At 37.0% G+C, this 144,179-nt stretch overlaps 61 non-coding genes across 61 annotated transcripts; all 61 read right to left on the bottom strand.

The window, feature by feature from the left end:
* Nucleotides 1-318: 318 nt before the first annotated feature.
* Nucleotides 319-390, bottom strand: TRNAQ-UUG (transfer RNA glutamine (anticodon UUG)). The gene has a single exon. It is a non-coding gene; the product is annotated as a tRNA-Gln (tRNA).
* A 609-nt stretch (nt 391-999) lies between these two features.
* TRNAQ-UUG (transfer RNA glutamine (anticodon UUG)) lies at nt 1,000-1,071 on the bottom strand. The gene has a single exon. It is a non-coding gene; the product is annotated as a tRNA-Gln (tRNA).
* Nucleotides 1,072-1,690: 619 nt separating this feature from the next.
* On the bottom strand, nt 1,691-1,762 carry TRNAQ-UUG (transfer RNA glutamine (anticodon UUG)). Its single transcript has one exon. It is a non-coding gene; the product is annotated as a tRNA-Gln (tRNA).
* A 3,111-nt stretch (nt 1,763-4,873) lies between these two features.
* Nucleotides 4,874-4,945, bottom strand: TRNAQ-CUG (transfer RNA glutamine (anticodon CUG)). The gene has a single exon. It is a non-coding gene; the product is annotated as a tRNA-Gln (tRNA).
* Nucleotides 4,946-5,560: 615 nt separating this feature from the next.
* TRNAQ-CUG (transfer RNA glutamine (anticodon CUG)) lies at nt 5,561-5,632 on the bottom strand. Its single transcript has one exon. It is a non-coding gene; the product is annotated as a tRNA-Gln (tRNA).
* A 617-nt stretch (nt 5,633-6,249) lies between these two features.
* Nucleotides 6,250-6,321, bottom strand: TRNAQ-CUG (transfer RNA glutamine (anticodon CUG)). The gene has a single exon. It is a non-coding gene; the product is annotated as a tRNA-Gln (tRNA).
* A 1,306-nt stretch (nt 6,322-7,627) lies between these two features.
* Nucleotides 7,628-7,699, bottom strand: TRNAQ-CUG (transfer RNA glutamine (anticodon CUG)). Its single transcript has one exon. It is a non-coding gene; the product is annotated as a tRNA-Gln (tRNA).
* A 2,092-nt stretch (nt 7,700-9,791) lies between these two features.
* TRNAQ-CUG (transfer RNA glutamine (anticodon CUG)) lies at nt 9,792-9,863 on the bottom strand. The gene has a single exon. It is a non-coding gene; the product is annotated as a tRNA-Gln (tRNA).
* Nucleotides 9,864-10,480: 617 nt separating this feature from the next.
* TRNAQ-CUG (transfer RNA glutamine (anticodon CUG)) lies at nt 10,481-10,552 on the bottom strand. Its single transcript has one exon. It is a non-coding gene; the product is annotated as a tRNA-Gln (tRNA).
* Nucleotides 10,553-11,859: 1,307 nt separating this feature from the next.
* TRNAQ-CUG (transfer RNA glutamine (anticodon CUG)) lies at nt 11,860-11,931 on the bottom strand. The gene has a single exon. It is a non-coding gene; the product is annotated as a tRNA-Gln (tRNA).
* Nucleotides 11,932-16,675: 4,744 nt separating this feature from the next.
* TRNAQ-CUG (transfer RNA glutamine (anticodon CUG)) lies at nt 16,676-16,747 on the bottom strand. The gene has a single exon. It is a non-coding gene; the product is annotated as a tRNA-Gln (tRNA).
* A 1,310-nt stretch (nt 16,748-18,057) lies between these two features.
* TRNAQ-CUG (transfer RNA glutamine (anticodon CUG)) lies at nt 18,058-18,129 on the bottom strand. Its single transcript has one exon. It is a non-coding gene; the product is annotated as a tRNA-Gln (tRNA).
* A 4,960-nt stretch (nt 18,130-23,089) lies between these two features.
* TRNAQ-CUG (transfer RNA glutamine (anticodon CUG)) lies at nt 23,090-23,161 on the bottom strand. Its single transcript has one exon. It is a non-coding gene; the product is annotated as a tRNA-Gln (tRNA).
* Nucleotides 23,162-30,254: 7,093 nt separating this feature from the next.
* On the bottom strand, nt 30,255-30,326 carry TRNAQ-CUG (transfer RNA glutamine (anticodon CUG)). Its single transcript has one exon. It is a non-coding gene; the product is annotated as a tRNA-Gln (tRNA).
* A 1,997-nt stretch (nt 30,327-32,323) lies between these two features.
* TRNAQ-CUG (transfer RNA glutamine (anticodon CUG)) lies at nt 32,324-32,395 on the bottom strand. Its single transcript has one exon. It is a non-coding gene; the product is annotated as a tRNA-Gln (tRNA).
* Nucleotides 32,396-44,879: 12,484 nt separating this feature from the next.
* TRNAQ-CUG (transfer RNA glutamine (anticodon CUG)) lies at nt 44,880-44,951 on the bottom strand. Its single transcript has one exon. It is a non-coding gene; the product is annotated as a tRNA-Gln (tRNA).
* Nucleotides 44,952-46,190: 1,239 nt separating this feature from the next.
* Nucleotides 46,191-46,262, bottom strand: TRNAQ-CUG (transfer RNA glutamine (anticodon CUG)). Its single transcript has one exon. It is a non-coding gene; the product is annotated as a tRNA-Gln (tRNA).
* Nucleotides 46,263-48,190: 1,928 nt separating this feature from the next.
* TRNAQ-CUG (transfer RNA glutamine (anticodon CUG)) lies at nt 48,191-48,262 on the bottom strand. The gene has a single exon. It is a non-coding gene; the product is annotated as a tRNA-Gln (tRNA).
* A 616-nt stretch (nt 48,263-48,878) lies between these two features.
* Nucleotides 48,879-48,950, bottom strand: TRNAQ-CUG (transfer RNA glutamine (anticodon CUG)). Its single transcript has one exon. It is a non-coding gene; the product is annotated as a tRNA-Gln (tRNA).
* Nucleotides 48,951-49,567: 617 nt separating this feature from the next.
* Nucleotides 49,568-49,639, bottom strand: TRNAQ-CUG (transfer RNA glutamine (anticodon CUG)). The gene has a single exon. It is a non-coding gene; the product is annotated as a tRNA-Gln (tRNA).
* Nucleotides 49,640-58,231: 8,592 nt separating this feature from the next.
* On the bottom strand, nt 58,232-58,303 carry TRNAQ-CUG (transfer RNA glutamine (anticodon CUG)). Its single transcript has one exon. It is a non-coding gene; the product is annotated as a tRNA-Gln (tRNA).
* A 2,661-nt stretch (nt 58,304-60,964) lies between these two features.
* On the bottom strand, nt 60,965-61,036 carry TRNAQ-CUG (transfer RNA glutamine (anticodon CUG)). The gene has a single exon. It is a non-coding gene; the product is annotated as a tRNA-Gln (tRNA).
* A 7,411-nt stretch (nt 61,037-68,447) lies between these two features.
* On the bottom strand, nt 68,448-68,519 carry TRNAQ-CUG (transfer RNA glutamine (anticodon CUG)). Its single transcript has one exon. It is a non-coding gene; the product is annotated as a tRNA-Gln (tRNA).
* A 3,328-nt stretch (nt 68,520-71,847) lies between these two features.
* On the bottom strand, nt 71,848-71,919 carry TRNAQ-CUG (transfer RNA glutamine (anticodon CUG)). Its single transcript has one exon. It is a non-coding gene; the product is annotated as a tRNA-Gln (tRNA).
* Nucleotides 71,920-75,932: 4,013 nt separating this feature from the next.
* TRNAQ-CUG (transfer RNA glutamine (anticodon CUG)) lies at nt 75,933-76,004 on the bottom strand. Its single transcript has one exon. It is a non-coding gene; the product is annotated as a tRNA-Gln (tRNA).
* Nucleotides 76,005-78,659: 2,655 nt separating this feature from the next.
* TRNAQ-CUG (transfer RNA glutamine (anticodon CUG)) lies at nt 78,660-78,731 on the bottom strand. The gene has a single exon. It is a non-coding gene; the product is annotated as a tRNA-Gln (tRNA).
* Nucleotides 78,732-80,712: 1,981 nt separating this feature from the next.
* TRNAQ-CUG (transfer RNA glutamine (anticodon CUG)) lies at nt 80,713-80,784 on the bottom strand. Its single transcript has one exon. It is a non-coding gene; the product is annotated as a tRNA-Gln (tRNA).
* A 1,981-nt stretch (nt 80,785-82,765) lies between these two features.
* Nucleotides 82,766-82,837, bottom strand: TRNAQ-CUG (transfer RNA glutamine (anticodon CUG)). The gene has a single exon. It is a non-coding gene; the product is annotated as a tRNA-Gln (tRNA).
* Nucleotides 82,838-84,703: 1,866 nt separating this feature from the next.
* TRNAQ-CUG (transfer RNA glutamine (anticodon CUG)) lies at nt 84,704-84,775 on the bottom strand. Its single transcript has one exon. It is a non-coding gene; the product is annotated as a tRNA-Gln (tRNA).
* Nucleotides 84,776-86,641: 1,866 nt separating this feature from the next.
* On the bottom strand, nt 86,642-86,713 carry TRNAQ-CUG (transfer RNA glutamine (anticodon CUG)). Its single transcript has one exon. It is a non-coding gene; the product is annotated as a tRNA-Gln (tRNA).
* A 1,865-nt stretch (nt 86,714-88,578) lies between these two features.
* Nucleotides 88,579-88,650, bottom strand: TRNAQ-CUG (transfer RNA glutamine (anticodon CUG)). Its single transcript has one exon. It is a non-coding gene; the product is annotated as a tRNA-Gln (tRNA).
* Nucleotides 88,651-89,947: 1,297 nt separating this feature from the next.
* On the bottom strand, nt 89,948-90,019 carry TRNAQ-CUG (transfer RNA glutamine (anticodon CUG)). Its single transcript has one exon. It is a non-coding gene; the product is annotated as a tRNA-Gln (tRNA).
* A 1,297-nt stretch (nt 90,020-91,316) lies between these two features.
* Nucleotides 91,317-91,388, bottom strand: TRNAQ-CUG (transfer RNA glutamine (anticodon CUG)). The gene has a single exon. It is a non-coding gene; the product is annotated as a tRNA-Gln (tRNA).
* Nucleotides 91,389-92,005: 617 nt separating this feature from the next.
* TRNAQ-CUG (transfer RNA glutamine (anticodon CUG)) lies at nt 92,006-92,077 on the bottom strand. Its single transcript has one exon. It is a non-coding gene; the product is annotated as a tRNA-Gln (tRNA).
* Nucleotides 92,078-96,787: 4,710 nt separating this feature from the next.
* On the bottom strand, nt 96,788-96,859 carry TRNAQ-CUG (transfer RNA glutamine (anticodon CUG)). The gene has a single exon. It is a non-coding gene; the product is annotated as a tRNA-Gln (tRNA).
* A 1,299-nt stretch (nt 96,860-98,158) lies between these two features.
* Nucleotides 98,159-98,230, bottom strand: TRNAQ-CUG (transfer RNA glutamine (anticodon CUG)). The gene has a single exon. It is a non-coding gene; the product is annotated as a tRNA-Gln (tRNA).
* A 616-nt stretch (nt 98,231-98,846) lies between these two features.
* Nucleotides 98,847-98,918, bottom strand: TRNAQ-CUG (transfer RNA glutamine (anticodon CUG)). Its single transcript has one exon. It is a non-coding gene; the product is annotated as a tRNA-Gln (tRNA).
* A 503-nt stretch (nt 98,919-99,421) lies between these two features.
* On the bottom strand, nt 99,422-99,493 carry TRNAQ-CUG (transfer RNA glutamine (anticodon CUG)). The gene has a single exon. It is a non-coding gene; the product is annotated as a tRNA-Gln (tRNA).
* Nucleotides 99,494-100,792: 1,299 nt separating this feature from the next.
* On the bottom strand, nt 100,793-100,864 carry TRNAQ-CUG (transfer RNA glutamine (anticodon CUG)). The gene has a single exon. It is a non-coding gene; the product is annotated as a tRNA-Gln (tRNA).
* Nucleotides 100,865-101,367: 503 nt separating this feature from the next.
* TRNAQ-CUG (transfer RNA glutamine (anticodon CUG)) lies at nt 101,368-101,439 on the bottom strand. Its single transcript has one exon. It is a non-coding gene; the product is annotated as a tRNA-Gln (tRNA).
* A 1,980-nt stretch (nt 101,440-103,419) lies between these two features.
* TRNAQ-CUG (transfer RNA glutamine (anticodon CUG)) lies at nt 103,420-103,491 on the bottom strand. Its single transcript has one exon. It is a non-coding gene; the product is annotated as a tRNA-Gln (tRNA).
* Nucleotides 103,492-105,478: 1,987 nt separating this feature from the next.
* Nucleotides 105,479-105,550, bottom strand: TRNAQ-CUG (transfer RNA glutamine (anticodon CUG)). The gene has a single exon. It is a non-coding gene; the product is annotated as a tRNA-Gln (tRNA).
* A 1,299-nt stretch (nt 105,551-106,849) lies between these two features.
* TRNAQ-CUG (transfer RNA glutamine (anticodon CUG)) lies at nt 106,850-106,921 on the bottom strand. Its single transcript has one exon. It is a non-coding gene; the product is annotated as a tRNA-Gln (tRNA).
* A 1,981-nt stretch (nt 106,922-108,902) lies between these two features.
* Nucleotides 108,903-108,974, bottom strand: TRNAQ-CUG (transfer RNA glutamine (anticodon CUG)). Its single transcript has one exon. It is a non-coding gene; the product is annotated as a tRNA-Gln (tRNA).
* A 1,299-nt stretch (nt 108,975-110,273) lies between these two features.
* TRNAQ-CUG (transfer RNA glutamine (anticodon CUG)) lies at nt 110,274-110,345 on the bottom strand. The gene has a single exon. It is a non-coding gene; the product is annotated as a tRNA-Gln (tRNA).
* Nucleotides 110,346-112,326: 1,981 nt separating this feature from the next.
* Nucleotides 112,327-112,398, bottom strand: TRNAQ-CUG (transfer RNA glutamine (anticodon CUG)). The gene has a single exon. It is a non-coding gene; the product is annotated as a tRNA-Gln (tRNA).
* A 1,299-nt stretch (nt 112,399-113,697) lies between these two features.
* Nucleotides 113,698-113,769, bottom strand: TRNAQ-CUG (transfer RNA glutamine (anticodon CUG)). The gene has a single exon. It is a non-coding gene; the product is annotated as a tRNA-Gln (tRNA).
* Nucleotides 113,770-115,750: 1,981 nt separating this feature from the next.
* On the bottom strand, nt 115,751-115,822 carry TRNAQ-CUG (transfer RNA glutamine (anticodon CUG)). Its single transcript has one exon. It is a non-coding gene; the product is annotated as a tRNA-Gln (tRNA).
* Nucleotides 115,823-116,438: 616 nt separating this feature from the next.
* Nucleotides 116,439-116,510, bottom strand: TRNAQ-CUG (transfer RNA glutamine (anticodon CUG)). The gene has a single exon. It is a non-coding gene; the product is annotated as a tRNA-Gln (tRNA).
* A 1,981-nt stretch (nt 116,511-118,491) lies between these two features.
* TRNAQ-CUG (transfer RNA glutamine (anticodon CUG)) lies at nt 118,492-118,563 on the bottom strand. Its single transcript has one exon. It is a non-coding gene; the product is annotated as a tRNA-Gln (tRNA).
* Nucleotides 118,564-120,544: 1,981 nt separating this feature from the next.
* Nucleotides 120,545-120,616, bottom strand: TRNAQ-CUG (transfer RNA glutamine (anticodon CUG)). The gene has a single exon. It is a non-coding gene; the product is annotated as a tRNA-Gln (tRNA).
* A 616-nt stretch (nt 120,617-121,232) lies between these two features.
* Nucleotides 121,233-121,304, bottom strand: TRNAQ-CUG (transfer RNA glutamine (anticodon CUG)). The gene has a single exon. It is a non-coding gene; the product is annotated as a tRNA-Gln (tRNA).
* A 616-nt stretch (nt 121,305-121,920) lies between these two features.
* Nucleotides 121,921-121,992, bottom strand: TRNAQ-CUG (transfer RNA glutamine (anticodon CUG)). Its single transcript has one exon. It is a non-coding gene; the product is annotated as a tRNA-Gln (tRNA).
* Nucleotides 121,993-122,608: 616 nt separating this feature from the next.
* TRNAQ-CUG (transfer RNA glutamine (anticodon CUG)) lies at nt 122,609-122,680 on the bottom strand. Its single transcript has one exon. It is a non-coding gene; the product is annotated as a tRNA-Gln (tRNA).
* A 616-nt stretch (nt 122,681-123,296) lies between these two features.
* Nucleotides 123,297-123,368, bottom strand: TRNAQ-CUG (transfer RNA glutamine (anticodon CUG)). The gene has a single exon. It is a non-coding gene; the product is annotated as a tRNA-Gln (tRNA).
* Nucleotides 123,369-124,667: 1,299 nt separating this feature from the next.
* TRNAQ-CUG (transfer RNA glutamine (anticodon CUG)) lies at nt 124,668-124,739 on the bottom strand. Its single transcript has one exon. It is a non-coding gene; the product is annotated as a tRNA-Gln (tRNA).
* Nucleotides 124,740-126,038: 1,299 nt separating this feature from the next.
* On the bottom strand, nt 126,039-126,110 carry TRNAQ-CUG (transfer RNA glutamine (anticodon CUG)). The gene has a single exon. It is a non-coding gene; the product is annotated as a tRNA-Gln (tRNA).
* Nucleotides 126,111-127,409: 1,299 nt separating this feature from the next.
* On the bottom strand, nt 127,410-127,481 carry TRNAQ-CUG (transfer RNA glutamine (anticodon CUG)). Its single transcript has one exon. It is a non-coding gene; the product is annotated as a tRNA-Gln (tRNA).
* A 1,299-nt stretch (nt 127,482-128,780) lies between these two features.
* On the bottom strand, nt 128,781-128,852 carry TRNAQ-CUG (transfer RNA glutamine (anticodon CUG)). The gene has a single exon. It is a non-coding gene; the product is annotated as a tRNA-Gln (tRNA).
* A 617-nt stretch (nt 128,853-129,469) lies between these two features.
* Nucleotides 129,470-129,541, bottom strand: TRNAQ-CUG (transfer RNA glutamine (anticodon CUG)). The gene has a single exon. It is a non-coding gene; the product is annotated as a tRNA-Gln (tRNA).
* Nucleotides 129,542-130,157: 616 nt separating this feature from the next.
* On the bottom strand, nt 130,158-130,229 carry TRNAQ-CUG (transfer RNA glutamine (anticodon CUG)). The gene has a single exon. It is a non-coding gene; the product is annotated as a tRNA-Gln (tRNA).
* Between the last annotated feature and the right edge of the window lie 13,950 nt (nt 130,230-144,179).

Raw genomic sequence — 144,179 nt, 5'->3', positions numbered from 1 at the left:
ACTGCCAAGGCAGAAAGACTGTAAATTAGTTTCCATTTGGATAATCTACAATGTGGATCATACTAATTTCCAAGGTCTGTCTGTACTGAACACCCTACGAGCTGGAAGTGGAGCCAGTGTTTGCATTACATGCCATAAAAAGACCCTTTAAATTTGTTGATTTTATATGCCCTCAATTCCATTCGTTTAATTATCTCTACGAGAGAATATTATAAAAAACATTTGTGTTGCTAAATCGTGTTTATGGCGTACAACAAGCACTATCAATACAATACTCATTGAAAAGGTACTACACTCAGAAGGAAGTAAACTGTGGCAAGGTCCCACCGAGAGTTGAACTCGGATTGCTGGATTCAAAGTCCAGAGTGCTAACCATTACACCATGGAACCCTTGACAATAGAGTGAGGTTTGGATATTTCTACTAAACAGGCAGTGTGTGTAATTACAATAAACTGTCGGCTATCAATCAAAGTCGACCTCCCACAATAATCAAGAGGGCATAGCTTCTGTGCCTGCATGATCACCAAGATGTACAATTATTTTCTATTGCGGTTATATAACAAAAGCTAGAACCCTGCATTTAGAAAGGGAAAATACTATTACCAACTCAATGGGAAAAAACTGGGAAATAAATTTATGAATTTCAGTTGACTGAAAAGTTAAGGGTAGTAACCAGTGTCAGGCAGCTACTGCCAAGGCAAAAAGACTGTAAATTAGTTTCCATTTGGATAATCTACAATGTGGATCATACTAATTTCCAAGGTCTGTCTGTACTGAACACCCTACGAGCTGCAAGTAGAGCCAGTGTTTGCATTACATGCCATAAAAAGACCCTTTAAATTTGTTGATTTTATATGCCCTCAATTCCATTCGTTTAATTATCTCTACGAGAGAATATTATAAAAAACATTTGTGTTGCTAAATCGTGTTTATGGCGTACAACAAGCACTATCAATACAATACTCATTGAATAGGTAAACTGGAAGTAAACTGTGGCAAGGTCCCACCGAGAGTTGAACTCGGATTGCTGGATTCAAAGTCCAGAGTGCTAACCATTACACCATGGAACCCTTGACAATAGAGTGAGGTTTGGATATTTCTACTAAACAGGCAGTACGTGTAATTACAATAAAGGGTCGGCTATCAATCAAAGTCGACCTCCCACAATAATCAAGAGGGCATAGCTTCTGTGCCTGCATGATCAACAAGATGTACAATTATTTTCTATTGCGGTTATATAACAAAAGCTAGAACCCTGCATTTAGAAAGGGAAAATACTATTACCAACTCAATGGGAAAAAACTGGGAAATAAATTTATGAATTTCAGTTGACTGAAAAGTTAACGGTAGTAACCAGTGTCAGGCAGCTACTGCCAAGGCAGAAAGACTGTAAATTAGTTTCCATTTGGATAATCTACAATGTGGATCATACTAATTTCCAAGGTCTGTCTGTACAGAACACCCTACGAGCTGGAAGTGGAGCCAGTGTTTGCATTACATGCCATAAAAAGACCCTTTAAATTTGTTGATTTTATATGCCCTCAATTCCATTCGTTTAATTATCTCTACGAGAGAATATTATAAAAAACATTTGTGTTGCTAAATCGTGTTTATGGCGTACAACAATCACTATCAATACAATACCTCATTGAAAAAGGTACTACACTCAGAAGGAAGTAAACTGTGGCAAGGTCCCACCGAGAGATGAACTCGGATTGCTGGATTCAAAGTCCAGAGTGCTAACCATTACACCATGGAACCCTTGACAGTAGAGTGAGGTTTGGATATTTCTACTAAACAGGCAGTACGTGTAATTACAATAAAGGGTCGGCTATCAATCAAAGTCGACCTCCCACAATAATCAAGAGGGCATAGCTTCTGTGCCTGCATGATCAACAAGATGTACAATTATTTTCTATTGCGGTTATATAACAAAAGCTAGAACCCTGCATTTAGAAAGGGAAAATACTATTACCAACTCAATGGGAAAAAACTGGGAAATAAATTTATGAATTTCAGTTGACTGAAAAGTTAACGGTAGTAACCAGTGTCAGGCAGCTACTGCCAAGGCAGAAAGACTGTAAATTAGTTTCCATTTGGATAATCTACAATGTGGATCATACTAATTTCCAAGGTCTGTCTGTACTGAACACCCTACGAGCTGCAAGTAGAGCCAGTGTTTGCATTACATGCCATAAAAAGACCCTTTCAATTTGTTGATTTTATATGCCCTCAATTCTATTTGTTTAATTATCTCTACGAGAGAATATTATAAAAAACATTTGTGTTGCTAAATCGTGTTTATGGCGTACAACAAGCACTATCAATACAATACCTCATTGAATAGGTACTACACTCAGAAGGAAGTAAACTGTGGCAAGGTCCCACCAAGAGTTGAACTCAGATTGCTGGATTCAAAATCCAGAGTGCTACCATTACACCATGGAACCCTTGACAATAGAGGGAGGTTTGGATATTTCTACTAAAGAGGCAGTACGTGTAATTACAATAAAGGGTCGGCTATCAATCAAAGTCGACCTCCCACAATAATCAAGAGGGCATAGCTTCTGTGACTGCATGATCACCAAGATGTACAATTATTTTCTATTAAATTAGTTTCCATTTGGATAATCTACAATGTGGATCATACTAATTTCCAATGTCTGTTTGTACTGAACACCCTACGAGCTGCAAGTAGAGCCAGTGTTTGCATTACATGCCATAAAAAGACCCTTTCAATTTGTTACACCATGGAACCCTTGACAATAGAGGGAGGTTTGGATATTTCTACTAAGCAGGCAGTACGTGTAATTACAATAAAGGGTCGGCTATCAATCAAAGTCGACCTCCCACAATAATCAATATTGCGGTTATATAACAAAAGCTAGAACCCTGCATTTAGAAAGGGAAAATACTATTACCAACTCTATGGGAAAAAACTGGGAAATAAATTTATGAATTTCAGTTGACTGAAAAGTTAAGGGTAGTAACCAGTGTCAGGCAGCTACTGCCAAGGCAAAAAGACTGTAAATTAGTTTCAATTTGGATAATCTACAATGTGGATCATACTAATTTCCAAGGTCTGTCTGTACTGAACACCCTATGAGCTGCAAGTAGAGCCAGTGTTTGCATTACATGCCATAAAAAGACCCTTTCAATTTGTTGATTTTATATGCCCTCAATTCTATTTGTTTAATTATCTCTACGAGAGAATATTATAAAAAACATTTGTGTTGCTAAATCGTGTTTATGGCGTACAACAAGCACTATCAATACAATACTCATTGAAAAGGTACTACACTCAGAAGGAAGTAAACTGTGGCAAGGTCCCACCGAGAGTTGAACTCGGATTGCTGGATATAAAAAAGTCCAGAGTGCTACCATTACACCATGGAACCCTTGACAATAGAGGGAGGTTTGGATATTTCTACTAAACAGGCAGTACGTGTAATTACAATAAAGGGTCGGCTATCAATCAAAGTCGACCTCCCACAATAATCAAGAGGGCATAGCTTCTGTGACTGCATGATCACCAAGATGTACAATTATTTTCTATTGCGGTTATATAACAAAAGCTAGAACCCTGCATTTAGAAAGGGAAAATACTATTACCAACTCAATGGGAAAAAACTGGGAAATAAATTTATGAATTTCAGTTGACTGAAAAGTTAAGGGTAGTAACCAGTGTCAGGCAGCTACTGCCAAGGCAAAAAGACTGTAAATTAGTTTCCATTTGGATAATCTACAATGTGGATCATACTAATTTCCAAGGTTTGTCTGTACTGAACACCCTACGAGCTGCAAGTAGAGCCAGTGTTTGCATTACATGCCATAAAAAGACCCTTTAAATTTGTTGATTTTATATGCCCTCAATTCCATTCGTTTAATTATCTCTACGAGAGAATATTATAAAAAATGTGGATAATACTAATTTCCAAGGTCTGTCTGTACTGAACACACTACGAGCTGGAAGTAGAGCCAGTGTTTGCATTACATGCCATAAAAAGACTCTTTAAATTTGTTAATTTTATATGCCCTCGATTACATTGGTTTAATTATCTCTACGAGAGAATATTATCACATTTTTTTTGTTGTTAAATCGTGTTTATGGCGTACAACAATCACTATCAATACAATACCTCATTGAAAAAGGATTACGCTCAAAAGGAATTAAACTGTGGCAAGGTCCCACCGAGAGTTGAACTCGGATTGCTGGATTCAGAGTCCAGAGTGCTAACCATTACACCATGGAACGCTTGAAAATAGAGTGCAGTTTGGATATTTCTACTAAACAGGCAGTACGTGTAATTACAATAACAGATCGGCTATCATTCAAAATCGACCTCCCACAATAATCAAGAGGGCATAGCTTCTGTGCCTGCATGATCACCAAGATGTACAATTATTTTCTATTGCGGTTATATAACAAAAGCTAGAACCCTGCATTTGGAAAGGGAAAATACTATTAACAACTCAATGGGAAAAAAATGGAAAATGAAATTATGAATTTCAGTTGACTGAAAACTTAACTGTTGTAACCAGTGTCAGGCAGCTACTGCCAAGGCAAAAAGACTGTAAATTAGTTTCCATTTGGATAATCTACAATGTGGATAACACTAATTTCCAAGGTCTGTCTGTACTGAACACACTATGAGCTGGAAGTAGAGCCAGTGTTTGCATTACATGCCATAAAAAGACTCTTTAAATTTGTTAATTTTATATGCCCTCAATTACATTGGTTTAATTATCTCTACGAGAGAATATTATCACATTTTTTTTGTTGTTAAATCGTGTTTATGGCGTACAACAATCACTATCAATACAATACCTCATTGAAAAAGGATTACGCTCAAAAGGAATTAAACTGTGGCAAGGTCCCACCGAGAGTTGAACTCGGATTGCTGGATTCAGAGTCCAGAGTGCTAACCATTACACCATGGAACCCTTGAAAATAGAGTGCAGTTTGGATATTTCTACTAAACAGGCAGTACGTGTAATTACAATAACAGATCGGCTATCATTCAAAATCGACCTCCCACAATAATCAAGAGGGCAGAGCTTCTGTGCCTGCATGATCACCAAGATGTACAATTATTTTCTATTGCGGTTATATAACAAAAGCTAAAACCCTGCATTTGGAAAGGGAAAATACTATTAACAACTCAATGGTAAAAAACTGGGAAATGAAATTAAGAATTTCAGTTGACTGAAAACTTAACTGTTGTAACCAGTGTCAGGCAGCTACTGCCAAGGCAAAAAGACTGTAAATTAGTTTCCATTTGGATAATCTACAATGTGGATAATACTAATTTCCAAGGTCTGTCTGTACTGAACACACTACGAGCTGGAAGTAGAGCCAGTGTTTGCATTACATGCCATAAAAAGACTTTACATTTTTTAATTTTATATGCCCTCAATTACATTGGTTTAATTATCTCTACGAGAGAATATTATCACATTCTTTTTGTTGTTAAATCGTGATTATGGCGTATAACAATCACTATCAATACAATACCTCATTGAAAAAGGATTACGCTCAAAAGGAATTAAACTGTGGCAAGGTCCCACCGAGAGTTGAACTCGGATTGCTGGATTCAGAGTCCAGAGTGCTAACCATTACACCATGGAACCCTTGAAAGTAGAGTGCAGTTTGGATATTTCTACTAAACAGGCAGTACGTGTAATTACAATAACAGGTCGGCTATCATTCAAAATCGACCTCCCACAATAATCAAGAGGGCATAGCTTCTGTGCCTGCATGATCACCAAGATGTACAATTATTTTCTATTGCGGTTATATAACAAAAGCTAGAACCCTGCATTTGGAAAGGGAAAATACTATTAACAACTCAATGGGAAAAAAATGGAAAATGAAATTATGAATTTCAGTTGACTGAAAACTTAACTGTTGTAACCAGTGTCAGGCAGCTACTGCCAAGGCAAAAAGACTGTAAATTAGTTTCCATTTGGATAATCTACAATGTGGATAACACTAATTTCCAAGGTCTGTCTGTACTGAACACACTATGAGCTGGAAGTAGAGCCAGTGTTTGCATTACATGCCATAAAAAGACTCTTTAAATTTGTTAATTTTATATGCCCTCAATTACATTGGTTTAATTATCTCTACGAGAGAATATTATCACATTTTTTTTGTTGTTAAATCGTGTTTATGGCGTACAACAATCACTATCAATACAATACCTCATTGAAAAAGGATTACACTCAAAAGGAATTAAACTGTGGCAAGGTCCCACCGAGAGTTGAACTCGGATTGCTGGATTCAGAGTCCAGAGTGCTAACCATTACACCATGGAACCCTTGACAATAGAGTGCAGTTTGGATATTTCTCCTAAACAGGCAGTACGTGTAATTACAATAACAGGTCGGCTATCATTCAAAATCGACCTCCCACAATAATCAAGAGGGCATAGCTTCTGTGCCTGCATGATCACCAAGATGTACAATTATTTTCTATTGCGGTTATATAACAAAAGCTAGAACCCTGCATTTGGAAAGGGAAAATACTATTAACAACTCAATGGGAAAAAACTGGGAAATGAAATTATGAATTTCAGTTGACTGAAAACTTAACTGTTGTAACCAGTGTCAGGCAGCTACTGCCAAGGCAAAAAGACTGTAAATTAGTTTCCATTTGGATAATCTACAATGTGGATAATACTAATTTCCAAGGTCTGTCTGTACTGAACACACTACAAGCTGGAAGTAGAGGCAGTGTTTGCATTACATGCCATAAAAAGACTCTTTAAATTTGTTAATTTTATATGCCCTCAATTACATTGGTTTAATTATCTCTACGAGAGAATATTATCACATTTTTTTTGTTGTTAAATCGTTTTTATGGCGTACAACAATCACTATCAATACAATACCTCATTGAAATAGGATTACACTCAGAAGTTATTAAACTGTGGCAAGATTCCACCGAGAGTTGAACTTGGATTGCTGGAGTCAGAGTCCAGAGTGCTAACCATTACACCATGGAACCCTTGACAATCGAGTGCAGTTTGGATATTTCTACTAAACAGGCAGTACGTGTAATTACAATAACAGGTCGGCTATCATTCAAAATCGACCTCCCACAATAATCAAGAGGGCATAGCTTCTGTGCCTGCATGATCACCAAGATGTGCAATTATTTTCTATTGCGGTTATATAACAAAAGCTAGAACCCTCCATTTGGAAAGGGAAAATACTATTAACAACTCAATGGGAAAAAACTGGGAAATGAAATTATGAATTTCAGTTGACTGAAAACTTAACTGTTGTAACCAGTGTCAGGCAGCTACTGCCAAGGCAAAAAGACTGTAAATTAGTTTCCATTTGGATAATCTACAATGTGGATAATACTAATTTCCAAGGTCTGTCTGTACTGAACACACTACGAGCTGGAAGTAGAGCCAGTGTTTGCATTACATGCCATAAAAAGACTCTTTAAATTTGTTAATTTTATATGCCCTCAATTACATTGGTTTAATTATCTCTACGAGAGAATATTATCACATTTTTTTTGTTGTTAAATCGTGTTTATGGCGTACAACAATCACTATCAATACAATACCTCATTGAAAAAGGATTACACTCAAAAGGAATTAAACTGTGGCAAGGTCCCACCGAGAGTTGAACTCGGATAGCTGGATTCAGAGTCCAGAGTGCTAACCATTACACCATGGAACCCTTGAAAATAGAGTGCAGTTTGGATATTTCTACTAAACAGGCAGTACGTGTAATTACAATAACAGGTCGGCTATCATTCAAAATCGACCTCCCACAATAATCAAGAAGGCATAGCTTCTGTGCCTGCATGATCACCAAGATGTACAATTATTTTCTATTGCGGTTATATAACAAAAGCTAGAACCCTGCATTTTAATTATCTCTACGAGAGAATATTATCAAATTTTTTTTGTTGTTAAATCGTGTTTATGGCGTACAACAATCACTATCAATACAATACCTCATTGAAAAAGGATTACACTCAGAAGGATGTAAACTGTGGCAAGGTCCCACCGAGAGTTAATCTCGGATTGCTGGATTCAGAGTCCAGAGTCCATTACACCATGGAACCCTTGACAATAGAGTGCAGTTTGGATATTTCTACTAAACAGGCAGTGCGTGTAATTACAATAACAGGTCGGCTATCATTCAAAATCGACCTCCCACAATAATCAAGTGGGCATAGCTTCTGTGCCTGCATGATCACCAAGATGTACAATTATTTTCTATTGCGGTTATATAACAAAAGCTAGAACCCTGCATTTGGAAAGGGAAAATACTATTAACAACTCAATGGGAAAAAACTGGGAAATGAAATTATGAATTTCAGTTGACTGAAAACTTAACTGTTGTAACCAGTGTCAGGCAGCTAATGCCAAGGCAAAAAGACTGTAAATTAGTTTCCATTTGGATAATCTACAATGTGGATAATACTAATTTCCAAGGTCTGTCTGTACTGAACACACTACGAGCTGGAAGTAGAGCTAGTGTTTGCATTACATGCCATAAAAAGACTCTTTAAATTTGTTAATTTTATATGCCCTCAATTACATTGGTTTAATTATGTCTACAAGAGAATATTATCACATTTTTTTTGTTCTTAAATCGTGTTTATGGCGTACAACAATCACTGTCAATACAATACCTCATTGAAAAAGGACTACACTCAGAAGGATTTAAACTGTGACAAGGTCCCACTGAGAGTTGAACTGGGAATGCTGGATTCAGAGTCCAGAGTGCTAACCATTACACCATGGAACCCTTGAAATACAGTGCAGTTTGGATATTTCTACTAAACAGGCAGTACGTGTAATTACAATAACTGGCCGGCTATCATTCAAAATCGACCTCTCACAATAATCAAGAGGGCATAGCTTCTGTGCCTGCATGATCACCAAGATGTACAATTATTTTCTATTGCGGTTATATAACAAAAGCTAGAACCCTGCATTTTAATTATCTCTACGAGAGAATATAATCAAATTTTTTTTGTTGTTAAATCGTGTTTATGGCGTACAACAATCACTATCAATACAATACCTCATTGAAAAAGGATTACACTCAGAAGGAATTAAACTGTGGCAAGGTCCCACCGAGAGTTAATCTCGGATTGCTGGATTCAGAGTTCAGAGTGCTAACCATTACACCATGGAACCCTTGACAATAGAGTGCAGTTTGGATATTTCTACTAAACAGGCAGTACGTGTAATTACAATAACAGGTCGGCTATCATTCAAAATCAACCTCCCACAATAATCAAGAGGGCATAGCTTCTGTGCCTGCATGATCACCAAGATGTACAATTATTTTCTATTGCGGTTATATAACAAAAGCTAGAACCCTGCATTTGGAAAGGGAAAATACTATTAACAACTCAATGGGAAAAAACTGAGAAATGAAATTATGAATTTCAGTTGACTGAAAACTTAACTGTTGTAACCAGTGTCAGGCTGCTACTGCCAAGGCAAAAAGACTGTAAATTAGTTTCCATTTGGATAATCTACAATGTGGATAATACTAATTTCCAAGGTCTGTCTGTACTGAACACACTACGAGCTGGAAGTAGAGCCAGTGTTTGCATTACATGCCATAAAAAGACTCTTTAAATTTGTTAATTTTATATGCCCTCAATTACATTGGTTTAATTATCTCTACGAGAGAATATTATCACATTTCTTTTGTTGTTAAATCGTGTTTATGGCGTACAACAATCACTATCAATACAATACCTCATTAAAAAAGGATTACACTCAGAATGAGTTAAACTGTGGCAAGGTCCCACCGAGAGTTGAACTCGGATAGCTGGACTCAGAGTCCAGAGTGCTAACCATTACACCATGGAACCCTTGAAAATAGAGTGCAGTTTGGATATTTCTACTAAACAGGCAGTACGTGTAATTACAATAACAGGTCGGCTATCATTCAAAATCGACCTCCCACAATAATCAAGAAGGCATAGCTTCTGTGCCTGCATGATCACCAAGATGTACAATTATTTTCTATTGCGGTTATATAACAAAAGCTAGAACCCTGCATTTGGAAAGGGAAAATACTATTAACAACTCAATGGGAAAAAACTGGGAAATGAAATTATGAATTTCAGTTGACTGAAAACTTAACTGTTGTAACCAGTGTCAGGCAGCTACTGCCAAGGCAAAAAGACTGTAAATTAGTTTCCATTTGGATAATCTACAATGTGGATAATACTAATTTCCAAGGTCTGTCTGTACTGAACACACTACGAGCTGGAAGTAGAGCCAGTGTTTGCATTACATGCCATAAAAAGACTCTTTAAATTTGTTAATTTTATATGCCCTCAATTACATTGGTTTAATTATCTCTACGAGAGAATATTATCACATTTTTTTTGTTGTTAAATCGTGTTTATGGCGTACAACAATCACTATCAATACAATACCTCATTGAAAAAGGATTACGCTCAAAAGGAATTAAACTGTGGCAAGGTCCCACCGAGAGTTGAACTCGGATAGCTGGATTCAGAGTCCAGAGTGCTAACCATTACACCATGGAACCCTTGAAAATAGAGTGCAATTTGGATATTTCTACTAAACAGGCAGTACGTGTAATTACAATAACAGGTCGGCTATCATTCAAAATCGACCTCCCACAATAATCAAGAAGGCATAGCTTCTGTGCCTGCATGATCACCAAGATGTACAATTATTTTCTATTGCGGTTATATAACAAAAGCTAGAACCCTGCATTTGGAAAGGGAAAATACTATTAACAACTCAATGGGAAAAAAATGGGATATGAAATTAAGAATTTCAGTTGACTGAAAACTTAACTGTTGTAACCAGTGTCAGGCAGCTACTGCCAAGGCAAAAAGACTGTAAATTAGTTTCCATTTGGATAATCTACAATGTGGATAATACTAATTTCCAAGGTCTGTCTGTACTGAACACACTACGAGCTGGAAGTAGAGCCAGTGTTTGCATTACATGCCATAAAAAGACTCTTTAAATTTGTTAATTTTATATGCCCTCAATTACATTGGTTTAATTATCTCTACGAGAGAATATTATCACATTTTTTTTGTTGTTAAATCGTGTTTATGGCGTACAACAATCACTATCAATACAATACCTCATTGAAAAAGGATTACACTCAAAAAGGAATTAAACTGTGGCAAGGTCCCACCGAGAGTTGAATTCGGATTGCTGGATCCAGAGTCCAGAGTGCTAACCATTACACCATGGAACTCTTGAAAATAGAGTGCAGTTTGGATATTTCTACTAAACAGGCAGTACGTGTAATTACAATAACAGGTCGGCTATCATTCAAAATCGACCTCCCACAATAATCAAGAGGGCATAGCTTCTGTGCCTGCATGATCACCAAGATGTACAATTATTTTCTATTGCGGTTATATAACAAAAGCTAGAACCCTGCATTTGGAAAGGGAAAATACTTTTAACAACTCAATGGGAAAAAACTGGGAAATGAAATTATGAATTTCAGTTGACTGAAAACTTAACTGTTGTAACCAGTGTCAGGCAGCTACTGCCAAGGCAAAAAGACTGTAAATTAGTTTCCATTTGGATAATCTACAATGTGGATAATACTAATTTCCAAGGTCTGTCTGTACTGAACACACTACGAGCTGGAAGTAGAGCCAGTGTTTGCATTACATGCCATAAAAAGACTCTTTAAACTTGTTAATTTTATATGCCCTCAATTACATTGATTTAATTATCTCTACGAGAGAATATTATCACATTTTTTTGGTTGTTAAATCGTGTTTATGGCGTACAACAATCACTATCAATACAATACCTCATTGAAAAAGGATTACGCTCAAAAGGAATTAAACTGTGGCAAGGTCCCACCGAGAGTTGAACTCGGATAGCTGGATTCAGAGTCCAGAGTGCTAACCATTACACCATGGAACCCTTGAAAATAGAGTGCAGTTTGGATATTTCTACTAAACAGGCAGTACGTGTAATTACAATAACAGGTCGGCTATCATTCAAAATCGACCTCCCACAATAATCAAGAGGGCATAGCTTCTGTGCCTGCATGATCACCAAGATGTACAATTATTTTCTATTGCAGTTATATAACAAAAGCTAGAACCCTGCATTTGGAAAGGGAAAATACTATTAACAACTCAATGGGAAAAAACTGGGAAATGAAATTATGAATTTCAGTTGTCTGAAAACTTAACTGTTGTAACCAGTTTCAGGCAGCTACTGCCAAGGCAAAAAGACTGTAAATTAGTTTCCATTTGGATAATCTACAATGTGGATAATACTAATTTCCAAGGTCTGTCTGTACTGAACACACTACGAGCTGGAAGTAGAGCCAGTGTTTGCATTACATGCCATAAAAAGACTCTTTAAATTTGTTAATTTTATATGCCCTCAATTACATTGGTTTAATTATCTCTACGAGAGAATATTATCACATTTTTTTTGTTGTTAAATCGTGTTTATGGCGTACAACAATCACTATCAATACAATACCTCATTGAAAAAGGATTACACTCAAAAGGAATTAAACTGTGGCAAGGTTCCACCGAGAGTTGAATTCGGATTGCTGGATTCAGAGTTGAGAGTGCTAACCATTACACCATGGAACCCTTGAAAATAGAGTGCAGTTTGGATATTTCTACTAAACAGGCAGTACGTGTAATTACAATAACAGGTCGGCTATCATTCAAAATCGACCTCCCACAATAATCAAGAGGGCATAGCTTCTGTGCCTGCATGATCACCAAGATGTACAATTATTTTCTATTGCGGTTATATAACAAAAGCTAGAACCCTGCATTTGGAAAGGGAAAATACTTTTAACAACTCAATGGGAAAAAACTGGGAAATGAAATTATGAATTTCAGTTGACTGAAAACTTAACTGTTGTAACCAGTGTCAGGCAGCTACTGCCAAGGCAAAAAGACTGTAAATTAGTTTCCATTTGGATAATCTACAATGGGGATAATACTAATTTCCAAGGTCTGTCTGTACTGAACACACTACGAGCTGGAAGTAGAACCAGTGTTTGCATTACATGCCATAAAAAGACTCTTTAAATTTGTTAATTTTATATGCCCTCAATTACATTGGTTTAATTATCTCTACGAGAGAATTTTATCACATTTTTTTTGTTGTTAAATCGTGTTTATGGCGTACAACAATCACTATCAATACAATACCTCATTGAAAAAGGATTACACTCAGAAGGAATTAAACTGTGGCAAGGTCCCACCAACAGTAGAACTCGGATTGCTGGATTCAGAGTCCAGAGTGCTAACCATTACACCATGGAACCCTTGACAATAGAGTGCAGTTTGGATATTTCTACTAAACAGGCAGTACGTGTAATTACAATAACAGGTCGGCTATCATTCAAAATCGACCTCCCACAATAATCAAGAGGGCATAGCTTCTGTGCCTGCATGATCACCAAGATGTACAATTATTTTCTATTGCAGTTATATAACAAAAGCTAGAACCCTGCATTTGGAAAGGGAAAATACTATTAACAACTCAATGGGAAAAAACTGGGAAATGAAATTATGAATTTCAGTTGTCTGAAAACTTAACTGTTGTAACCAGTTTCAGGCAGCTACTGCCAAGGCAAAAAGACTGTAAATTAGTTTCCATTTGGATAATCTACAATGTGGATAATACTAATTTCCAAGGTCTGTCTGTACTGAACACACTACGAGCTGGAAGTAGAGCCAGTGTTTGCATTACATGCCATAAAAAGACTCTTTAAATCTGTTAATTTTATATGCCCTCAATTACATTGGTTTAATTATCTCTACGAGAGAATATAATCACATTTTTTTTGTTGTTAAATCGTGTTTATGGCGTACAACAATCACTATCAATACAATACCTCATTGAAAAAGGATTACACTCAGAAGGAATTAAACTGTGGCAAGGTCCCACCGAGAGTTGAACTCGGATTGCTGGATTCAGAGTCCAGAGTCCATTACACCATGGAACCCTTGACAATAGAGTGCAGTTTGGATAGTTTTACTAAACAGGCAGTGCGTGTAATTACAATAACAGGTCGGCTATCATTCAAAATCGACCTCCCACAATAATCAAGTGGGCATAGCTTCTGTGCCTGCATGATCACCAAGATGTACAATTATTTTCTATTGCGGTTATATAACAAAAGCTAGAACCCTGCATTTGGAAAGGGAAAATACTATTAACAACTCAATGGGAAAAAACTGGGAAATTAAATTATGAATTTCAGTTGACTGAAAACTTAACTGTTGTAACCAGTGTCAGGCAGCAACTGCCAAGGCAAAAAGACTGTAAATTGGTTTCCATTTGGATAATCTACAATGTGGATAATACTAATTTCCAAGGTCTGTCTGTACTGAACACACTACGAGCTGGAAGTAGAGCCAGTGTTTGCATTACATGCCATAAAAAGACTCTTTAAATTTGTTAATTTTATATGCCCTCAATTACATTGGTTTAATTATCTCTACGAGAGAATATTATCACATTTTTTTTGTTGTTAAATCGTGTTTATGGCGTACAACAATCACTATCAATACAATACCTCATTGAAAAAGGATCACCCTCAGAAGGAATTAAACTGTGGCAAGGTCTCACCGAGAGTTGAACTCGGATTGCTGGATTCAGCGTCCAGAGTGCTAACCATTACACCATGGAACCCTTGAACATAGAGTGCAGTTTGGATATTTCTACTAAACAGGCAGTACGTGTAATTACAATAACAGGTCGGCTATCATTCAAAATCGACCTCCCACAATAATCAAGAGGGCATAGCTTCTGTGCCTGCATGATCACCAAGATGTACAATTATTTTCTATTGCGGTTATATAACAAAAGCTAGAACCCTGCATTTGGAAAGGGAAAATACTATTAACAACTCAATGGGAAAAAACTGGGAAATGAAATTATGAATTTCAGTTGACTGAAAACTTAACTGTTGTAACCAGTGTCAGGCAGCTACTGCCAAGGCAAAAAGACTGTAAATTAGTTTCCATTTGGATAATCTACAATGTGGATAATACTAATTTCCAAGGTCTGTCTGTACTGAACACACTACGAGCTGGAAGTAGAGCCAGTGTTTGCATTACATGCCATAAAAAGACTCTTTAAATTTGTTAATTTTATATGCCCTCAATTACATTAGTTTAATTATCTCTCCGAGAGAATATTATCACATTTTTTTTGTTGTTAAATCGTGTTTATGGCGTACAACAATCACTATCAATACAATACCTCATTGAAAAAGGATTACACTCAGAAGGAATTAAACTGTGGCAAGGTCCCACCGAGAGTTGAACTCGGATTGCTGGATTCAGAGTCCAGAGTCCATTACACCATGGAACCCTTGACAATAGAGTGCAGTTTGGATATTTCTACTAAACAGGCAGTGCGTGTAATTACAATAACAGGTCGGCTATCATTCAAAATCGACCTCCCACAATAATCAAGTGGGCATAGCTTCTGTGCCTGCATGATCACCAAGATGTACAATTATTTTCTATTGCGGTTATATAACAAAAGCTAGAACCCTGCATTTGGAAAGGGAAAATACTATTAACAACTCAATGGGAAAAAACTGGGAAATGAAATTATGAATTTCAGTTGACTGAAAACTTAACTGTTGTAACCAGTGTCAGGCAGCTACTGCCAAGGCAAAAAGACTGTAAATTGGTTTCCATTTGGATAATCTACAATGTGGATAATACTAATTTCCAAGGTCTGTCTGTACTGAACACACTACGAGCTGGAAGTAGAGCCAGTGTTTGCATTACATGCCATAAAAAAGACTCTTTAAATTTGTTAATTTTATATGCCCTCAATTACATTGCTTTAATTATCTCTACGAGAGAATATTATCACATTTTTTTTGTTGTTAAATCGTGTTTATGGCGTACAACAATTACTATCAATACAATACCTCATTGAAAAAGGATTACACTCAAAAGGAATTAAACTGTGGCAAGGTCCCACCGAGAGTTGAACTCGGATTGCTGGATTCAGAGTGCTAACCATTACACCATGGAACCCTTGACAATAGAGTGCAGTTTGGATATTTCTACTAAACAGGCAGTACGTGTAATTACCATAACAGGTTGGCTATCATTCAAAATCGACCTCCCACAATAATCAAGAGGGCATAGCTTCTGTGCCTGCATGATCACCAAGATGTACAATTATTTTCTATTGCGGTTATATAACAAAAGCTAGAACCCTGCATTTGGAAAGGGAAAATACTATTAACAACTCAATGGGAAAAAAATGGGAAATGAAATTATGAATTTCAGTTGACTGAAAACTTAACTGTTGTAACCAGTGTCAGGCAGCTACTGCCAAGGCAAAAAGACTGTAAATTAGTTTCCATTTGGATGATCTACAATGTGGATAATACAAATTTCCAAGGTCTGTCTGTACTGAACACACTACGAGCTGGAAGTAGAGCCAGTGTTTGCATTACATGCCATAAAAAGACTCTTTAAATTTGTTAATTTTATATGCCCTCAATTACATTGGTTTAATTATCTCTACGAGAGAATATTATCACATTTTTTTTGTTGTTAAATCGTGTTTATGGCGTACAACAATCACTATCAATACAATACCTCATTGAAAAAGGATTACACTCAAAAGGAATTAAACTACTATTATTACAACAAGGTCCCACCGAGAGTTGAACTCGGATTGCTGGATTCAGAGTCCAGAGTGCTAACCATTACACCATGGAACCCTTGACAATAGAGTGCAGTTTGGATATTTTTACTAAACAGACAGTACGTGTAATTACAATAAAAGGTCGGCTATCATTCAAAATCGACCTCCCACAATAATCAAGAGGGCATAGCTTCTGTGCCTGCATGATCACCAAGATGTACAATTATTTTCTATTGCGGTTATATAACAAAAGCTAGAACCCTGCATTTGGAAAGGGAAAATACTATTAACAACTCAATGGGAAAAAACTGGGAAATGAAATTATGAATTTCAGTTGACTGAAAACTTAACTGTTGTAACAAGTGTCAGGCAGCTACTGCCAAGGCAAAAAGACTGTAAATTAGTTTCCAATTGGATAATCTACAATGTGGATCATACTAATTTCCAAGGTCTGTCTGTACTGAACACCCTACGAGCTGGAAGTAGAGCCAGTGTTTGCATTACATGCCATAAAAATACTCTTTAAATTTGTTAATTTTATATGCCCTCAATTACATTGGTTTAATTATCTCTACAAGTGAATATTTTCACTTTTTTTTTGTTGTTAAATCGTGTTTATGGCGTACAACAATCACTATCCATACAATACCTCATTGAAAAAGGATTACACTCAGAAATCAGAATTAAATTGTGGCAATGTCCCACCGACAGTGGAACTCGGATTGCTGGATTCAGAGTCCAGAGTGCTAACCATTACACCATGGAACCCTTGACAATAGAGTGCAGTTTGGATATTTCTACTAAACAGGCAGTACGTGTAATTACAATAACACGTCGGCTATCATTCAAAATCGACCTCCCACAATAATCAAGAGGGCATAGCTTCTGTGCCTGCATGATCACCAAGATGTACAATTATTTTCTATTGCGGTTACATAACAAAAGCTAGAACCCTGCATTTGGAAAGGGAAAATACTATTAACAACTCAATGGGAAAAAACTGAGAAATGAAATTATGAATTTCAGTTGACTGAAAACTTAACTGTTGTAACCAGTGTCAGGCAGCTACAGCCAAGTCAAAAAGACTGTAAATTAGTTTCCATTTGGATAATCTACAATGTGGATAATACTAATTTCCAAGGTCTGTCTGTACTGAACACACTACGAGCTGGAAGTAGAGCCAGTGTTTGCATTACATGCCATAAAAAGACTCTTTAAATTTGTTAATTTTATATGCCCTCAATTACATTGGTTTAATTATCTCTACGAGAGAATATTATCACATTTTTTTTGTTGTTAAATCGTGTTTATGGCGTACAACAATAACTATCAATACAATACCTCATTGAAAAAAGGATTACACTCAGAAGGAATTAAACTGTGGCAAAGTCCCACCGAGAGTTGAACTCGGATTGCTGGATTCAGAGTCCAGAGTGCTAACCATTACACCATGGAACCCTTGACAATAGAGTGCAGTTTGGATATTTCTACTAAACAGGCAGTACGTGTAATTACAATAACAAGTCGGCTATCATTCAAAATCGACCTCCCACAATAATCAAGAGGGCATAGCTTCTGTGCCTGCATGATCACCAAGATGTACAATTATTTTCTATTGCGGTTATATAACAAAAGCTAGAACCCTGCATTTGGAAAGGGAAAATACTATTAACAACTCAATGGGAAAAAACTGGGAAATGAAATTATGAATTTCAGTTGACTGAAAACTTAACTGTTGTAACCAGTGTCAGGCAGCTACTGCCAAGGCAAAAAGACTGTAAATTAGTTTCCATTTGGATAATCTACAATGTGGATAATACTAATTTCCAAGGTCTGTCTGTACTGAACACACTACGAGCTGGAAGTAGAGCCAGTGTTTGCATTACATGCCATAAAAAGACTCTTTAAATTTTGTTAATTTTATATGCCCTCAATTACATTGGTTTAATTATCTCTACGAGAGAATATTATCACATTTTTTTTGTTGTTAAATCGTGTTTATGGCGTACAACAATAACTATCAATACAATACCTCATTGAAAAAGGATTACACTCAGAAGGAATTAAACTGTGGCAAGGTCCCACCGAGAGTTGAACTCGGATTGCTGGATTCAGAGTGCTAACCATTACACCATGGAACCCTTGACAATAGAGTGCAGTTTGGATATTTCTACTAAACAGGCAGTACGTGTAATTACAATAACACGTCGGCTATCATTCAAAATCGACCTCCCACAATAATCAAGAGGGCATAGCTTCTGTGCCTGCATGATCACCAAGATGTACAATTATTTTCTATTGCGGTTATATAACAAAAGCTAGAACCCTGCATTTGGAAAGGGAAAATACTATTAACAACTCAATGGGAAAAAACTGAGAAATGAAATTATGAATTTCAGTTGACTGAAAACTTAAAGGGAATGTGTCGCCAGAAAAACATGTTTTTTTTTAAAAAATTAAACATTTAGTGTGTGGGTGATTAAACATTGTTCAAATTTTTTTTATTTTTTTCGCGAGTCAGGAAATATTATAAATTTTTTCTAATTTATAATACTACCCATTTTTGGTCACTAGATGGAGCTAGTTCCCAAAATTGCAGCATTGCAACATTGGGTTAAAAGCCCTCGCTCTAGTGAGCTCTCAGCATCCCCCCCTCCTTTATCCTGGCTAGTGCCGTGATAAACGAGGGGTTTGAAAGGTTTAACCTCCTACACTGTGTGTCGCCATTTTTTGAGGTAACCCACAGTGTAGTAGGTTTACATACAGTAGTAAACACACACAAACACTAACATACATTGAAATCTCTTACCTGCTCCTGCCGCCGCGGCTCCCTCCGGCCCGTCCGCTCCCTTTGCTGCCACTGTTCCATGTGCACTTGTCCGGAAGCCGTGACCGGAAGTAGTAATATTACTGTCCGGCCGCGACTTCCGGTCCACAGGAAAATGGCGCCGGACGGCGCCAATTTCGAATAGGACTGTGTGGGAGCGGCGCATGCGCAGTTCCCACACAGACGCCGTACACGGCAGTCAATGGGACGGGAGCCGTTCGTCGTCCCTATGGGACTGTGGCTGCCGTATTCCATGTCTGTGTGTGTCGTTAATCGACACACACAGAAATGGAACAAAAAATGGCAGCCCCCATAGGGAAGAAAAAGTGTAAAAATAAGAAAAAGTAAAACACAAACACACAAATGAATATAAACGTTTTTAATAAAGCACTAACATCTTTAACATATAAAAAAATAATTTGTGATGACACTGTTCCTTTAACTGTTGTAACCAGTGTCAGGCAGCTACTGCCAAGGCAAAAAGACTGTAAATTAGTTTCCATTTGGATAATCTACAATGTGGATAATACTAATTTCCAAGGTCTGTCTGTACTGAACACACTACGAGCTGGAAGTAGAGCCAGTGTTTGCATTACATGCCATAAAAAGACTCTTTAAATTTGTTAATTTTATATGCCCTCAATTACATTGGTTTAATTATCTCTACGAGAGAATATTATCACATTTTTTTTGTTGTTAAATCGTGTTTATGGCGTACAACAATAACTATCAATACAATACCTCATTGAAAAAGGATTACACTCAGAAGGAATTAAACTGTGGCAAGGTCCCACCGAGAGTTGAACTCGGACTGCTGGATTCAGAGTGCTAACCATTACACCATGGAACCCTTGACAATAGAGTGCAGTTTGGATATTTCTATTAAACAGGCAGTACATGTAATTACGATTCAAAATCGACCTCCCACAATAATCAAGAGGGCATAGCTTCTGTGCCTGCATGATCACCAAGATGTACAATTATTTTCTATTGCGGTTACATAACAAAAGCTAGAACCCTGCATTTGGAAAGGGAAAATAATATTAACAACTCAATGGGAAAAAACTGAGAAATGAAATTATGAATTTCAGTTGACTGAAAACTTAACTGCTGTAACCAGTGTCAGGCAGCTACTGCCAAGGCAAAAATACTGTAAATTAGTTTCCAATTGGATAATCTACAATGTGGATCATACTAATTTCCAAGGTCTGTCTGTACTGAACACCCTACGAGCTGGAAGTAGAGCCAGTGTTTGCATTACATGCCATAAAAATACTCTTTAAATTTGTTAATTTTATATGCCCTCAATTACATTGGTTTAATTATCTCTACGAGAGAATATTATCACATTTTTTTTGTTGTTAAATCGTGTTTATGGCGTACAACAATAACTATCAATACTATACCTCATTGAAAAAAAGGATTACACTCAGAAGGAATTAAGCTGTGGCAAGGTCCCACCGAGAGTTGAACTCGGATTGCTGGATTCAGAGTGCTAACCATTACACCATGGAACCCTTGACAATAGAGTGCAGTTTGGATATTTCTACTAAACAGGCAGTACGTGTAATTACAATAACACGTCGGCTATCATTCAAAATCGACCTCCAAAATAATCAAGAGGGCATAGCTTCTGTGCCTGCATGATCACCAAGATGTACAATTATTTTCTATTGCGGTTATATAACAAAAGCTAGAACCCTGCATTTGGAAAGGGAAAATACTATTAACAACTCAATGGGAAAAAACTGAGAAATGAAATTATGAATTTCAGTTGACTGAAAACTTAACTGTTGTAACCAGTGTCAGGCAGCTACTGCCAAGGCAAAAAGACTGTAAATTAGTTTCCATTTGGATAATCTACAATGTGGATAATACTAATTTCCAAGGTCTGTCTGTACTGAACACACTACGAGCTGGAAGTAGAGCCAGTGTTTGCATTACATGCCATAAAAATACTCTTTAAATTTGTTAATTTTATATGCCCTCAATTACATTGGTTTAATTATCTCTACGAGAGAATATTATCACATTTTTTTTGTTGTTAAATCGTGTTTATGGCGTACAACAATAACTATCAATACAATACCTCATTGAAAAAGGATTACACTCAGAAGGAATTAAACTGTGTCAAGGTCCCACCGAGAGTTGAACTCGGATTGCTGGATTCAGAGTGCTAACCATTACACCATGGAACCCTTGACAATAGAGTGCAGTTTGGATATTTCTACTAAACAGACAGTACGTGTAATTACAAAAACAGGTCGGCTATCATTCAACCCTTGACAATAGAGTGCAGTTTGGATATTTCTACTAAACAGGCAGTACGTGTAATTACAATAACAGGTCGGCTATCATTCAAAATCGACCTCCCACAATAATCAAGAGGGCATAGCTTCTGTGCCTGCATGATCACCAAGATGTACAATTATTTTCTATTGCGGTTATATAACAAAAGCTAGAACCCTGCATTTGGAAAGGGAAAATACTATTAACAACTCAATGGGAAAAAACTGGGAAATGAAATTATGAATTTCAGTTGACTGAAAACTTAACTGTTGTAACAAGTGTCAGGCAGCTACTGCCAAGGCAAAAAGACTGTAAATTAGTTTCCAATTGGATAATCTACAATGTGGATCATACTAATTTCCAAGGTCTGTCTGTACTGAACACCCTACGAGCTGGAAGTAGAGCCAGTGTTTGCATTACATGCCATAAAAATACTCTTTAAATTTGTTAATTTTATATGCCCTCAATTACATTGGTTTAATTATCTCTACAAGTGAATATTTTCACTTTTTTTTTGTTGTTAAATCGTGTTTATGGCGTACAACAATCACTATCCATACAATACCTCATTGAAAAAGGATTACACTCAGAAATCAGAATTAAATTGTGGCAATGTCCCACCGACAGTGGAACTCGGATTGCTGGATTCAGAGTCCAGAGTGCTAACCATTACACCATGGAACCCTTGACAATAGAGTGCAGTTTGGATATTTCTACTAAACAGGCAGTACGTGTAATTACAATAACACGTCGGCTATCATTCAAAATCGACCTCCCACAATAATCAAGAGGGCATAGCTTCTGTGCCTGCATGATCACCAAGATGTACAATTATTTTCTATTGCGGTTACATAACAAAAGCTAGAACCCTGCATTTGGAAAGGGAAAATACTATTAACAACTCAATGGGAAAAAACTGAGAAATGAAATTATGAATTTCAGTTGACTGAAAACTTAACTGTTGTAACCAGTGTCAGGCAGCTACAGCCAAGTCAAAAAGACTGTAAATTAGTTTCCATTTGGATAATCTACAATGTGGATAATACTAATTTCCAAGGTCTGTCTGTACTGAACACACTACGAGCTGGAAGTAGAGCCAGTGTTTGCATTACATGCCATAAAAAGACTCTTTAAATTTGTTAATTTTATATGCCCTCAATTACATTGGTTTAATTATCTCTACGAGAGAATATTATCACATTTTTTTTGTTGTTAAATCGTGTTTATGGCGTACAACAATAACTATCAATACAATACCTCATTGAAAAAAGGATTACACTCAGAAGGAATTAAACTGTGGCAAAGTCCCACCGAGAGTTGAACTCGGATTGCTGGATTCAGAGTCCAGAGTGCTAACCATTACACCATGGAACCCTTGACAATAGAGTGCAGTTTGGATATTTCTACTAAACAGGCAGTACGTGTAATTACAATAACAAGTCGGCTATCATTCAAAATCGACCTCCCACAATAATCAAGAGGGCATAGCTTCTGTGCCTGCATGATCACCAAGATGTACAATTATTTTCTATTGCGGTTATATAACAAAAGCTAGAACCCTGCATTTGGAAAGGGAAAATACTATTAACAACTCAATGGGAAAAAACTGGGAAATGAAATTATGAATTTCAGTTGACTGAAAACTTAACTGTTGTAACCAGTGTCAGGCAGCTACTGCCAAGGCAAAAAGACTGTAAATTAGTTTCCATTTGGATAATCTACAATGTGGATAATACTAATTTCCAAGGTCTGTCTGTACTGAACACACTACGAGCTGGAAGTAGAGCCAGTGTTTGCATTACATGCCATAAAAAGACTCTTTAAATTTTGTTAATTTTATATGCCCTCAATTACATTGGTTTAATTATCTCTACGAGAGAATATTATCACATTTTTTTTGTTGTTAAATCGTGTTTATGGCGTACAACAATAACTATCAATACAATACCTCATTGAAAAAGGATTACACTCAGAAGGAATTAAACTGTGGCAAGGTCCCACCGAGAGTTGAACTCGGATTGCTGGATTCAGAGTGCTAACCATTACACCATGGAACCCTTGACAATAGAGTGCAGTTTGGATATTTCTACTAAACAGGCAGTACGTGTAATTACAATAACACGTCGGCTATCATTCAAAATCGACCTCCCACAATAATCAAGAGGGCATAGCTTCTGTGCCTGCATGATCACCAAGATGTACAATTATTTTCTATTGCGGTTATATAACAAAAGCTAGAACCCTGCATTTGGAAAGGGAAAATACTATTAACAACTCAATGGGAAAAAACTGAGAAATGAAATTATGAATTTCAGTTGACTGAAAACTTAAAGGGAATGTGTCGCCAGAAAAACATGTTTTTTTTTAAAAAATTAAACATTTAGTGTGTGGGTGATTAAACATTGTTCAAATTTTTTTTATTTTTTTCGCGAGTCAGGAAATATTATAAATTTTTTCTAATTTATAATACTACCCATTTTTGGTCACTAGATGGAGCTAGTTCCCAAAATTGCAGCATTGCAACATTGGGTTAAAAGCCCTCGCTCTAGTGAGCTCTCAGCATCCCCCCCTCCTTTATCCTGGCTAGTGCCGTGATAAACGAGGGGTTTGAAAGGTTTAACCTCCTACACTGTGTGTCGCCATTTTTTGAGGTAACCCACAGTGTAGTAGGTTTACATACAGTAGTAAACACACACAAACACTAACATACATTGAAATCTCTTACCTGCTCCTGCCGCCGCGGCTCCCTCCGGCCCGTCCGCTCCCTTTGCTGCCACTGTTCCATGTGCACTTGTCCGGAAGCCGTGACCGGAAGTAGTAATATTACTGTCCGGCCGCGACTTCCGGTCCACAGGAAAATGGCGCCGGACGGCGCCAATTTCGAATAGGACTGTGTGGGAGCGGCGCATGCGCAGTTCCCACACAGACGCCGTACACGGCAGTCAATGGGACGGGAGCCGTTCGTCGTCCCTATGGGACTGTGGCTGCCGTATTCCATGTCTGTGTGTGTCGTTAATCGACACACACAGAAATGGAACAAAAAATGGCAGCCCCCATAGGGAAGAAAAAGTGTAAAAATAAGAAAAAGTAAAACACAAACACACAAATGAATATAAACGTTTTTAATAAAGCACTAACATCTTTAACATATAAAAAAATAATTTGTGATGACACTGTTCCTTTAACTGTTGTAACCAGTGTCAGGCAGCTACTGCCAAGGCAAAAAGACTGTAAATTAGTTTCCATTTGGATAATCTACAATGTGGATAATACTAATTTCCAAGGTCTGTCTGTACTGAACACACTACGAGCTGGAAGTAGAGCCAGTGTTTGCATTACATGCCATAAAAAGACTCTTTAAATTTGTTAATTTTATATGCCCTCAATTACATTGGTTTAATTATCTCTACGAGAGAATATTATCACATTTTTTTTGTTGTTAAATCGTGTTTATGGCGTACAACAATAACTATCAATACAATACCTCATTGAAAAAGGATTACACTCAGAAGGAATTAAACTGTGGCAAGGTCCCACCGAGAGTTGAACTCGGACTGCTGGATTCAGAGTGCTAACCATTACACCATGGAACCCTTGACAATAGAGTGCAGTTTGGATATTTCTATTAAACAGGCAGTACATGTAATTACGATTCAAAATCGACCTCCCACAATAATCAAGAGGGCATAGCTTCTGTGCCTGCATGATCACCAAGATGTACAATTATTTTCTATTGCGGTTACATAACAAAAGCTAGAACCCTGCATTTGGAAAGGGAAAATAATATTAACAACTCAATGGGAAAAAACTGAGAAATGAAATTATGAATTTCAGTTGACTGAAAACTTAACTGCTGTAACCAGTGTCAGGCAGCTACTGCCAAGGCAAAAATACTGTAAATTAGTTTCCAATTGGATAATCTACAATGTGGATCATACTAATTTCCAAGGTCTGTCTGTACTGAACACCCTACGAGCTGGAAGTAGAGCCAGTGTTTGCATTACATGCCATAAAAATACTCTTTAAATTTGTTAATTTTATATGCCCTCAATTACATTGGTTTAATTATCTCTACGAGAGAATATTATCACATTTTTTTTGTTGTTAAATCGTGTTTATGGCGTACAACAATAACTATCAATACTATACCTCATTGAAAAAAAGGATTACACTCAGAAGGAATTAAGCTGTGGCAAGGTCCCACCGAGAGTTGAACTCGGATTGCTGGATTCAGAGTGCTAACCATTACACCATGGAACCCTTGACAATAGAGTGCAGTTTGGATATTTCTACTAAACAGGCAGTACGTGTAATTACAATAACACGTCGGCTATCATTCAAAATCGACCTCCAAAATAATCAAGAGGGCATAGCTTCTGTGCCTGCATGATCACCAAGATGTACAATTATTTTCTATTGCGGTTATATAACAAAAGCTAGAACCCTGCATTTGGAAAGGGAAAATACTATTAACAACTCAATGGGAAAAAACTGAGAAATGAAATTATGAATTTCAGTTGACTGAAAACTTAACTGTTGTAACCAGTGTCAGGCAGCTACTGCCAAGGCAAAAAGACTGTAAATTAGTTTCCATTTGGATAATCTACAATGTGGATAATACTAATTTCCAAGGTCTGTCTGTACTGAACACACTACGAGCTGGAAGTAGAGCCAGTGTTTGCATTACATGCCATAAAAATACTCTTTAAATTTGTTAATTTTATATGCCCTCAATTACATTGGTTTAATTATCTCTACGAGAGAATATTATCACATTTTTTTTGTTGTTAAATCGTGTTTATGGCGTACAACAATAACTATCAATACAATACCTCATTGAAAAAGGATTACACTCAGAAGGAATTAAACTGTGTCAAGGTCCCACCGAGAGTTGAACTCGGATTGCTGGATTCAGAGTGCTAACCATTACACCATGGAACCCTTGACAATAGAGTGCAGTTTGGATATTTCTACTAAACAGACAGTACGTGTAATTACAAAAACAGGTCGGCTATCATTCAACCCTTGACAATAGAGTGCAGTTTGGATATTTCTACTAAACAGGCAGTACGTGTAATTACAATAACAGGTCGGCTATCATTCAAAATCGACCTCCCACAATAATCAAGAGGGCATAGCTTCTGTGCCTGCATGATCACCAAGATGTACAATTATTTTCTATTGCGGTTATATAACAAAAGCTAGAACCCTGCATTTGGAAAGGGAAAATACTATTAACAACTCAATGGGAAAAAACTGGGAAATGAAATTATGAATTTCAGTTGACTGAAAACTTAACTGTTGTAACCAGTGTCAGGCAGCTACTGCCAAGGCAAAAAGACTGTAAATTAGTTTCCAATTGGATAATCTACAATGTGGATCATACTAATTTCCAAGGTCTGTCTGTACTGAACACACTACGAGCTGGAAGTAGAGCCAGTGTTTGCATTACATGCCATAAAAAGACTCTTTAAATTTGTTAATTTTATATGCCCTCAATTACATTGGTTTAATTATCTCTACGAGAGAATATTATCACTTTTTTTTGTTGTTAAATCGTGTTTATGGCGTACAACAATCACTATCAATACAATACCTCATTGAAAAAGGATTACACTCAGAAGGAATTAAACTGTGGCAAGGTCCCACCGAGAGATGAACTTGGATTGCTGGATTCAGAGTCCAGAGTGCTAACCATTACACCATGGAACCCTTGACAATAGAGTGCTGTTTGGATATTTCTACTAAACAGACAGTACGTGTAATTACAATAACAGGTCGGCTATCATTCAACCCTTGACAATAGAGTGCAGTTTGGATATTTCTACTAAACAGGCAGTACGTGTAATTACAATAACAGGTCGGCTATCATTCAAAATCGACCTCCCATAATAATCAAGAGGGCATAGCTTCTGTGCCTGCATGATCACCAAGATGTACAATTATTTTCTATTGCGGTTATATAACAAAAGCTAGAACCCTGCATTTGGAAAGGGAAAATACTATTAACAACTCAATGGGAAAAAACTGGGAAATGAAATTATGAATTTCAGTTGACTGAAAACTTAACTGTTGTAACCAGTGTCAGGCAGCTACTGCCAAGGCAAAAAGACTGTAAATTAGTTTCCAATTGGATAATCTACAATGTGGATCATACTAATTTCCAAGGTCTGTCTGTACTGAACACACTACGAGCTGGAAGTAGAGCCAGTGTTTGCATTACATGCCATAAAAAGACTCTTTAAATTTGTTAATTTTATATGCCCTCAATTACATTGGTTTAATTATCTCTACGAGAGAATATTATCAATATTTTTTTGTTGTTAAATCGTGTTTATGGCGTACATCAATAACTATCAATACTATACCTCATTGAAAAAAAGGATTACACTCAGAAGGAATTAAGCTGTGGCAAGGTCCCACCGAGAGTTGAACTCGGATTGCTGGATTCAGAGTGCTAACCATTACACCATGGAACCCTTGACGATAGAGTGCAGTTTGGATATTTCTACTAAACAGGCAGTACGTGTAATTACAATAAAAGGTCGGCTATCATTCAAAATCGACCTCCCACAATACTCATGAGGGCATAGCTTCTGTGCCTGCATGATCACCAAGATGTACAATTATTTTCTATTGCGGTTATATAACAAAAGCTAGAACCCTGCATTTGGAAAGGGAAAATACTATTAACAACTCAATGGGAAAAAACTGGGAAATGAAATTATGAATTTCAGTTGACTGAAAACTTAACTGTTGTAACCAGTGTCAGGCAGCTACTGCCAAGGCAAAAAGACTGTAAATTAGTTTCCAATTGGATAATCTACAATGTGGATCATACTAATTTCCAAGGTCTGTCTGTACTGAACACCCTACGAGCTGGAAGTAGAGCCAGTGTTTGCATTACATGCCATAAAAAGACTCTTTAAATTTGTTAATTTTATATGCCCTCAATTACATTGGTTTAATTATCTCTACAAGAGAATATTATCACTTTTTTTTTGTTGTTAAATCGTGTTTATGGCGTACAACAATCACTATCCATACAATACCTCATTGAAAAAGGATTACACTCAGAAGGAATTAAATTGTGGCAATGTCCCACTGACAGTTGAACTCGGATTGCTGGATTCAGAGTCCAGAGTGCTAACCATTACACCATGGAACCCTTGACAATAGAGTGCAGTTTGGATATTTCTACTAAACAGGCAGTACGTGTAATTACAATAACAGGTTGGCTATCATTCAAAATCGACCTCCCACAATAATCAAGAGGGCATAGCTTCTGTGCCTGCATGATTACCAAGATGTACAATTATTTTCTATTGCGGTTATATAACAAAAGCTAGAACCCTGCATTTGGAAAGGGAAAATACTATTAACAACTCAATGGGAAAAAACTGGGAAATGAAATTATGAATTTCAGTTGACTGAAAACTTAACTGTTGTAACCAGTGTCAGGCAGCTACAGCCAAGGCAAAAAGACTGTAAATTAGTTTCCATTTGGATAATCTACAATGTGGATAATACTAATTTCCAAGGTCTGTCTGTACTGAACACACTACGAGCTGGAAGTAGAGCCAGTGTTTGCATTACATGCCATAAAAAGACTCTTTACATTTGTTAATTTTATATGCCCTCAATTACATTGCTTTAATTATCTCTACGAGAGAATATTATCACATTTTTTTTGTTGTTAAATCGTGTTTATGGCGTACAACAATTACTATCAATACAATACCTCATTGAAAAAGGATTACACTCAAAAGGAATTAAACTGTGGCAAGGTCCCACCGAGAGTTGAACTCAGATTGCTGGATTCAGAGTGCTAACCATTACACCATGGAACCCTTGACAATAGAGTGCAGTTTGGATATTTCTACTAAACAGGCAGTACGTGTAATTACCATAACAGGTCGGCTATCATTCAAAATCGATCTCCCACAATAATCAAGAGGGCATAGCTTCTGTGCCTGCATGATCACCAAGATGTACAATTATTTTCTATTGCGGTTATATAACAAAAGCTAGAACCCTGCATTTGGAAAGGGAAAATACTATTAACAACTCAATGGGAAAAAAATGGGAAATGAAATTATGAATTTCAGTTGACTGAAAACTTAACTGTTGTAACCAGTGTCAGGCAGCTACTGCCAAGGCAAAAAGACTGTAAATTAGTTTCCATTTGGATGATCTACAATGTGGATAATACTAATTTCCAAGGTCTGTCTGTACTGAACACACTACGAGCTGGAAGTAGAGCCAGTGTTTGCATTACATGCCATAAAAAGACTCTTTAAATTTGTTAATTTTATATGCCCTCAATTACATTGCTTTAATTATCTCTACGAGAGAATATTATCACATTTTTTTTGTTGTTAAATCGTGTTTATGGCGTACAACAATTACTATCAATACAATACCTCATTGAAAAAGGGTTACACTCAAAAGGAATTAAACTGTGGCAAGGTCCCACCGAGAGTTGAACTCGGATTGCTGGATTCAGAGTCCAGAGTGCTAACCACTACACCATGAAACCCTTGACAATAGAGTGCAGTTTGGATATTTTTACTAAACAGGCAGTACGTGTAATTACAATAACAGGTCGGCTATCATTCAAAATCGACCTCCCACAATAATCAAGAGGGCATAGCTTCTGTGCCTGCATGATCACCAAGATGTACAATTATTTTCTATTGCGGATATATAACAAAAGCTAGAACCCTGCATTTGGAAAGGGAAAATACTATTAACAACTCAATGGGAAAAAACTGGGAAATGAAATTATGAATTTCAGTTGACTGAAAACTTAACTGTTGTAACCAGTGTCAGGCAGCTACTGCCAAGGCAAAAAGACTGTAAATTAGTTTCCAATTGGATAATCTACAATGTGGATCATACTAATTTCCAAGGTCTGTCTGTACTGAACACCCTACGAGCTGGAAGTAGAGCCAGTGTTTGCATTACATGCCATAAAAAGACTCTTTAAATTTGTTAATTTTATATGCCCTCAATTACATTGGTTTAATTATCTCTACAAGAGAATATTTTCACTTTTTTTTTGTTGTTAAATCGTGTTTATGGCGTACAACAATCACTATCCATACAATACCTCATTGAAAAAGGATTACACTCAGAAATCAGAATTAAATTGTGGCAATGTCCCACCGACAGCTGAACTCGGATTGCTGGATTCAGAGTCCAGAGTGCTAACCATTACACCATGGAACCCTTGACAATAGAGTGCAGTTTGGATATTTCTACTAAACAGGCAGTACGTGTAATTACAATAACACGTCGGCTATCATTTAAAATAGACCTCCCACAATAGTCAAGAGGGCATAGCTTCTGTGCCTGCATGATCACCAAGATGTACAATTATTTTCTATTGCGGTTACATAATAAAAGCTAGAACCCTGCATTTGGAAAGGGAAAATACTATTAACAACTCAATGGGAAAAAACTGAGAAATGAAATTATGAATTTCAGTTAACTGAAAACTTAACTGTTGTAACCAGTGTCAGGCAGCTACTGCCAAGGCAAAAAGACTGTAAATTAGTTTCCATTTGGATAATCTACAATGTGGATAATACTAATTTCCAAGGTCTGTCTGTACTGAACACACTACGAGCTGGAAGTAGAGCCAGTGTTTGCATTACATGCCATAAAAAGACTCTTTAAATTTGTTAATTTTATATGCCCTCAATTACATTGCTTTAATTATCTCTACGAGAGAATATTATCACATTTTTTTTGTTGTTAAATCGTGTTTATGGCGTACAACAATTACTATCAATACAATACCTCATTGAAAAAGGATTACACTCAAAAGGAATTAAACTGTGGCAAGGTCCCACCGAGAGTTGAACTCGGATTGCTGGATTCAGAGTGCTAACCATTACACCATGGAACCCTTGACAATAGAGTACAGTTTGGATATTTCTACTAAACAGGCAGTACGTGTAATTACCATAACAGGTCGGCTATCATTCAAAATCGACCTCCCACAATAATCAAGAGGGCATAGCTTCTGTGCCTGCATGATCACCAAGATGTACAATTATTTTCTATTGCGGTTATATAACAAAAGCTAGAACCCTGCATTTGGAAAGGGAAAATACTATTAACAACTCAATGGGAAAAAAATGGGAAATGAAATTATGAATTTCAGTTGACTGAAAACTTAACTGTTGTAACCAGTGTCAGGCAGCTACAGCCAAGGCAAAAAGACTGTAAATTAGTTTCCATTTGGATGATCTACAATGTGGATAATACAAATTTCCAAGGTCTGTCTGTACTGAACACACTACGAGCTGGAAGTAGAGCCAGTGTTTGCATTACATGCCATAAAAAGACTCTTTAAATTTGTTAATTTTATATGCCCTCAATTACATTGCTTTAATTATCTCTACGAGAGAATATTATCACATTTTTTTTGTTGTTAAATCGTGTTTATGGCGTACAACAATTACTATCAATACAATACCTCATTGAAAAAGGATTACACTCAAAAGGAATTAAACTACTATTATTACAAGGTCCCACCGAGAGTTGAACTCGGATTGCTGGATTCAGAGTCCAGAGTGCTAACCATTACACCATGGAACCCTTGACAATAGAGTGCAGTTTGGATATTTCTACTAAACAGGCAGTACGTGTAATTACAATAACAAGTCGGCTATCATTCAAAATCGACCTCCCACAATAATCAAGAGGGCATAGCTTCTGTGCCTGCATGATCACCAAGATGTACAATTATTTTCTATTGCGGTTATATAACAAAAGCTAGAACCCTGCATTTGGAAAGGGAAAATACTATTAACAACTCAATGGGAAAAAACTGGGAAATGAAATTATGAATTTCAGTTGACTGAAAACTTAACTGTTGTAACCAGTGTCAGGCAGCTACTGCCAAGGCAAAAAGACTGTAAATTAGTTTCCATTTGGATAATCTACAATGTGGATAATACTAATTTCCAAGGTCTGTCTGTACTGAACACACTACGAGCTGGAAGTAGAGCCAGTGTTTGCATTACATGCCATAAAAAGACTCTTTAAATTTGTTAATTTTATATGCCCTCAATTACATTGGTTTAATTATCTCTACGAGAGAATATTATCACATTTTTTTTGTTGTTAAATCGTGTTTATGGCGTACAACAATAACTATCAATACAATACCTCATTGAAAAAGGATTACACTCAGAAGGAATTAAACTGTGGCAAGGTCCCACCGAGAGTTGAACTCGGACTGCTGGATTCAGAGTGCTAACCATTACACCATGGAACCCTTGACAATAGAGTGCAGTTTGGATATTTCTACTAAACAGGCAGTACGTGTAATTACAATAACACGTCAGCTATCATTCAAAATCGACCTCCAAAATAATCAAGAGGGCATAGCTTCTGTGCCTGCATGATCACCAAGATGTACAATTATTTTCTATTGCGGTTATATAACAAAAGCTAGAACCCTGCATTTGGAAAGGGAAAATACTATTAACAACTCAATGGGAAAAAACTGAGAAATGAAATTATGAATTTCAGTTGACTGAAAACTTAACTGTTGTAACCAGTGTCAGGCAGCTACTGCCAAGGCAAAAAGACTGTAAATTAGTTTCCATTTGGATAATCTACAATGTGGATAATACTAATTTCCAAGGTCTGTCTGTACTGAACACACTACGAGCTGGAAGTAGAGCCAGTGTTTGCATTACATGCCATAAAAATACTCTTTAAATTTGTTAATTTTATATGCCCTCAATTACATTGGTTTAATTATCTCTACGAGAGAATATTATCACATTTTTTTTGTTGTTAAATCGTGTTTATGGCGTACAACAATAACTATCAATACAATACCTCATTGAAAAAGGATTACACTCAGAAGGAATTAAACTGTGTCAAGGTCCCACCGAGAGTTGAACTCGGATTGCTGGATTCAGAGTGCTAACCATTACACCATGGAACCCTTGACAATAGAGTGCAGTTTGGATATTTCTACTAAACAGACAGTACGTGTAATTACAAAAACAGGTCGGCTATCATTCAACCCTTGACAATAGAGTGCAGTTTGGATATTTCTACTAAACAGGCAGTACGTGTAATTACAATAACAGGTCGGCTATCATTCAAAATCGACCTCCCACAATAATCAAGAGGGCATAGCTTCTGTGCCTGCATGATCACCAAGATGTACAATTATTTTCTATTGCGGTTATATAACAAAAGCTAGAACCCTGCATTTGGAAAGGGAAAATACTATTAACAACTCAATGGGAAAAAACTGGGAAATGAAATTATGAATTTCAGTTGACTGAAAACTTAACTGTTGTAACCAGTGTCAGGCAGCTACTGCCAAGGCAAAAAGACTGTAAATTAGTTTCCAATTGGATAATCTACAATGTGGATCATACTAATTTCCAAGGTCTGTCTGTACTGAACACACTACAAGCTGGAAGTAGAGACAGTGTTTGCATTACATGCCATAAAAAGACTCTTTAAATTTGTTAATTTTATATGCCCTCAATTACATTGGTTTAATTATCTCTACGAGAGAATATTATCACATTTTTTTTGTTGTTAAATCGTGTTTATGGCGTACAACAATCACTATCAATACAATACCTCATTAAAAAAGGATTACACTCAGAATGAATTAAACTGTGGCAAGGTCCCACCGAGAGATGAACTTGGATTGCTGGATTCAGAGTCCAGAGTGCTAACCATTACACCATGGAACCCTTGACAATAGAGTGCAGTTTGGATATTTCTACTAAACAGGCAGTACGTTTAATTACAATAACAGGTCGGCTATCATTCAAAATCGACCTCCCACAATAATCAAGAGGGCATAGCTTCTGTGCCTGCATGATCACCAAGATGTACAATTATTTTCTATTGCGGTTATATAACAAAAGCTAGAACCCTGCATTTGGAAAGGGAAAATACTATTAACAACTCAATGGGAAAAAACTGGGAAATGAAATTATGAATTTCAGTTGACTGAAAACTTAACTGTTGTAACCAGTGTCAGGCAGCTACTGCCAAGGCAAAAAGACTGTAAATTAGTTTCCATTTGGATAATCTACAATGTGGATAATACTAATTTCCAAGGTCTGTCTGTACTGAACACACTACGAGCTGGAAGTAGAGCCAGTGTTTGCATTACATGCCATAAAAATACTCTTTAAATTTGTTAATTTTATATGCCCTCAATTACATTGGTTTAATTATCTCCACGAGAGAATATTATCACATTTTTTTTGTTGTTAAATCGTGTTTATGGCGTACAACAATAACTATCAATACAATACCTCATTGAAAAAGTATTACACTCAGAAGGAATTAAACTGTGTCAAGGTCCCACCGAGAGTTGAACTCAGATTGCTGGATTCAGAGTGCTAACCATTACACCATGGAACCCTTGACAATAGAGTGTAGTTTGGATATTTCTACTAAACAGGCAGTACGTGTAATTACCATAACAGGTCGGCTATCATTCAAAATCGACCTCCCACAATAATCAAGAGGGCATAGCTTCTGTGCCTGCATGATCACCAAGATGTACAATTATTTTCTATTGCGGTTATATAACAAAAGCTAGAACCCTGCATTTGGAAAGGGAAAATACTATTAACAACTCAATGGGAAAAAACTGGGAAATGAAATTATGAATTTCAGTTGACTGAAAACTTAACTGTTGTAACCAGTGTCAGGCAGCTACTGCCAAGGCAAAAAGACTGTAAATTAGTTTCCAATTGGATAATCTACAATGTGGATCATACTAATTTCCAAGGTCTGTCTGTACTGAACACACTACAAGCTGGAAGTAGAGACAGTGTTTGCATTACATGCCATAAAAAGACTCTTTAAATTTGTTAATTTTATATGCCCTCAATTACATTGGTTTAATTATCTCTACGAGAGAATATTATCACATTTTTTTTGTTGTTAAATCGTGTTTATGGCGTACAACAATCACTATCAATACAATACCTCATTAAAAAAGGATTACACTCAGAATGAATTAAACTGTGGCAAGGTCCCACCGAGAGATGAACTTGGATTGCTGGATTCAGAGTCCAGAGTGCTAACCATTACACCATGGAACCCTTGACAATAGAGTGCAGTTTGGATATTTCTACTAAACAGGCAGTACGTTTAATTACAATAACAGGTCGGCTATCATTCAAAATCGACCTCCCACAATAATCAAGAGGGCATAGCTTCTGTGCCTGCATGATCACCAAGATGTACAATTATTTTCTATTGCGGTTATATAACAAAAGCTAGAACCCTGCATTTGGAAAGGGAAAATACTATTAACAACTCAATGGGAAAAAACTGGGAAATGAAATTATGAATTTCAGTTGACTGAAAACTTAACTGTTGTAACCAGTGTCAGGCAGCTACTGCCAAGGCAAAAAGACTGTAAATTAGTTTCCATTTGGATAATCTACAATGTGGATAATACTAATTTCCAAGGTCTGTCTGTACTGAACACACTACGAGCTGGAAGTAGAGCCAGTGTTTGCATTACATGCCATAAAAATACTCTTTAAATTTGTTAATTTTATATGCCCTCAATTACATTGGTTTAATTATCTCCACGAGAGAATATTATCACATTTTTTTTGTTGTTAAATCGTGTTTATGGCGTACAACAATAACTATCAATACAATACCTCATTGAAAAAGTATTACACTCAGAAGGAATTAAACTGTGTCAAGGTCCCACCGAGAGTTGAACTCAGATTGCTGGATTCAGAGTGCTAACCATTACACCATGGAACCCTTGACAATAGAGTGTAGTTTGGATATTTCTACTAAACAGGCAGTACGTGTAATTACCATAACAGGTCGGCTATCATTCAAAATCGACCTCCCACAATAATCAAGAGGGCATAGCTTCTGTGCCTGCATGATCACCAAGATGTACAATTATTTTCTATTGCGGTTATATAACAAAAGCTAGAACCCTGCATTTGGAAAGGGAAAATACTATTAACAACTCAATGGGAAAAAAATGGGAAATTAAATTATGAATTTCAGTTGACTGAAAACTTAACTGTTGTAACCAGTGTCAGGCAGCTACAGCCAAGGCAAAAAGACTGTAAATTAGTTTCCATTTGGATGATCTACAATGTGGATAATACTAATTTCCAAGGTCTGTCTGTACTGAACACACTACGAGCTGGAAGTAGAGCCAGTGTTTGCATTACATGCCATAAAAAGACTCTTTAAATTTGTTAATTTCATATGCCCTCAATTACATTGGTTTAATTATCTCTACGAGAGAATATTATCACTTTTTTTTGTTGTTAAATCGTGTTTATGGCGTACAACAATCACTATCAATACAATACCTCATTGAAAAAGGATTACACTCAGAAGGAATTAAACTGTGGCAAGGTCCCACCGAGAGATGAACTTGGATTGCTGGATTCAGAGTCCAGAGTGCTAACCATTACACCATTGAACCCTTGACAATAGAGTGCAGTTTGGATATTTCTACTAAACAGACAGTACGTGTAATTACAATAACAGGTCGGCTATCATTGAACCCTTGACAATAGAGTGCAGTTTGGATATTTCTACTAAACAGGCAGTACGTGTAATTACAATAACAGGTCGGCTATCATTCAAAATCGACCTCCCACAATAATCAAGAGGGCATAGCTTCTGTGCCTGCATGATCACCAAGATGTACAATTATTTTCTATTGCGGTTATATAACAAAAGCTAGAACCCTGCATTTGGAAAGGGAAAATACTATTAACAACTCAATGGGAAAAAACTGGGAAATGAAATTATGAATTTCAGTTGACTGAAAACTTAACTGTTGTAACCAGTGTCAGGCAGCTACTGCCAAGGCAAAAAGACTGTAAATTAGTTTCCAATTGGATAATCTACAATGTGGATCATACTAATTTCCAAGGTCTGTCTGTACTGAACACACTACGAGCTGGAAATTTGATAATTTTATATGCCCTCAATTACATTGGTTTAATTATCTCTACGAGAGAATATTATCACTTTTTTTTGTTGTTAAATCGTGTTTATGGCGTACAACAATCACTATCAATACAATACCTCATTGAAAAAGGATTACACTCAGAAGGAATTAAACTGTGGCAAGGTCCCACCGAGAGATGAACTTGGATTGCTGGATTCAGAGTCCAGAGTGCTAACCATTACACCATGGAACCCTTGACAATAGAGTGCAGTTTGGATATTTCTACTAAACAGGCAGTACGTGTAATTACAATAACAGGTCGGCTATCATTCAACCCTTGACAATAGAGTGCAGTTTGGATATTTCTACTAAACAGGCAGTACGTGTAATTACAATAACAGGTCGGCTATCATTCAAAATCGACCTCCCACAATAATCAAGAGGGCATAGCTTCTGTGCCTGCATGATCACCAAGATGTACAATTATTTTCTATTGCGGTTATATAACAAAAGCTAGAACCCTGCATTTGGAAAGGGAAAATACTATTAACAACTCAATGGGAAAAAACTGGGAAATGAAATTATGAATTTCAGTTGACTGAAAACTTAACTGTTGTAACCAGTGTCAGGCAGCTACTGCCAAGGCAAAAAGACTGTAAATTAGTTTCCATTTGGATGATCTACAATGTGGATAATACTAATTTCCAAGGTCTGTCTGTACTGAACACACTACGAGCTGGAAGTAGAGCCAGTGTTTGCATTACATGCCATAAAAAGACTCTTTAAATTTGTTAATTTTATATGCCCTCAATTATATTGGATTAATTATCTCTACGAGAGAATGTTATCTCATTTTTTTTGTTGTTAAATCGTGTTTATGGCGTACAACAATTACTATCAATACAATACCTCATTGAAAAAGGATTACACTCAGAAGGAATTAAACTGTGGCAAGGTCCCACCGAGAGATGAACTTGGATTGCTGGATTCAGAGTCCAGAGTGCTAACCATTACACCATGGAACCCTTGACAATAGAGTGCAGTTTGGATATTTCTACTAAACAGGCAGTACGTGTAATTACAATAACAGGTCGGCTATCATTCAAAATCGACCTCCCACAATAATCAAGAGGGCATAGCTTCTGTGCCTGCATGATCACCAAGATGTACAATTATTTTCTATTGCGGTTATATAACAAAAGCTAGAACCCTGCATTTGGAAAGGGAAAATACTATTAACAACTCAATGGGAAAAAACTGGGAAATGAAATTATGAATTTCAGTTGACTGAAAACTTAACTGTTGTAACCAGTGTCAGGCAGCTACTGCCAAGGCAAAAAGACTGTAAATTAGTTTCCATTTGGATAATCTACAATGTGGATAATACTAATTTCCAAGGTCTGTCTGTACTGAACACACTACGAGCTGGAAGTAGAGCCAGTGTTTGCATTACATGCCATAAAAATACTCTTTAAATTTGTTAATTTTATATGCCCTCAATTACATTGGTTTAATTATCTCTACGAGAGAATATTATCACATTTTTTTTGTTGTTAAATCGTGTTTATGGCGTACAACAATAACTATCAATACAATACCTCATTGAAAAAGTATTACACTCAGAAGGAATTAAACTGTGTCAAGGTCCCACCGGGAGTTGAACTCGGATTGCTGGATTCAGAGTGCTAACCATTACACCATGGAACCCTTGACAATAGAGTGCAGTTTGGATATTTTTACTAAACAGGCAGTACGTGTAATTACAATAACAGGTCGGCTATCATTCAAAATCGACCTCCCACAATAATCAAGAGGGCATAGCTTCTGTGCCTGCATGATCACCAAGATGTACAATTATTTTCTATTGCGGTTATATAACAAAAGCTAGAACCCTGCATTTGGAAAGGGAAAATACTATTAACAACTCAATGGGAAAAAACTGGGAAATGAAATTATGAATTTCAGTTGACTGAAAACTTAACTGTTGTAACCAGTGTCAGGCAGCTACTGCCAAGGCAAAAAGACTGTAAATGAGTTTCCATTTGGATAATCTACAATGTGGATAATACTAATTTCCAAGGTCTGTCTGTACTGAACACCCTACGAGCTGGAAGTAGAGCCAGTGTTTGCATTACATGGCATAAAAAGACTCTTTAAATTTGTTAATTTTATATGCCCTCAATTACATTGGTTTAATTATCTCTACGAGAGAATATTATCACTTTTTTTTTGTTGTTAAATCGTGTTTATGGCGTACAAGAATCACTATCAATACAATACCTCATTGCAAAAGGATTACACTCAGAAGGAATTATACTGTGGCAAGGTCCCACCGAGAGTTGAACTTGGATCGCTGGATTCAGAGTGCTAACCATTACACCATGGAACCCTTGACAATAGAGTGCAGTTTGGATATTTCTACTAAACAGGCAGTACGTGTAATTACCATAACAGGTCGGCTATCATTCAAAATCGACCTCCCACAATAATCAAGAGGGCATAGCTTCTGTGCCTGCATGATCACCAAGATGTACAATTATTTTCTATTGCGGTTATATAACAAAAGCTAGAACCCTGCATTTGGAAAGGGAAAATACTATTAACAACTCAATGGGAAAAAACTGGGAAATGAAATTATGAATTTCAGTTGACTGAAAACTTAACTGTTGTAACCAGTGTCAGGCAGCTACTGCCAAGGCAAAAAGACTGTAAATGAGTTTCCATTTGGATAATCTACAATGTGGATAATACTAATTTCCAAGCTCTGTCTGTACTGAACACCCTACGAGCTGGAAGTAGAGCCAGTGTTTGCATTACATGCCATAAAAAGACTCTTTAAATTTGTTAATTTTATATGCCCTCAATTACATTGGTTTAATTATCTCTACGAGAGAATATTATCACATTTTTTTTGTTGTTAAATCGTGTTTATGGCGTACAACAATCACTATCAATACAATACCTCATTGAAAAAGGATTACACTCAGAAGGAATTATACTGGGGCAAGGTCCCACCGCGAATTGAACTCCGATTGCTGGATTCAGAGTCCAGAGTGCTAACCATTACACCATGGAACCCTTGACGATAGAGTGCAGTTTGGATATTTCTACTAAACAGGCAGTACGTGTAATTACAATAACACGTCGGCTATCATTCAAAATCGACCTCCCACAATAATCAAGAGGGCATAGCTTCTGTGCCTGCATGATCACCAAGATGTACAATTATTTTCTATTGCGGTTATATAACAAAAGCTAGAACCCTGCATTTGGAAAGGGAAAATACTATTAACAACTCAATGGGAAAAAACTGGGAAATGAAATTATGAATTTCAGTTGACTGAAAACTTAACTGTTGTAACCAGTGTCAGGCAGCTACTGCCAAGGCAAAAAGACAGTAAATGAGTTTCCATTTGGATAATCTACAATGTGGATAATACTAATTTCCAAGGTCTGTCTGTACTGAACACCCTACGAGCTGGAAGTAGAGCCAGTGTTTGCATTACATGCCATAAAAAGACTCTTTAAATTTGTTAATTTTATATGCCCTCAATTACATTGGTTTAATTATCTCTACGAGAGAATATTATCACATTTTTTTTGTTGTTAAATCGTGTTTATGGCGTACAACAATCACTATCAATACAATACCTCATTGAAAAAGGATTACACTCAGAAGGAATTATACTGTGGCAAGGTCCCACCGAGAGTTGAACTGGGATTGCTGGATTCAGAGTGCTAACCATTACACCATGGAACCCTTGACAATAGAGTGCAGTTTGGATATTTCTACTAAACAGGCAGTACGTGTAATTACCATAACAGGTCGGCTATCATTCAAAATCGACCTCCCACAATAATCAAGAGGGCATAGCTTCTGTGCCTGCATGATCACCAAGATGTACAATTATTTTCTATTGCGGTTATATAACAAAAGCTAGAACCCTGCATTTGGAAAGGGAAAATACTATTAACAACTCAATGGGAAAAAACTGGGAAATGAAATTATGAATTTCAGTTGACTGAAAACGTAACTGTTGTAACCAGTGTCAGGCAGCTACTGCCAAGGCAAAAAGACTGTAAATTAGTTTCCATTTGGATAATCTACAATGTGGATAATACTAATTTCCAAGGTCTGTCTGTACTGAACACACTACGAGCTGGAAGTAGTGCCAGTGTTTGCATTACATGCCACAAAAAGACTCTTTAAATTTGTTAATATTATATGCCCTCAATTACATTGGTTTAATTATCTCTACGAGAGAATATTATCACATTTTTTTTGTTGTTAAATCGTGTTTATGGCGTACAACAATCACTATCAATACAATACCTCATTGAAAAAGGATTACACTCAAAAGGAATTAAACTGTGGCAAGGTCCCACCGAGAGTTGAACTCGAATTGCTGGACTCAGAGTACAGAGTGCTAACCATTACACTATGGAACCCTCGACAATAGAGTGCAGATTGGATATTTCTACTAAACAGGCAGTACGTGTAATTACAATAACAGGTCGGTTATCATTCAAAATCGACCTCCCACAATAATCAAGAGGGCATAGCTTCTGTGCCTGCATGATCACCAAGATGTACAATTATTTTCTATTGCGGTTATATAACAAAAGCTAGAACCCTGCATTTGGAAAGGGAAAATACTATTAACAACTCAATGGGAAAAAACTGGGAAATGAAATTATGAATTTCAGTTGACTGAAAACGTAACTGTTGTAACCAGTGTCAGGCAGCTACTGCCAAGGCAAAAAGACTGTAAATTAGTTTCCATTTGGATAATCTACAATGTGGATAATACTAATTTCCAAGGTCAGTCTGTACTGAACACACTACGAGCTGGAAGTAGTGCCAGTGTTTGCATTACATGCCACAAAAAGACTCTTTAAATTTGTTAATATTATATGCCCTCAATTACATTGGTTTAATTATCTCTACGAGAGAATATTATCACATTTTTTTTGTTGTTAAATCGTGTTTATGGCGTACAACAATCACTATCCATACAATACCTCATTGAAAAAAGGATTACACTCAGAAGGAATTAAACTGTGGCAAGGTCCCACCGAGAGTTGAACTTGAATTGCTGGATTCAGAGTCCAGAGTGCTATCCATTACACCATGGAACCCTTGAAAATAGAGTGCAGTTTGGATATTTCTACTAAACAGGCAGTACGTGTAATTACAATAACAGGTCGGCTATCATTCAAAATCGACCTCCCACAATAATCAAGAGGGCATAGCTTCTGTGCCTGCATGATCACCAAGATGTACAATTATTTTCTATTGCGGTTATATAACAAAAGCTAGAACCCTGCATTTGGAAAGGGAAAATACTATTAACAACTCAATGGGAAAAAACTGGGAAATGAAATTATGAATTTCAGTTGACTGAAAACTTAACTGTTGTAACCAGTGTCAGGCAGCTACTGCCAAGGCAAAAAGACTGTAAATTAGTTTCCATTTGGATAATCTACAATGTGATTAATACTAATTTCCAAGGTCTGTCTGTACTGAACACACTACGAGCTGGAAGTAGAGCCAGTGTTTGCATTACATGCCACAAAAAGACTCTTTAAATTTGTTAATATTATATGCCCTCAATTACATTGGTTTAATTATCTCTACGAGAGAATATTATCACATTTTTTTTGTTGTTAAATCGTGTTTATGGCGTACAACAATCACTATCAATACAATACCTCATTGAAAAAGGATTACACTCAAAAGGAATTAAACTGTGGCAAGGTCCCACCGAGAGTTGAACTCGAATTGCTGGACTCAGAGTACAGAGTGCTAACCATTACACTATGGAACCCTCGACAATAGAGTGCAGTTTGGATATTTCTACTAAACAGGCAGTACGTGTAATTACAATAACAGGTCGGTTATCATTCAAAATCGACCTCCCACAATAATCAAGAGGGCATAGCTTCTGTGCCTGCATGATCACCAAGATGTACAATTATTTTCTATTGCGGTTATATAACAAAAGCTAGAACCCTGCATTTGGAAAGGGAAAATACTATTAACAACTCAATGGGAAAAAACTGGGAAATGAAATTATGAATTTCAGTTGACTGAAAACGTAACTGTTGTAACCAGTGTCAGGCAGCTACTGCCAAGGCAAAAAGACTGTAAATTAGTTTCCATTTGGATAATCTACAATGTGGATAATACTAATTTCCAAGGTCTGTCTGTACTGAACACACTACGAGCTGGAAGTAGTGCCAGTGTTTGCATTACATGCCATAAAAAGACTCTTTAAATTTGTTAATTTTATACGCCCTCAATTACATTGGTTTAATTATCTCTACGAGAGAATGTTATCACATTTTTTTTGTTGTTAAATCGTGTTTATGGCGTACAACAATCACTATCAATACAATACCTCATTGAAAAAGGATTACACTCAAAAGGAATTAAACTGTGGCAAGGTCCCACCGAGAGTTGAACTCGAATTGCTGGACTCAGAGTACAGAGTGCTAACCATTACACTATGGAACCCTCGACAATAGAGTGCAGTTTGGATATTTCTACTAAACAGGCAGTACGTGTAATTACAATAACAGGTCGGTTATCATTCAAAATCGACCTCCCACAATAATCAAGAGGGCATAGCTTCTGTGCCTGCATGATCACCAAGATGTACAATTATTTTCTATTGCGGTTATATAACAAAAGCTAGAACCCTGCATTTGGAAAGGGAAAATACTATTAACAACTCAATGGGAAAAAACTGGGAAATGAAATTATGAATTTCAGTTGACTGAAAACGTAACTGTTGTAACCAGTGTCAGGCAGCTACTGCCAAGGCAAAAAGACTGTAAATTAGTTTCCATTTGGATAATCTACAATGTGGATAATACTAATTTCCAAGGTCTGTCTGTACTGAACACACTACGAGCTGGAAGTAGTGCCAGTGTTTGCATTACATGCCATAAAAAGACTCTTTAAATTTGTTAATTTTATACGCCCTCAATTACATTGGTTTAATTATCTCTACGAGAGAATGTTATCACATTTTTTTTGTTGTTAAATCGTGTTTATGGCGTACAACAATCACTATCAATACAATACCTCATTGAAAAAGGATTACGCTCAAAAGGAATTAAACTGTGGCAAGGTCCCACCGAGAGTTGAACTCGGATTGCTGGATTCAGAGTCCAGAGTGCTAACCATTACACCATGGAACCCTTGAAAGTAGAGTGCAGTTTGGATATTTCTACTAAACAGGCAGTACGTGTAATTACAATAACAGGTCGGCTATCATTCAAAATCGACCTCCCACAATAATCAAGAGGGCATAGCTTCTGTGCCTGCATGATCACCAAGATGTACAATTATTTTGTATTGCGGTTATATAACAAAAGCTAGAACCCTGCATTTGGAAAGGGAAAATACTATTAACAACTCAATGGGAAAAAACTGGGAAATAAAATTATGAATTTCAGTTGACTGAAAACTTAACTGTTGTAACCAGTGTCAGGCAGCTACTGCCAAGGCAAAAAGACTGTAAATTAGTTTCCATTTGGATAATCTACAATGTGGATAATACTAATTTCCAAGGTCTGTCTGTACTGAACACACTACGGGCTGGAAGTAGAGCCAGTGTTTGCAATACATGCCATAAAAAGACTCTTTAAATTTGTTAATTTTAAATCGTGTTTATGGCGTACAACAATCACTATCAATACAATACCTCATTGAAAAAGGATTACGCTCAAAAGGAACTAAACTGTGGCAAGGTCCCACCGAGAGTTGAACTCGAATTGCTTTATTCAGAGTCCAGAGTGCTAACAATTACACTATGGAACCCTCAACAATAGAGTGCAGTTTGGATATTTCTACTAAACAGGCAGTACGTGTAATTACAATAACAGGTCGGCTATCATTCAAAATCGACCTCCCACAATAATCAAGAGGGCATAGCTTCTGTGCCTGCATGATCACCAAGATGTACAATTATTTTCTATTGCGGTTATATAACAAAAGCTAGAACCCTGCATTTGGAAAGGGAAAATACTATTAACAACTCAATGGGAAAAAACTGGGAAATGAAATTATGAATTTCAGTTGACTGAAAACTTAACTGTTGTAACCAGTGTCAGGCAGCTACTGCCAAGGCAAAAAGACTGTAAATTAGTTTCCATTTGGATAATCTACAATGTGGATAATACTAATTTCCAAGGTCTGTCTGTACTGAACACACTACGAGCTGGAAGTAGAGCCAGTGTTTGCATTACATGCCATAAAAAGACTCTTTAAATTTGTTAATTTTATATGCCCTCAATTACATTGGTTTAATTATCTCTACGAGAGAATATTATCACATTTTTTTTGTTGTTAAATCGTGTTTATGGCGTACAACAATCACTATCAATACAATACCTCATTGAAAAAGGATTACACTCAAAAGGAATTAAACTGTGGCAAGGTCCCACCGAGAGTTGAACTCGAATTGCTGGATTCAGAGTCCAGAGTGCTAACCATTACACCATGGAACCCTTGAAAATAGAGTGCAGTTTGGATATTTCTACTAAACAGGCAGTACGTGTAATTACAATAACAGGTCGGCTATCATTCAAAATCGACCTCCCACAATAATCAAGAGGGCATAGCTTCTGTGCCTGCATGATCACCAAGATGTACAATTATTTTCTATTGCGGTTATATAACAAAAGCTAGAACCCTGCATTTGGAAAGGGAAAATACTATTAACAACTCAATGGGAAAAAACTGGGAAATGAAATTATGAATTTCAGTTGACTGAAAACTTAACTGTTGTAACCAGTGTCAGGCAGCTACTGCAAAGGCAAAAAGACTGTAAATTAGTTTCCATTTGGATAATCTACAATGTGGATAATACTAATTTTCAAGGTCTGTCTGTACTGAACACACTACGAGCTGGAAGTAGAGCCAGTGTTTGCATTACATGCCATAAAAAGACTCTTTAAATTTGTTAATTTTATATGCCCTCAATTACATTGGTTTAATTATCTCTACGAGAGAATATTATCAAATTTTTTTTGTTGTTAAATCGTGTTTATGGCGTACAACAATCACTATCAATACAATACCTCATTGAAAAAGGATTACACTCAAAAGGAATTAAACTGTGGCAAGGTCCCACTGAGAGTTGAACTCGAATTGCTGGATTCAGAGTCCAGAGTGCTAACCATTACACCATGGAACCCTTGAAAATAGAGTGCAGTTTGGATATTTCTACTAAACAGGCAGTACGTGTAATTACAATAACAGGTCGGCTATCATTCAAAATCGACCTCCCACAATAATCAAGAGGGCATAGCTTCTGTGCCTGCATGATCACCAAGATGTACAATTATTTTCTATTGCGGTTATATAACAAAAGCTAGAACCCTGCATTTGGAAAGGGAAAATACTATTAACAACTCAATGGGAAAAAACTGGGAAATGAAATTATGAATTTCAGTTGACTGAAAACTTAACTGTTGTAACCAGTGTCAGGCAGCTACTGCCAAGGCAAAAAGACTGTAAATTAGTTTCCATTTGGATAATCTACAATGTGGATAATACTAATTTCCAAGGTCTGTCTGTACTGAACACACTACGGGCTGGAAGTAGAGCCAGTGTTTGCAATACATGCCATAAAAAGACTCTTTAAATTTGTTAATTTTAAATCGTGTTTATGGCGTACAACAATCACTATCAATACAATACCTCATTGAAAAAGGATTACGCTCAAAAGGAACTAAACTGTGGCAAGGTCCCACCGAGAGTTGAACTCGAATTGCTTTATTCAGAGTCCAGAGTGCTAACAATTACACTATGGAACCCTCAACAATAGAGTGCAGTTTGGATATTTCTACTAAACAGGCAGTACGTGTAATTACAATAACAGGTCGGCTATCATTCAAAATCGACCTCCCACAATAATCAAGAGGGCATAGCTTCTGTGCCTGCATGATCACCAAGATGTACAATTATTTTCTATTGCGGTTATATAACAAAAGCTAGAACCCTGCATTTGGAAAGGGAAAATACTATTAACAACTCAATGGGAAAAAACTGGGAAATGAAATTATGAATTTCAGTTGACTGAAAACTTAACTGTTGTAACCAGTGTCAGGCAGCTACTGCCAAGGCAAAAAGACTGTAAATTAGTTTCCATTTGGATAATCTACAATGTGGATAATACTAATTTCCAAGGTCTGTCTGTACTGAACACACTACGAGCTGGAAGTAGAGCCAGTGTTTGCATTACATGCCATAAAAAGACTCTTTAAATTTGTTAATTTTATATGCCCTCAATTACATTGGTTTAATTATCTCTACGAGAGAATATTATCACATTTTTTTTGTTGTTAAATCGTGTTTATGGCGTACAACAATCACTATCAATACAATACCTCATTGAAAAAGGATTACACTTAAAAGGAATTAAACTGTGGCAAGGTCCCACCGAGAGTTGAACTCGAATTACTGGATTCAGAGTCCAGAGTGCTAACCATTACACCATGGAACCCTTGGAAATAGAGTGCAGTTTGGATATTTCTACTAAACAGGCAGTACGTGTAATTACAATAACAGGTCGGCTATCATTCAAAATCGACCTCCCACAATAATCAAGAGGGCATAGCTTCTGTGCCTGCATGATCACCAAGATGTACAATTATTTTCTATTGCGGTTATATAACAAAAGCTAGAACCCTGCATTTGGAAAGGGAAAATACTATTAACAACTCAATGGGAAAAAACTGGGAAATGAAATTATGAATTTCAGTTGACTGAAAACTTAACTGTTGTAACCAGTGTCAGGCAGCTACTGCCAAGGCAAAAAGACTGTAAATTAGTTTCCATTTGGATAATCTACAATGTGGATAATACTAATTTCCAAGGTCTGTCTGTACTGAACACACTACGAGCTGGAAGTAGAGCCAGTGTTTGCATTACATGCCATAAAAAGACTCTTTAAATTTGTTAATTTTATATGCCCTCAATTACATTGGTTTAATTATCTCTACGAGAGAATATTATCACATTTTTTTGTTGTTAAATCGTGTTTATGGCGTACAACAATCACTATCAATACAATACCTCATTGAAAAAGGATTACACTCAAAAGGAATTAAACTGTGGCAAGGTCCCACCGAGAGTTGAACTCGAATTGCTGGATTCAGAGTCCAGAGTGCTAACCATTACACCATGGAACCCTTGAAAATAGAGTGCAGTTTGGATATTTCTACTAAACAGGCAGTACGTGTAATTACAATAACAGGTCGGCTATCATTCAAAATCGACCTCCCACAATAATCAAGAGGGCATAGCTTCTGTGCCTGCATGATCACCAAGATGTACAATTATTTTCTATTGCGGTTATATAACAAAAGCTAGAACCCTGCATTTGGAAAGGGAAAATACTATTAACAACTCAATGGGAAAAAACTGGGAAATGAAATTATGAATTTCAGTTGACTGAAAACTTAACTGTTGTAACCAGTGTCAGGCAGCTACTGCCAAGGCAAAAAGACTGTAAATTAGTTTCCATTTGGATAATCTACAATGTGGATAATACTAATTTTCAAGGTCTGTCTGTACTGAACACACTACGAGCTGGAAGTAGAGCCAGTGTTTGCATTACATGCCATAAAAAGACTCTTTAAATTTGTTAATTTTATATGCCCTCAATTACATTGGTTTAATTATCTCTACGAGAGAATATTATCACATTTTTTTTGTTGTTAAATCGTGTTTATGGCGTACAACAATCACTATCAATACAATACCTCATTGAAAAAGGATTACACTCAAAAGGAATTAAACTGTGGCAAGGTCCCACCGAGAGTTGAACTCGAATTGCTGGATTCAGAGTCCAGAGTGCTAACCATTACACCATGGAACCCTTGAAAATAGAGTGCAGTTTGGATATTTCTACTAAACAGGCAGTACGTGGAATTACAATAACAGGTCGGCTATCATTCAAAATCGACCTCCCACAATAAACAAGAGGGCATAGCTTCTGTGCCTGCATGATCACCAAGATGTACAATTATTTTCTATTGCGGTTATATAACAAAAGCTAGAACCCTGCATTTGGAAAGGGAAAATACTATTAACAACTCAATGGGAAAAAACTGGGAAATGAAATTATGAATTTCAGTTGACTGAAAACTTAACTGTTGTAACCAGTGTCAGGCAGCTACTGCCAAGGCAAAAAGACTGTAAATTAGTTTCCATTTGGATAATCTACAATGTGATTAATACTAATTTCCAAGGTCTGTCTGTACTGAACACACTACGAGCTGGAAGTAGAGCCAGTGTTTGCATTACATGCCACAAAAAGACTCTTTAAATTTGTTAATATTATATGCCCTCAATTACATTGGTTTAATTATCTCTACGAGAGAATATTATCACATTTTTTTTGTTGTTAAATCGTGTTTATGGCGTACAACAATCACTATCAATACAATACCTCATTGAAAAAGGATTACACTCAAAAGGAATTAAACTGTGGCAAGGTCCCACCGAGAGTTGAACTCGAATTGCTGGATTCAGAGTCCAGAGTACTAACCATTACACCATGGAACCCTTGAAAATAGAGTGCAGTTTGGATATTTCTACTAAACAGGCAGTACGTGTAATTACAATAACAGGTCGGCTATCATTCAAAATCGACCTCCCACAATAATCAAGAGGGCATAGCTTTTGTGCCTGCATGATCACCAAGATGTACAATTATTTTCTATTGCGGTTATATAACAAAAGCTAGAACCCTGCATTTGGAAAGGGAAAATACTATTAACAACTCAATGGGAAAAAACTGGGAAATGAAATAATGAATTTCAGTTGACTGAAAACTTAACTGTTGTAACCAGTGTCAGGCAGCTACTGCCAAGGCAAAAAGACTGTAAATTAGTTTCCATTTGGATAATCTACAATGTGGATAATACTAATTTCCAAGGTCTGTCTGTACTGAACACACTACGAGCTGGAAGTAGAGCCAGTGTTTGCATTACATGCCATAAAAAGACTCTTTACATTTGTTAATTTTATATGCCCTCAATTACATTGGTTTAATTATCTCTACGAGAGAATATTATCACATTTTTTTTGTTGTTAAATCGTGTTTATGGCGTACAACAATCACTATCAATACAATACCTCATTGAAAAAGGATTACACTCAAAAGGAATTAAACTGTGGCAAGGTCCCACTGAGAGTTGAACTCGAATTGCTGGATTCAGAGTCCAGAGTGCTAACCATTACACCATGGAACCCTTGAAAATAGAGTGCAGTTTGGATATTTCTACTAAACAGGCAGTACGTGGAATTACAATAACAGGTCGGCTATCATTCAAAATCGACCTCCCACAATAATCAAGAGGGCATAGCTTCTGTGCCTGCATGATCACCAAGATCTACAATTATTTTCTATTGCGGTTATATAACAAAAGCTAGAACCCTGCATTTGGAAAGGGAAAATACTATTAACAACTCAATGGGAAAAAACTGGGAAATGAAATTATGAATTTCAGTTGACTGAAAACTTAACTGTTGTAACCAGTGTCAGGCAGCTACTGCCAAGGCAAAAAGACTGTAAATTAGTTTCCATTTGGATAATCTACAATGTGGATAATACTAATTTCCAAGGTCTGTCTGTACTGAACACACTACGAGCTGGAAGTAGAGCCAGTTAGTACAGTAATGGTTAGTACAGAGTGCTAACCATTACACCATAGAACCCTTGAAAATAGAGTGCAGTTTGGATATTTCTACTAAACAGGCAGTACGTGTAATTACAATAACAGGTCGGCTATCATTCAAAATCGACCTCCCACAATAATCAAGAGGGCATAGCTTCTGTGCCTGCATGATCACCAAGATGTACAATTATTTTCTATTGCGGTTATATAACAAAAGCTAGAACCCTGCATTTGGAAAGGGAAAATACTATTAACAACTCAATGGGAAAAAACTGGGAAATGAAATTATGAATTTCAGTTGACTGAAAACTTAACTGTTGTAACCAGTGTCAGGCAGCTACTGCCAAGGCAAAAAAGACTGTAAATTAGTTTCCATTTGGATAATCTACAATGTGATTAATACTAATTTCCAAGGTCTGTCTGTACTGAACACACTACGAGCTGGAAGTAGAGCCAGTGTTTGCATTACATGCCATAAAAAGACTCTTTAAATTTGTTAATATTATATGCCCTCAATTACATTGGTTTAATTATCTCTACGAGAGAATATTATCACATTTGTTTTGTTGTTAAATCGTGTTTATGGTGTACAACAATCACTATCAATACAATACCTCATTGAAAAAGGATTACACTCAAAAGGAATTAAACTGTGGCAAGGTCCCACCGAGAGTTGAACTCGAATTGCGGGATTCAGAGTACAGAGTGCTAACCATTACACTATGGAACCCTCGACAATAGAGTGCAGTTTGGATATTTCTACTAAACAGGCAGTACGTGTAATTACAATAACAGGTCGGCTATCATTCAAAATCGACCTCCCACAATAATCAAGAGGGCATAGCTTCTGTGCCTGCATGATCACCAAGATGTACAATTATTTTCTATTGCGGTTATATAACAAAAGCTAGAACCCTGCATTTGGAAAGGGAAAATACTATTAACAACTCAATGGGAAAAAACTGGGAAATGAAATTATGAATTTCAGTTGACTGAAAACGTAACTGTTGTAACCAGTGTCAGGCAGCTACTGCCAAGGCAAAAAGACTGTAAATTAGTTTCCATTTGGATAATCTACAATGTGGATAATACTAATTTCCAAGGTCTGTCTGTACTGAACACACTACGAGCTGGAAGTAGTGCCAGTGTTTGCATTACATGCCATAAAAAGACTCTTTAAATTTGTTAATTTTATATGCCCTCAATTACATTGGTTTAATTATCTCTACGAGAGAATATTATCACATTTTTTTGTTGTTAAATCGTGTTTATGGCGTACAACAATCACTATCAATACAATACCTCATTGAAAAAGGATTACACTCAAAAGGAATTAAACTGTGGCAAGTTCCCACCGAGAGTTGAACTTGGATTGCTGGATTCAGAGTCCAGAGTGCTAACCATTACACCATGGAACCCTTGAAAATAGAGTGCAGTTTGGATATTTCTACTAAACAGGCAGTACGTGTAATTACAATAACAGGTCGGCTATCATTCAAAATCGACCTCCCACAATAATCAAGAGGGCATAGCTTCTGTGCCTGCATGATCACCAAGATGTACAATTATTTTCTATTGCGGTTATATAACAAAAGCTAGAACCCTGCATTTGGAAAGGGAAAATACTATTAACAACTCAATGGGAAAAAAATGGGAAATGAAATTATGAATTTCAGTTGACTGAAAACTTAACTGTTGTAACCAGTGTCAGGCAGCTACTGCCAAGGCAAAAAAGACTGTAAATTAGTTTCCATTTGGATAATCTACAATGTGATTAAAAGGACGCAGCCTAGTTTGGGCCTTAAGGCTCAGAGCCCATTTTTCAAATCTGACATATTTCACTTTATGTGGTAATAACGTCGGAATGCTTAAACCTATCCAAGCGATTCTGAGATTGTTTTCTCGTGACACTTTGGGCTTCATGTTCGTGGTAAAATTTGGTCGATATATTCAGTCTTTATTTGTGAAAAATTGCAAAATTTAGAGAAAATTTACAAAAAATAGCATTTTTCAGAATTTAAATGCATCTGCTTGAAAAACAGACGGTTATACCACCCAAAATAGTTACTAGTTCACATTTCCCATATGTCTACTTTAGATTGGCATCGTTTTTTGAACATTATTTTATTTTTCTTGGACGTTACAAGGTTTAGAACATAAACAGCAATTTCTCATATTCTTAAGAAAATTTCAAAAGCCTTTTTTTGAAGGTGCCAGTTCAGTTCTGAAGTGGATTTGAGGGGCCTATGTATTAGAAACCCCCATAAAACACCCCATTTTAAAAACTAGACCCCTCAAAGTATTCAAAACAGCATATAGAAAGTTTTTTTAACCCTTCAGGCATTTCACAGGAATTAAAGCAAAGTGGAAATGAAATTTGCAAATTTCATTTTTTCTGCTGAATTTCAATTTTATTCAATTTTTTTTTAGTAACAGAGAAGGTTTTACCAGAGAAACACTACTAAATATGTATTGTCCAGATTCTTCAGTTTTTAGAAATGTCCCACATGTGGCCCTACTGCGCTCGTGGACTAAAACACAAGCCCTAGAAGCAAAGAAGCACCTAGTGCATTTTGAGGCCTCTTTTTTATTAGAATATATTTTAGGCAGCATGCCAGGTTTGAAGAGGCGTTGAGGTATCAAAACAATGGAAACCCACCAGAAGTGACCCCATTTTGGAAATTACACCCCTCAAGGAATTCATTTATGGTTTTTGTTATCATTTTGACCGCACAGTTTTTTCACAGCACCTATTTGAATTGGGCTGTGAAATGAAAAAAATTATATTTTTTCCAATAAAATGTCATTTTTGATCAAATTTTCTTATTTTCACAGGGAACAACATACCCCATTTTGTTGCCCAATATGTCCTTAGTGCGGCAATACCCCATTTGTGGTGATAAACTGCCGTTTGGGCCCATGGGAGGGCTCAGAAGGAAAGGAGCGCTATGTGTTTGTTGGAGTCCAGATTTTGCTGGATTGGTTTTCGGGTGCCATGTCGCATTTGCAGAGCCCCAGAGGTATCAAAGCAATGGAAACCCACCAGAAGTGACCCCATTTTGGAAACTACACCCCTCAAGGAATTAATTTATGGTTTTTGTTATCATTTTGACCGCACAGGTTTTTCACAGCACCTATTTGAATTGGGCTGTGAAATGAAAAAAATTATATTTTTTCCAATAAGATGTCATTTTTGATCAAAATTTCTTATTTTCACAGGGAACAACATACCCCATTTTGTTGCCCAATTTGTCCTTAGTGCGGCAATACCCCATTTGTGGTGATAAACTGCCGTTTGGGCCCATGGGAGGGCTCAGACGGAAAGGAGCGCTATGTGTTTGTTGGAGTCCAGATTTTGCTGGATTGGTTTTCGGGTGCCATGTTGCATTTGCAGAGCCCCAGAGGTATCAAAGCAATGGAAACCCACCAGAAGTGACCCCATTTTGGAAACTACACCCCTCAAGGAATTCATTTATGGTTTTTGTTATCATTTTGACCGCACAGTTTTTTCACAGCACCTATTTGAATTGGGCTGTGAAATGAAAAAAATGATATTTTTTCCAATAAAATGTCATTTTTGATCAAATTTTCTTATTTTCACAGGGAACAACATACCCCATTTTGTTGCCCAATTTGTCCTTAGTGCGGCAATACCCCATTTGTGGTGATAAACTGCCCTTTGGGCCCATGGGAGGGCTCAGAAGGAAAGGACCACCATTTGGCCTACTGGAGCTTTTCTGGTGCTAAGTCATGTGTGCAGAAGCCCCTGAGGTACCAGTACAGTTGAAACCCCCGAGAAGTGACCCCATTTTAAAAACTACACCCCTTAAGACATTCATCTAGAGGTGTAGTGAGCATTTTGACCCCACAGGTACTGTGTAAAAGATAATGCGCAGCAGATGGTGCAGTGTGAGATTTGCAATTTTATATATGTATATGCCATTTCAGTGTCCAATATAGTGTGCCCAGCATGCGCCACCGGAGATATACACCCCTTAAATTGTAATGTGGGTTCTCCTGGGTACGACAATACCCTACATGTGGCTGTTATCAGCTGCCTGGGCATACGGCAGGGCTCAGAAGGGAAAGATGAGGGGGGTAAGCTGTGCGGAGTGCATCAGGGTAAATTAAAAATCAAGGGATGTATGATACATTTTAAAACAATCTTTTATACAGAGCCCTGGTTTTTCGGGACACGTGTCACATTGGTATATTGTGTTCTTCCTTATCCCCCTCTTATAGCAGACTCTGCACCTCTTTTGACTCTTTCCCTTTCCACCGGTTTGGGGACCTTCTCCTGGAAAGTGTTGCCCTGGTACGATGCGTGTGGCCTCGCTTCCAGAAGTACTGGGTGCCCCCCCTTCCTGGTCCCTAAAGATTAGATCTTGAAATTCCAGGAAAGTTCCCCTCTGGCCTGCACATCGACGTAGCACATACGCATTGTACAAAGCCCTCTGTATGATGTGCCCGGCCAGCTTCTTATACCACACCGCATGGCGCTGTAGGGCTTCAGGACTTGATTTGACAAGTCCATCCCTCCCATGTACCTATTGTAGTCCAGGATGCAGTCTGGTTTGGGGGTGGCCTTTCCTTCATATATCCTAAACCTGTAGGTGTACCCTGATGCACTCTCGCACAGCTCATACATCTTCACGCCATACCTTGCCCTCTTACCTGGCAGGTACTGGCGGAATTGAACCCTCCCTTTAAAATGTACCAGGGACTCATCAATAGAAATACACTTCTCAGGGGTGTATGCTTGGGAAAACCGGGCACTGGAACGGTCTAATAGGGGTCTCCGTTTATACAAACGGTCAAAACTGGGGTCATCTCGGAGTGGGCACGGCTCATTATCAGTATAATGTAAGAAGCGAAGTATTGCCTCATTTATTTATTTTTTTAGGTTCCAGTTCAGTTCAGAAGTTGCTTTGAGGGGCCCATATATTAGAAACCCCTATCAAACACCCCATTTTAGAAACTAGACCCCTCAAAGTATTCACAACAGCATTTAGAAAGTTTATGAACCCTTTAGGTGTTTCACTGAAATTTAGAGCAAAGTAGAGGTGAAATTTACTCTTTTTATACCATTTTTTTTATAACACAAAAGGATTTATCAGAGAAACGCAACTCAATACTTATTGCCCAGATTCTGCAGTTTTGAGAAATATCCCACATGTGGCCCTCGGGCGGTAATGGACTGAAGCACCGGCCTCCGAAGCAAAGGAGCACCTAGCGGATTTTGAGCCCTCTTTTTTATTAGGCACCATGTCCGGTTTGAAGAGGTCTTGTGGTGCCAAAACATTGGAAACCCCCCAAAAGTGACCCCAATTTGGAAACTAGACCCCTTGAGGAATCCATTGTAGTTTTCATGGGGTGCATGCAGCTTTTTGATCAGTTTTTATTCCATTTTTAGGTGGCGTGGTGACTAATAAACAGCAATTCTACTATTGTTTTTGTATACTTTTTTTTTTACAGCGTTCACCGTGCGCTATAAATGATATATTAACTTTATTCTGCGGGGCGATACGATCACGGCGATACCAGATGTTTATAGTTTTTTTTTATGTCTTATGGCGTTTGCACAATAAAATACGTTTTGTAAACAATCATTCACTTTTTGTGTTACCTTATTCTAAGAGCCAGAACGTTTTTATTTTTCAATCAATAAAGCCGTGCGAGGACTTATTTTTTGCGTAACGAACTGTATTTTCCATCAGTACCATTTTTAGGTACATGCGACTTTTTGATCTCTTTTTATTCCATTTTTTGGGAGGTGAAGTGACCAAACAATTGTGATTGTGGTACGGTTTATTAATATTTTTTTTTACGGCGTTCACCGTGCGGGATAAATAACAAAATAATTTTGTAGTTCAGGCCGTTACGGACGCGGCGATACCAATTATGTATAGTTTATTTGTTTGTTTATATATTTTTATTAATAATAAAGGACTGATAAGGGAAAAAGTGGGACTTTTACTTTTATTACTTTTAAAACTTTTATTTTCTTATTTTTACACATCTTTTTTTACTTTATTACTTTGTCCCACTAGGGGACTTGAGGGCAGGAGGCCCTGATCGCTATTCTAATACACTGCACTACATGCGTAGTGCAGTGTATTAGAACTGTCAGCTACTCACTGACAGCAAGCATAGTGGGTCCTGACGTTGTCAGGACCCACTAGGCTTCCGTCTATGGCATAGCCGGACGCCATTGTTTGGTGTCCGGTTGCCATAGTCACCATCGCCGGCCGCTATCGCGTAGCAGGCCGGCGATGGCAGCTTAACCCCTAAAAAGCCGCGATCTCTATAGAACGCGGCTTTTAAGGGGTTAATCAGCGGGGACACAGCGATCGGTCCCCGCTGTAGGAGCTGTGACAGCTGCTGAACAAGACAGCAGCGTCACAGCTCCTGTATGTGTCGGGAGGACGGCCGAAACGGCCGTTACTCCCGAGACGTACTATTACGGCATGGAGCGCGAACGATACAGCTGCCATGACGTAATAGTACGTCAAGGAGCGGGAAGGGGTTAATACTAATTTCCAAGGTCTGTCTGTACTGAACACACTACGAGCTGGAAGTAGAGCCAGTGTTTGCATTACATGCCATAAAAAGACTCTTTAAATTTGTTAATTTTATATGCCCTCAATTACATTGGTTTAATAATCTCTACGAGAGAATATTATCACATTTTTTTTGTTGTTAAATCGTGTTTATGGCGTACAACAATCACTATGAATACAATACCTCATTGAAAAAGGATTACACTCAAAAGGAATTAAACTGTGGCAAGGTCCCACCGAGAGTTGAACTCGAATTGCTGGATTCAGAGTCCAGAGTGCTAACCATTACACCATGGAACCCTTGAAAATAGAGTGCAGTTTGGATATTTCTACTAAACAGGCAGTACGTGGAATTACAATAACAGGTCGGCTATCATTCAAAATCGACCTCCCACAATAATCAAGAGGGCATAGCTTCTGTGCCTGCATGATCACCAAGACGTACAATTATTTTATATTGCGGTTATATAACAAAAGCTAGAAGCCTGCATTTGGAAAGGGAAAATACTATTAACAACTCAATGGGAAAAAACTGGGAAATGAAATTATGAATTTCAGTTGACTGAAAACTTAACTGTCGTAACCAGTGTCAGGCAGCTACAGCCAAGGCAAAAAGACTGTAAATTAGTTTCCATTTGGATAATCTACAATGTGGATAATACTAATTTCCAAGGTCTGTCTGAACTGAACACACTACGAGCTGGAAGTAGAGCCAGTGTTTGCATTACATGCCATAAAAAGACTATTTAAATTTGTTAATTTTATATGCCCTCAATTACATTGGTTAATAATCTCTACGAGAGAATATTATCACATTTTTTTTGTTGTTAAATCGTGTTTATGGCGTACAACAATCACTATCAATACAATACCTCATTGAAAAAGGATTACACTCAAAAGGAATTAAACTGTGGCAAGTTCCCACCGAGAGTTGAACTTGGATTGCTGGATTCAGAGTCCAGAGTGCTAACCATTACACCATGGAACCCTTGACAATATGGAATGCAGTTTGGATATTTCTACTAAACAGGCAGTACGTGTAATTACAATAACAGGTCGGCTATCATTCAAAATCGACCTCCCACAATAATCAAGAGGGCATAGCTTCTGTGCCTGCATGATCACCAAGATGTACAATTATTTTCTATTGCGGTTATATAACAAAAGCTAGAACCCTGCATTTGGAAAGGGAAAATACTATTAACAACTCAATGGGAAAAAACTGGGAAATGAAATTATGAATTTCAGTTGACTGAAAACTTAACTGTTGTAACCAGTGTCAGGCAGCTACTGCCAAGGCAAAAAGACTGTAAATTAGTTTCCATTTGGATAATCTACAATGTGGATAATACTAATTTCCAAGGTCTGTCTGTACTGAACACACTACGAGCTTGAAGTAGAGCCAGTGTTTGCATTACATGCCATAAAAAGACTCTTTACATTTGTTAATTTTATATGCCCTCAATTACATTGGTTTAATTATCTCTACGAGAGAATATTATCACATTATTTTTGTTGTTAAATCGTGTTTATGGCGTACAACAATCACTATCAATACAATACCTCATTGAAAAAGGATTACACTCAAAAGGAATTAAACTGTGGCAAGGTCCCACTGAGAGTTGAACTCGAATTGCTGGATTCAGAGTCCAGAGTGCTAACCATTACACCATGGAACCCTTGAAAATAAAGTGCAGTTTGGATATTTCTACTAAACAGGCAGTACGTGGAATTACAATAACAGGTCGGCTATCATTCAAAATCGACCTCCCACAATAATCAAGAGGGCATAGCTTCTGTGCCTGCATGATCACCAAGATGTACAATTATTTTCTATTGCGGTTATATAACAAAAGCTAGAACCCTGCATTTGGAAAGGGAAAATACTATTAACAACTTAATGGGAAAAAACTGGGAAATGAAATTATGAATTTCAGTTGACTGAAAACTTAACTGTTGTAACCAGTGTAAGGCAGCTACTGCCAAGGCAAAAAGACTGTAAATTAGTTTCCATTTGGATAATCTACAATCTGGATAATACTAATTTCCAAGGTCTGTCTGTACTGAACACACTACGAGCTGGAAGTAGAGCCAGTGTTTGCATTACATGCCATAAAAAGACTCTTTAAATTTGTTAATTTCATATGCCCTCAATTACATTGGTTTAATTATCTCTACGAGAGAATATTATCACATTTTTTTGGTTGTTAAATCGTGTTTATGGCGTACAACAATAACTATCAATACAATACCTCATTGAAAAAGGATTACACTCAGAAGGAATTAAACTGTGGCAAGGTCCCACCGAGAGTTTAACTCGGACTGCTGGATTCAGAGTGCTAACCATTACACCATGGAACCCTTGACAATAGAGTGCAGTTTGGATATTTCTATTAAACAGGCAGTACATGTAATTACGATTCAAAATCGACCTCCCACAATAAACAAGAGGGCATAGCTTCTGTGCCTGCATGATCACCAAGATGTACAATTATTTTCTATTGCGGTTATATAACAAAAGCTAGAACCCTGCATTTGGAAAGGGAAAATACTATTAACAACTCAATGGGAAAAAACTGAGAAATGAAATTATGAATTTCAGTTGACTGAAAACTTAACTGTTGTAACCAGTGTCAGGCAGCTACTGCCAAGGCAAAAAGACTGTAAATTAGTTTCCATTTGGATAATCTACAATGTGGATAATACTAATTTCCAAGGTCTGTCTGTACTGAACACACTACGAGCTGGAAGTAGAGCCAGTGTTTGCATTACATGCCATAAAAAGACTCTTTAAATTTGTTGATTTCATATGCTCTCAATTACATTGGTTTAATTATCTCTACAAGAGAATATTATCACATTTTTTTTGTTGTTAAATCGTGTTTATATCGTACAACAATCACTATCAATACAATACCTCATTAAAGAAGGATTACACTCAGAAGGAATTAAACTGTGGCAAGGTCCCACCGAGAGTTGAACTCGGATTGCTGGATTCAGAGTCCAGAGTACTAACCATTACACCATGGAACCCTTGACAATAGAGTGTGGTTTGGATATTTCTACTAAACAGGCAGTACGTGTAATTACAATAACACGTCGGCTATCATTCAAAATCGACCTCCCACAATAATCAAGAGGGCATAGCTTCTGTGCCTGCATGATCACCAAGATGTACAATTATTTTCTATTGCGGTTATATAACAAAAGCTAGAACCCTGCATTTGGAAAGGGAAAATACTATTAACAACTCAATGGGAAAAAAATGGGAAATGAAATTATGAATTTCAGTTGACTGAAAACTTAACTGTTGTAACCAGTGTCAGGCAGCTACTGCCACGGCAAAAAGACTGTAAATTAGTTTCCATTTGGATAATCTACAATGTGGATAATACTAATTTCCAAGGTCTGTCTGTACTGAACACACTACGAGCTGGAAGTAGAGCCAGTGTTTGCATTACATGCCATAAAAATACTCTTTAAATTTGTTAATTTTATATGCCCTCAATTACATTGGTTTAATTATCTCTACGAGAGAATATTATCACATTTTTTTTGTTGTTAAATCGTGTTTATGGCGTACAACAATAACTATCAATACAATACCTCATTGAAAAAGGATTACACTCAGAAGGAATTAAACTGTGTCAAGGTCCCACCGAGAGTTGAACTCGGATTGCTGGATTCAGAGTGCTAACCATTACACCATGGAACCCTTGACAATAGAGTGCAGTTGGGATATTTCTACTAAACAGGCAGTACGTGTAATTACCATAACAGGTCGGCTATCATTCAAAATCGACCTCCCACAATAATCAAGAGGGCATAGCTTCTGTGCCTGCATGATCACCAAGATGTACAATTATTTTCTATTGCGGTTATATAACAAAAGCTAGAACCCTGCATTTGGAAAGGGAAAATACTATTAACAACTCAATGGGAAAAAAATGGGAAATGAAATTATGAATTTCAGTTGACTGAAAACGTAACTGTTGTAACCAGTGTCAGGCAGCTACAGCCAAGGCAAAAAGACTGTAAATTAGTTTCCATTTGGATGATCTACAATGTGGATAATACTAATTTCCAAGGTCTGTCTGTACTGAACACACTACGAGCTGGAAGTAGAGCCAGTGTTTGCATTACATGCCATAAAAATACTCTTTAAATTTGTTAATTTTATATGCCCTCAATTACATTGCTTTAATTATCTCTACGAGAGAATATTATCACATTTTTTTTGTTGTTAAATCGTGTTTATGGCGTACAACAATCACTATCAATACAATACCTCATTGAAAAAGGATTACACTCAAAAGGAATTAAACTGTGGCAAGGTCCCACTGAGAGTTGAACTCGGATTGCTGGATTCAGAGTGCTAACCATTACACCATGGAACCCTTGACAATAGAGTGCAGTTTGGATATTTCTACTAAACAGGCAGTACGTGTAATTACAATAACACGTCGGCTATCATTCAAAATCGACCTCCCACAATAATCAAGAGGGCATAGCTTCTGTGCCTGCATGATCACCAAGATGTACAATTATTTTCTATTGCGGTTATATAACAAAAGCTAGAACCCTGCATTTGGAAAGGGAAAATACTATTAACAACTCAATGGGAAAAAACTGAGAAATGAAATTATGAATTTCAGTTGACTGAAAACTTAACTGTTGTAACCAGTGTCAGGCAGCTACTGCCAAGGCAAAAAGACTGTAAATGAGTTTCCATTTGGATAATCTACAATGTGGATAATACTAATTTCCAAGGTCTGTCTGTACTGAACACACTACGAGCTGGAAGTAGAGCCAGTGTTTGCATTACATGCCATAAAAATACTCTTTAAATTTGTTAATTTTATATGCCCTCAATTACATTGGTTTAATTATCTCTACGAGAGAATATTATCACATTTTTGTTGTTGTTAAATCGTGTTTATGGCGTACAACAATAACTATCAATACAATACCTCATTGAAAAAGGATTACACTCAGAAAGAATTAAACTGTGTCAAGGTCCCACCGAGAGTTGAACTCGGATTGCTGGATTCAGAGAGCTAACCATTACACCATGGAACCCTTGACAATAGAGTGCAGTTTGGATATTTCTACTAAACAGGCAGTACGTGTAATTACCATAACAGGTCGGCTATCATTCAAAATCGACCTCCCACAATAATCAAGAGGGCATAGCTTCTGTGCCTGCATGATCACCAAGATGTACAATTATTTTCTATTGCGGTTATATAACAAAAGCTAGAACCCTGCATTTGGAAAGGGAAAATACTATTAACAACTTAATGGGAAAAAACTGGGAAATGAAATTATGAATTTCAGTTGACTGAAAACTTAACTGTTGTAACCAGTGTAAGGCAGCTACTGCCAAGGCAAAAAGACTGTAAATTAGTTTCCATTTGGATAATCTACAATCTGGATAATACTAATTTCCAAGGTCTGTCTGTACTGAACACACTACGAGCTGGAAGTAGAGCCAGTGTTTGCATTACATGCCATAAAAAGACTCTTTAAATTTGTTAATTTCATATGCCCTCAATTACATTGGTTTAATTATCTCTACGAGAGAATATTATCACATTTTTTTGGTTGTTAAATCGTGTTTATGGCGTACAACAATCACTATCAATACAATACCTCATTGAAAAAGGATTACACTCAAAAGGAATAAAACTGTGGCAAGGTCCCACCGAGAGTTGAACTCGGATTGCTGGATTCAGAGTCCTAACCATTACACAATGGACCCCTTGAAAATAGAGTGCAGTTTGGATATTTCTACTAAACAGGCAGTACGTGTAATTACAATAACAGGTCGGCTATCATTCAAAATCGACCTCCCACAATAATCAAGAGGGCATAGCTTCTGTGCCTGCATGATCACCAAGATGTACAATTATTTTCTATTGCGGTTATATAACAAAAGCTAGAACCCTGCATTTGGAAAGGGAAAATACTATTAACAACTCAATGGGAAAAAAACTGGGAAATGAAATTATGAATTTCAGTTGACTGAAAACTTAACTGTTGTAACCAGTGTCAGGAAGCTACTGCCAAGGCAAAAAGACTGTAAATTAGTTTCCATTTGGATAATCTACAATGTGGATAATACTAATTTCCAAGGTCTGTCTGTACTGAACACACTACGAGCTGGAAGTGGAGCCAGTGTTTGCATTACATGCCATAAAAAGACTATTTAAATTTGTTAATTTTATATGCCCTCAATTACATTGGTTTAATTATCTCTACGAGAGAATATTATCAAATTTTTTTTGTTGTTAAATCGTGTTTATGGCGTACAACAATAACTATCAATACAATACCTCATTGAAAAAGGATTACACTCAGAAGGAATTAACCTGTGGCAAGGTCCCACCGAGAGTTTAACTCGGACTGCTGGATTCAGAGTGCTAACCATTACACCATGGAACCCTTGACAATAGAGTGCAGTTTGGATATTTCTATTAAACAGGCAGTACATGTAATTACGATTCAAAATCGACCTCCCACAATAAACAAGAGGGCATAGCTTCTGTGCCTGCATGATCACCAAGATGTACAATTATTTTCTATTGCGGTTATATAACAAAAGCTAGAACCCTGCATTTGGAAAGGGAAAATACTATTAACAACTCAATGGGAAAAAACTGAGAAATGAAATTATGAATTTCAGTTGACTGAAAACTTAACTGTTGTAACCAGTGTCAGACAGCTACTGCCAAGGCAAAAAGACTGTAAATTAGTTTCCATTTGGATAATCTACAATGTGGATAATACTAATTTCCAAGGTCTGTCTGTACTGAACACACTACGAGCTGGAAGTAGGGCCAGTGTTTGCATTACATGCCATAAAAATACTCTTTAAATTTGTTAATTTTATATGCCCTCAATTACATTGGTTTAATTATCTCTACGAGAGAATATTATCACATTTTTTTTGTTGTTAAATCGTGTTTATGGCGTACAACAATAACTATCAATACTATACCTCATTGAAAAAAGGATTACACTCAGAAGGAATTAAGCTGTGGCAAGGTCCCACCGAGAGTTGAACTCGGATTGCTGGATTCAGAGTGCTAACCATTACTCCATGGAACCCTTGACAATAGAGTGCAGTTTGGATATTTCCACTAAACAGGCAGTACGTGTAATTACAATAACAGGTCGGCTATCATTCAAAATCGACCTCCCACAATAATCAAGAGGGCATAGCTTCTGTGCCTGCATGATCACCAAGATGTACAATTATTTTCTATTGCGGTTATATAACAAAAGCTAGAACCCTGCATTTGGAAAGGGAAAATACTATTAACAACTCAATGGGAAAAAACTGGGAAATGAAATTATGAATTTCAGTTGACTGAAAACTTAACTGTTGTAACCAGTGTCAGGCAGCTACAGCCAAGGCAAAAAGACTGTAAATTAGTTTCCATTTGGATGATCTACAATGTGGATAATACTAATTTCCAAGGTCTGTCTGTACTGAACACACTACGAGCTGGAAGTAGAGCCAGTGTTTGCATTACATGCCATAAAAATACTCTTTAAATTTGTTAATTTTATATGCCCTCAATTACATTGGTTTAATTATCTCTACGAGAGAATATTATCACATTTTTTTGTTGTTAAATCGTGTTTATGGCGTACAACAATCACTATCAATACAATACCTCATTAAAAAAGGATTACACTCAGAAGGAATTAAACTGTGGCAAGGTCCCACCGAGAGTTTAACTCGGATTGCTGGTTTCAGAGTCCAGAGTGCTAACCTTTACACCATGGAACCATTGACAATAGAGTGCAGTTTGGATATTTCTACTAAACAGGCAGTACGTGTAATTACAATAACACGTCGGCTATCATTCAAAATCGACCTCCCACAATAATCAAGAGGGCATAGCTTCTGTGCCTGCATGATCACCAAGATGTACAATTATTTTCTATTGCGGTTATATAACAAAAGCTAGAACCCTGCATTTGGAAAGGGAAAATACTATTAACAACTCAATGGGAAAAAACTGGGAAATGAAATTATGAATTTCAGTTGACTGAAAACTTAACTGTTGTAACCAGTGTCAGGCAGCTACTGCCAAGGCAAAAAGACTGTAAATTAGTTTCCATTTGGATAATCTACAATGTGGATAATACTAATTTCCAAGGTCTGTCTGTACTGAACACACTACGAGCTGGAAGTAGAGCTAGTGTTTGCATTACATGCCATAAAAATACTCTTTAAATTTGTTAATTTTATATGCCCGTAATTACATTGGTTTAATTATCTCTACGAGAGAATATTATCACATTTTTTTTGTTGTTAAATCGTGTTTATGGCGTACAACAATAACTATCAATACAATACCTCATTGAAAAAGGATTACACTCAGAAGGAATTAAACTGTGGCAAGGTCCCACCGAGAGTTTAACTCGGACTGCTGGATTCAGAGTGCTAACCATTACACCATGGAACCCTTGACAATAGAGTGCAGTTTGGATATTTCTATTAAACAGGCAGTACATGTAATTACGATTCAAAATCGACCTCCCACAATAAACAAGAGGGCATAGCTTCTGTGCCTGCATGATCACCAAGATGTACAATTATTTTCTATTGCGGTTATATAACAAAAGCTAGAACCCTGCATTTGGAAAGGGAAAATACTATTAACAACTCAATGGGAAAAAACTGAGAAATGAAATTATGAATTTCAGTTGACTGAAAACTTAACTGTTGTAACCAGTGTCAGGCAGCTACTGCCAAGGCAAAAAGACTGTAAATTAGTTTCCATTTGGATAATCTACAATGTGGATAATACTAATTTCCAAGGTCTGTCTGTACTGAACACACTACGAGCTGGAAGTAGAGCCAGTGTTTGCATTACATGCCATAAAAAGACTCTTTAAATTTGTTGATTTCATATGCTCTCAATTACATTGGTTTAATTATCTCTACAAGAGAATATTATCACATTTTTTTTGTTGTTAAATCGTGTTTATATCGTACAACAATCACTATCAATACAATACCTCATTAAAAAAGGATTACACTCAGAATGAATTAAACTGTGGCAAGGTCCCACCGAGAGTTGAACTTGGATTGCTGGATACAGAGTGCTAACCATTACACCATGGAACCCTTGACAATAGAGTGCAGTTTGGATATTTCTACTAAACAGGCAGTACGTGTAATTACAATAACACGTCGGCTATCATTCAAAATCGACCTCCCACAATAATCAAGAGGGCATAGCTTCTGTGCCTGCATGATCACCAAGATGTACAATTATTTTCTATTGCAGTTACATAACAAAAGCTAGAACCCTGCATTTGGAAAGGGAAAATAATATTAACAACTCAATGGGAAAAAACTGAGAAATGAAATTATGGATTTCAGTTGACTGAAAACTTAACTGTTGTAACCAGTGTCAGACAGCTACTGCCAAGGCAAAAAGACTGTAAATTAGTTTCCATTTGGATAATCTACAATGTGGATAATACTAATTTCCAAGGTCTGTCTGTACTGAACACACTACGAGCTGGAAGTAGAGCCAGTGTTTGCATTACATGCCATAAAAATACTCTTTAAATTTGTTAATTTTATATGCCCTCAATTACATTGGTTTAATTATCTCTACGAGAGAATATTATCACATTTTTTTTGTTGTTAAATCGTGTTTATGGCGTACAACAATAACTATCAATACTATACCTCATTGAAAAAAGGATTATACTCAGAAGGAATTAAGCTGAGGCAAGGTCCCACCGAGAGTTGAACTTGGATTGCTGGATACAGAGTGCTAACCATTACACCATGGAACCCTTGACAATAGAGTGCAGTTTGGATATTTCTACTAAACAGGCAGTACGTGTAATTACCATAACAGGTCGGCTATCATTCAAAATCGACCTCCCACAATAATCAAGAGGGCATAGCTTCTGTGCCTGCATGATCACCAAGATGTACAATTATTTTCTATTGCGGTTATATAACAAAAGCTAGAACCCTGCATTTGGAAAGGGAAAATACTATTAACAACTCAATGGGAAACAAATGGGAAATGAAATTATGAATTTCAGTTGACTGAAAACTTAACTGTTGTAACCAGTGTCAGGCAGCTACAGCCAAGGCAAAAAGACTGTAAATTAGTTTCCATTTGGATGATCTACAATGTGGATAATACTAATTTCCAAGGTCTGTCTGTACTGAACACACTACGAGCTGGAAGTAGAGCCAGTGTTTGCATTACATGCCATAAAAATACTCTTTAAATTTGTTAATTTTATATGCCCTCAATTACATTGGTTTAATTATCTCTACGAGAGAATATTATCACATTTTTTTGTTGTTAAATCGTGTTTATGGCGTACAACAATCACTATCAATACAATACCTCATTAAAGAAGGATTACACTCAGAAGGAATTAAACTGTGGCAAGGTCCCACCGAGAGTTGAACTCGGATTGCTGGATTCAGAGTCCAGAGTACTAACCATTACACCATGGAACCCTTGACAATAGAGTGTGGTTTGGATATTTCTACTAAACAGGCAGTACGTGTAATTACAATAACACGTCGGCTATCATTCAAAATCGACCTCCCACAATAATCAAGAGGGCATAGCTTCTGTGCCTGCATGATCACCAAGATGTACAATTATTTTCTATTGCGGTTATATAACAAAAGCTAGAACCCTGCATTTGGAAAGGGAAAATACTATTAACAACTCAATGGGAAAAAAATGGGAAATGAAATTATGAATTTCAGTTGACTGAAAACTTAACTGTTGTAACCAGTGTCAGGCAGCTACTGCCACGGCAAAAAGACTGTAAATTAGTTTCCATTTGGATAATCTACAATGTGGATAATACTAATTTCCAAGGTCTGTCTGTACTGAACACACTACGAGCTGGAAGTAGAGCCAGTGTTTGCATTACATGCCATAAAAATACTCTTTAAATTTGTTAATTTTATATGCCCTCAATTACATTGGTTTAATTATCTCTACGAGAGAATATTATCACATTTTTTTTGTTGTTAAATCGTGTTTATGGCGTACAACAATAACTATCAATACAATACCTCATTGAAAAAGGATTACACTCAGAAGGAATTAAACTGTGTCAAGGTCCCACCGAGAGTTGAACTCGGATTGCTGGATTCAGAGTGCTAACCATTACACCATGGAACCCTTGACAATAGAGTGCAGTTGGGATATTTCTACTAAACAGGCAGTACGTGTAATTACCATAACAGGTCGGCTATCATTCAAAATCGACCTCCCACAATAATCAAGAGGGCATAGCTTCTGTGCCTGCATGATCACCAAGATGTACAATTATTTTCTATTGCGGTTATATAACAAAAGCTAGAACCCTGCATTTGGAAAGGGAAAATACTATTAACAACACAATGGGAAAAAAATGGGAAATGAAATTATGAATTTCAGTTGACTGAAAACGTAACTGTTGTAACCAGTGTCAGGCAGCTACAGCCAAGGCAAAAAGACTGTAAATTAGTTTCCATTTGGATGATCTACAATGTGGATAATACTAATTTCCAAGGTCTGTCTGTACTGAACACACTACGAGCTGGAAGTAGAGCCAGTGTTTGCATTACATGCCATAAAAATACTCTTTAAATTTGTTAATTTTATATGCCCTCAATTACATTGCTTTAATTATCTCTACGAGAGAATATTATCACATTTTTTTTGTTGTTAAATCGTGTTTATGGCGTACAACAATCACTATCAATACAATACCTCATTGAAAAAGGATTACACTCAAAAGGAATTAAACTGTGGCAAGGTCCCACTGAGAGTTGAACTCGGATTGCTGGATTCAGAGTGCTAACCATTACACCATGGAACCCTTGACAATAGAGTGCAGTTTGGATATTTCTACTAAACAGGCAGTACGTGTAATTACAATAACACGTCGGCTATCATTCAAAATCGACCTCCCACAATAATCAAGAGGGCATAGCTTCTGTGCCTGCATGATCACCAAGATGTACAATTATTTTCTATTGCGGTTATATAACAAAAGCTAGAACCCTGCATTTGGAAAGGGAAAATACTATTAACAACTCAATGGGAAAAAACTGAGAAATGAAATTATGAATTTCAGTTGACTGAAAACTTAACTGTTGTAACCAGTGTCAGGCAGCTACTGCCAAGGCAAAAAGACTGTAAATGAGTTTCCATTTGGATAATCTACAATGTGGATAATACTAATTTCCAAGGTCTGTCTGTACTGAACACACTACGAGCTGGAAGTAGAGCCAGTGTTTGCATTACATGCCATAAAAATACTCTTTAAATTTGTTAATTTTATATGCCCTCAATTACATTGGTTTAATTATCTCTACGAGAGAATATTATCACATTTTTGTTGTTGTTAAATCGTGTTTATGGCGTACAACAATAACTATCAATACAATACCTCATTGAAAAAGGATTACACTCAGAAAGAATTAAACTGTGTCAAGGTCCCACCGAGAGTTGAACTCGGATTGCTGGATTCAGAGAGCTAACCATTACACCATGGAACCCTTGACAATAGAGTGCAGTTTGGATATTTCTACTAAACAGGCAGTACGTGTAATTACCATAACAGGTCGGCTATCATTCAAAATCGACCTCCCACAATAATCAAGAGGGCATAGCTTCTGTGCCTGCATGATCACCAAGATGTACAATTATTTTCTATTGCGGTTATATAACAAAAGCTAGAACCCTGCATTTGGAAAGGGAAAATACTTTTAACAACTCAATGGGAAAAAACTGAGAAATGAAATTATGAATTTCAGTTGACTGAAAACTTAACTGTTGTAACCAGTGTCAGGCAGCTACTGCCAAGGCAAAAAGACTGTAAATTAGTTTCCATTTGGATAATCTACAATGTGGATCATACTAATTTCCAAGGTCTGTCTGTACTGAACACCCTACGAGCTGGAAGTAGAGCCAGTGTTTGCATTACATGCCATAAAAATACTCTTTAAATTTGTTAATTTTATATGCCCTCAATTACATTGGTTTAATTATCTCTACGAGAGAATATTATCACATTTTTTTTGTTGTTAAATCGTGTTTATGGCGTACAACAATAACTATCAATACAATACCTCATTGAAAAAGGATTACACTCAGAAGGAATTGAACTGTGGCAAGGTCCCACCGAGAGTTGAACTTGGACTGCTGGATTCAGAGTGCTAACCATTACACCATGGAACCCTTGACAATAGAGTGCAGTTTGGATATTTCTATTAAACAGGCAGTACATGTAATTACGATTCAAAATCGACCTCCCACAATAATCAAGAGGGCATAGCTTCTGTGCCTGCATGATCACCAAGATGTACAATTATTTTCTATTGCGGTTATATAACAAAAGCTAGAACCCTGCATTTGGAAAGGGAAAATACTATTAACAACTCAATGGGAAAAAACTGAGAAATGAAATTATGAATTTCAGTTGACTGAAAACTTAACTGTTGTAACCAGTGTCAGGCAGCTACTGCCAAGGCAAAAAGACTGTAAATTAGTTTCCATTTGGATAATCTACAATGTGGATAATACTAATTTCCAAGGTCTGTCTGTACTGAACACACTACGAGCTGGAAGTAGAGCCAGTGTTTGCATTACATGCCATAAAAAGACTCTTTAAATTTGTTGATTTCATATGCTCTCAATTACATTGGTTTAATTATCTCTACAAGAGAATATTATCACATTTTTTTTGTTGTTAAATCGTGTTTATGGCGTACAACAATCACTATCAATACAATACCTCATTAAAAAAGGATTACACTCAGAATGAATTAAACTGTGGCAAGGTCCCACCGAGAGTTGAACTCGGATTGCTGGATTCAGAGTCCAGAGTACTAACCATTACACCATGGAACCCTTGACAGTTTGGATATTTCTACTAAACAGGCAGTACGTGTAATTACAATAACAGGTCGGCTATCATTCAAAATCGACCTCCCACAATAATCAAGAGGGCATAGCTTCTGTGCCTGCATGATCACCAAGATGTACAATTATTTTCTATTGCGGTTATATAACAAAAGCTAGAACCCTCCATTTGGAAAGGGAAAATACTATTAACAACTCAATGGGAAAAAACTGAGAAATGAAATTATGAATTTCAGTTGACTGAAAACTTAACTGTTGTAACCAGTGTCAGGCAGCTACTGCCAAGGCAAAAAGACTGTAAATTAGTTTCCATTTGGATAATCTACAATGTGGATAATACTAATTTCCAAGGTCTGTCTGTACTGAACACACTACGAGCTGGAAGTAGAGCCAGAGTTTGCATTACATGCCATAAAAATACTCTTTAAATTTGTTAATTTTATATGCCCTCAATTACATTGGTTTAATTATCTCTACGAGAGAATATTATCAAATTTTTTGTTGTTGTTAAATCGTGTTTATGGCGTACAACAATAACTATCAATACAATACCTCATTGAAAAAGGATTACACTCAGAAGGAATTAAACTGTGGCAAGGTCCCACCGAGAGTTGAACTCGGACTGCTGGATTCAGAGCGCTAACCATTACACCATGGAACCCTTGACAATAGAGTGCAGTTTGGATATTTCTACTAAACAGGCAGTACGTGTAATTACAATAACACGTCGGCTATCATTCAAAATCGACCTCCCACAATAATCAAGAGGGCATAGCTTCTGTGCCTGCATGATCACCAAGATGTACAATTATTTTCTATTGCGGTTACATAACAAAAGCTAGAACCCTGCATTTGGAAAGGGAAAATAATATTAACAACTCAATGGGAAAAAACTGAGAAATTAAATTATGAATTTCAGTTGACTGAAAACTTAACTGTTGTAACCAGTGTCAGGCAGCTACTGCCAAGGCAAAAAGACTGTAAATTAGTTTCCATTTGGATAATCTACAATGTGGATAATACTAATTTCCAAGGTCTGTCTGTACTGAACACACTACGAGCTGGAAGTAGAGCCAGTGTTTGCATTACATGCCATAAAAATACTCTTTAAATTTGTTAATTTTATATGCCCTCAATTACATTGTTTTAATTATCTCTACGAGAGAATATTATCACATTTTTTTTGTTGTTAAATCGTGTTTATGGCGTACAACAATAACTATCAATACTATACCTCATTGAAAAAAGGATTACACTCAGAAGGAATTAAGCTGTGGCAAGGTCCCACCGAGAGTTGAACTCGGATTGCTGGATTCAGAGTGCTAACCATTACACCATGGAACCCTTGACAATAGAGTGCAGTTTGGATGTTTCTACTAAACAGGCAGTACGTGTAATTACAATAACACGTCGGCTATCATTCAAAATCGACCTCCAAAATAATCAAGAGGGCATAGCTTCTGTGCCTGCATGATCACCAAGATGTACAATTATTTTCTATTGCGGTTATATAACAAAAGCTAGAACCCTGCATTTGGAAAGGGAAAATACTATTAACAACTCAATGGGAAAAAACTGAGAAATGAAATTATGAATTTCAGTTGACTGAAAACTTAACAGTTGTAACCAGTGTCAGGCAGCTACTGCCAAGGCAAAAAGACTGTAAATTAGTTTCCATTTGGATAATCTACAATGTGGATAATACTAATTTCCAAGGTCTGTCTGTACTGAACACACTACGAGCTGGAAGTAGAGCAAGTGTTTGCATTACATGCCATAAAAAGACTCTTTAAATTTGTTAATTTTATATGCCCTCAATTACATTGGTTTAATTATCTCTACGAGAGAATATTATCACATATTTTTTGTTGTTAAATCGTGTTTATGGCGTACAACAATTACTATCAATACATATTTACCTCATTGAAAAAGGATTACACTCAAAAGGAATTAAACTGTGGCAAGGTCCCACCGAGAGTTGAACTTGGATTGCTGGATTCAGAGTGCTAACCATTACACCATGGAACCCTTGACAATAGAGTGCAGTTTGGATATTTCTACTAAACAGGCAGTACGTGTAATTACAATAACACGTCGGCTATCATTCAAAATCGACCTCCCACAATAATCAAGAGGGCATAGCTTCTGTGCCTGCATGATCACCAAGATGTACAATTATTTTCTATTGCGGTTATATAACAAAAGCTAGAACCCTGCATTTGAAAAGGGAAAATACTATTAACAACTCAATGGGAAAAAACTGAGAAATGAAATTATGAATTTCAGTTGACTGAAAACTTAACTGTTGTAACCAGTGTCAGGCAGCTACTGCCAAGGCAAAAAGACTGTAAATTAGTTTCCATTTGGATAATCTACAATGTGGATAATACTAATTTCCAAGGTCTGTCTGTACTGAACACCCTACGAGCTGAAAGTAGAGCCAGTGTTTGCATTACATGCCATAAAAATACTCTTTAAATTTGTTAATTTTATATGCCCTCAATTACATTGGTTTAATTATCTCTACGAGAGAATATTATTACATTTTTTTTGTTGTTAAATCGTGCTTATGGCGTACAACAATAACTATCAATACAATACCTCATTGAAAAAGGATTACACTCAGAAGGAATTAAACTGTGTCAAGGTCCCACCGAGAGTTGAACTCGGATTGCTGGATTCAGAGTGCTAACCATTACACCATGGAACCCTTGACAATAGAGTGCAGTTTGGATGTTTCTACTAAACAGGCAGTACGTGTAATTACCATAACAGGTCGGCTATCATTCAAAATCGACCTCCCACAATAATCAAGAGGGCATAGCTTCTGTGCCTGCATGATCACCAAGATGTACAATTATTTTCTATTGCGGTTATATAACAAAAGCTAGAACCCTGCATTTGGAAAGGGAAAATACTATTAACAACTCAATGGGAAAAAACTGGGAAATGAAATTATGAATTTCAGTTGACTGAAAACTTAACTGTTGTAACCAGTGTCAGGCAGCTACTGCCAAGGCAAAAAGACTGTAAATTAGTTTCCATTTGGATGATCTACAATGTGGATAATACTAATTTCCAAGGTCTGTGTGTACTGAACACACTACGAGCTGGAAGTAGAGCCAGTGTTTGCATTACATGCCATAAAAAGACTTTAAATTTGTTAATTTCATATGCCCTCAATTACATTGGTTTAATTATCTCTACGAGAGAATATTATCACTTTTTTTTTGTTGTTAAATCGTGTTTATGGCGTACAACAATTACTATCAATACAATACCTCATTGAAAAAGGATTACACTCAGAAGGAATTAAACTGTGGCAAAGTCCCACCGAGAGTTGAACTGCTGGATTCAGAGTGCTAACCATTACACCATGGAACCCTTGACAATAGAGTGCAGTTTGGATATTTCTACTAAACAGGCAGTACGTGTAATTACAATAACACGTCGGCTATCATTCAAAATCGACCTCCCACAATAATCAAGAGGGCATAGCTTCTGTGCCTGCATGATCACCAAGATGTACAATTATTTTCTATTGCGGTTATATAACAAAAGCTAGAACCCTGCATTTGGAAAGGGAAAATACTATTAACAACTCAATGGGAAAAAACTGAGAAATGAAATTATGAATTTCAGTTGACTGAAAACTTAACTGTTGTAACCAGTGTCAGGCAGCTACTGCCAAGGCAAAAAGACTGTAAATGAGTTTCCATTTGGATAATCTACAATGTGGATAATACTAATTTCCAAGGTCTGTCTGTACTGAACACCCTACGAGCTGAAAGTAGAGCCAGTGTTTGCATTACATGCCATAAAAAGACTCTTTAAATTTGTTAATTTTATATGCCCTCAATTACATTGGTTTAATTATCTCTACGAGAGAATATTATCACTTTTTTTGTGTTGTTAAATCGTGTTTATGGCGTACAACAATTACTATCAATACAATACCTCATTGAAAAAGGATTACACTCAGAAGGAATTAAACTGTGGCAAGGTCCCACCAAGAGTTGAACTCGGATTGCTGGATTCAGAGTCCAGAGTGCTAACCATTACACCATGGAACCCTTGACAATAGAGTGCAGTTTGGATATTTCTACTAAACAGGCAGTACGTGTAATTACAATAACACGTCGGCTATCATTCAAAATCGACCTCCCACAATAATCAAGAGGGCATAGCTTCTGTGCCTGCATGATCACCAAGATGTACAATTATTTTCTATTGCGGTTATATAACAAAAGCTAGAACCCTGCATTTGGAAAGGGAAAATACTATTAACAACTCAATGGGAAAATACTGAGAAATGAAATTATGAATTTCAGTTGACTGAAAACTTAACTGTTGTAACCAGTGTCAGGCAGCTACTGCCAAGGCAAAAAGACTGTAAATTAGTTTCCATTTGGATAATCTACAATGTGGATAATACTAATTTCCAAGGTCTGTCTGTACTGAACACACTACGAGCTGGAAGTAGAGCCAGTGTTTGCATTACATGCCATAAAAATACTCTTTAAATTTGTTAATTTTATATGCCCTCAATTACATTGGTTTAATTATCTCTACGAGAGAATATTATCACATTTTTTTTGTTGTTAAATCGTGTTTATGGCGTACAACAATAACTATCAATACAATACCTCATTGAAAAAGGATTGCACTCAGAAGGAATTAAACTGTGTCAAGGTCCCACCGAGAGTTGAACTCGGATTGCTGGATTCAGAGTGCTAACCATTACACCATGGAACCCTTGACAATAGAGTGCAGTTTGGATATTTCTACTAAACAGGCAGTACGTGTAATTACCATAACAGGTCGGCTATCATTCAAAATCGACCTCCCACAATAATCAAGAGGGCATAGCTTCTGTGCCTGCATGATCACCAAGATGTACAATTATTTTCTATTGCGGTTATATAACAAAAGCTAGAACCCTGCATTTGGAAAGGGAAAGTACTATTAACAACTCAATGGGAAAAAACTGGGAAATGAAATTATGAATTTCAGTTGACTGAAAACTTAACTGTTGTAACCAGTGTCAGGCAGCTACTGCCAAGGCAAAAAGACTGTAAATTAGTTTCCATTTGGATAATCTACAATGTGGATAATACTAATTTCCAAGGTCTGTCTGTACTGAACACACTACGAGCTGGAAGTAGAGCCAGTGTTTGCATTACATGCCATAAAAAGACTTTAAATTTGTTAATTTCATATGCCCTCAATTACATTGGTTTAATTATCTCTACGAGAGAATATTATCACTTTTTTTTTGTTGTTAAATCGTGTTTATGGCGTACAACAATTACTATCAATACAATACCTCATTGAAAAAGGATTACACTCAGAAGGAATTAAACTGTGGCAAGGTCCCACCGAGAGTTGAACTGCTGGAGTCAGAGTGCTAACCATTACACCATGGAACCCTTGACAATAGAGTGCAGTTTGGATATTTCTACTAAACAGGCAGTACGTGTAATTACAATAACACGTCGGCTATCATTCAAAATCGACCTCCCACAATAATCAAGAGGGCATAGCTTCTGTGCCTGCATGATCACCAAGATGTACAATTATTTTCTATTGCGGTTATATAACAAAAGCTAGAACCCTGCATTTGGAAAGGGAAAATACTATTAACAACTCAATGGGAAAAAACTGAGAAATGAAATTATGAATTTCAGTTGACTGAAAACTTAACTGTTGTAACCAGTGTCAGGCAGCTACTGCCAAGGCAACAAGACTGTAACTTAGTTTCCATTTGGATAATCTACAATGTGGATAATACTAATTTCCAAGGTCTGTCTGTACTGAACACACTACGAGCTGGAAGTAGAGCCAGTGTTTGCATTACATGCCATAAAAAGACTCTTTAAATTTGTTAATTTTATATGCCCTCAATTACATTGGTTTAATTATCTCTACGAGAGAATATTATCACATTTTTTTTGTTGTTAAATCGTGTTTATGGCGTACAACAATCACTATCAATACAATACCTCATTGAAAAAGGATTACACTCAGAAGGAATTAAACTGTGTCAAGGTCCCACCGAGAGTTGAACTCGGATTGCTGGTTTTAGAGTGCTAACCATTACACCATGGAACCCTTGACAATAGAGTGCAGTTTGGATACTTCTACTCAACAGGCAGTACGTGTAATTACCATAACAGGTCGGCTATCATTCAAAATCGACCTCCCACAATAATCAAGAGGGCATAGCTTCTGTGCCTGCATGATCACCAAGATGTACAATTATTTTCTATTGCGGTTATATAACAAAAGCTAGAACCCTGCATTTGGAAAGGGAAAATACTATTAACAACTCAATGGGAAAAAACTGGGAAATGAAATTATGAATTTCAGTTGACTGAAAACTTAACTGTTGTAACCAGTGTCAGGCAGCTACTGCCAAGGCAAAAAGACTGTAAATTAGTTTCCATTTGGATGATCTACAATGTGGATAATACTAATTTCCAAGGTCTGTCTGTACTGAACACACTACGAGCTGAAAGTAGAGCCAGTGTTTGCATTACATGCCATAAAAAGACTCTATAAATTTGTTAATTTCATATGCCTTCAATTACATTGGTTTAATTATCTCTACGAGAGAATATTATCACTTTTTTTTTGTTGTTAAATCGTGTTTATGGCGTACAACAATAACTATCAATACAATACCTCATAGAAAAAGGATTACACTCAGAAGGAATTAAACTGTGTCAAGGTCCCACCAAGAGTTGAACTCGGATTGCTGGATTCAGAGTCCAGAGTGCTAACCATTACACCATGGAACCCTTGACAATAGAGTCCAGTTTGGATATTGCTACTAAACAGGCAGTACGTGTAATTACAATAACAGGTCGGCTATCATTCAAAATCGACCTCCCACAATAATCAAGAGGGCATAGCTTCTGTGCCTGCATGATCACCAAGATGTACAATTATTTTCTATTGCGGTTATATAACAAAAGCTAGAACCCTGCATTTGGAAATGGAAAATACTATTAACAACTCAATGGGAAAAAACTGGGAAATGAAATTATGAATTTCAGTTGACTGAAAACTTAACTGTTGTAACCAGTGTCAGGCAGCTACTGCCAAGGCAAAAAGACTGTAAATTAGTTTCCATTTGGATAATCTACAATGTGGATAATACTAATTTCCAAGGTCTGTCTGTACTGAACACACTACGAGCTGGAAGTAGAGCCAGTGTTTGCATTACATGCCATAAAAATACTCTTTAAATTTGTTAATTTTATATGCCCTCAATTACATTGGTTTAATTATCTCTACGAGAGAATATTATCACATTTTTTTTGTTGTTAAATCGTGTTTATGGCGTACAACAATAACTATCAATACAATACCTCATTGAAAAAGGATTACACTCAGAAAGAATTAAACTGTGTCAAGGTCCCACCGAGAGTTGAACTCGGATTGCTGGATTCAGAGTGCTAACCATTACACCATGGAACCCTTGACAATAGAGTGCAGTTTGGATATTTCTACTAAACAGGCAGTACGTGTAATTACAATAACACGTCGGCTATCATTCAAAATCGACCTCCCACAATAATCAAGAGGGCATAGCTTCTGTGCCTGCATGATCACCAAGATGTACAATTATTTTCTATTGTGGTTATATAACAAAAGCTAGAACCCTGCATTTGGAAAGGGAAAATACTATTAACAACTCAATGGGAAAAAACTGAGAAATGAAATTATGAATTTCAGTTGACTGAAAACTTAACTGTTGTAACCAGTGTCAGGCAGCTACTGCCAAGGCAAAAAGACTGTAAATTAGTTTCCATTTGGATAATCTACAATGTGGATAATACTAATTTCCAAGGTCTGTCTGTACTGAACACACTACGAGCTGGAAGTAGAGCCAGTGTTTGCATTACATGCCATAAAAATACTCTTTAAATTTGTTAATTTTATATGCCCTCAATTACATTGGTTTAATTATCTCTACGAGAGAATATTATCACATTTTTTTTGTTGTTAAATCGTGTTTATGGCGTACAACAATAACTATCAATACAATACCTCATTGAAAAAGGATTACACTCAGAAGGAATTAAACTGTGTCAAGGTCCCACCGAGAGTTGAACTCGGATTGCTGGATTCAGAGTGCTAACCATTACACCATGGAACCCTTGACAATAGAGTGCAGTTTGGATATTTCTACTAAACAGGCAGTACGTGTAATTACCATAACAGGTCGGCTATCATTCAAAATCGACCTCCCACAATAATCAAGAGGGCATAGCTTCTGTGCCTGCATGATCACCAAGATGTACAATTATTTTCTATTGCGGTTATATAACAAAAGCTAGAACCCTGCATTTGGAAAGGGAAAATACTATTAACAACTCAATGGGAAAAAACTGAGAAATGAAATTATGAATTTCAGTTGACTGAAAACTTAACTGTTGTAACCAATGTCAGGCAGCTACTGCCAAGGCAAAAAGACTGTAAATTAGTTTCCATTTGGATAATCTACAATGTGGATAATACTAATTTCCAAGGTCTGTCTGTACTGAACACCCTACGAGCTGAAAGTAGAGCCAGTGTTTGCATTACATGCCATAAAAAGACTCTTTAAATTTGTTAATTTTATATGCCCTCAATTACATTGGTTTAATTATCTCTACGAGAGAATATTATCACATTTTTTTTGTTGTTAAATCGTGTTTATGGCGTACAACAATAACTATCAATACAATACCTCATTGAAAAAGGATTACACTCAGAAGGAATTAAACTGTGTCAAGGTCCCACCGAGAGTTGAACTCGGATTGCTGGATTCAGAGTCCAGAGTGCTAACCATTACACCATGGAACCCTTGACAATAGAGTGCAGTTTGGATATTTCTACTAAACAGGCAGTACGTGTAATTACCATAACAGGTCGGCTATCATTCAAAATCGACCTCCCACAATAATCAAGAGGGCATAGCTTCTGTGCCTGCATGATCACCAAGATGTACAATTATTTTCTATTTCGGTTATATAACAAAAGCTAGAACCCTGCATTTGGAAAGGGAAAATACTATTAACAACTCAATGGGAAAAAAACTGGGAAATGAAATTATGAATTTCAGTTGACTGAAAACTTAACTGTTGTAACCAGTGTCAGGCAGCTACTGCCAAGGCAAAAAGACTGTAAATTAGTTTCCATTTGGATGATCTACAATGTGGATAATACTAATTTCCAAGGTCTGTCTGTACTGAACACACTACGAGCTGGAAGTAGAGCCAGTGTTTGCATTACATGCCATAAAAAGACTCTTTAAATTTGTTAATTTTATATGCCCTCAATTACATTGGTTTAATTATCTCTACAAGAGAATATTATCACTTTTTTTTGTTGTTAAATCGTGTTTATGGCGTACAACAATCACTATCCATACAATAGCTCATTGAAAAAGGATTACACTCAGAAGGAATTAAATTGTGGCAATGTCCCACCGACAGTTGAACTCGGATTGCTGGATTCAGAGTGCTAACCATTACACCATGGAACCCTTAACAATAGAGTGCAGTTTGGATATTTCTACTAAACAGGCAGTACGTGTAATTACCATAACAGGTCGGCTATCATTCAAAATCGACCTCCCACAATAATCAAGAGGGCATAGCTTCTGTGCCTGCATGATCACCAAGATGTACAATTATTTTCTATTTCGGTTATATAACAAAAGCTAGAACCCTGCATTTGGAAAGGGAAAATACTATTAACAACTCAATGGGAAAAAACTGGGAAATGAAATTATGAATTTCAGTTGACTGAAAACTTAACTGTTGTAACCAGTGTCAGGCAGCTACTGCCAAGGCAAAAAGACTGTAAATTAGTTTCCATTTGGATGATCTACAATGTGGATAATACTAATTTCCAAGGTCTGTCTGTACTGAACACACTACGAGCTGGAAGTAGAGCCAGTGTTTGCATTACATGCCATAAAAAGACTCTTTAAATTTGTTAATTTTATATGCCCTCAATTATATTGGTTTAATTATCTCTACAAGAGAATATTATCACATTTTTTTTGTTGTTAAATCGTGTTTATGGCGTACAACAATCACTATCCATACAATACCTCATTGAAAAAGGATTACACTCAGAAGGAATTAAATTGTGGCAATGTCCCACCGACAGTTGAACTCGGATTGCTGGATTCAGAGTGCTAACCATTACACCATGGAACCCTTGACAATAGAGTGCAGTTTGGATATTGCTACTAAACAGGCAGTACGTGTAATTACAATAACAGGTCGGCTATCATTCAAAATCTACCTCCCACAATAATCAAGAGGGCATAGCTTCTGTGCCTGCATGATCACCAAGATGTACAATTATTTTCTATTGCGGTTATATAACAAAAGCTAGAACCCTGCATTTGGAAAGAGAAAATACTATTAGCAACTCAATGGGAAAAAACTGGGAAATGAAATTATGAATTTCAGTTGACTGAAAACTTAACTGTTGTAACCAGTCTCAGGCAGCTACTGCCAAGGCAAAAAGACTGTAAATGAGTTTCCATTTGGATAATCTACAATGTGGATAATACTAATTTCCAAGGTCTGTCTGTACTGAACACCCTACGAGCTGGAAGTAGAGCCAGTGTTTGCATTACATGCCATAAAAAGACTCTTTAAATTTGTTAATTTCATGTGCCCTCAATTACATTGGTTTAATTATCTCTACGAGAAAATATTATCACTTTTTTTTTGTTGTTAAATCGTGTTTATGGCGTACAACAATTACTATCAATACAATACCTCATTGAAAAAGGATTACACTCAAAAGGAATTATACTGGGGCAAGGTCCCACCGAGAGTTGAACTCGGATTGCTGGATTCAGAGTCCAGAGTGCTAACCATTACACCATGGAACCCTTGACAATAGAGTGCAGTTTGGATATTTCTACTAAACAGGCAGTACGTGTAATTACAATAACACGTCGGCTATCATTCAAAATCGACCTCCCACAATAATCAAGAGGGCATAGCTTCTGTGCCTGCATGATCACCAAGATGTACAATTATTTTCTATTGCGGTTATATAACAAAAGCTAGAACCCTGCATTTGGAAAGGGAAAATACTATTAACAACTCAATGGGAAAAAACTGAGAAATGAAATTATGAATTTCATTTGACTGAAAACTTAACTGTTGTAACCAGTGTCAGGCAGCTACTGCCAAGGCAAAAAGACTGTAAATTAGTTTCCATTTGGATAATCTACAATGTGGATAATACTAATTTCCAAGGTCTGTCTGTACTGAACACACTACGAGCTGGAAGTAGAGCCAGTGTTTGCATTACATGCCATAAAAATACTCTTTAAATTTGTTAATTTTATATGCCCTCAATTACATTGGTTTAATTATCTCTACGAGAGAATATTATCACATTTTTTTTGTTGTTAAATCGTGTTTATGGCGTACAACAATAACTATCAATACAATACCTCATTGAAAAAGGATTACACTCAGAAGGAATTAAACTGTGTCAAGATCCCACCGAGAGTAGAACTCGGATTGCTGGATTCAGAGTGCTAACCATTACACCATGGAACCCTTGACAATAGAGTGCAGTTTGGATATTTCTACTAAACAGGCAGTACGTGTAATTACCATAACAGGTCGGCTATCATTCAAAATCGACCTCCCACAATAATCAAGAGGGCATAGCTTCTGTGCCTGCATGATCACCAAGATGTACAATTATTTTCTATTGCGGTTATATAACAAAAGCTAGAACCCTGCATTTGGAAAGGGAAAATACTATTAACAACTCAATGGGAAAAAACTGGGAAATGAATTATGAATTTCAGTTGACTGAAAACTTAACTGTTGTAACCAGTGTCAGGCAGCTACTGCCAAGGCAAAAAGACTGTAAATTAGTTTCCATTTGGATGATCTACAGTGTGGATAATACTAATTTCCAAGGTCTGTCTGTACTGAACACACTACGAGCTGGAAGTAGAGCCAGTGTTTGCATTACATGCCATAAAAATACTCTTTAAATTTGTTAATTTTATATGCCCTCAATTACATTGGTTTAATTATCTCTACGAGAGAATATTATCACATTTTTTTTGTTGTTAAATCGTGTTTATGGCGTACAACAATCACTATCCATACAATACCTCATTGAAAAAGGATTACACTCAGAAGGAATTAAACTGTGTCAAGGTCCCACCGAGAGTTGAACTCGGATTGCTGGATTCAGAGTGCTAACCATTACACCATGGAACCCTTGACAATAGAGTGCAGCTTGGATATTTCTACTAAACAGGCAGTACGTGTAATTACAATAACAGGTCGGCTATCATTCGGAAAGAGAAAATACTATTAACAACTCAATGGGAAAAAACTGGGAAATGAAATTATGAATTTCAGTTGACTGAAAACTTAACTGTTGTAACCAGTGTCAGGCAGCTACTGCCAAGGCAAAAATACTGTAAATTAGTTTCCATTTGGATAATCTACAATGTGGATAATACTAATTTCCAAGGTCTGTCTGTACTGAACACCCTACGAGCTGGAAGTAGAGCCAGTGTTTGCATTACATGCCATAAAAAGACTCTTTAAATTTGTTAATTTTATATGCCCTCAATTACATTGGTTTAATTATCTCTACGAGAGAATATTATCACATTTTTTTTGTTGTTAAATCGTGTTTATGGCGTACAACAATCACTATCAATACAATACCTCATTGAAAAAGGATTACACTCAGAAGGAATTATACTGGGGCAAGGTCCCACCGAGAGTTGAACTCGGATTGCTGGATTCAGAGTCCAGAGTGCTAACCATTACACCATGGAACCCTTGACAATAGAGTGCAGTTTGGATATTTCTGCTAAACAGGCAGTACGTGTAATTACAATAACAGGTCGGCTATCATTCAAAATCGACCTCCCACAATAATCAAGAGGGCATAGCTTCTGTGCCTGCATGATCACCAAGATGTACAATTATTTTCTATTGCGGTTATATAACAAAAGCTAGAACCCTGCATTTGGAAAGGGAAAATACTATTAACAACTCAATGGGAAAAAACTGGGAAATGAATTATGAATTTCAGTTGACTGAAAACTTAACTGTTGTAACCAGTGTCAGGCAGCTACTGCCAAGGCAAAAAGACTGTAAATTAGTTTCCATTTGGATGATCTACAGTGTGGATAATACTAATTTCCAAGGTCTGTCTGTACTGAACACACTACGAGCTGGAAGTAGAGCCAGTGTTTGCATTACATGCCATAAAAAGACTCTTTAAATTTGTTAATTTCATGTGCCCTCAATTACATTGGTTTAATTATCTCTACGAGAGAATATTATCACTTTTTTTTTGTTGTTAAATCGTGTTTATGGCGTACAACAATTACTATCAATACAATACCTCATTGAAAAAGGATTACACTCAGAAGGAATTAAATTGTGGCAATGTCCCACCGACAGTTGAACTCGGATTGCTGGATTCAGAGTGCTAACCATTACACCATGGAACCCTTGACAATAGAGTGCAGTTTGGATATTTCTACTAAACAGGCAGTACGTGTAATTACAATAACAGGTCGGCTATCATTCGTAAAGAGAAAATACTATTAACAACTCAATGGGAAAAAACTGGGAAATGAAATTATGAATTTCAGTTGACTGAAAACTTAACTGTTGTAACCAGTGTCAGGCAGCTACTGCCAAGGCAAAAAGACTGTAAATTAGTTTCCATTTGGATAATCTACAATGTGGATAATACTAATTTCCAAGGTCTGTCTGTACTGAACACACTACGAGCTGGAAGTAGAGCCAGTGTTTGCATTACATGCCATAAAAAGACTCTTTAAATTTGTTAATTTCATGTGCCCTCAATTACATTGGTTTAATTATCTCTACGAGAGAATATTATCACTTTTTTTTTGTTGTTAAATCGTGTTTATGGCGTACAACAATAACTATCAATACAATACCTCATTGAAAAAGGATTACACTCAGAAGGAATTAAACTGTGTCAAGGTCCCACCAAGAGTTGAACTCGGATTGCTGGATTCAGAGTGCTAACCATTACACCATGGAACCCTTGACATTAGAGTGTAGTTTGGATATTTCTACTAAACAGGCAGTACGTGTAATTACCATAACAGGTCGGCTATCATTCAAAATCGACCTCCCACAATAATCAAGAGGGCATAGCTTCTGTGCCTGCATGATCACCAAGATGTACAATTATTTTCTATTGCGGTTATATAACAAAAGCTAGAACCCTGCATTTGGAAAGGGAAAATACTATTAACAACTCAATGGGAAAAAACTGAGAAATGAAATTATGAATTTCAGTTGACTGAAAACTTAACTGTTGTAACCAGTGTCAGGCAGCTACTGCCAAGGCAAAAAGACTGTAAATTAGTTTCCATTTGGATAATCTACAATGTGGATAATACTAATTTCCAAGGTCTGTCTGTACTGAACACACTACGAGCTGGAAGTAGAGCCAGTGTTTGCATTACATGCCATAAAAATACTCTTTAAATTTGTTAATTTTATATGCCCTCAATTACATTGGTTTAATTATCTCTACAAGAGAATATTATCACATTTTTTTTGTTGTTAAATCGTGTTTATGGCGTACAACAATTACTATCAATACAATACCTCATTGAAAAAGGATTACACTCAGAAGGAATTAAACTGTGGCAAGGTCCCACCGAGAGTTGAACTCAGATTGCTGGATTCAGAGTCCAGAGTGCTAACCATTACACCATGGAACCCTTGACATTAGAGTGCAGTTTGGATATTTCTACTAAACAGGCAGTACGTGTAATTACAATACCAGGTCGGCTATCATTCAAAATCGACCTCCCACAATAATCAAGAGGGCATAGCTTCTGTGCCTGCATGATCACCAAGATGTACAATTATTTTCTATTGCGGTTATATAACAAAAGCTAGAACCCTGCATTTGGAAAGGGAAAATACTATTAACAACTCAATGGGAAAAAACTGGGAAATGAAATTATGAATTTCAGTTGACTGAAAACTTAACTGTTGTAACCAGTGTCAGGCAGCTACTGCCAAGGCAAAAAGACTGTAAATTAGTTTCCATTTGGATGATCTACAATGTGGATAATACTAATTTCCAAGGTCTGTCTGTACTGAACACACTACGAGCTGGAAGTAGAGCCAGTGTTTGCATTACATGCCATAAAAAGACTTTAAATTTGTTAATTTCATATGCCCTCAATTACATTGGTTTAATTATCTCTACGAGAGAATATTATCACTTTTTTTTTGTTGTTAAATCGTGTTTATGGCGTACAACAATTACTATCAATACAATACCTCATTGAAAAAGGATTACACTCAGAAGGAATTAAACTGTGGCAAGGTCCCACCGAGAGTTGAACTCGGATTGCTGGATTCAGAGTGCTAACCATTACACCATGGAACCCTTGACAATAGAGTGCAGTTTGGATATTTCTACTAAACAGGCAGTACGTGTAATTACAATAACAGGTCGGCTATCATTCGTAAAGAGAAAATACTATTAACAACTCAATGGGAAAAAACTGGGAAATGAAATTATGAATTTCAGTTGACTGAAAACTTAACTGTTGTAACCAGTGTCAGGCAGCTACTGCCAAGGCAAAAAGACTGTAAATTAGTTTCCATTTGGATAATCTACAATGTGGATAATACTAATTTCCAAGGTCTGTCTGTACTGAACACACTACGAGCTGGAAGTAGAGCCAGTGTTTGCATTACATGCCATAAAAAGACTCTTTAAATTTGTTAATTTCATGTGCCCTCAATTACATTGGTTTAATTATCTCTACGAGAGAATATTATCACTTTTTTTTTGTTGTTAAATCGTGTTTATGGCGTACAACAATAACTATCAATACAATACCTCATTGAAAAAGGATTACACTCAGAAGGAATTAAACTGTGTCAAGGTCCCACCAAGAGTTGAACTCGGATTGCTGGATTCAGAGTGCTAACCATTACACCATGGAACCCTTGACATTAGAGTGTAGTTTGGATATTTCTACTAAACAGGCAGTACGTGTAATTACCATAACAGGTCGGCTATCATTCAAAATCGACCTCCCACAATAATCAAGAGGGCATAGCTTCTGTGCCTGCATGATCACCAAGATGTACAATTATTTTCTATTGCGGTTATATAACAAAAGCTAGAACCCTGCATTTGGAAAGGGAAAATACTATTAACAACTCAATGGGAAAAAACTGAGAAATGAAATTATGAATTTCAGTTGACTGAAAACTTAACTGTTGTAACCAGTGTCAGGCAGCTACTGCCAAGGCAAAAAGACTGTAAATTAGTTTCCATTTGGATAATCTACAATGTGGATAATACTAATTTCCAAGGTCTGTCTGTACTGAACACACTACGAGCTGGAAGTAGAGCCAGTGTTTGCATTACATGCCATAAAAATACTCTTTAAATTTGTTAATTTTATATGCCCTCAATTACATTGGTTTAATTATCTCTACAAGAGAATATTATCACATTTTTTTTGTTGTTAAATCGTGTTTATGGCGTACAACAATTACTATCAATACAATACCTCATTGAAAAAGGATTACACTCAGAAGGAATTAAACTGTGGCAAGGTCCCACCGAGAGTTGAACTCAGATTGCTGGATTCAGAGTCCAGAGTGCTAACCATTACACCATGGAACCCTTGACATTAGAGTGCAGTTTGGATATTTCTACTAAACAGGCAGTACGTGTAATTACAATACCAGGTCGGCTATCATTCAAAATCGACCTCCCACAATAATCAAGAGGGCATAGCTTCTGTGCCTGCATGATCACCAAGATGTACAATTATTTTCTATTGCGGTTATATAACAAAAGCTAGAACCCTGCATTTGGAAAGGGAAAATACTATTAACAACTCAATGGGAAAAAACTGGGAAATGAAATTATGAATTTCAGTTGACTGAAAACTTAACTGTTGTAACCAGTGTCAGGCAGCTACTGCCAAGGCAAAAAGACTGTAAATTAGTTTCCATTTGGATGATCTACAATGTGGATAATACTAATTTCCAAGGTCTGTCTGTACTGAACACACTACGAGCTGGAAGTAGAGCCAGTGTTTGCATTACATGCCATAAAAAGACTTTAAATTTGTTAATTTCATATGCCCTCAATTACATTGGTTTAATTATCTCTACGAGAGAATATTATCACTTTTTTTTTGTTGTTAAATCGTGTTTATGGCGTACAACAATTACTATCAATACAATACCTCATTGAAAAAGGATTACACTCAGAAGGAATTAAACTGTGGCAAGGTCCCACCGAGAGTTGAACTCGGATTGCTGGATTCAGAGTGCTAACCATTACACCATGGAACCCTTGACAATAGAGTGCAGTTTGGATATTTCTACTAAACAGGCAGTACGTGTAATTACAATAACACGTCGGCTATCATTCAAAATCGACCTCCCACAATAATCAAGAGGGCATAGCTTCTGTGCCTGCATGATCACCAAGATGTACAATTATTTTCTATTGCGGTTATATAACAAAAGCTAGAACCCTGCATTTGGAAAGGGAAAATACTATTAACAACTCAATGGGAAAAAACTGAGAAATGAAATTATGAATTTCAGTTGACTGAAAACTTAACTGTTGTAACCAGTGTCAGGCAGCTACTGCCAAGGCAAAAAGACTGTAAATTAGTTTCCATTTGGATAATCTACAATGTGGATAATACTAATTTCCAAGGTCTGTCTGTACTGAACACACTACGAGCTGGAAGTAGAGCCAGTGTTTGCATTACATGCCATAAAAATACTCTTTAAATTTGTTAATTTTATATGCCCTCAATTACATTGGTTTAATGATCTCTACGAGAGAATATTATCACATTTTTTTTGTTGTTAAATCGTGTTTATGGCGTACAACAATCACTATCAATACAATACCTCATTAAAAAAGGATTACACTCAGAAGGAATTATACAGGGGCAAGGTCCCACCGAGAGTTGAACTCGGATTGCTGGATTCAGAGTCCAGAGTGCTAACCATTACACCATGGAACCCTTGACATTAGAGTGCAGTTTGGATATTTCTACTAAACAGGCAGTACGTGTAATTACAATACCAGGTCGGCTATCATTCAAAATCGACCTCCCACAATAATCAAGAGGGCATAGCTTCTGTGCCTGCATGATCACCAAGATGTACAATTATTTTCTATTGCGGTTATATAACAAAAGCTAGAACCCTGCATTTGGAAAGGGAAAATACTATTAACAACTCAATGGGAAAAAACTGGGAAATGAAATTATGAATTTCAGTTGACTGAAAACTTAACTGTTGTAACCAGTGTCAGGCAGCTACTGCCAAGGCAAAAAGACTGTAAATTAGTTTCCATTTGGATGATCTACAATGTGGATAATACTAATTTCCAAGGTCTGTCTGTACTGAACACACTACGAGCTGGAAGTAGAGCCAGTGTTTGCATTACATGCCATAAAAAGACTTTAAATTTGTTAATTTCATATGCCCTCAATTACATTGGTTTAATTATCTCTACGAGAGAATATTATCACTTTTTTTTTGTTGTTAAATCGTGTTTATGGCGTACAACAATTACTATCAATACAATACCTCATTGAAAAAGGATTACACTCAGAAGGAATTAAACTGTGGCAAGGTCCCACCGAGAGTTGAACTCGGATTGCTGGATTCAGAGTGCTAACCATTACACCATGGAACCCTTGACAATAGAGTGCAGTTTGGATATTTCTACTAAACAGGCAGTACGTGTAATTACAATAACACGTCGGCTATCATTCAAAATCGACCTCCCACAATAATCAAGAGGGCATAGCTTCTGTGCCTGCATGATCACCAAGATGTACAATTATTTTCTATTGCGGTTATATAACAAAAGCTAGAACCCTGCATTTGGAAAGGGAAAATACTATTAACAACTCAATGGGAAAAAACTGAGAAATGAAATTATGAATTTCAGTTGACTGAAAACTTAACTGTTGTAACCAGTGTCAGGCAGCTACTGCCAAGGCAAAAAGACTGTAAATTAGTTTCCATTTGGATAATCTACAATGTGGATAATACTAATTTCCAAGGTCTGTCTGTACTGAACACACTACGAGCTGGAAGTAGAGCCAGTGTTTGCATTACATGCCATAAAAATACTCTTTAAATTTGTTAATTTTATATGCCCTCAATTACATTGGTTTAATGATCTCTACGAGAGAATATTATCACATTTTTTTTGTTGTTAAATCGTGTTTATGGCGTACAACAATCACTATCAATACAATACCTCATTAAAAAAGGATTACACTCAGAAGGAATTATACAGGGGCAAGGTCCCACCGAGAGTTGAACTCGGATTGCTGGATTCAGAGTCCAGAGTGCTAACCATTACACCATGGAACCCTTGACAATAGAGGGCAGTTTGGATATTTCTACTAAACAGGCAGTACGTGTAATTACAATAACAGGTCGGCTATCATTCAAAATCGACCTCCCACAATAATCAAGAGGGCATAGCTTCTGTGCCTGCATGATCACCAAGATGTACAATTATTTTCTATTGCGGTTATATAACAAAAGCTAGAACCCTGCATTTGGAAAGAGAAAATACTATTAACAACTCAATGTGAAAAAACTGGGAAATGAAATTATGAATTTCAGTTGACTGAAAACTTAACTGTTGTAACCAGTGTCAGGCAGCTACTGCCAAGGCAAAAAGACTGTAAATTAGTTTCCATTTGGATGATCTACAATGTGGATAATACTAATTTCCAAGGTCTGTCTGTACTGAACACCCTACGAGCTGGAAGTAGAGCCAGTGTTTGCATTACATGCCATAAAAAGACTCTTTAAATTTGTTAGTTTTATATGACCTCAATTACATTGGTTTAATTATCTCTACGAGAGAATATTATCACATTTTTTTTGTTGTTAAATCGTGTTTATGGCGTACAACAATCACTATCAATACAATACCTCATTGAAAAAGGATTACACTCAGAAGGAATTATACTGGGGCAAGGTCCCACCGAGAGTTGAACTCGGATTGCTGGATTCAGAGTCCAGAGTGCTAACCATTACACCATGGAACCCTTGACAATAGAGTGCAGTTTGGATATTTCTACTAAATAGGCAGTACGTGTAATTACAATAACACGTCGGCTATCATTCAAAATCGACCTCCCACAATAATCAAGAGGGCATAGCTTCTGTGCCTGCATGATCACCAAGATGTACAATTATTTTCTATTGCGGTTATATAACAAAAGCTAGAACCCTGCATTTGGAAAGGGAAAATACTATTAACAACTCAATGGGAAAAAACTGAGAAATGAAATTATGAATTTCAGTTGACTGAAAACTTAACTGTTGTAACCAGTGTCAGGCAGCTACTGCCAAGGCAAAAAGACTGTAAATTAGTTTCCATTTGGATAATCTACAATGTGGATAATACTAATTTCCAAGGTCTGTCTGTACTGAACACACTACGAGCTGGAAGTAGAGCCAGTGTTTGCATTACATGCCATAAAAATACTCTTTAAATTTGTTAATTTTATATGCCCTCAATTACATTGGTTTAATTATCTCTACGAGAGAATATTATCACATTTTTTTTGTTGTTAAATCGTGTTTATGGCGTACAACAATAACTATCAATACAATACCTCATTGAAAAAGGATTACACTCAGAAGGAATTAAACTGTGTCAAGGTCCCACCGAGAGATGAACTCGGATTGCTGCATTCAGAGTGCTAACCATTACACCATGGAACCCTTGACAATAGAGTGCAGTTTGGATATTTCTACTAAACAGGCAGTACGTGTAATTACCATAACAGGTCGGCTATCATTCAAAATCGACCTCCCACAATAATCAAGAGGGCATAGCTTCTGTGCCTGCATGATCACCAAGATGTACAATTATTTTCTATTTCGGTTATATAACAAAAGCTAGAACCCTGCATTTGGAAAGGGAAAATACTATTAACAACTCAATGGGAAAAAACTGGGAAATGAAATTATGAATTTCAGTTGACTGAAAACTTAACTGTTGTAACCAGTGTCAGGCAGCTACTGCCAAGGCAAAAAGACTGTAAATTAGTTTCCATTTGGATGATCTACAATGTGGATAATACTAATTTCCAAGGTCTGTCTGTACTGAACACACTACGAGCTGGAAGTAGAGCCAGTGTTTGCATTACATGCCATAAAAAGACTCTTTAAATTTGTTAATTTTATATGCCCTCAATTACATTGGTTTAATTATCTCTACGAGAGAATATTATCACATTTTTTTTGTTGTTAAATCGTGTTTATGGCGTACAACAATCACTATCCATACAATACCTCATTGAAAAAGGATTACACTCAGAAGGAATTAAACTGTGTCAAGGTCCCACCGAGAGTTGAACTCGGATTGCTGGATTCAGAGTGCTAACCATTACACCATGGAACCCTTGACAATAGAGTGCAGTTTGGATATTTCTGCTAAACAGGCAGTACGTGTAATTACCATAACAGGTCGGCTATCATTCAAAATCGACCTCCCACAATAATCAAGAGGGCATAGCTTCTGTGCCTGCATGATCACCAAGATGTACAATTATTTTCTATTTCGGTTATATAACAAAAGCTAGAACCCTGCATTTGGAAAGGGAAAATACTATTAACAACTCAATGGGAAAAAACTGAGAAATGAAATGATGAATTTCAGTTGACTGAAAACTTAACTGTTGTAACCAGTGTCAGGCAGCTACTGCCAAGGCAAAAAGACTGTAAATTAGTTTCCATTTGGATAATCTACAATGTGGATAATACTAATTTCCAAGGTCTGTCTGTACTGAACACCCTACGAGCTGGAAGTAGAGCCAGTGTTTGCATTACATGCCATAAAAAGACTCTTTAAATTTGTTAGTTTTATATGACCTCAATTACATTGGTTTAATTATCTCTACGAGAGAATATTATCACATTTTTTTTGTTGTTAAATCGTGTTTATGGCGTACAACAATCACTATCAATACAATACCTCATTGAAAAAGGATTACACTCAGAAGGAATTATACTGGGGCAAGGTCCCACCGAGAGTTGAACTCGGATTGCTGCATTCAGAGTGCTAACCATTACACCATGGAACCCTTGACAATAGAGTGCAGTTTGGATATTTCTACTAAACAGGCAGTACGTGTAATTACAATAACAGGTCGGCTATCATTCAAAATCGACCTCCCACAATAATCAAGAGGGCATAGCTTCTGTGCCTGCATGATCACCAAGATGTACAATTATTTTCTATTTCGGTTATATAACAAAAGCTAGAACCCTGCATTTGGAAAGGGAAAATACTATTAACAACTCAATGGGAAAAAAACTGGGAAATGAAATTATGAATTTCAGTTGACTGAAAACTTAACTGTTGTAACCAGTGTCAGGCAGCTACTGCCAAGGCAAAAAGACTGTAAATTAGTTTCCATTTGGATGATCTACAATGTGGATAATACTAATTTCCAAGGTCTGTCTGTACTGAACACACTACGAGCTGGAAGTAGAGCCAGTGTTTGCATTACATGCCATAAAAAGACTCTTTAAATTTGTTAATTTTATATGCCCTCAATTACATTGGTTTAATTATCTCTACGAGAGAATATTATCACATTTTTTTTGTTGTTAAATCGTGTTTATGGCGTACAACAATCACTATCCATACAATACCTCATTGAAAAAGGATTACACTCAGAAGGAATTAAACTGTGTCAAGGTCCCACCGAGAGTTGAACTCGGATTGCTGGATTCAGAGTGCTAACCATTACACCATGGAACCCTTGACAATAGAGTGCAGTTTGGATATTTCTACTAAACAGGCAGTACGTGTAATTACCATAACAGGTCGGCTATCATTCAAAATCGACCTCCCACAATAATCAAGAGGGCATAGCTTCTGTGCCTGCATGATCACCAAGATGTACAATTATTTTCTATTTCGGTTATATAACAAAAGCTAGAACCCTGCATTTGGAAAGGGAAAATACTATTAACAACTCAATGGGAAAAAACTGGGAAATGAAATTATGAATTTCAGTTGACTGAAAACTTAACTGTTGTAACCAGTGTCAGGCAGCTACTGCCAAGGCAAAAAGACTGTAAATTAGTTTCCATTTGGATGATCTACAATGTGGATAATACTAATTTCCAAGGTCTGTCTGTACTGAACACACTACGAGCTGGAAGTAGAGCCAGTGTTTGCATTACATGCCATAAAAAGACTCTTTAAATTTGTTAATTTTATATGCCCTCAATTACATTGGTTTAATTATCTCTACGAGAGAATATTATCACATTTTTTTTGTTGTTAAATCGTGTTTATGGCGTACAACAATCACTATCCATACAATACCTCATTGAAAAAGGATTACACTCAGAAGGAATTAAACTGTGTCAAGGTCCCACCGAGAGTTGAACTCGGATTGCTGGATTCAGAGTGCTAACCATTACACCATGGAACCCTTGACAATAGAGTGCAGTTTGGATATTTCTACTAAACAGGCAGTACGTGTAATTACCATAACAGGTCGGCTATCATTCAAAATCGACCTCCCACAATAATCAAGAGGGCATAGCTTCTGTGCCTGCATGATCACCAAGATGTACAATTATTTTCTATTTCGGTTATATAACAAAAGCTAGAACCCTGCATTTGGAAAGGGAAAATACTATTAACAACTCAATGGGAAAAAACTGGGAAATGAAATTATGAATTTCAGTTGACTGAAAACTTAACTGTTGTAACCAGTGTCAGGCAGCTACTGCCAAGGCAAAAAGACTGTAAATTAGTTTCCATTTGGATGATCTACAATGTGGATAATACTAATTTCCAAGGTCTGTCTGTACTGAACACACTACGAGCTGGAAGTAGAGCCAGTGTTTGCATTACATGCCATAAAAAGACTCTTTAAATTTGTTCATTTTATATGCCCTCAATTACATTGGTTTAATTATCTCTACAAGAGAATATTATCACTTTTTTTTTGTTGTTAAATCGTGTTTATGGCGTACAACAATCACTATCCATACAATACCTCATTGAAAAAGGATTACACTCAGAAGGAATTAAATTGTGGCAATGTCCCACGGACAGTTGAACTCGGATTGCTGGATTCAGAGTGCTAACCATTACACCATGGAACCCTTGACAATAGAGTGCAGTTTGGATATTGCTACTAAACAGGCAGTACGTGTAATTACAATAACAGGTCGGCTATCATTCAAAATCTACCTCCCACAATAATCAAGAGGGCATAGCTTCTGTGCCTGCATGATCACCAAGATGTACAATTATTTTCTATTGCGGTTATATAACAAAAGCTAGAACCCTGCATTTGGAAAGAGAAAATACTATTAACAACTCAATGGGAAAAAACTGGGAAATGAAATTATGAATTTCAGTTGACTGAAAACTTAACTGTTGTAACCAGTGTCAGGCAGCTACTGCCATGGCAAAAAGACTGTAAATGAGTTTCCATTTGGATAATCTACAATGTGGATAATACTAATTTCCAAGGTCTGTCTGTACTGAACACCATACGAGCTGGAAGTAGAGCCAGTGTTTGCATTACATGCCATAAAAAGACTCTTTAAATTTGTTAATTTTATATGACCTCAATTACATTGGTTTAATTATCTCTACGAGAGAATATTATCACATTTTTTTTGTTGTTAAATCGTGTTTATGGCGTACAACAATCACTATCAATACAATACCTCATTAAAAAAGGATTACACTCAGAAGGAATTATACAGGGGCAAGGTCCCACTGAGAGTTGAACTCGGATTGCTGGATTCAGAGTCCAGAGTGCTAACCATTACACCATGGAACCCTTGACAATAGAGTGCAGTTTGGATATTTCTACTAAACAGGCAGTACGTGTAATTACAATAACAGGTCGGCTATCATTCAAAATCTACCTCCCACAATAATCAAGTGGGCATAGCTTCTGTGCCTGCATGATCACCAAGATGTACAATTATTTTCTATTGCGGTTATATAACAAAAGCTAGAACCCTGCATTTGGAAAGAGAAAATACTATTAACAACTCAATGGGAAAAAACTGGGAAATGAAATTATGAATTTCAGTTGACTGAAAACTTAACTGTTGTAACCAGTGTCAGGCAGCTACTGCCAAGGCAAAAAGACTGTAAATGAGTTTCCATTTGGATAATCTACAATGTGGATAATACTAATTTCCAAGGTCTGTCTGTACTGAACACCCTACGAGCTGGAAGTAGAGCCAGTGTTTGCATTACATGCCATAAAAAGACTCTTTAAATTTGTTAATTTTATATGACCTCAATTACATTGGTTTAATTATCTCTACGAGAGAATATTATCACATTTTTTTTGTTGTTAAATCGTGTTTATGGCGTACAACAATCACTATCAATACAATACCTCATTGAAAAAGGATTACACGCAGAAGGAATTATACTGGGGCAAGGTCCCACCGAGAGTTGAACTCGGATTGCTGGATTCAGAGTGCTAACCATTACACCATGGAACCCTTGACAATAGAGTGCAGTTTGGATATTTCTACTAAACAGGCAGTACGTGTAATTACAATAACAGGTCGGCTATCATTCAAAATCGACCTCCCACAATAATCAAGAGGGCATAGCTTCTGTGCCTGCATGATCACCAAGATGTACAATTATTTTCTATTGCGGTTATATAACAAAAGCTAGAACCCTGCATTTGGAAAGGGAAAATACTATTAACAACTCAATGGGAAAAAACTGGGAAATGAAATTATGAATTTCAGTTGACTGAAAACTTAACTGTTGTAACCAGTGTCAGGCAGCTACTGCCAAGGCAAAAAGACTGTAAATGAGTTTCCATTTGGATAATCTACAATGTGGATAATACTAATTTCCAAGGTCTGTCTGTACTGAACACCCTACGAGCTGGAAGTAGAGCCAGTGTTTGCATTACATGCCATAAAAAGACTCTTTAAATTTGTTAATTTTATATGCCCTCAATTACATTGGTTTAATTATCTCTACGAGAGAATATTATCACATTTTTTTTGTTGTTAAATCGTGTTTATGGCGTACAACAATCACTATCAATACAATACCTCATTAAAAAAGGATTACACTCAGAAGGATTTATACAGGGGCAAGGTCCCACCGAGAGTTGAACTCGGATTGCTGGATTCAGAGTCCAGAGTGCTAACCATTACACCATGGAACCCTTGACAATAGAGTGCAGTTTGGATATTTCTACTAAACAGGCAGTACGTGTAATTACCATAACAGGTCGGCTATCATTCAAAATCGACCTCCCACAATAATCAAGAGGGCATAGCTTCTGTGCCTGCTTGATCACCAAGATGTACAATTATTTTCTATTGCGGTTATATAACAAAAGCTAGAACCCTGCATTTGGAAAGGGAAAATACTATTAACAACTCAATGGGAAAAAACTGGGAAATGAATTATGAATTTCAGTTGACTGAAAACTTAACTGTTGTAACCAGTGTCAGGCAGCTACTGCCAAGGCAAAAAGACTGTAAATTAGTTTCCATTTGGATGATCTACAGTGTGGATAATACTAATTTCCAAGGTCTGTCTGTACTGAACACACTACGAGCTGGAAGTAGAGCCAGTGTTTGCATTACATGCCATAAAAAGACTCTTTAAATTTGTTAATTTCATGTGCCCTCAATTACATTGGTTTAATTATCTCTACGAGAGAATATTATCACTTTTTTTTTGTTGTTAAATCGTGTTTATGGCGTACAACAATCACTATCAATACAATACCTCATTGAAAAAGGATTACACTCAGAAGGAATTATACTGGGGCAAGGTCCCACCGAGAGTTGAACTCGGATTGCCGGATTCAGAGTCCAGAGTGCTAACCATTACACCATGGAACCCTTGACAATAGAGTGCAGTTTGGATATTTCTACTAAACAGGCAGTACGTGTAATTACAATAACAGGTCGGCTATCATTCGGAAAGAGAAAATACTATTAACAACTCAATGGGAAAAAACTGGGAAATGAAATTATGAATTTCAGTTGACTGAAAACTTAACTGTTGTAACCAGTGTCAGGCAGCTACTGCCAAGGCAAAAAGACTGTAAATTAGTTTCCATTTGGATAATCTACAATGTGGATAATACTAATTTCCAAGGTCTGTCTGTACTGAACACACTACGAGCTGGAAATAGAGCCAGTGTTTGCATTACATGCCATAAAAAGACTCTTTAAATTTGTTAATTTTATATGCCCTCAATTACATTGGTTTAATTATCTCTACGAGAGAATATTATCACATTTTTTTTGTTGTTAAATCGTGTTTATGGCGTACAACAATCACTATCAATACAATACCTCATTGAAAAAGGATTACACTCAGAAGGAATTATACTGGGGCAAGGTCCCACCGAGAGTTGAACTCGGATTGCCGGATTCAGAGTCCAGAGTGCTAACCATTACACCATGGAACCCTTGACAATAGAGTGCAGTTTGGATATTTCTGCTAAACAGGCAGTACGTGTAATTACAATAACAGGTCGGCTATCATTCAAAATCGACCTCCCACAATAATCAAGAGGGCATAGCTTCTGTGCCTGCATGATCACCAAGATGTACAATTATTTTCTATTGCGGTTATATAACAAAAGCTAGAACCCTGCATTTGGAAAGGGAAAATACTATTAACAACTCAATGGGAAAAAACTGAGAAATGAAATTATGAATTTCAGTTGACTGAAAACTTAACTGTTGTAACCAGTGTCAGGCAGCTACTGCCAAGGCAAAAAGACTGTAAATTAGTTTCCATTTGGATAATCTACAATGTGGATAATACTAATTTCCAAGGTCTGTCTGTACTGAACACACTACGAGCTGGAAGTAGAGCCAGTGTTTGCATTACATGCCATAAAATTACTCTTTAAATTTGTTAATTTTATATGCCCTCAATTATATTGGTTTAATTATCTCTACGAGAGAATATTATCACATTTTTTTTGTTGTTAAATCGTGTTTATGGCATACAACAATAACTATCAATACAATACCTCATTGAAAAAGGATTACACTCAGAAGGAATTAAACTGTGGCAAGGTCCCACCGAGAGTTGAACTCGGATTGCTGGATTCAGAGTGCTAACCATTACACCATGGAACCCTTGACAATAGAGTGCAGTTTGGATATTTTTACTAAACAGGCAGTACGTGTAATTACAATAACAGGTCGGCTATCATTCAAAATCGACCTCCCACAATAATCAAGAGGGCATAGCTTCTGTGCCTGCATGATCACCAAGATGTACAATTATTTTCTATTGCGGTTATATAACAAAAGCTAGAACCCTGCATTTGGAAAGGGAAAATACTATTAACAACTCAATGGGAAAAAACTGAGAAATGAAATTATGAATTTCAGTTGACTGAAAACTTAACTTTTGTAACCAGTGTCAGGCAGCTACTGCCAAGGCAAAAAGACTGTAAATGAGTTTCCATTTGGATAATCTACAATGTGGATAATACTAATTTCCAAGGTCTGTCTGTACTGAACACACTACGAGCTGGAAGTAGAGCCAGTGTTTGCATTACATGCCATAAAATTACTCTTTAAATTTGTTAATTTTATATGCCCTCAATTATATTGGTTTAATTATCTCTACGAGAGAATATTATCACATTTTTTTTGTTGTTAAATCGTGTTTATGGCGTACAACAATAACTATCAATACAATACCTCATTGAAAAAGGATTACACTCAAAAGGAATTATACTGGGGCAAGGTCCCACCGAGAGTTGAACTCGGATTGCTGGATTCAGAGTCCAGAGTGCTAACCATTACACCATGGAACCCTTGACAATAGAGTGCAGTTTGGATATTTCTACTAAACAGGCAGTACGTGTAATTACAATAACAGGTCGGCTATCATTCGGAAAGAGAAAATACTATTAACAACTCAATGGGAAAAAACTGGGAAATGAAATTATGAATTTCAGTTGACTGAAAACTTAACTGTTGTAACCAGTGTCAGGCAGCTACTGCCAAGGCAAAAAGACTGTAAATGAGTTTCCATTTGGATAATCTACAATGTGGATAATACTAATTTCCAAGGTCTGTCTGTACTGAACACACTACGAGCTGGAAGTAGAGCCAGTGTTTGCATTACATGCCATAAAAAGACTCTTTAAATTTGTTAATTTTATATGCCCTCAATTACATTGGTTTAATTATCTCTACGAGAGAATATTATCACATTTTTTTTGTTGTTAAATCGTGTTTATGGCGTACAACAATCACTATCAATACAATACCTCATTGAAAAAGGATTACACTCAGAAGGAATTATACTGGGGCAAGGTCCCACCGAGAGTTGAACTCGGATTGCTGGATTCAGAGTCCAGAGTGCTAACCATTACACCATGGAACCCTTGACAATAGAGTGCAGTTTGGATATTTCTGCTAAACAGGCAGTACGTGTAATTACAATAACAGGTCGGCTATCATTCAAAATCGACCTCCCACAATAATCAAGAGGGCATAGCTTCTGTGCCTGCATGATCACCAAGATGTACAATTATTTTCTATTGCGGTTATATAACAAAAGCTAGAACCCTGCATTTGGAAAGGGAAAATACTATTAACAACTCAATGGGAAAAAACTGGGAAATGAATTATGAATTTCAGTTGACTGAAAACTTAACTGTTGTAACCAGTGTCAGGCAGCTACTGCCAAGGCAAAAAGACTGTAAATTAGTTTCCATTTGGATGATCTACAGTGTGGATAATACTAATTTCCAAGGTCTGTCTGTACTGAACACACTACGAGCTGGAAGTAGAGCCAGTGTTTGCATTACATGCCATAAAAAGACTCTTTAAATTTGTTAATTTCATGTGCCCTCAATTACATTGGTTTAATTATCTCTACGAGAGAATATTATCACTTTTTTTTTGTTGTTAAATCGTGTTTATGGCGTACAACAATTACTATCAATACAATACCTCATTGAAAAAGGATTACACTCAGAAGGAATTAAACTGTGGCAAGGTCCCACCGAGAGTTGAACTCGGATTGCTGGATTCAGAGTGCTAACCATTACACCATGGAACCCTTGACAATAGAGTGCAGTTTGGATATTTTTACTAAACAGGCAGTACGTGTAATTACAATAACAGGTCGGCTATCATTCAAAATCGACCTCCCACAATAATCAAGAGGGCATAGCTTCTGTGCCTGCATGATCACCAAGATGTACAATTATTTTCTATTGCGGTTATATAACAAAAGCTAGAACCCTGCATTTGGAAAGGGAAAATACTATTAACAACTCAATGGGAAAAAACTGAGAAATGAAATTATGAATTTCAGTTGACTGAAAACTTAACTGTTGTAACCAGTGTCAGGCAGCTACTGCCAAGGCAAAAAGACTGTAAATTAGTTTCCATTTGGATAATCTACAATGTGGATAATACTAATTTCCAAGGTCTGTCTGTACTGAACACACTACGAGCTGGAAGTAGAGCCAGTGTTTGCATTACATGCCCTAAAAATACTCTTTAAATTTGTTAATTTTATATGCCCTCAATTACATTGGTTTAATTATCTCTACGAGAGAATATTATCACATTTTTTTTGTTGTTAAATCGTGTTTATGGTGTACAACAATAACTATCAATACAATACCTCATTGAAAAAGGATTACAATCAGAAGGAATTACACTGTGTCAAGGTCCCACCGAGAGTTGAACTCGGATTGCTGGATTCAGAGTGCTAACCATTACACCATGGAACCCTTGACAATAGAGTGCAGCTTGGATATTTCTACTAAACAGGCAGTACGTGTAATTACAATAACACGTCGGCTATCATTCAAAATCGACCTCCCACAATAATCAAGAGGGCATAGCTTCTGTGCCTGCATGATCACCAAGATGTACAATTATTTTCTATTGCGGTTATATAACAAAAGCTAGAACCCTGCATTTGGAAAGGGAAAATACTATTAACAACTCAATGGGAAAAAACTGAGAAATGAAATTATGAATTTCAGTTGACTGAAAACTTAACTGTTGTAACCAGTGTCAGGCAGCTACTGCCAAGGCAAAAAGACTGTAAATGAGTTTCCATTTGGATAATCTACAATGTGGATAATACTAATTTCCAAGGTCTGTCTGTACTGAACACACTACGAGCTGGAAGTAGAGCCAGTGTTTGCATTACATGCCATAAAATTACTCTTTAAATTTGTTAATTTTATATGCCCTCAATTATATTGGTTTAATTATCTCTACGAGAGAATATTATCACATTTTTTTTGTTGTTAAATCGTGTTTATGGCGTACAACAATAACTATCAATACAATACCTCATTGAAAAAGGATTACACTCAAAATGAATTATACTGGTGCAAGGTCTCACCGAGAGTTGAACTCGGATTGCTGGATTCAGAGTCCAGAGTGCTAACCATTACACCATGGAACCCTTGACAATAGAGTGCAGTTTGGATATTTCTACTAAACAGGCAGTACGTGTAATTACAATAACAGGTCGGCTATCATTCAAAATCGACCTCCCACAATAATCAAGAGGGCATAGCTTCTGTGCCTGCATGATCACCAAGATGTACAATTATTTTCTATTGCGGTTATATAACAAAAGCTAGAACCCTGCATTTGGAAAGGGAAAATACTATTAACAACTCAATGGGAAAAAACTGAGAAATAAAATTATGAATTTCAGTTGACTGAAAACTTAACTGTTGTAACCAGTGTCAGGCAGCTACTGCCAAGGCAAAAAGACTGTAAATTAGTTTCCATTTGGATAATCTACAATGTGGATAATACTAATTTCCAAGGTCTGTCTGTACTGAACACACTACGAGCTGGAAGTAGAGCCAGTGTTTGCATTACATGCCATAAAAATACTCTTTAAATTTGTTAATTTTATATGCCCTCAATTACATTGGTTTAATTATCTCTACGAGAGAATATTATCACATTTTTTTTGTTGTTAAATCGTGTTTATGGCGTACAACAATAACTATCAATACAATACCTCATTGAAAAAGGATTACACTCAGAAGGAATTACACTGTGGCAAGGTCCCACCGAGAGTTGAACTCGGATTGCTGGATTCAGAGTGCTAACCATTACACCATGGAACCCTTGACAATAGAGTGCAGCTTGGATATTTCTACTAAACAGGCAGTACGTGTAATTACAATAACAGGTCGGCTATCATTCAAAATCGACCTCCCACAATAATCAAGAGGGCATAGCTTCTGTGCCTGCATGATCACCAAGATGTACAATTATTTTCTATTGCGGTTATATAACAAAAGCTAGAACCATGCATTTGGAAAGGGAAAATACTCTTAACAACTCAATGGGAAAAAACTGGGAAATGAAATTATGAATTTCAGTTGACTGAAAACTTAACTGTTGTAACCAGTATCAGGCAGCTACTGCCAAGGCAAAAAGACTGTAAATTAGTTTCCATTTGGATAATCTACAATGTGGATAATACTAATTTCCAAGGTCTGTCTGTACTGAACACACTATGAGCTGGAAGTAGAGCCAGTGTTTGCATTACATGCCATAAAAAGACTCTTTAAATTTGTTAATTTTATATGCCCTCAATTACATTGGTTTAATTATCTCTACGAGAGAATATTATCACATTTTTTTGTTGTTAAATCGTGTTTATGGCGTACAACAATTACTATCAATACAATACCTCATTGAAAAAGGATTACACTCAGAAGGAATTAAACTGTGGCAAGGACCCACCGAGAGTTGAACTTGGATTGCTGGATTCAGAGTCCAGAGTGCTAACCATTACACCATGGAACCCTTGACAATAGAGTGCAGTTTGGATATTTCTACTAAACAGGCAGTACGTGTAATTACAATAACAGGTCGGCTATCATTCAAAATCGACCTCCCACAATAATCAAGAGGGCATAGCTTCTGTGCCTGCATGATCACCAAGATGTACAATTATTTTCTATTGCGGTTATATAACAAAAGCTAGAACCCTGTATTTGGAAAGGGAAAATACTCTTAACAACTCAATGGGAAAAAACTGGGAAATGAAATTATGAATTTCAGTTGACTAAAAACTTAACTGTTGTAACCAGTGTCAGGCAGCTACTGCCAAGGCAAAAAGACTGTAAATTAGTTTCCATTTGGATAATCTACAATGTGGATAATACTAATTTCCAAGGTCTGTCTGTACTGAACACACTACGAGCTGGAAGTAGAGCCAGTGTTTGCATTACATGCCATAAAAAGACTCTTTAAATTTGTTAATTTTATATGCCCTCAATTACATTGGTTTAATTATCTCTACGAGAGAATATTATCACATTTTTTTTGTTGTTAAATCGTGTTTATGGCGTACAACAATCACTATCAATACAATACCTCATTAAAAAAGCATTACACTCAGAATGAATTAAACTGTGGCAAGGTCCCACCGAGAGTTGAACTCGGATTGCTGGATTCAGAGTCCAGAGTGCTAACCATTACACCATGGAACCCTTGACAATAGAGTGCAGTTTGGATATTTCTACTAAACAGGCAGTACGTGTAATTACAATAACAGGTCGGCTATCATTCAAAATCGACCTCCCACAATAATCAAGAGGGCATAGCTTCTGTGCCTGCATGATCACCAAGATGTACAATTATTTTCTATTGCGGTTATATAACAAAAGCTAGAACCCTGCATTTGGAAAGGGAAAATACTATTAACAACACAATGGGAAAAAACTGAGAAATGAAATTATGAATTTCAGTTGACTGAAATCTTAACTGTTGTAACCAGTGTCAGGCAGCTACTGCCAAGGCAAAAAGACTGTAAATTAGTTTCCATTTGGATAATCTACAATGTGGATAATACTAATTTCCAAGGTCTGTCTGTACTGAACACACTACGAGCTGGAAGTAGAGCCAGTGTTTGCATTACATGCCATAAAAATACTCTTTAAATTTGTTAATTTTATATGCCCTCAATTACATTGGTTTAATTATCTCTACGAGAGAATATTATCACATTTTTTTTGTTGTTAAATCGTGTTTATGGCGTACAACAATAACTATCAATACAATACCTCATTGAAAAAGGATTACACTCAGAAGGAATTAAACTGTGTCAAGGTCCCACCGAGAGTTGAACTCGGATTGCTGGATCCAGAGTGCTAACCATTACACCATGGAACCCTTGACAATAGAGTGCAGTTTGGATATTTCTACTAAACAGGCAGTACGTGTAATTACCATAACAGGTCGGCTATCATTCAAAATCGACCTCCCACAATAATCAAGAGGGCATAGCTTCTGTGCCTGCATGATCACCAAGATGTACAATTATTTTCTATTGCGGTTATATAACAAAAGCTAGAACCCTGCATTTGGAAAGGGAAAATACTATTAACAACTCAATGGGAAAAAACTGGGAAATGAAATTATGAATTTCAGTTGACTGAAAACTTAACTGTTGTAACCAGTGTCAGGCAGCTACTGCCAAGGCAAAAAGACTGTAAATGAGTTTCCATTTGGATAATCTACAATGTGGATAATACTAATTTCCAAGGTCTGTCTGTACTGAACACCCTACGAGCTGGAAGTAGAGCCAGTGTTTGCATTGCATGCCATAAAAAGACTCTTTAAATTTGTTAATTTCATGTGCCCTCAATTACATTGGTTTAATTATCTCTACGAGAGAATATTATCACTTTTTTTTTGTTGTTAAATCGTGTTTATGGCGTACAACAATTACTATCAATACAATACCTCATTGAAAAAGGATTACACTCAGAAGGAATTAAACTGTGGCAAGGTCCCACCGAGAGTTGAACTCGGATTGCTGGATTCAGAGTCCAGAGTGCTAACCATTACACCATTGAACCCTTGACAATAGAGTGCAGTTTGGATATTTTTACTAAACAGGCAGTACGTGTAATTACAATAAAAGGTCGGCTATCATTCAAAATCGACCTCCCACAATAATCATGAGGGCATAGCTTCTGTGCCTGCATGATCACCAAGATGTACAATTATTTTCTATTGCGGTTATATAACAAAAGCTAGAACCCAGCATTTGGAAAGGGAAAATACTATTAACAACTCAATGGGAAAAAACTGGGAAATGAAATTATGAATTTCAGTTGACTGAAAACTTAACTGTTGTAACCAGTGTCAGGCAGCTACTGCCAAGGCAAAAAGACTGTAAATTAGTTTCCAATTGGATAATCTACAATGTGAATCATACTAATTTCCAAGGTCTGTCTGTACTGAACACCCTACGAGCTGGAAGTAGAGCCAGTGTTTGCATTACATGCCATAAAAATACTCTTTAAATTTGTTAATTTTATATGCCCTCAATTACATTGGTTTAATTATCTCTGCGAGAGAATATTATCACATTTTTTTTGTTGTTAAATCGTGTTTATGGCATACAACAATAACTATCAATACAATACCTCATTGAAAAAGGATTACACTCAGAAGGAATTAAACTGTGGCAAGGTCCCACCGAGAGTTGAACTCGGATTGCTGGATTCAGAGTGCTAACCATTACACCATGGAACCCTTGACAATAGAGTGCAGTTTGGATATTTTTACTAAACAGGCAGTACGTGTAATTACAATAACAGGTCGGCTATCATTCAAAATCGACCTCCCACAATAATCAAGAGGGCATAGCTTCTGTGCCTGCATGATCACCAAGATGTACAATTATTTTCTATTGCGGTTATATAACAAAAGCTAGAACCCTGCATTTGGAAAGGGAAAATACTATTAACAACTCAATGGGAAAAAACTGAGAAATGAAATTATGAATTTCAGTTGACTGAAAACTTAACTGTTGTAACCAGTGTCAGGCAGCTACTGCCAAGGCAACAAGACTGTAAATTAGTTTCCATTTGGATAATCTACAATGTGGATAATACTAATTTCCAAGGTCTGTCTGTACTGAACACACTACGAGCTGGAAGTAGAGCCAGTGTTTGCATTACATGCCATAAAAATACTCTTTAAATTTGTTAATTTTATATGCCCTCAATTACATTGGTTTAATTATCTCTACGAGAGAATATTATCACATTTTTTTTGTTGTTAAATCGTGTTTATGGTGTACAACAATAACTATCAATACAATACCTCATTGAAAAAGGATTACAATCAGAAGGAATTACACTGTGTCAAGGTCCCACCGAGAGTTGAACTCGGATTGCTGGATTCAGAGTGCTAACCATTACACCATGGAACCCTTGACAATAGAGTGCAGCTTGGATATTTCTACTAAACAGGCAGTACGTGTAATTACAATAACACGTCGGCTATCATTCAAAATCGACCTCCCACAATAATCAAGAGGGCATAGCTTCTGTGCCTGCATGATCACCAAGATGTACAATTATTTTCTATTGCGGTTATATAACAAAAGCTAGAACCCTGCATTTGGAAAGGGAAAATACTATTAACAACTCAATGGGAAAAAACTGAGAAATGAAATTATGAATTTCAGTTGACTGAAAACTTAACTGTTGTAACCAGTGTCAGGCAGCTACTGCCAAGGCAAAAAGACTGTAAATGAGTTTCCATTTGGATAATCTACAATGTGGATAATACTAATTTCCAAGGTCTGTCTGTACTGAACACACTACGAGCTGGAAGTAGAGCCAGTGTTTGCATTACATGCCATAAAATTACTCTTTAAATTTGTTAATTTTATATGCCCTCAATTATATTGGTTTAATTATCTCTACGAGAGAATATTATCACATTTTTTTTGTTGTTAAATCGTGTTTATGGCGTACAACAATAACTATCAATACAATACCTCATTGAAAAAGGATTACACTCAAAAGGAGTTATACTGGGGCAAAGTCCCACCGAGAGTTGAACTCGGATTGCTGGATTCAGAGTCCAGAGTGCTAACCATTACACCATGGAACCCTTGACAATAGAGTGCAGTTTGGATATTTCTACTAAACAGGCAGTACGTGTAATTACAATAACAGGTCGGCTATCATTCAAAATCGACCTCCCACAATAATCAAGAGGGCATAGCTTCTGTGCCTGCATGATCACCAAGATGTACAATTATTTTCTATTGCGGTTATATAACAAAAGCTAGAACCCTGCATTTGGAAAGGGAAAATACTATTAACAACTCAATGGGAAAAAACTGAGAAATAAAATTATGAATTTCAGTTGACTGAAAACTTAACTGTTGTAACCAGTGTCAGGCAGCTACTGCCAAGGCAAAAAGACTGTAAATTAGTTTCCATTTGGATAATCTACAATGTGGATAATACTAATTTCCAAGGTCTGTCTGTACTGAACACACTACGAGCTGGAAGTAGAGCCAGTGTTTGCATTACATGCCATAAAAATACTCTTTAAATTTGTTAATTTTATATGCCCTCAATTACATTGGTTTAATTATCTCTACGAGAGAATATTATCACATTTTTTTTGTTGTTAAATCGTGTTTATGGCGTACAACAATAACTATCAATACAATACCTCATTGAAAAAGGATTACACTCAGAAGGAATTACACTGTGGCAAGGTCCCACCGAGAGTTGAACTCGGATTGCTGGATTCAGAGTGCTAACCATTACACCATGGAACCCTTGACAATAGAGTGCAGCTTGGATATTTCTACTAAACAGGCAGTACGTGTAATTACAATAACAGGTCGGCTATCATTCAAAATCGACCTCCCACAATAATCAAGAGGGCATAGCTTCTGTGCCTGCATGATCACCAAGATGTACAATTATTTTCTATTGCGGTTATATAACAAAAGCTAGAACCCTGTATTTGGAAAGGGAAAATACTCTTAACAACTCAATGGGAAAAAACTGGGAAATGAAATTATGAATTTCAGTTGACTAAAAACTTAACTGTTGTAACCAGTGTCAGGCAGCTACTGCCAAGGCAAAAAGACTGTAAATTAGTTTCCATTTGGATAATCTACAATGTGGATAATACTAATTTCCAAGGTCTGTCTGTACTGAACACACTACGAGCTGGAAGTAGAGCCAGTGTTTGCATTACATGCCATAAAAAGACTCTTTAAATTTGTTAATTTTATATGCCCTCAATTACATTGGTTTAATTATCTCTACGAGAGAATATTATCACATTTTTTTTGTTGTTAAATCGTGTTTATGGCGTACAACAATCACTATCAATACAATACCTCATTAAAAAAGCATTACACTCAGAATGAATTAAACTGTGGCAAGGTCCCACCGAGAGTTGAACTCGGATTGCTGGATTCAGAGTCCAGAGTGCTAACCATTACACCATGGAACCCTTGACAATAGAATGCAGTTTGGATATTTCTACTAAACAGGCAGTACGTGTAATTACAATAACAGGTCGGCTATCATTCAAAATCGACCTCCCACAATAATCAAGAGGGCATAGCTTCTGTGCCTGCATGATCACCAAGATGTACAATTATTTTCTATTGCGGTTATATAACAAAAGCTAGAACCCTGCATTTGGAAAGGGAAAATACTATTAACAACACAATGGGAAAAAACTGAGAAATGAAATTATGAATTTCAGTTGACTGAAATCTTAACTGTTGTAACCAGTGTCAGGCAGCTACTGCCAAGGCAAAAAGACTGTAAATTAGTTTCCATTTGGATAATCTACAATGTGGATAATACTAATTTCCAAGGTCTGTCTGTACTGAACACACTACGAGCTGGAAGTAGAGCCAGTGTTTGCATTACATGCCATAAAAATACTCTTTAAATTTGTTAATTTTATATGCCCTCAATTACATTGGTTTAATTATCTCTACGAGAGAATATTATCACATTTTTTTTGTTGTTAAATCGTGTTTATGGCGTACAACAATAACTATCAATACAATACCTCATTGAAAAAGGATTACACTCAGAAGGAATTAAACTGTGTCAAGGTCCCACCGAGAGTTGAACTCGGATTGCTGGATCCAGAGTGCTAACCATTACACCATGGAACCCTTGACAATAGAGTGCAGTTTGGATATTTCTACTAAACAGGCAGTACGTGTAATTACCATAACAGGTCGGCTATCATTCAAAATCGACCTCCCACAATAATCAAGAGGGCATAGCTTCTGTGCCTGCATGATCACCAAGATGTACAATTATTTTCTATTGCGGTTATATAACAAAAGCTAGAACCCTGCATTTGGAAAGGGAAAATACTATTAACAACTCAATGGGAAAAAACTGGGAAATTAAATTATGAATTTCAGTTGACTGAAAACTTAACTGTTGTAACCAGTGTCAGGCAGCTACTGCCAAGGCAAAAAGACTGTAAATGAGTTTCCATTTGGATAATCTACAATGTGGATAATACTAATTTCCAAGGTCTGTCTGTACTGAACACCCTACGAGCTGGAAGTAGAGCCAGTGTTTGCATTACATGCCATAAAAAGACTCTTTAAATTTGTTAATTTTATATGCCCTCAATTACATTGGTTTAATTATCTCTACGAGAGAATATTATCACATTTTTTTTGTTGTTAAATCGTGTTTATGGCGTACAACAATAACTATCAATACAATACCTCATTGAAAAAGGATTACACTCAGAAGGAATTAAACTGTGTCAAGGTCCCACCGAGAGTTGAACTCGGATTGCTGGATCCAGAGTGCTAACCATTACACCATGGAACCCTTGACAATAGAGTGCAGTTTGGATATTTCTACTAAACAGGCAGTACGTGTAATTACCATAACAGGTCGGCTATCATTCAAAATCGACCTCCCACAATAATCAAGAGGGCATAGCTTCTGTGCCTGCATGATCACCAAGATGTACAATTATTTTCTATTGCGGTTATATAACAAAAGCTAGAACCCTGCATTTGGAAAGGGAAAATACTATTAACAACTCAATGGGAAAAAACTGGGAAATGAAATTATGAATTTCAGTTGACTGAAAACTTAACTGTTGTAACCAGTGTCAGGCAGCTACTGCCAAGGCAAAAAGACTGTAAATGAGTTTCCATTTGGATAATCTACAATGTGGATAATACTAATTTCCAAGGTCTGTCTGTACTGAACACCCTACGAGCTGGAAGTAGAGCCAGTGTTTGCATTACATGCCATAAAAAGACTCTTTAAATTTGTTAATTTCATGTGCCCTCAATTACATTGGTTTAATTATCTCTACGAGAGAATATTATCACTTTTTTTTTGTTGTTAAATCGTGTTTATGGCGTACAACAATTACTATCAATACAATACCTCATTGAAAAAGGATTACACTCAGAAGGAATTAAACTGTGGCAAGGTCCCACCGAGAGTTGAACTCGGATTGCTGGATTCAGAGTCCAGAGTGCTAACCATTACACCATGGAACCCTTGACAATAGAGTGCAGTTTGGATATTTCTACTAAACAGGCAGTACGTGTAATTACAATAACAGGTCGGCTATCATTCAAAATCGACCTCCCACAATAATCAAGAGGGCATAGCTTCTGTGCCTGCATGATCACCAAGATGTACAATTATTTTCTATTGCGGTTATATAACAAAAGCTAGAACCCTGCATTTGGAAAGGGAAAATACTATTAACAACACAATGGGAAAAAACTGAGAAATGAAATTATGAATTTCAGTTGACTGAAATCTTAACTGTTGTAACCAGTGTCAGGCAGCTACTGCCAAGGCAAAAAGACTGTAAATTAGTTTCCATTTGGATAATCTACAATGTGGATAATACTAATTTCCAAGGTCTGTCTGTACTGAACACACTACGAGCTGGAAGTAGAGCCAGTGTTTGCATTACATGCCATAAAAATACTCTTTAAATTTGTTAATTTTATATGCCCTCAATTACATTGGTTTAATTATCTCTACGAGAGAATATTATCACATTTTTTTTGTTGTTAAATCGTGTTTATGGCGTACAACAATAACTATCAATACAATACCTCATTGAAAAAGGATTACACTCAGAAGGAATTAAACTGTGTCAAGGTCCCACCGAGAGTTGAACTCGGATTGCTGGATCCAGAGTGCTAACCATTACACCATGGAACCCTTGACAATAGAGTGCAGTTTGGATATTTCTACTAAACAGGCAGTACGTGTAATTACCATAACAGGTCGGCTATCATTCAAAATCGACCTCCCACAATAATCAAGAGGGCATAGCTTCTGTGCCTGCATGATCACCAAGATGTACAATTATTTTCTATTGCGGTTATATAACAAAAGCTAGAACCCTGCATTTGGAAAGGGAAAATACTATTAACAACTCAATGGGAAAAAACTGGGAAATGAAATTATGAATTTCAGTTGACTGAAAACTTAACTGTTGTAACCAGTGTCAGGCAGCTACTGCCAAGGCAAAAAGACTGTAAATGAGTTTCCATTTGGATAATCTACAATGTGGATAATACTAATTTCCAAGGTCTGTCTGTACTGAACACCCTACGAGCTGGAAGTAGAGCCAGTGTTTGCATTACATGCCATAAAAAGACTCTTTAAATTTGTTAATTTCATGTGCCCTCAATTACATTGGTTTAATTATCTCTACGAGAGAATATTATCACTTTTTTTTTGTTGTTAAATCGTGTTTATGGCGTACAACAATTACTATCAATACAATACCTCATTGAAAAAGGATTACACTCAGTAGGAATTAAACTGTGGCAAGGTCCCACCGAGAGTTGAACTCGGATTGCTGGATTCAGAGTCCAGAGTGCTAACCATTACACCATTGAACCCTTGACAATAGAGTGCAGTTTGGATATTTTTACTAAACAGGCAGTACGTGTAATTACAATAAAAGGTCGGCTATCATTCAAAATCGACCTCCCACAATAATCATGAGGGCATAGCTTCTGTGCCTGCATGATCACCAAGATGTACAATTATTTTCTATTGCGGTTATATAACAAAAGCTAGAACCCAGCATTTGGAAAGGGAAAATACTATTAACAACTCAATGGGAAAAAACTGGGAAATGAAATTATGAATTTCAGTTGACTGAAAACTTAACTGTTGTAACCAGTGTCAGGCAGCTACTGCCAAGGCAAAAAGACTGTAAATTAGTTTCCAATTGGATAATCTACAATGTGAATCATACTAATTTCCAAGGTCTGTCTGTACTGAACACCCTACGAGCTGGAAGTAGAGCCAGTGTTTGCATTACATGCCATAAAAATACTCTTTAAATTTGTTAATTTTATATGCCCTCAATTACATTGGTTTAATTATCTCTGCGAGAGAATATTATCACATTTTTTTTGTTGTTAAATCGTGTTTATGGCATACAACAATAACTATCAATACAATACCTCATTGAAAAAGGATTACACTCAGAAGGAATTAAACTGTGGCAAGGTCCCACCGAGAGTTGAACTCGGATTGCTGGATTCAGAGTGCTAACCATTACACCATGGAACCCTTGACAATAGAGTGCAGTTTGGATATTTTTACTAAACAGGCAGTACGTGTAATTACAATAACAGGTCGGCTATCATTCAAAATCGACCTCCCACAATAATCAAGAGGGCATAGCTTCTGTGCCTGCATGATCACCAAGATGTACAATTATTTTCTATTGCGGTTATATAACAAAAGCTAGAACCCTGCATTTGGAAAGGGAAAATACTATTAACAACTCAATGGGAAAAAACTGAGAAATGAAATTATGAATTTCAGTTGACTGAAAACTTAACTGTTGTAACCAGTGTCAGGCAGCTACTGCCAAGGCAACAAGACTGTAAATTAGTTTCCATTTGGATAATCTACAATGTGGATAATACTAATTTCCAAGGTCTGTCTGTACTGAACACACTACGAGCTGGAAGTAGAGCCAGTGTTTGCATTACATGCCATAAAAATACTCTTTAAATTTGTTAATTTTATATGCCCTCAATTACATTGGTTTAATTATCTCTACGAGAGAATATTATCACATTTTTTTTGTTGTTAAATCGTGTTTATGGTGTACAACAATAACTATCAATACAATACCTCATTGAAAAAGGATTACAATCAGAAGGAATTACACTGTGTCAAGGTCCCACCGAGAGTTGAACTCGGATTGCTGGATTCAGAGTGCTAACCATTACACCATGGAACCCTTGACAATAGAGTGCAGCTTGGATATTTCTACTAAACAGGCAGTACGTGTAATTACAATAACACGTCGGCTATCATTCAAAATCGACCTCCCACAATAATCAAGAGGGCATAGCTTCTGTGCCTGCATGATCACCAAGATGTACAATTATTTTCTATTGCGGTTATATAACAAAAGCTAGAACCCTGCATTTGGAAAGGGAAAATACTATTAACAACTCAATGGGAAAAAACTGAGAAATGAAATTATGAATTTCAGTTGACTGAAAACTTAACTGTTGTAACCAGTGTCAGGCAGCTACTGCCAAGGCAAAAAGACTGTAAATGAGTTTCCATTTGGATAATCTACAATGTGGATAATACTAATTTCCAAGGTCTGTCTGTACTGAACACACTACGAGCTGGAAGTAGAGCCAGTGTTTGCATTACATGCCATAAAATTACTCTTTAAATTTGTTAATTTTATATGCCCTCAATTATATTGGTTTAATTATCTCTACGAGAGAATATTATCACATTTTTTTTGTTGTTAAATCGTGTTTATGGCGTACAACAATAACTATCAATACAATACCTCATTGAAAAAGGATTACACTCAGAAGGAATTATACTGGGGCAAGGTCCCACCGAGAGTTGAACTCGGATTGCTGGATTCAGAGTCCAGAGTGCTAACCATTACACCATGGAACCCTTGACAATAGAGTGCAGTTTGGATATTTCTACTAAACAGGCAGTACGTGTAATTACAATAACAGGTCGGCTATCATTCAAAATCGACCTCCCACAATAATCAAGAGGGCATAGCTTCTGTGCCTGCATGATCACCAAGATGTACAATTATTTTCTATTGCGGTTATATAACAAAAGCTAGAACCCTGTATTTGGAAAGGGAAAATACTCTTAACAACTCAATGGGAAAAAACTGGGAAATGAAATTATGAATTTCAGTTGACTAAAAACTTAACTGTTGTAACCAGTGTCAGGCAGCTACTGCCAAGGCAAAAAGACTGTAAATTAGTTTCCATTTGGATAATCTACAATGTGGATAATACTAATTTCCAAGGTCTGTCTGTACTGAACACACTACGAGCTGGAAGTAGAGCCAGTGTTTGCATTACATGCCATAAAAAGACTCTTTAAATTTGTTAATTTTATATGCCCTCAATTACATTGGTTTAATTATCTCTACGAGAGAATATTATCACATTTTTTTGTTGTTAAATCGTGTTTATGGCGTACAACAATCACTATCAATACAATACCTCATTAAAAAAGCATTACACTCAGAATGAATTAAACTGTGGCAAGGTCCCACCGAGAGTTGAACTCGGATTGCTGGATTCAGAGTCCAGAGTGCTAACCATTACACCATGGAACCCTTGACAATAGAGTGCAGTTTGGATATTTCTACTAAACAGGCAGTACGTGTAATTACAATAAAAGGTCGGCTATCATTCAAAATCGACCTCCCACAATAATCATGAGGGCATAGCTTCTGTGCCTGCATGATCACCAAGATGTACAATTATTTTCTATTGCGGTTATATAACAAAAGCTAGAACCCAGCATTTGGAAAGGGAAAATACTATTAACAACTCAATGGGAAAAAACTGGGAAATGAAATTATGAATTTCAGTTGACTGAAAACTTAACTGTTGTAACCAGTGTCAGGCAGCTACTGCCAAGGCAAAAAGACTGTAAATTAGTTTCCAATTGGATAATCTACAATGTGAATCATACTAATTTCCAAGGTCTGTCTGTACTGAACACCCTACGAGCTGGAAGTAGAGCCAGTGTTTGCATTACATGCCATAAAAATACTCTTTAAATTTGTTAATTTTATATGCCCTCAATTACATTGGTTTAATTATCTCTGCGAGAGAATATTATCACATTTTTTTTGTTGTTAAATCGTGTTTATGGCATACAACAATAACTATCAATACAATACCTCATTGAAAAAGGATTACACTCAGAAGGAATTAAACTGTGGCAAGGTCCCACCGAGAGTTGAACTCGGATTGCTGGATTCAGAGTGCTAACCATTACACCATGGAACCCTTGACAATAGAGTGCAGTTTGGATATTTTTACTAAACAGGCAGTACGTGTAATTACAATAACAGGTCGGCTATCATTCAAAATCGACCTCCCACAATAATCAAGAGGGCATAGCTTCTGTGCCTGCATGATCACCAAGATGTACAATTATTTTCTATTGCGGTTATATAACAAAAGCTAGAACCCTGCATTTGGAAAGGGAAAATACTATTAACAACTCAATGGGAAAAAACTGAGAAATGAAATTATGAATTTCAGTTGACTGAAAACTTAACTGTTGTAACCAGTGTCAGGCAGCTACTGCCAAGGCAACAAGACTGTAAATTAGTTTCCATTTGGATAATCTACAATGTGGATAATACTAATTTCCAAGGTCTGTCTGTACTGAACACACTACGAGCTGGAAGTAGAGCCAGTGTTTGCATTACATGCCATAAAAATACTCTTTAAATTTGTTAATTTTATATGCCCTCAATTACATTGGTTTAATTATCTCTACGAGAGAATATTATCACATTTTTTTTGTTGTTAAATCGTGTTTATGGTGTACAACAATAACTATCAATACAATACCTCATTGAAAAAGGATTACAATCAGAAGGAATTACACTGTGTCAAGGTCCCACCGAGAGTTGAACTCGGATTGCTGGATTCAGAGTGCTAACCATTACACCATGGAACCCTTGACAATAGAGTGCAGCTTGGATATTTCTACTAAACAGGCAGTACGTGTAATTACAATAACACGTCGGCTATCATTCAAAATCGACCTCCCACAATAATCAAGAGGGCATAGCTTCTGTGCCTGCATGATCACCAAGATGTACAATTATTTTCTATTGCGGTTATATAACAAAAGCTAGAACCCTGCATTTGGAAAGGGAAAATACTATTAACAACTCAATGGGAAAAAACTGAGAAATGAAATTATGAATTTCAGTTGACTGAAAACTTAACTGTTGTAACCAGTGTCAGGCAGCTACTGCCAAGGCAAAAAGACTGTAAATGAGTTTCCATTTGGATAATCTACAATGTGGATAATACTAATTTCCAAGGTCTGTCTGTACTGAACACACTACGAGCTGGAAGTAGAGCCAGTGTTTGCATTACATGCCATAAAATTACTCTTTAAATTTGTTAATTTTATATGCCCTCAATTATATTGGTTTAATTATCTCTACGAGAGAATATTATCACATTTTTTTTGTTGTTAAATCGTGTTTATGGCGTACAACAATAACTATCAATACAATACCTCATTGAAAAAGGATTACACTCAAATGGAATTATACTGGGGCAAAGTCCCACCGAGAGTTGAACTCGGATTGCTGGATTCAGAGTCCAGAGTGCTAACCATTACACCATGGAACCCTTGACAATAGAGTGCAGTTTGGATATTTCTACTAAACAGGCAGTACGTGTAATTACAATAACAGGTCGGCTATCATTCAAAATCGACCTCCCACAATAATCAAGAGGGCATAGCTTCTGTGCCTGCATGATCACCAAGATGTACAATTATTTTCTATTGCGGTTATATAACAAAAGCTAGAACCCTGCATTTGGAAAGGGAAAATACTATTAACAACTCAATGGGAAAAAACTGAGAAATAAAATTATGAATTTCAGTTGACTGAAAACTTAACTGTTGTAACCAGTGTCAGGCAGCTACTGCCAAGGCAAAAAGACTGTAAATTAGTTTCCATTTGGATAATCTACAATGTGGATAATACTAATTTCCAAGGTCTGTCTGTACTGAACACACTACGAGCTGGAAGTAGAGCCAGTGTTTGCATTACATGCCATAAAAATACTCTTTAAATTTGTTAATTTTATATGCCCTCAATTACATTGGTTTAATTATCTCTACGAGAGAATATTATCACATTTTTTTTGTTGTTAAATCGTGTTTATGGCGTACAACAATAACTATCAATACAATACCTCATTGAAAAAGGATTACACTCAGAAGGAATTACACTGTGGCAAGGTCCCACCGAGAGTTGAACTCGGATTGCTGGATTCAGAGTGCTAACCATTACACCATGGAACCCTTGACAATAGAGTGCAGCTTGGATATTTCTACTAAACAGGCAGTACGTGTAATTACAATAACAGGTCGGCTATCATTCAAAATCGACCTCCCACAATAATCAAGAGGGCATAGCTTCTGTGCCTGCATGATCACCAAGATGTACAATTATTTTCTATTGCGGTTATATAACAAAAGCTAGAACCCTGCATTTGGAAAGGGAAAATACTATTAACAACACAATGGGAAAAAACTGAGAAATGAAATTATGAATTTCAGTTGACTGAAATCTTAACTGTTGTAACCAGTGTCAGGCAGCTACTGCCAAGGCAAAAAGACTGTAAATTAGTTTCCATTTGGATAATCTACAATGTGGATAATACTAATTTCCAAGGTCTGTCTGTACTGAACACACTACGAGCTGGAAGTAGAGCCAGTGTTTGCATTACATGCCATAAAAATACTCTTTAAATTTGTTAATTTTATATGCCCTCAATTACATTGGTTTAATTATCTCTACGAGAGAATATTATCACATTTTTTTTGTTGTTAAATCGTGTTTATGGCGTACAACAATAACTATCAATACAATACCTCATTGAAAAAGGATTACACTCAGAAGGAATTAAACTGTGTCAAGGTCCCACCGAGAGTTGAACTCGGATTGCTGGATCCAGAGTGCTAACCATTACACCATGGAACCCTTGACAATAGAGTGCAGTTTGGATATTTCTACTAAACAGGCAGTACGTGTAATTACCATAACAGGTCGGCTATCATTCAAAATCGACCTCCCACAATAATCAAGAGGGCATAGCTTCTGTGCCTGCATGATCACCAAGATGTACAATTATTTTCTATTGCGGTTATATAACAAAAGCTAGAACCCTGCATTTGGAAAGGGAAAATACTATTAACAACTCAATGGGAAAAAACTGGGAAATTAAATTATGAATTTCAGTTGACTGAAAACTTAACTGTTGTAACCAGTGTCAGGCAGCTACTGCCAAGGCAAAAAGACTGTAAATGAGTTTCCATTTGGATAATCTACAATGTGGATAATACTAATTTCCAAGGTCTGTCTGTACTGAACACCCTACGAGCTGGAAGTAGAGCCAGTGTTTGCATTACATGCCATAAAAAGACTCTTTAAATTTGTTAATTTTATATGCCCTCAATTACATTGGTTTAATTATCTCTACGAGAGAATATTATCACATTTTTTTTGTTGTTAAATCGTGTTTATGGCGTACAACAATCACTATCAATACAATACCTCATTGAAAAAGGATTACACTCAGAAGGAATTATACTGGGGCAAGGTCCCACCGAGAGTTGAACTCGGATTGCTGGATTCAGAGTCCAGAGTGCTAACCATTACACCATGGAACCCTTGACAATAGAGTGCAGTTTGGATATTTCTACTAAACAGGCAGTACGTGTAATTACAATAACAGGTCGGCTATCATTCAAAATCGACCTCCCACAATAATCAAGAGGGCATAGCTTCTGTGCCTGCATGATCACCAAGATGTACAATTATTTTCTATTGCGGTTATATAACAAAAGCTAGAACCCTGTATTTGGAAAGGGAAAATACTCTTAACAACTCAATGGGAAAAAACTGGGAAATGAAATTATGAATTTCAGTTGACTAAAAACTTAACTGTTGTAACCAGTGTCAGGCAGCTACTGCCAAGGCAAAAAGACTGTAAATTAGTTTCCATTTGGATAATCTACAATGTGGATAATACTAATTTCCAAGGTCTGTCTGTACTGAACACACTACGAGCTGGAAGTAGAGCCAGTGTTTGCATTACATGCCATAAAAAGACTCTTTAAATTTGTTAATTTTATATGCCCTCAATTACATTGGTTTAATTATCTCTACGAGAGAATATTATCACATTTTTTTGTTGTTAAATCGTGTTTATGGCGTACAACAATCACTATCAATACAATACCTCATTAAAAAAGCATTACACTCAGAATGAATTAAACTGTGGCAAGGTCCCACCGAGAGTTGAACTCGGATTGCTGGATTCAGAGTCCAGAGTGCTAACCATTACACCATGGAACCCTTGACAATAGAATGCAGTTTGGATATTTCTACTAAACAGGCAGTACGTGTAATTACAATAACAGGTCGGCTATCATTCAAAATCGACCTCCCACAATAATCAAGAGGGCATAGCTTCTGTGCCTGCATGATCACCAAGATGTACAATTATTTTCTATTGCGGTTATATAACAAAAGCTAGAACCCTGCATTTGGAAAGGGAAAATACTATTAACAACACAATGGGAAAAAACTGAGAAATGAAATTATGAATTTCAGTTGACTGAAATCTTAACTGTTGTAACCAGTGTCAGGCAGCTACTGCCAAGGCAAAAAGACTGTAAATTAGTTTCCATTTGGATAATCTACAATGTGGATAATACTAATTTCCAAGGTCTGTCTGTACTGAACACACTACGAGCTGGAAGTAGAGCCAGTGTTTGCATTACATGCCATAAAAATACTCTTTAAATTTGTTAATTTTATATGCCCTCAATTACATTGGTTTAATTATCTCTACGAGAGAATATTATCACATTTTTTTGTTGTTAAATCGTGTTTATGGTGTACAACAATCACTATCAATACAATACCTCATTAAAAAAGCATTACACTCAGAATGAATTAAACTGTGGCAAGGTCCCACCGAGAGTTGAACTCGGATTGCTGGATTCAGAGTCCAGAGTGCTAACCATTACACCATGGAACCCTTGACAATAGAGTGCAGTTTGGATATTTCTACTAAACAGGCAGTACGTGTAATTACAATAACAGGTCGGCTATCATTCAAAATCGACCTCCCACAATAATCAAGAGGGCATAGCTTCTGTGCCTGCATGATCACCAAGATGTACAATTATTTTCTATTGCGGTTATATAACAAAAGCTAGAACCCTGCATTTGGAAATGGAAAATACTATTAACAACTCAATGGGAAAAAACTGGGAAATGAAATTATGAATTTCAGTTGACTGAAATCTTAACTGTTGTAACCAGTGTCAGGCAGCTACTGCCAAGGCAAAAAGACTGTAAATTAGTTTCCATTTGGATAATCTACAATGTGGATAATACTAATTTCCAAGGTCTGTCTGTACTGAACACACTACGAGCTGGAAGTAGAGCCAGTGTTTGCATTACATGCCATAAAAATACTCTTTAAATTTGTTAATTTTATATGCCCTCAATTACATTGGTTTAATTATCTCTACGAGAGAATATTATCACATTTTTTTGTTGTTAAATCGTGTTTATGGCGTACAACAATCACTATCAATACAATACCTCATTAAAAAAGCATTACACTCAGAATGAATTAAACTGTGGCAAGGTCCCACCGAGAGTTGAACTCGGATTGCTGGATTCAGAGTCCAGAGTGCTAACCATTACACCATGGAACCCTTGACAATAGAGTGCAGTTTGGATATTTCTACTAAACAGGCAGTACGTGTAATTACAATAACAGGTCGGCTATCATTCAAAATCGACCTCCCACAATAATCAAGAGGGCATAGCTTCTGTGCCTGCATGATCACCAAGATGTACAATTATTTTCTATTGCGGTTATATAACAAAAGCTAGAACCCTGCATTTGGAAATGGAAAATACTATTAACAACTCAATGGGAAAAAACTGGGAAATGAAATTATGAATTTCAGTTGACTGAAAACTTAACTGTTGTAACCAGTGTCAGGCAGCTACTGCCAAGGCAAAAAGACTGTAAATTAGTTTCCATTTGGATAATCTACAATGTGGATAATACTAATTTCCAAGGTCTGTCTGTACTGAACACACTACGAGCTGGAAGTAGAGCCAGTGTTTGCATTACATGCCATAAAAATACTCTTTAAATTTGTTAATTTTATATGCCCTCAATTACATTGGTTTAATTATCTCTACGAGAGAATATTATCACATTTTTTTGTTGTTAAATCGTGTTTATGGCGTACAACAATCACTATCAATACAATACCTCATTAAAAAAGCATTACACTCAGAATGAATTAAACTGTGGCAAGGTCCCACCGAGAGTTGAACTCGGATTGCTGGATTCAGAGTCCAGAGTGCTAACCATTACACCATGGAACCCTTGACAATAGAGTGCAGTTTGGATATTTCTACTAAACAGGCAGTACGTGTAATTACAATAACAGGTCGGCTATCATTCAAAATCGACCTCCCACAATAATCAAGAGGGCATAGCTTCTGTGCCTGCATGATCACCAAGATGTACAATTATTTTCTATTGCGGTTATATAACAAAAGCTAGAACCCTGCATTTGGAAAGGGAAAATACTATTAACAACACAATGGGAAAAAACTGAGAAATGAAATTATGAATTTCAGTTGACTGAAATCTTAACTGTTGTAACCAGTGTCAGGCAGCTACTGCCAAGGCAAAAAGACTGTAAATTAGTTTCCATTTGGATAATCTACAATGTGGATAATACTAATTTCCAAGGTCTGTCTGTACTGAACACACTACGAGCTGGAAGTAGAGCCAGTGTTTGCATTACATGCCATAAAAATACTCTTTAAATTTGTTAATTTTATATGCCCTCAATTACATTGGTTTAATTATCTCTACGAGAGAATATTATCACATTTTTTTTGTTGTTAAATCGTGTTTATGGCGTACAACAATAACTATCAATACAATACCTCATTGAAAAAGGATTACACTCAGAAGGAATTAAACTGTGTCAAGGTCCCACCGAGAGTTGAACTCGGATTGCTGGATCCAGAGTGCTAACCATTACACCATGGAACCCTTGACAATAGAGTGCAGTTTGGATATTTCTACTAAACAGGCAGTACGTGTAATTACCATAACAGGTCGGCTATCATTCAAAATCGACCTCCCACAATAATCAAGAGGGCATAGCTTCTGTGCCTGCATGATCACCAAGATGTACAATTATTTTCTATTGCGGTTATATAACAAAAGCTAGAACCCTGCATTTGGAAAGGGAAAATACTATTAACAACTCAATGGGAAAAAACTGGGAAATTAAATTATGAATTTCAGTTGACTGAAAACTTAACTGTTGTAACCAGTGTCAGGCAGCTACTGCCAAGGCAAAAAGACTGTAAATGAGTTTCCATTTGGATAATCTACAATGTGGATAATACTAATTTCCAAGGTCTGTCTGTACTGAACACCCTACGAGCTGGAAGTAGAGCCAGTGTTTGCATTACATGCCATAAAAAGACTCTTTAAATTTGTTAATTTTATATGCCCTCAATTACATTGGTTTAATTATCTCTACGAGAGAATATTATCACATTTTTTTTGTTGTTAAATCGTGTTTATGGCGTACAACAATCACTATCAATACAATACCTCATTAAAAAAGCATTACACTCAGAATGAATTAAACTGTGGCAAGGTCCCACCGAGAGTTGAACTCGGATTGCTGGATTCAGAGTCCAGAGTGCTAACCATTACACCATGGAACCCTTGACAATAGAGTGCAGTTTGGATATTTCTACTAAACAGGCAGTACGTGTAATTACAATAACAGGTCGGCTATCATTCAAAATCGACCTCCCACAATAATCAAGAGGGCATAGCTTCTGTGCCTGCATGATCACCAAGATGTACAATTATTTTCTATTGCGGTTATATAACAAAAGCTAGAACCCTGCATTTGGAAAGGGAAAATACTATTAACAACACAATGGGAAAAAACTGAGAAATGAAATTATGAATTTCAGTTGACTGAAATCTTAACTGTTGTAACCAGTGTCAGGCAGCTACTGCCAAGGCAAAAAGACTGTAAATTAGTTTCCATTTGGATAATCTACAATGTGGATAATACTAATTTCCAAGGTCTGTCTGTACTGAACACACTACGAGCTGGAAGTAGAGCCAGTGTTTGCATTACATGCCATAAAAATACTCTTTAAATTTGTTAATTTTATATGCCCTCAATTACATTGGTTTAATTATCTCTACGAGAGAATATTATCACATTTTTTTTGTTGTTAAATCGTGTTTATGGCGTACAACAATAACTATCAATACAATACCTCATTGAAAAAGGATTACACTCAGAAGGAATTAAACTGTGTCAAGGTCCCACCGAGAGTTGAACTCGGATTGCTGGATCCAGAGTGCTAACCATTACACCATGGAACCCTTGACAATAGAGTGCAGTTTGGATATTTCTACTAAACAGGCAGTACGTGTAATTACCATAACAGGTCGGCTATCATTCAAAATCGACCTCCCACAATAATCAAGAGGGCATAGCTTCTGTGCCTGCATGATCACCAAGATGTACAATTATTTTCTATTGCGGTTATATAACAAAAGCTAGAACCCTGCATTTGGAAAGGGAAAATACTATTAACAACTCAATGGGAAAAAACTGGGAAATGAAATTATGAATTTCAGTTGACTGAAAACTTAACTGTTGTAACCAGTGTCAGGCAGCTACTGCCAAGGCAAAAAGACTGTAAATGAGTTTCCATTTGGATAATCTACAATGTGGATAATACTAATTTCCAAGGTCTGTCTGTACTGAACACCCTACGAGCTGGAAGTAGAGCCAGTGTTTGCATTACATGCCATAAAAAGACTCTTTAAATTTGTTAATTTTATATGCCCTCAATTACATTGGTTTAATTATCTCTACGAGAGAATATTATCACATTTTTTTTGTTGTTAAATCGTGTTTATGGCGTACAACAATCACTATCAATACAATACCTCATTGAAAAAGGATTACACTCAGAAGGAATTATACTGGGGCAAGGTCCCACCGAGAGTTGAACTCGGATTGCTGGATTCAGAGTCCAGAGTGCTAACCATTACACCATGGAACCCTTGTCTATAGAGTGCAGTTTGGATATTTCTACTAAACAGGCAGTACGTGTAATTACAATAACAGGTCGGCTATCATTCAAAATCGACCTCCCACAATAATCAAGAGGGCATAGCTTCTGTGCCTGCATGATCACCAAGATGTACAATTATTTTCTATTGCGGTTATATAACAAAAGCTAGAACCCTGCATTTGGAAAGGGAAAATACTATTAACAACACAATGGGAAAAAACTGGGAAATGAAATTATGAATTTCAGTTGACTGAAAACTTAACTGTTGTAACCAGCGTCAGGCAGCTACTGCCAAGGCAAAAAGACTGTAAATGAGTTTCCATTTGGATAATCTACAATGTGGATAATACTAATTTCCAAGGTCTGTCTGTACTGAACACCCTACGAGCTGGAAGAAGAGCCAGTGTTTGCATTACATGCCATAAAAAGACTCTTTAAATTTGTTAATTTTATATGCCCTCAATTACATTGGTTTAATTATCTCTACGAGAGAATATTATCACATTTTTTTTGTTGTTAAATCGTGTTTATGGCGTACAACAATCACTATCAATACAATACCTCATTGAAAAAGGATTACACTCAGAAGGAATTATACTGGGGCAAGGTCCCACCGAGAGTTGAACTCGGATTGCTGGATCCAGAGTGCTAACCATTACACCATGGAACCCTTGACAATAGAGTGCAGTTTGGATATTTCTACTAAACAGGCAGTACGTGTAATTACCATAACAGGTCGGCTATCATTCAAAATCGACCTCCCACAATAATCAAGAGGGCATAGCTTCTGTGCCTGCATGATCACCAAGATGTACAATTATTTTCTATTGCGGTTATATAACAAAAGCTAGAACCCTGCATTTGGAAAGGGAAAATACTATTAACAACTCAATGGGAAAAAACTGGGAAATGAAATTATGAATTTCAGTTGACTGAAAACTTAACTGTTGTAACCAGTGTCAGGCAGCTACTGCCAAGGCAAAAAGACTGTAAATGAGTTTCCATTTGGATAATCTACAATGTGGATAATACTAATTTCCAAGGTCTGTCTGTACTGAACACCCTACGAGCTGGAAGTAGAGCCAGTGTTTGCATTACATGCCATAAAAAGACTCTTTAAATTTGTTAATTTTATATGCCCTCAATTACATTGGTTTAATTATCTCTACGAGAGAATATTATCACATTTTTTTTGTTGTTAAATCGTGTTTATGGCGTACAACAATCACTATCAATACAATACCTCATTGAAAAAGGATTACACTCAGAAGGAATTATACTGGGGCAAGGTCCCACCGAGAGTTGAACTCGGATTGCTGGATTCAGAGTCCAGAGTGCTAACCATTACACCATGGAACCCTTGACTATAGAGTGCAGTTTGGATATTTCTACTAAACAGGCAGTACGTGTAATTACAATAACAGGTCGGCTATCATTCAAAATCGACCTCCCACAATAATCAAGAGGGCATAGCTTCTGTGCCTGCATGATCACCAAGATGTACAATTATTTTCTATTGCGGTTATATAACAAAAGCTAGAACCCTGCATTTGGAAAGGGAAAATACTATTAACAACACAATGGGAAAAAACTGGGAAATGAAATTATGAATTTCAGTTGACTGAAAACTTAACTGTTGTAACCAGCGTCAGGCAGCTACTGCCAAGGCAAAAAGACTGTAAATGAGTTTCCATTTGGATAATCTACAATGTGGATAATACTAATTTCCAAGGTCTGTCTGTACTGAACACCCTACGAGCTGGAAGAAGAGCCAGTGTTTGCATTACATGCCATAAAAAGACTCTTTAAATTTGTTAATTTTATATGCCCTCAATTACATTGGTTTAATTATCTCTACGAGAGAATATTATCACATTTTTTTTGTTGTTAAATCGTGTTTATGGCGTACAACAATCACTATCAATACAATACCTCATTGAAAAAGGATTACACTCAGAAGGAATTATACTGGGGCAAGGTCCCACCGAGAGTTGAACTCGGATTGCTGGATCCAGAGTGCTAACCATTACACCATGGAACCCTTGACAATAGAGTGCAGTTTGGATATTTCTACTAAACAGGCAGTACGTGTAATTACCATAACAGGTCGGCTATCATTCAAAATCGACCTCCCACAATAATCAAGAGGGCATAGCTTCTGTGCCTGCATGATCACCAAGATGTACAATTATTTTCTATTGCGGTTATATAACAAAAGCTAGAACCCTGCATTTGGAAAGGGAAAATACTATTAACAACTCAATGGGAAAAAACTGGGAAATGAAATTATGAATTTCAGTTGACTGAAAACTTAACTGTTGTAACCAGTGTCAGGCAGCTACTGCCAAGGCAAAAAGACTGTAAATGAGTTTCCATTTGGATAATCTACAATGTGGATAATACTAATTTCCAAGGTCTGTCTGTACTGAACACCCTACGAGCTGGAAGTAGAGCCAGTGTTTGCATTACATGCCATAAAAAGACTCTTTAAATTTGTTAATTTTATATGCCCTCAATTACATTGGTTTAATTATCTCTACGAGAGAATATTATCACATTTTTTTTGTTGTTAAATCGTGTTTATGGCGTACAACAATCACTATCAATACAATACCTCATTGAAAAAGGATTACACTCAGAAGGAATTATACTGGGGCAAGGTCCCACCGAGAGTTGAACTCGGATTGCTGGATTCAGAGTCCAGAGTGCTAACCATTACACCATGGAACCCTTGACTATAGAGTGCAGTTTGGATATTTCTACTAAACAGGCAGTACGTGTAATTACAATAACAGGTCGGCTATCATTCAAAATCGACCTCCCACAATAATCAAGAGGGCATAGCTTCTGTGCCTGCATGATCACCAAGATGTACAATTATTTTCTATTGCGGTTATATAACAAAAGCTAGAACCCTGCATTTGGAAAGGGAAAATACTATTAACAACACAATGGGAAAAAACTGGGAAATGAAATTATGAATTTCAGTTGACTGAAAACTTAACTGTTGTAACCAGCGTCAGGCAGCTACTGCCAAGGCAAAAAGACTGTAAATGAGTTTCCATTTGGATAATCTACAATGTGGATAATACTAATTTCCAAGGTCTGTCTGTACTGAACACCCTACGAGCTGGAAGAAGAGCCAGTGTTTGCATTACATGCCATAAAAAGACTCTTTAAATTTGTTAATTTTATATGCCCTCAATTACATTGGTTTAATTATCTCTACGAGAGAATATTATCACATTTTTTTTGTTGTTAAATCGTGTTTATGGCGTACAACAATCACTATCAATACAATACCTCATTGAAAAAGGATTACACTCAGAAGGAATTATACTGGGGCAAGGTCCCACCGAGAGTTGAACTCGGATTGCTGGATTCAGAGTCCAGAGTGCTAACCATTACACCATGGAACCCTTGACAATAGAGTGCAGTTTGGATATTTCTACTAAACAGGCAGTACGTGTAATTACAATAACAGGTCGGCTATCATTCAAAATCGACCTCCCACAATAATCAAGAGGGCATAGCTTCTGTGCCTGCATGATCACCAAGATGTACAATTATTTTCTATTGCGGTTATATAACAAAAGCTAGAACCCTGTATTTGGAAAGGGAAAATACTCTTAACAACTCAATGGGAAAAAACTGGGAAATGAAATTATGAATTTCAGTTGACTAAAAACTTAACTGTTGTAACCAGTGTCAGGCAGCTACTGCCAAGGCAAAAAGACTGTAAATTAGTTTCCATTTGGATAATCTACAATGTGGATAATACTAATTTCCAAGGTCTGTCTGTACTGAACACACTACGAGCTGGAAGTAGAGCCAGTGTTTGCATTACATGCCATAAAAAGACTCTTTAAATTTGTTAATTTTATATGCCCTCAATTACATTGGTTTAATTATCTCTACGAGAGAATATTATCACATTTTTTTGTTGTTAAATCGTGTTTATGGCGTACAACAATCACTATCAATACAATACCTCATTAAAAAAGCATTACACTCAGAATGAATTAAACTGTGGCAAGGTCCCACCGAGAGTTGAACTCGGATTGCTGGATTCAGAGTCCAGAGTGCTAACCATTACACCATGGAACCCTTGACAATAGAGTGCAGTTTGGATATTTCTACTAAACAGGCAGTACGTGTAATTACAATAACAGGTCGGCTATCATTCAAAATCGACCTCCCACAATAATCAAGAGGGCATAGCTTCTGTGCCTGCATGATCACCAAGATGTACAATTATTTTCTATTGCGGTTATATAACAAAAGCTAGAACCCTGCATTTGGAAAGGGAAAATACTATTAACAACACAATGGGAAAAAACTGAGAAATGAAATTATGAATTTCAGTTGACTGAAATCTTAACTGTTGTAACCAGTGTCAGGCAGCTACTGCCAAGGCAAAAAGACTGTAAATTAGTTTCCAATTGGATAATCTACAATGTGGATCATACTAATTTCCAAGCTCTGTCTGTACTGAACACCCTACGAGCTGGAAGTAGAGCCAGTGTTTGCATTACATGCCATAAAAAGACTCTTTAAATTTGTTAATTTTATATGCTCTCAATTACATTGGTTTAATTTTTTCTACGAGAGAATATTATCACTTTTTTTTTGTTGTTAAATCGTGTTTATGGCGTACAACAATCACTATCAATACAATACCTCATTGAAAAAGGATTACACTAAGAAGGAAGTAAACTGTGGCAAGGTCCCACCGAGTTGAACAAATTTGAACAAATTTTTCCACATTTTTGTTCGTTTTAAATCTATTTAACATACATGTTTTATTTATTCAATTCTTATATATTGGATTAATTAATTCGTTTTTGCTGTCTCAGCAGGATTTCGTTCTTTTTGTAGGAGTTTCCCTTGTCTCCTCCCTGTTTCCCCCCTGTGATTGGCCCTTGGTTTAACACTGACATGTATATATATATATGATGTTTTTCTAGATGTTCATGGCCTGATGAAGACACAAGTCCTGCGTCAAAACGCGTAGCCACCTGTAATTATTCATTTAATAAAAACCTCGACTGGTATAGCAGCGCCTCCATTGGTCACTTTTTTTTTTTCCTCATTCTCTTACCTCATCACCAGCGGTGAATTCCCATTCAACGGCTCTTGGACCTTGGCAGCAGCTACACCTTCGATCTGGCTTACACACCTTGGGTGTGTCTCCTGTGCACGCATCTCTGCAGTGTTGCTCTGTATGGAGATCGCCCTAAACCTTGCAACAGCGTTGTGCCTGGTCAGCATAACCCGTCTAGGTGAATGCATTTCCCTAGTATCATTTCTCCCATGACCCTTGGATAATAGCACTATGTGGCGCCGTGTACTTTTTCTCTTCGTATAGTTCTACAGTCGGGGTGTGGCAGATCCCCAGTGAGCCACCTTCCCGTTATCGAGGGATCCTCTGCAAGTTGTATCTGAGATCTTCTCGTCACAGGCAGCCTACACATATTGTGTTATCATCGACACTCATCGCTTTTTTCATTCATACATTGCATTGGAAATTCACCTTGCCGTTTTATTTACAAGGGATTACCGTTGTGGTCTTCGTTTCTGTTTTTCCATAATGTTGGACTTTGTTACTGAAAGAAACGTTCCCGGGAGCATTTAATATCTAGTTCCATCGGTGTGGATATTTTGGACGATTCTCCTCCAATAGTGAGTAATGGTTTCTCGATTGAAAAAACAAAGGAAATGACTGACTTGTACCTCACACTTGAAAATAATTTGAAAGATGAAGCATTTCAAAATATTGATTGTCATTTTTTGGAAATGTATATTATTGAGAATATTGCACCTAGGGGTTTGAGAATATTATTTGATACCCCTTACCAAAATGATCCACAATTTAGTCACAATTGGCTAGACCATGCAAAAAACTGCTCAATGGGCATCCTAAAATTATTACTTGCCAAGAGACAGATCAGTTGTAATTTGCTGACTTCCAAAATAGCACTAATTTGTGAACAACTCAAAGCTTATTTTGAACATCCTGATTTTATTAGCCTTGAGTCATCAACTAAAAATAGATTAAACGCCTTTGAAAAGGATTTAATTACCAGAAAAACAAAAAAACTGAAAAGGGATAGACAGGATTACCTATCAAATACATCAGGGGACTGGAGGTCCGTAAAGTCCTTCCAAACTGTACAAACACCATTAGATACTACTGCTAATAAGGTTCATTCCAGACATGTTGACACCAACGCAAAGTTGGGAGCACAGATTAAAAATAGCACCTTTTATAAAAATAGAGGTCCTGTGCTTGGAGTTATTAAAACCATATCCACGTCCATCCCAGTTAAAGCTGCCAATAATTTGGTACCTTTGACTCCCACTGCAATTGCCAACCAGGTCATTTTAGTTCCTAAACACATACCCACTAACACCAATTTCCCTTTAGGTTCCATTCCAGTACATGCATTTAAATCTACAGGTCTCCAAGCTCATTTAAAACTTCTCAATCTCATACCCGATACTCCTCCCTCGTCACCTATGCAATCCCCTCTGTTCAATGATTCCATTGATTTTTCAGTTACAACACACATTCCCTCAACCTTATTAGAATTATCCCTACATGAAACACAGTCGATCAATGACAGTTCGAATCAATTATATATACCACCCACCATCCACCCCAATGAACAGTCACAATTTATGGATAACACCCTGTCCACGGTTTCTTTTTTAGGGCTTCCCCCACATATTGCGGTACCTCCGGTCACTCCCATTTCTCATTCAGAGGAATTTCTTCTACCTTACCTAAAGAGCCCCAAATCTCAGGCAATAACAGCCTTTTTCCCAAAAATTCAAAAAATGTAAACAAAAAGAAAGCTAGAAATAGACATAGAGGATGTAGAGGTGGGAAAAATAGACGCACCAAACCAGTTCAAATTCCCAAAGAAACACAGACCAAAACAATAAAATTATTCAATCTTTCCAACTATATTCTTAAGGATAATGAAAATGCTCTCTTATCCAAGGGGTTGTCCTTTTGCCCCACCTCCATACCTGATGGATTTAACTTATTTATGGATTTGAATAGATTTATTAGGAAATTGACCTTATTTAGACATTTTTCGTTAATACCCAATGTGGTTCCTCTGTCAGTTCCTCCTGGCAATATGTCCTCCTCAGTTGTACCACCACCTGTCCAGGTGGAGGTACACTCCAAATCATCTTTCTATCCTCTACACCATAGAGGTCCTTATTTGGATACATTTTCCACTTTGGTTGGTAACGAATTTAAATCTTTGGAAAAGCCCAATTTAGCAACTGACAATTTCTCTTCTTGTGAAAGAAGGGCATTGAAATCTCTTAAAATAAACAATTTGATTGTGATACGTTCAGCCGACAAAGGAGGGGGTATTGTTATCCAGGACCGTTCTGAATACATCAAAGAGACATATATAATTTTATCAGATGCCTCTTTCTATGAGAAATTGTTGAATAATACTATACCATCTGATCTCGTTGAGTATAATCAGTTTATTGGGTCGGCCTTCACCAAGGGTCTATTATCAAAAAAAGAAAATACGTTTTTATCAGTCCCATTTCCTAACACACCTTTTTTATACCATTTACCGAAAATCCACAAATCCATTTCTTCCCCACCTGGTCGTCCCATCATCTCTGGTATAGGTTCCCTCACGAGCAATCTGTCTCACTTCATAGACTTACACCTCCAGCCCTTTGTCCTTGAGTTACCCTCTTTACTCAAGGATTCATCACACCTCATCAGAGACCTTAATGATTTTAATTGTAGTCATAATTTTAGCAAAGTGAGTTTTCTCACAGCAGATGTATCTGCATTATATTCCAACATCCCACATACTTTGGGAATTCAAGCCATCTCCCACTATTTATCTTCAGATGTCCGCATACCAAATGAACAAATTAATTTTTTAACACAATGTATTAATTTCATTTTACAACACAACACTTTTATGTTTGATAACAAATATTACCGGCAAACCAAAGGATGCGCAATGGGTTCTAGATTTGCTCCCTCTTATGCAAACCTGTATATGGGCATGTTTGAGAAAAATCATATATTGTGTGAGCATCCATTTAGTGAAAACATACTTTTTTACAAACGTTTTATTGACGACTTGTTTTTCATTTGGAGAGGTGATGAGGCCTCTGCCTCCTCCTTCATTGAATTTTTAAACACAAATTCTTATGGTTTGAATTTTACGTATACATATTCTGAGGAACAAATAGATTTTTTGGATCTGACTATTAGTAGAAATGGTGATACATTCACAACAAAAACACACTTCAAATCAGTGGATGTTAATAGCTATCTAGACTTCACCAGTGCCCACTATCCCCCGTGGCTCCGAAATGTCCCTTTTGGACAGTTTCGGAGAATTAGAAAAAATTGCTCCAATCCAAATGATTTTAAAAATGAATGCCAGATTTTAAGGAATAGATTTAGGGAGAAGCATTTCCCGTTTAGTTTAATTGAAGGAGCACAATCTAAAGCAACTCAAATGACTCAAGAAGAGTGTATAAAAGTAGTGGAGATCAAGAAAGCTGATCAGTCTGATTATAAATATAATTTTATTACGTCTTTCAACACTGGTAATAGATCTGCAAACACTGGCATATTCTTTGCAATGATCCGGTTCTTAAGGGGTCACTTCCTCCTTTACCGAAGGTCACTTTTAGAAGATCCAAAACCCTCAAGAATTTATTAGCCCCAAGTAAATTACAGAATAAAGACACTCCATACATTCCGAGACTACAACCACCTATTCTAGGCTCATTTCGTTGTGGACAACCTAGATGTATGTGTTGTCCCAATATCACGCATAAAGCAACAAATTTTATTTCTATAGTAACATCAGAATCATTTCATATTAAGAGTTTTTTAAACTGTGGCAGTGAATATGTAATTTACCTTCTACAATGTACTGGCAAGTTACAATATATAGGACGGACTACTCAAACCCTACGTAATAGGATTAACAACCATAGGTCAAATATCAGCAGAGGTTTTTCTAAACAAAGCGTATCCAGACATTGCTCATATAGACATAATTGTAATTTTGATTGTATAAGCATCACTCCGATTGAACAAACACCAATAGATTCTTATGCTTGAAACAGCATGAGAACTATTGGATATATAAATTGTGTACACTGCACCCTGAAGGCTTGAATGACATTATTGAGTCCTCTCTAGATTAGGTCCAAATTCAAATTGTCCAGCTCCCCATCATACACTCAGCCATTGTATTAACGGGGTTTGGTATTGGTCTCCTATTAACGTATTATCCTTTTTTTCTAAAGTTATCCAGTCTATATAGATTCACCACAATAAATTAAAATTTATATCTCAAAATCAGAATTTATATCCGATCTTAATTGATCAAATATTTCGCTGTTCTTTTACAAATAGGATAATTGTTTCACATTTTTTCCTTCAAGCACGGGAATGCTATTTTTATTTGCCACAATATATATTTGGATTTTTGTTATAAAGTTTCTACGTATATATTTTAATTCAATTGGAAATTATAGTATCTAATCATTTCACATGTTATTCAATTCTTGATATAATTCTGCCGTCTTTGTTTTTATGGTGAGTTTAGATCGCGTTTACGATCAATTATATATATACACTTTTAAACAAATTTGTTATGAATTGATCTTTATAAGTCAATTTTTTATGAATTGACTTCCATTTTTTACCAAATATAGGTTTTATAATGGTCTATTAGATTTCGCCGGGCTTATTCAACTTTCGCAACTTTCTTGGCATCATGTATGAACATATTGTTTCATGCATATTTGCTGTGTCAATCAGTGTATTTTTATATTTTTATATAGTACAAATTGCTTTCCAATTTAATATAGTTCCCACACACCTATTCGATATGACTGGTGTTGTTATGACAACCAAAACGCCACTAGTTTTTTCCTCATAGCGTACTCTTGTATTCTGGTCCCTTATGATCGATTTAATGTTTATACCATAAGGATTTTTATTTAGAATCATCAGATCAAATTATTATATGATTTTTTCGTTCACAATAGATTGAGCAAGCTATGACTCTTTTTCTTATAGCATATCTATTGGTTGCTATTTGCCGGTTTTTTCCTCTAACTGTTAATTAGATTTTATTGCCTTTTCTGTCAATGAATTAATAATGTTTTTAATATTATTAATTAGATCAATTTTATTAATTTTATCCCAAATTGGTATACTAATATTAGTTACACCTGGGATATATAACAATGCTTCCGTTTAATAAGCCTCATGTGTGAAATACCAACCCGAAGTGGTTTTTTAGCATCTGTTCAGTGTCATTCACAAATTTGTCCACATTTTTGTTCGTTTTAAATCTATTTAACATACATGTTTTATTTATTCAATTCTTATATATTGGATTAATTAATTCGTTTTTGCTGTCTCAGCAGGATTTCGTTCTTTTTGTAGGAGTTTCCCTTGGCTCCTCCCTGTTTCCCCCTTGTGATTGGCCCTTGGTTTAACACTGACATGTATATATATATATATATATATATGATGTTTTTCTGGATGTTCATGGCCTGATGAAGACGCAAGTCCTGCGTCGAAACGCGTAGCCACCTGTAATTATTCATTTAATAAAAACCTCAACTGGTATAGCAGCGCCTCCATTGGTCCCTTTTTTTTTTTTCCTCATTCTCTTACCTCATCACCAGCGGTGAATTCCCATTCACCGGCTCTTGGACCTTGGCAGCAGCTACACCTTCGATCTGGCTTACACACCTTGGGTGTGTCTCCTGTGCACGCATCTCTGCAGTGTTGCTCTGTATGGAGATCGCCCCAAACCTTGCAACAGCGTTGTGCCTGGTCAGCATAACCCGTCTAGGTGAGTGCATTTCCCTAGTATCATTTCTCCCATGACCCTTGGATGATTGTACTATGTGGCGCCGTGTACTTTTTCTCTTTGTATAGTTCTACAGTGGGAGGTCGGCTGTCAATCACAGCCGCCCTTCCACAATGATTGTGTTTGCACAGTTTCTGCACGATCACCATGATGTACAATTATTTTATGTTGCGGTTACATGACAAGAACATTTTAAAGGTAGATCCTAAATTGTGTAAAGTAATTAACACAAAGGAGGATAGTATTCTCTTACAAAATAAATATGGAGAAGAAAGGGGCTTGGGGATAGAAGCGGCACATGAGGTTTAACATTGAAAAATGTAAGGTTATGCATTTGCGAAGGAAATATACATTACAAACGACATAAGAAAACACTGGGTAGGGGGGGCGGAGCTAACCTTGCTGTGAGATGGTTGCTTGATCCCGGCGCTCCTCACAGAGACACAGATTTCTACGGCTGGAGGGCTGATTTTCTTCACGACGATGGTCCGCACGAGCCGTGACAAGTCGAGTGATTCCAGGGCCGGTAAAGCGCAGTCGGAGATGGAGAAGTTCCTCCACAAGAAACATGTCTCCCCGGCCGGGAAAGGCAAGATGGCGCCTGAGAAATCAGGGAGACGACTCAGACGATGAAAGTTCCTGCACGCACTCTGATGCCGGAAGTGGGTCTGCTCCTTTACCTATTACGAGAGCGTTTCTGAAGAAAGCCCTGGCTAGCGCGATGTCCCCAGTCTTAAAGGAATTGTCCTCCATTAAAGCAGACATCCAACACGTGGGGCAGAGAGTGGCAATATTGGAGCACACCCAATCCGCCATTATCCAGCAGGAGGATGCATTACAAAGTGCTGTGTCCTCGCAGTTTTCACATTTGAATCACACTTACCTGCAACTTGAGGATCAGGAGAACCGCAGCAGGCGGAAGAATATCAGGCTGAGGGGCATCCCGGAGACGGTTTCCATGGAGGAGATTTTACCCACGGTTAAGATCATTTTCACTAGCATTTTGGGCCAGGAGAAGGTTATTATTGAACAAGCCCATCGCGCTCTGCGACCCAAGCCTGCCCGGGATGAACCCCCTAGAGATGTTATATGTGGCCTGCTTAATTATCTGGATACGGCAGCCATTCTTTCAGACGCGCGAAAGATCCCTGACCTATCGCTTGATGACAACAAGATTCTGGTCTTTCAAGATCTGGCGGCCAGTACCTTGGCCAAGCGACGACTGATGAAGCCCCTAACTGCTGACTGAAGCCCTGAGATTGCGTAAAATACCCATACGCTGGTTGTTCCCGTTTGGCCTGGCTATTCTGAAGTAGGGTCGGCAGATCACCATCAGGACACCGGAGGACCTATCTAAAGCCTGGTCAAAGCTCGGTATGGAAAATATTGACCGACAGGACTGGATGCCGATACAGCGAGATGATCTTCCGCAAGGGGTCCTCGACCCCCATACTTGGCACAAACCTCAGAAGTTTAAAGTTCCACGCAGCAACAACAGGAGAGGACTGGACCATCCTCCAGATGCTCCCTGAGTTTTTCTAGGTGCCTCATTGATTGGGAATGATCCAGTGTTTCTCCCCCATTATTTGCTGGTGATGGCGTTTTGATTGTTGCTCTGCCATTATGTCGTTTTTGCACAACACTTTGGGGTCAACCATGTGGCTCCCAAGGTGCTTGGTGGCAGTTGCTGCGGGCCGCCCATTGCGACCCAGGGCCACTGCTCCGTCTACTGTATGATATTATATCCATCCTCCTTAAAATGCTTAAGATTTGATGCACGAAGCACGAGCGAAACACGCGTTGGGTCAAGCAGAGGTCCCCCGTCCTGGCCCGGATCTCCCACTTATCTCATATCATGTAGGTGTAGGTACATTGCTCAGTGTGCTATATGTACTTAGGACTGCATTCTAGATTGCTGACTATTCACACTATGCATACGTGTCCATCTGTGCAAATGTATTATGCCTAGCACTTGCTTAAATAGTTTATATATGTGCACTTTAGCTACACTTGGGAGTTGATTGTGACCATATTTTACTATCTGGGGGTCGCTCTGCTTTTTTGTTCTGATTCCATCCCTCTTCGAGTGTTCCTGGTATTTTAATATATTTAATTGTTTGTATGTTGTCTCTGTGTCTAAATTAACTTCAATAAAGACTGTTTATATATTTTTTTAATTATTTGGTCGTGACTTGTTTCTTTTTCTGGGCTTGTTATCTAGTCACTAGGACCACTAGTATATTTTGGGGTATTATTCGGTTTTCTATATTAGACAACATGAAGAAGTTAAGGGATTAAAGGTTGGGGCTGTAGAACACAAAATTGCGGCCTTTGCCGATGACCTTCTCCTTTTTATTACCAACCCGCTGTCGGCCCTGCCGTACATACTGACACTGTTCGATGAATTTGGTTTTATCTCCAATTTTAAAATAAATCTTAACAAGTCGGAAGCGCTAAACATTAATGTTTCCCCCCAAATCATTTCACAATTACAAAGCCATACTCCTTTCAAGTGGCCTTCTAGGGCTGTTCAATTCCTTGGGGTTATGATACCCGCTGACCTAGGGGAGCTTTTAAGTCTTAATTATAAAACTCTCTTCACCAAAATCCGGGCGCAGGTGTTATCCTTTAGTTTGCCATTTCTGTTGTGGTTTGGCAGGAAGAACTTACTGGCCACTTACATACTTCCGCAGATCATATATCTATTGTGTGCCTTGCCAATAGCTGTTCCAAAGAGCTATTTTCGGAACTTCAGGACCCTGTTCATCTCCTTTTTATGGAATTTCAAGAGGCCTAGACTAGCATATTCTTATCTGATAAAAAAAAAGGAACAAGGGGGCATTTCATTGCCCGACTGTAAAGGATCTGCCAGGCACAGCTTCGGGGTTAACTTCCATAGGTAATCAGTCTTCACCTGAGTCTATTTCTCTGAGACTGACTCCAGCTTCCACCACTCAGGCTGGCAGGCTTAGGAGTGGGAGAGCCTATCACAGCCTGGCCAGACTCAGCTAGCTCCCGCCCTCTGTCTATTTATACCTGCCTTTCCTGTTCCTCCTTGCTTGTGATTCTTTCCGTGTGGTTTCCTGGCCCAGCTAAAGCTCCTAACTATTTGATCCTGCTCCATACTGACCCTGGCTTTCTGACTACTCTTCTGCTCTGCGTTTGGTACCTCGTGCTCTCCTGGTTTGACTTGGCTCATTCACCACTCTGTTGCTCACTGGTTTGCCGTGGGCAACTGCCCCTTTCCCTTTGCTTTATATTCCCTTGTATGTTTGTCTCGTGCACTTACTGAGCGTAAGGACCACCGCCCAGTTGTACCCTGTCACCCAGGGCGGGTCGTTGCAAGTAGGCAGGGACAGAGTGGCGGGTAGATTAGGGCTCACTTGTCCGTTTCCCAACCCCTATCATTACACTGACTTGGAAATGTACTTCATAGCTAATCATTTAGCTCGTTGGACGCAACTAGCGGATGGGGGCAACACCTCCTTATCTGTGGTCATGGAAATAACTGTTTTGGGGCCTGACAGGCTCAGTTTACTATGGGTACGGACTGCCCAGAATTCTAAAAGAGGAGATCTGAGCCCCATTACCAGGGGAACGATTGGGGTGTGTCACAAGGCAGAAGCCTTAAACCTCCTTTCTCCTCTTGCTCCCTTGAGCGTCTTGCCCTCCTTTTTAGGTAGACCACCTGATAGAACGGCAGACTTTTGGCGGCGCTTACACAAGTTACGAATATCGGAGCTGAGGAGACCGGAGGGGCCGCCTGATCTGTCCTCTGTTTTTAGGGAGCGGGGATGGGGTCAGCCAAATGTATTACACCTGGCAGATTACACAGCTACTAATACTACATTTAAAGCCCAGTCATCACCTCAACTAGTTGATCCGACTTGGTTAGAAAATTATATACTATTGCCGGCCACCCCGGCTAAAATCTTGTCTAAATTATATAAGGGTATTTTATTGGGGATATCTCCCCAAACGCCCCATTTTGTGAGAACATGGGAGAAGGAATTGGGATTGTCTATCACAATCAGACGTAGAGTTTATACTGAAATCCGCCCAAGGTTTTTCTAAATGTGTGTGCATGCAGGAAAACTCCTTCAAACTTGTTACGCGTTGGTATCGAACTCCAGAATTCCTTTCCTCCAGTGGCTTGTTGTCCGATAGTTCCTGTTGGAGGTGTCATGAGGGATCAGGTTCCTATCTCCACATATGGTGGTCCTGCCACAAATTGACAAGTTTTTGGAGGGGAGTTGAAAATTTAATTAATTCTATTTGTTCTACTGATATTAAGCTGACTGCTGCATTGATATTGCTTTGGCTGCCTCAACCTGATTTCTCCCCATCTGCACACAGTCTCCCGACTCATATGATCTCCGCAGCTAAATTGCTGGTCCCCACCCTTTGGGGACAATCTAATCCGCCGACGGTAGACCTATGGTTAGACAGGGTACATCAGATTTGTAGACTGGAGGAATTGGCAGCCTGGATAAACCATTAGAGAGATAAATACCTAAAACTAAGGCGTCCCTGGCTGGCCAGAGGTATAGGGGTACATGCTCCAGCGTGAATTGGTTGTTCGCTCGACTCTTCCTCTAGATAAATTGTACCCACATTACCTGACTGTTTGTATACTGAGTCTGTTAAATCTAGGGGGGCGGCATATTTAGTATCTTCGGAGTGTAAATCCCTCCTATAACATATTTCTGAACCCACACATCTTGGTACTCTTTCAGGGGAATATAATTTTAAGTAATATTTACACCTGTTATATGCTGTACTATTGCTTATATGACGTGATGCCGGACCTTGCCTTTTCATTGTTATTCACGTGTTATGTTTCTTTGTCTCTGTCGACCCTTGTGTTGTATTGCATGTTGAGTCAGATGATCTTGGGTTTTGCCTGATTTGTGAGGATGTTTTATCCTATGCATTGCCTGTAAGGCAACACCTATAGAAGTTTAAACCCATATAAAACGTATGTAATTGCATTTTGTCACAATGCTGTTCTACCTGACTATTGACATGTAGTAAGAGATATGTTCCTTTGTGTGGATTGTTACTGTACTTAATAAAAAGAGATTTTGCACAAAAAAAAGAAAACACTGAGTAAAACTGACAAGAAAAATGATATTCAATAAGATTCAATTTTAGTTGATAGAAAACTTAACTGTAGTAACCAGAGTGCTAACCATTACAAAAATATGAGTGTGAGTATTTCTACTAAGGATACAGTGAGTGTAAGAAGGTGAAATAGTGCAAATCACCTGATCTTAGCTGTTACAGTGGGAGGTCGACTGTCAATCACAGCCGCCCTCCCACAATGATTGTGCTTGCACAGCTTCTGCACAATCATCATGATATACAATTATTTTATGTTGCGGTTATATGACAAGAGCTACAACCCCATAGTTCTACTGAATCACAGTTAGATGAATTGCACAGTAAGCTTAACATATTTTTAAGGTAGATCCTAAATTGTAGAAAGTAATTAACACAAAGGAGGATAGTATTCTCTTACAAAATAAATATGGAGAAGAAAGGGGCTTGAGCATAGAAGCGGCATATGAGGTTTAACATTGAAAAATGTAAGGTTATGCATTTGCGAAGGAAACATACCTTTACAAACTAAATAAGAAAACACTGGGTAAAACTGACAAGAAAAATGATAATCAATGAGATTCAATTTTAGTTGATAGAAAACTTAACTATAGTAACCAGTGTCCGGCAGCTGCTGCCAAGGCAAAGAATAAAAGTTAAATAATATTCATGTGGAAAACAAATACTGTTGATCCTGCTAATTTCCAAGGTCTCTTTATAGAGAAAACCCTTTGAGCTGAAAGTAGTGACAGCATTTTCATCACATGCAATGAAAACAGACTTTTAGTTGTTTACATGCTGTGAATTATATAGGCGGATGTACAATACGTTGGAATACTCCAACATCTTGTTAAAATATATGTATGGCAGGCAACAATCACTATCAGTACAATACATCTGTGATAAAAGATCACATACGTAAAGAAGTATAAATTGGGCTAGGTTCCACCGAGAGTTGTACTCGGATTGCTGGAATCAAAGCCCAGAGTGCTAACCATTGGTTAAAAAAGGAGGAATGGGTAAACAAAGATAAGTTAGAATTTATGGCTACAAAGAGCACTTTTATCCTATAACGCACAACCTTTGAAAGTGCAAGACAAGTAAGATGTTCTTTTCCCTACCGGGAGTCGAACCAGGGCCACCTGGGTGAAAACCAGGAATCCTAACCGCTAAACCATATGCAGTTATGAAGTATAATGAGTCATGGACTAAGAAAAAGTGGGAATAAAGAAAATATATATATATATATATATATATATATTTTTTTTTTATTTTTTTTTCATATTGCCGCTTTGAGCTTTTGTACAAACATCTTGACATCTGGTGGTTGCCTTGTTAATGCGGTAGGAAGCGTGTCAGTCTCGTAATCTGAAGGTCGTGAGTTTGATCCTCACACGAGGCACTGTTCAGTGAGTTTTTGTCATCCTCCATTCTTGCAGGCAATCAGAATATTCTGCCGAAACGTTTTCAATAAACGAGGAAAGTGTTGTTGATTTCCATGTCATTTTTGGGTAAGTAGAAGAGATGGGAATTATTTGAGCTTTAAATCCAAAATAGGATCTTGCCTAAAAAGAAACAATAATAAAGCAAAGTCCTAAACAGATAGGGTGAAATAGTCTGATAGTTTCTTATTTAATGCCGAAACTAGTTCATTAAAAAAAGGAAAATGAGCCAAACTGACAGGATAAAGGGGTTGTTGACTTGGAGTGAGAAGGGAGCAATTTGAATTACTTGAATTTTAAAGCTCAAATAGGATCTGGTGAAAAGAGGAGGAATGGGTAAACAAAGATAATTTCGAATTTATGGCCACAAAGAGCACTTTTATCCTATAACGCTCAACCTTTGAAAGTGCAAGACTAGTAAAAAGGATCTTTCCCATACTTGGAGTCATTATTAAGTATAATGAGTCATGGACTAAGAAAAAGTGGGAATAAAGAAAATATATATATATTTTTTCATTTTGCCGCTTTAAGCTTGTGTACAAACATCTGTTGGTTGCCTCGTTAGTGCAGTAAGAAGCGTGTCAGTCTCATAATCTGAATGTCGTGAGTTT

Source organism: Rhinoderma darwinii, chromosome 3, assembly GCF_050947455.1.
Source record: "Rhinoderma darwinii isolate aRhiDar2 chromosome 3, aRhiDar2.hap1, whole genome shotgun sequence".
Classification (NCBI taxonomy): domain Eukaryota; kingdom Metazoa; phylum Chordata; class Amphibia; order Anura; family Rhinodermatidae; genus Rhinoderma; species Rhinoderma darwinii.
Note: the sequence above shows the minus strand (reverse complement) of the source record. Positions and strands in the feature narration are given on the sequence as shown.